The 144,179-nt window shown below is 43.0% G+C and overlaps 1 protein-coding gene and 1 pseudogene across 1 annotated transcript; both read left to right on the top strand.

The window, feature by feature from the left end:
• The first annotated feature begins 33,310 nt into the window (after positions 1-33,310).
• IRS1 (insulin receptor substrate 1) lies at positions 33,311-114,103 on the top strand. The gene is made up of 2 exons (XM_073625974.1): positions 33,311-38,133; positions 113,020-114,103. Exons 1-2 carry the CDS (start codon positions 34,887-34,889, stop codon positions 113,022-113,024), a joined length of 3,252 nt encoding a protein of 1,083 aa, XP_073482075.1. The 5' UTR covers positions 33,311-34,886; the 3' UTR covers positions 113,025-114,103.
• A 14,307-nt stretch (positions 114,104-128,410) lies between these two features.
• LOC141141937 (U2 spliceosomal RNA) lies at positions 128,411-128,542 on the top strand (annotated as a pseudogene).
• The last annotated feature ends 15,637 nt before the right edge of the window (positions 128,543-144,179 follow it).

Raw genomic sequence — 144,179 nt, 5'->3', positions numbered from 1 at the left:
TGACTTACCTGTTTAACGACCACTCGGACTTACGACCAGCTCTCCCCACCCGAACGACGCGCTGTACATCATTGTATTGTACAGTACAGAATTTTCGTTTGTTTTAATTTACTTAAGTACAGAACACAATGTTATTGCGCTGGAGTTTTGTGTTTAGACCTTTTTTTCACAATACAGTACAGTACTTAAGAATGCTTAAAATATTGATTAGTTGTGACTCCTCGTTTAACAACCAATTTGTTTAACGACCTGGTCATTGGAATGGAACCTGATCGTTAAGTGAGGAGTACCTGTATAAAGATTCTTACTTTATCTACATTACCTGAAAATCACATTGGAGTCATCCAGAGGCAATCCTCCAGGCCACATTTTCATTTTCCTAGAGAATGCCTAATTGGGACGAGTTAACTGTGAGTAGCTTATCTAGTACAATTATTGTGTGGTGTCTCCAGCACTTAAGCCTTCCTACATGCCTTTTGGACACAGGGTGAACTTGGTGAACTTTGCACCTGCCAGAACATTCAAGGCTTTGTTTCTGCTCTAATTGCTACTATCTTCAACATTCCTTTCAAATTTTCCAAATTCCTTCTAAAGTGGGGACATATACATCATGCTTCATGGAATGCACGCGTTACAAAACTCCTGCTCACCTTTTTATTTTTAGACAGAAATTCTGGGCAGACTTATAAAAAAAATTGTTTACATGTCCCACAGCAACCAATCAGATTACAAATGTGAATTTTCTATTGCCGAGGGCCATATTTAAAGTGTATCTAAAGCCATTTTCCCCAGTTTTAAATAGAGTGGGGAAGTGTTGGTACCCCTGCTAGTCTGTGTCCTAGTAAGGGAGATTCACTCTCTTCTGGTAACCACCGTCACTTGGGCTGAAAGTGCAGAAAAATCCAACACTGTGAGTTGTAACCAGAACAGCAATAAAGGGGAAATCATTACTGTCTCCATTGGATTTCTCTCACTTTGGTAAGATCTCAACTCACTTCCTGTTGTGATTCTGCCAAATGGGACACAGGTGGCAAAAAAATTTCCTTAGTCTAGCCAAAATGGGCTTTAAATAAACTTTGACTTTAATTGCCTCCTTTATGGTACTTAAAATTGTGTGTAAATGGAGGAGCAAAAACTTGGTGGCATGCATGGGAAAAATAGAAAGGAATTCAAAAATGTTTTACAGTTCAGGTAAGCTACAACTACAATCTTCTTTTTTTGTAGACTTAGGGCTAGTTTACACTTGCTTCAAAACAAGGCTTCGGACACACTTTGTTAAAGCTCTCTGAATGCCAGTCAAAGCTCCTGTCACTAAATAAAATGCTTAGCTTACAGTCCGGTTTACACCTGCTTTTGCTTGGTGCTTCGATGAGGCTTTGAAGAGGCTTCGGGTGGGGTTTCGATGAGGCCTCGGTGGAACTTCGATAGGGCTTCGGTGAGACTTTGTGGGGCTTCGATGAGGCTACGGTGGGGCTTCAGTGGGGCTTCAAGCAAGCTTTGCCATAGACTTCTATGGGGGCTTTGAAGACACTTTGAAGCACCACTGAAGCTACATGGGGTATAATTTTTGAAACCAAGCAAAAGCAGGTGTAAACAGGACTGTAAGCTAACCATTTTATTTAGTGACAGGAGCTTTGACTAGCGTTCACAGAGCTTTAACAAAGCCTGTCCAAAGCCTTGTTGAAGCCTTGTTGAAGCCGAAGCAAGTGTAAATGAGCCCTTAAATCTGCACATAGAACCCGTGCAGTGGCGGAATTACCACCATAGCGACCCACGTGGGCGCTATGGGGCCTGCAGCCGAGTAGGGCCCGGTGAGTTGGCGTGCAAGTGAGCGGGCGGCGGGTGAGCCGCCGAGCTGCCCATCCACTCGGCGCTTGTACAGTCACACTGACTGTGCGAGCGGATGCAGCTGGGTGGCTCAGTGGGAGGAACGAACTGGAAGCTGCCAGCTGGGAGCCTCTGTGGGTGGACTGGCCAATCAGCGGGTGGCGGAGCAGAGAGATGACATCATCTCTCACCGCCCGGCGCCCGCCCTGCATCCTGGCAGTTTCACCCTCACTCACTGTGCAGGCAGCAGAGAGATTACATCATATCTCTGCTGCCTGACTCAGACTGGGACACAGGAAGTGACAATCCCCATTCCCCACCTTAGCAGGAAAGTGACAATCTGCAACTTGTGGCAGGTGATGTGGCAAGTGGACAATCCGCAATGTGTGGCAGGTGACGTGGCAAGTGGACAATCCGCAACTTGTGACAATCCGCAACTTGTGGCAAGTGACATTGCGCAACTTGTGGCAGGTGACGTGGCAAGTGGACAATCCGCAATGTGTGGCAGGGGACGTGGCAAGTGGACAATCTGCAATGTGTAGCAGGTGACGTGGCAAGTGACAATCCGCAACTTGTGGCAAGTGACAATCCGCAACTTGTGGCAGGTGGCGCGGCAAGTGGACAATCCGTAACATGTGGCAGGGGACATGGCAAGTGGACAATTTGCAACGTGTGGCAGGTGACGTGGTGAGTGACAATCCGCAACTTGTGGCAGGTGACATAGCAAGTGGAAATCCGCAATGGGTGGCAGGTGACGTGGCAAGTGGACAATTTGCAACGTGTGGCAAGTGACAATCTGCAACTTTTGTCAGGTGACGTGGCAAGTGGACAATCCGCAATGTGTGGCAGGTGACAGTGGACAATTTGCAATGTGTGGCAGGTGACGTGGCAAGTGGACAATCCGCAAAGTGTGGCAGGTGACATGGCAAGTGACAATCCGCAACTTGTGGCTGGTGACGTGGCAAGTGACAATCTGCAACGTGTGACAAGTGAGAATCTGCATCTGGTGGCAGGTGATGATGGCAAGTGACACACTCGGGGCTCCCACTGATTCTGCATTATGGTAAGTTGAACTATTTCATTTTCTATAACAATGTAATAATAGAAATAATGTGTTTCAATCATCCTGACACTATAACAACCATGGTGCCGTCATGATTGAAGCGCCAACATCAGCCATTGCCCCGATAAATTGCCCCCAAAAAAAGTATTTTCTGGCAGTGCCCCTCCTGAGACTAGACTCTGGATCCGCCCCTGGGTGAGGATGAGGAATGTAAGTTTACTGTTAAGCCTCCCGGGCCCCGCGAGTCTGGCCGTTTCCTGACACACGCAGCCGCATACAGCAAGAGCAGAGAGCAGAATGGGCGGGGCAGACCGCTTGAACGCGCCTGTGAAGGGACATTGTTTTTGGCACATGAGGAGGCTCTGGAGTCTGGACAGAAGGTAGGAAGGGAGTGGGAGACTGTCATCTGTTTTGCACTGTTTTGCTATTTTTGTGAAGAAAATGTTTGCTGTATTTTTTCATTAGGATCATTTCGGCACAAAGAGAGGGGGAGCAATGCCAGGTTCAAGGGTGCAGATGTTCCTAAGACCTTAAGAATAAATTTGATCAAACTACCATTAGGGCCACTGTTCATCATTGCTGTCTTATTTCTCCCCTATTTGTCTTGTATTTACACAAAAGTTTAATCAGAACAGAAATTGGTTAGAAAGCATGGAGGTCAGCAATGTATGTCCTTCAGGGGCTGCATTCAGTATACTGCATACTTTGTTGTTCGAAATTAATGTAAGCTGTTGCCTGTGTACTGTGCCACGTGGGTGTGGTAATCTGTTGTTCAATGGCATTAGTTCATTTTTTTGTGGGTGGGGGGCTGTTTGCAGGGGGGGGGCCCATACAACATTTTGCTATGGGGCCCTGTGATTTCTAGTTACACCCCTGAACCCGTGCCATGTTCTATCTCAATAGTACATCCTGGTCTTATTCTTCATTGTAATATTCATGTGCTATTAGTACTGACAGAATGAACTCTGAATGCAGTCAGCTTAGTTTAGCTATATTATATATACAGTAATAGCTAACAATATTAGTAAATTAAAGCTGATACCTGATTGGAGAGCCACACAGACTTTTGTTCTCCTCCAGTTTATATTAAGCCTCACATTCAGGTTTTATGAAATTTGCAATAAAGTTTCTTGAGATATTTTGATAAAACCAACAGACAGGATAAAGGATGTGCAAAAAATCCGCATCACTGGGGATTTGTACACCAGCCCTCTCTATACCTATTCTTTACATTACATATCATCGACAAAACTGCAATGAATGAAAATATATATCAGATGTGCTCAGTGTTTTTCTTAGCCAAGGGAACAGATGTATGCAGTGCAATTGAGGTCACGAGTTTTACAGCAAATCTTGTGCACACCCAAAACTATTCTCACTGATGGTTGCTGAATTCTACCCACAAAGTTCTTAAGTATTTTTTTTACTGAGGACCAGCTAAAAAAAAGGAGGAAAAGACATGTTTGAACATTCAAACTTGCCTAAATTAAACAGGATAGATACTAGTATAAGACATATACTGTATATGAGTGTATGTAAACTCAAAAACAAAAACTTAATATATTGCAGTTCATCAGTCCTTAGTAGGGATGAGCCGAACATCCCCCCCATTCGGTTCGCACCAGAACCTGCAAACGGACCGAAAGTTCGCACGAACTTTAGAACCCCATTAAAGTCTATGGGACTCGAACGTTCAAAATCAAAAGTGCTAATTTTAAAGGCTAATATGCAAGTTATTGTCCTAAAAAGGGTTTGGGGACCTGGGTCCTGCCCCAGGGGACATGTATCAATGCAAAAAAAAGTTTTGAAAACGGCAGTTTTTTCAGGAGCAGTGATTTTAATGATGCTTAAAGTGAAAAAAAAAGTGAAATATTCCTTTAAATATCGTACCTGGGGGGTGTCTATAGTATGCCTGTAAAGTGGCGTGTGTTTCCCGTGCTTAGAACAGTTCCTGCACAAAATGACATTTTTAAAGGAATAAAAGTCTTGTAAAACTGCTTGCGGCATTAATGTAATGTCAGGTCCAAGCAATATGGATAAAAATCAGTGAGACAAATGGCATGGGTACCCCCCCCCCCCCCAGTCCATTACCAGGCCCTTTGGGTCTTGTATGGATATTAAGGGGAACCCCGCACCCAAATTAAAAAAAGGAAAGGCGTGGGGACCCCACTCTGAACAGCAGTATACAGGCGGTGCAAACAAGACAGGGGCTGTAGGTTTGTTGTTAAGTAGAATCTGTTTGTAATTTTTGAACTGGTACATTTTTAAAGTGTAGCTCCAGCCAAAAAATCTATTTTTAAGCTTTTTGGAAAACATAGGGAAGGGTTATCACCCCTGTAACATTTGTTTTGCTGTCTGTGCACCTCTTCAGAAGATTTCACCTCACTTTCTGTCCCAATAACAAATGTTGTTTGAAAATTTTGGGTTTTTAGTGAAACAAAGATTGGTGATAAAGCATCGGTGAAGAGGAGACACGTTTTTCCCATATTAACTCTTACAGGAGAGAATTTCCCTTCCTAGGGGTAGATTTCATCTCACTTCCTGTTGTCTCCTTCTGTTTGCAAGTAGGAGTCGTTTGTAAGTTGGATGTTTGAAAGTAGGGGCCTGCCCTATATACTCTGCAGAAATTGGGGCCTTAGGTGTTGGTGTTGCCACAACACTGTAAGCCCTCACAGTTACTCTTGGTGGGTGCTGGAACGGGCCCTGCTGTGAAATATTAGATCAAGAATTGTAATTACATGCACCCGTTGAACAGGGGGAGAAAAATTGGGCCTTTGGTGGTGGTGGTGTTGCCACAACACTGTAAGCCCTCACAGTTACTCTTGGTGGGCACAGGAATGGGCCCTGCTGTGAAATATTAGATCAAGAATTGTATTTACATGCACCTGTTGAACAGCGGCAGAAAAATTGGGCCTTTGGTGGTGGTGGTGTTGCCACAACACTGTAAGCCCTCAGTTACTCTTGGTGGGCGCAGGAATGGGCCCTGCTGTGAAATATTAGATCAAGAATTGTAATTACCGTATTTATCGGCGTATAACACGCATTTTTTCCCCCTTAAAATCAGGGGAAAATCGTTGGTGCGTGTTATACGCCGATCCCCGCCGATCTCCGCTGATTGTGAGGAGAGGAGCGAGCGGAGCCGACATACACAAAGCCGAGTGTACTTCGGCTGGACTTGGCTCCTCTCGCGGTCCTGCCCATCTCTACTGATTGCGAGAGGAGAGAAGCGAGTGCCGCCAACATACACAAAGCCGAGAGTACTTCGGCTGGACTCGGCTCCTTTTGCAGTCCCACCCCTGACTGTGAGCAGAGCCGAGTCTAGCTGAAGTACACTCGGCTTTGTGTATGTCGACGGCGCTCGCTTCTCTCCTCTCGCAGTCCCGCCCCTGACTGTGAGCAGAGCTGAGTCTAGCTGAAGTACACTCAGCTTTGTGTATCTCGATCGGCGCCAATTTTAAAAGACACAAGGCTGCAAAGACACTGGGAAGGCTGCAATGACACAGGCTGCAATGACACAGGGAAGGCTACAATAATGACACAGGCTGCAAAGACACTGGGAAGGCTGCAATGACACAGGCTGCAGTGACATAGGGAAGGCTGCAATAATGACACAGGCTGCAAAGACACTGGGAAGGCTGCAATGACACAGGCTGCAATGACACAGGGCTGCAAAGACACTGGGGAAGGCTGTAGATGGACACTGATAAGGCTGCATTGATGGGCATTTAAATGTAAGTTTTTTTCCTTAAACTTACCTCCTAAAAGTTTTTTTCCTTAAAATTCCCTCCTAAACTTGGGGTGCGTGTTATACGCCAGCGCGTGTTATACGCCGATAAATACGGTACGTGTCCCTGTTGAACAGGGGCAGAAAAATTGGGCCTTAGGCACTGGTGCCACAACACTGCAACCCCTCACAGATGCTATAGTTGGAGCGCAGGAATGAACCCTGCTGCAAAGTATTGCATCAAAAATTGTAATTACACGCCGCTGTTAAACAGGGGCAGAAAAATTTTGCCCTAGCCACTGCTGCCACAACACTGCAACCCCTCACAGATGCTATAGTTGGAGCGCAGGAATAAGCCCTGCTGCAAAGTATTGCAGCAAAAATTTAATTATACGCCCCTGTTAAACAGGGGCAGAAAAATTGGGCCTTGGCCACTGGTGGCGGTGCCCAGAACCAAAAATGTTCTTACAAGCTATCAGCATGAAAATTGAGGAGGAAGAGGATTGTGATTCAGCATAACAGGATAGTCACCCAGCATCAGCATAGGCAGTCTTGAAGGGATCTCACATTAAAAAAAAATCAATTGGTTACATCAGCATCAGGTGCTTAGTAGCTGGTGATCCAAGACTGATTCATTTTTATGAAGATCAGCCGATCGACCGATTTGGTGGACAGGTGCACCCTGTGATCGGTTACAAAGCCTCCAGCAGCACTGGATGTGAGTTCCGAAAGAACGCTGGATGCAGGACAGGCCAGTAGCTCAATTGCATACTGTGCAAGCTCTGGCCAGTGATCTATCCTCAAGACCCAGTAACCCAGAGGATTTTCGGTGGGAAAGGTGCCCAAGCCTGATCTTGCCCCTAGGTAATCCTGCACCATGTGAATCAGACGCTGGCGATGGTTGCTGGAACCGATCAGACCTTGGGGCTGCGGACTAAAAAATTGTCTGAACGCATCGGTCAGACGGCCACCTTCTCCACTGCTCCTTCTGTGACTAACCAAAGCCTCAGTAACACGTTGTCCAGGAGGACCAGGAAATTGTAACCTCGTTGCACTGACCTTTCTGCAAGGCCTCCCGAAGATGTTTCATCCACTGCTTCCTCTGCGACGGCAAGATAAGGTCCGCAACCTTACCCTTGTACCATGGATCAAGGAGGGTTGCCAGCCAGTATTGTTCTTTCTCCTTGATACCACGAATACAAGGATCCTTCCGCAGGCTTTCCTCGTCTTCTTCCTGTGTGATCGGCGGGCACGCAGGAACACTGTCTGGATAAAGGGGGCCTTGAGAGGCAAGGAAGTCCTCCTCTTCCTCCCTCTGTTCTGCCTCAAGTGCCCTGTCCATTATTCCAAGCATCGTGTGCTCCAACAGGTGGACAAGAGGGACAGCGTCACTGATGCATGCACTGTCACTGCTCACCATCCTCGTGGCCTCCTCAAATGGTGACAGGACAGTGCATGCATCCCTGATCATAGCCCACTGGCTTGGGGAAAAAAAACAAGCTCCCCTGACCCTGTCCTGGATGGCCCTCTGCTGCATAGTCACATAGGTACTCATTGATGGCCCTCTGCTGCATGTGCAGCCACTGCAGCATGGCCAACGTTGAGTTCCACCTGGTGGGCATGTCACAGATTAGGCGGTTCTTGGGCAGGTTAAATTCCTTTTGGAGGTCAGCCAGCCGAGCACTGGCATTATATGACCTGCGGAAATGCACACAGACTTTCCTGGCCTGCCTCAGGACATCCTGTAAGCCCGGTTACCTGCCCAAGAACCGCTGCACCACCAAGTTAAGGACGTGAGCCAAACAGGCACATGGGTCAGTTGTCCCTGTCGGAGGGCAAGGAGGAGGTTGGTGCCATTGTCGCAAACCACCATACCTGGCTTAAGCTGGCGTGGCGTCAACCACCTCTGAACCTGCCCCTGCAGAGCTGACAGAATCTCTGCCCCAGTGTGGCTCCTGTCCCCCAAGCACACCAGCTCAAGCACCGCATGGCATCTTTTTGCCTGCGTGCTTGCGTAGCCCCTTGAACGCCTACGGAGCGCAGCTGGTTCCGAGCACAGGAAGAGGCCATGGAGGAAGAAGAAGAGTATGGGGTGGAGGAGAGAGGTGTGGCAGAATCACCACTAGTAGAATTTTGGAGGCGTGGTGGCTGAACAACCTCCAACACTACTGCACCTTGTCCTGCATCCTTCCCAGCTGCCAGAAGAGTCACCCAGTGCACGGTAAAAGATAGGTAACATCCCTGTCCGTGCCTGCTGGACCATGAGTCAGTGTTAATATGCACCTTACCGCTGACCGCCCTGTCCAGCGAGGCCAAGACATTGCCTTCCACATGCCGGTAGAGAGCCAGAATCGCCTTCCGTGAGAAAAAGTGGCGTTTGGGAACCTGCCACTGAGGAACCGCACATTCCACAAACTCACGGAAGGGGGCAGAGTCTACCAACTGAAAAGGCAGCAGTTGAAGTGCTAGCAATTTAACCAAGCTAGCATTAAACCGCTGGGCATGTGGATGGCTGGGAGCAAACTTCTTTCGGCGGTGCAGCAGCTGGGGCAGGGAAATTTGCTTGGTACAATCTGACGTCGGTGTACCGATACAGGATTGCCTGCAAGTACTTGGCTGTGACACACCTAATTCTACACCTTCATTCCTCTCAGTGCAGGTTTCAGAGAGGACTGACGGTATAGTGGGGTTGGAGATCCCAGCTGAAGAGGAGCAAGGAGAGGTCCGCTTTGTTCTTTGTTGTGGGTCTTTTAGGTACGCTTGCCAACGAACTGCATGGCAGGTCGACATGTCTGGTCAAGCATGTGGTGCCCAAGCGAGTGATGTTTTGGCCACGTGAGATACGCTTGAGACATATGTTGCAAATGACAGCAGTGGGATCTGATGCACTCGTCTCAAAAAAGGCCCACACCAAATAACTTTTGGAATAACGCGCAGAGACAGCAGCGCCCTGCACATGCGGAGCTCTGCAGTGTGATGCAGTCGGTGTGCTGCACTTAAGCTGGCCCCTGGAGGGCATCCTGCCTTGTTGGAAATGTGCCTCCTCCTCCTCTCTCCTATAAGGCACCCACGTAGAGTCAGTGACCTCATCATCCCCTCCCTCCTCATCACTGGAGCAAACCTGGCAGCATGCTGCAGCTGGGGGAACATGACTGCCAGATGGCTGTCATTCTTGGGCACCCCCTCTCTCTGGGCTCACGTTACTGCCTTCCTCTAGCTGGGTACCATCATCGGAGCCTTCAAAACGCTGGGCATCCTCCTGGAGCATGTACCCAACACTGTGGTCAAACTCCTCAGGAGGACATGTAGGGCTAGAGAAGGAGTGACTGATGTCACTGAGCCAAGGGAAGAGGCCGCGTTGGCAGCTGCTTTGCCAGACAAAGTACCCTGAGCCTGGGTGAGAGAGGATGAGGACGGCTTGGTCATCCACTCTACCAAGTCTTCAGCATGTTGTGGCTCAACACGGCCAGCTGCCGAAAAAAAGGACAAGCGTGTCCCACGGCCACATGCTGATGAGGATGCACCGTGTCCACGACCAGCACTGTTGCCTCTAGACACAGAGCCTGCTTGCCCTCTTTTATTGGCTTGTGACTGTCTGCCTCTCCTTGTTGGCCTTCCAGACATACTAATGGCCTGCACTGAGATGTAGCTGCACAAAGCTGGGATGTATATATATACTGATACTGCAGCTAGCAGAATCAACTGCCTGCCTGTAGCATTATTAGTATGAGAACACCAGCAATTGTCTTCAGGTAGCTTTAGGTGCACGATGTGCAGAGGACACAGTACACTAACTATAAATACTGCAGCTGCCTGCCTGTGGTATTAATAGGATCAGAACAACAGCGATTGTCTTCAGGTAGCTTTAGGTGCACACTGTGCAGAGGACGCAGTACACTAACTGTAAATACTGCAGCTGCCTGCCTGTGGTATTAATAGGATCAGAACAACAGCAATTGACTTCAGGTAGCTTTAGGTGCACACTGTGCAGAGGACACAGTACACTAACTGTAAATACTGTAGCTGCCTGCCTGTGGTACTGGTAGGATCAGAAGAACACCACCAATTTTCTTCAGGTAGCTTTAGGTGCACACTGTGCAGAGGACACAGTACACTAACCGTAAATACTGTAGCTGCCTGCCTGTGGTACTAATAGGATCAGAAGAACACTGTAAAAACACCTGCCTGCCTGTCAGTAGGAAGAGAATAACAGGAACGGATCTAGCTAAACTGAATACAGTGTGTGTATATATATATATATATATATATATATATATATATATATATATATCACCTAAGATGCATATATATATAAACAGTACACTAGAAGTGCAGCTACCTGACTCGCCTGCCTACTCTATCTAGCTTAAATCAAATGACACTGTCTCTCTGTCTATCTCTCTCCGCCGCAACACACTACACAAGGCCGCCACGCAGGCGGCCTTATATAGTGTGGGGCGTGTACTAAACCTCCTGAGCCATAATTGGCCAAAACCACCCTGGCTTTGGCCAATTACAGCTCTCTGTATAGACGCCGCTGTGATTGGCCAAGCATGCGGGTCATAGTGCATGTTTGGCCAATCATCAGCCAGCAATGCACTGCGATGCCACAGTGAATTATGGGCCGTGATGCACCACTCGAATTTGGCGCGAACGGCCTATAACGTTCGCAATTCGTCGAACAGGTGATGTTCGAGTTGAACATGGGTTCGACTCGAACTCGAAGCTCATCCCTAGTCCTTAGAAATGGTCGCTGCATCAGTTTTCTTTTTAGTCTTTTTTCCTTTATTTTCACCTGCTGATCTGTTGATCTGTCCAGCATAATACCTGTTTTAAGCTGCTCATAGATGATTAGTCTTTTTTTTGTTCGGCTTGCTGGCTGAACTAAAAAAAGAAAGGAATTCCTCCATCCACACAGTTGAGGTGGTTGGAGGAGTTCCCCTGCTGGGACATTGCATTCTGATAGTGAGAAACTCTGCTGTCAGAATACACTGATCAGTGGCTGCAGTCACTGATCAAGAAAAGTTTTTTGAATGTCCTGTACAGGGGCAGCTCTACATGGATTAAAATTCGCTCAGTTCCTGCTGACCCTGCTCCCTACGCCACTCTGGATGGAGGAGAAATGGATAGATAGCATTGTCAGTCTGTGGAGAGGGTAGTGTTATATGCACTAGCAGATTTAGATGGACTTGACTAACAAATTAAAGCTGGGATAACAGTTTTCACATAAATAAATAAAAGCTGATCATTGTAATCACTCCTGTAAGCATTAAATGGTTGGTATCAAGCCTCTAATTGCCACTTTTGCCTGACAGCTTGTTCTCTTAAAAGAAGTTAAAAAATAACTGACGTATGATTGTACAAATGCTATATTTTAACATCAATAAAAGCTTATTGTTTAAAAAAAAATAAATAAATAACTGACTTACTGACCAGATAAACAGGTAAAAAAAGGGAAAGGAAAGAAAGAGAAAATAAATTCAGCCATAAGTTGCAATATATTACATTTTGTTTCTTGGGCTTAAGACCCCTTTCACACTGAAGCGCCGCTAAAACAGCGCTAAAGCTAATGCAGTACTCTAGCGGCGTTTTATCCAAGAAACACCCGTTTTGAGGCACTTTTAAATCGCTTTTAAGCCGCTTCGGAAGTGCATTTCAATGGGCAGGGGCGTTTTTGGAGCCCTTTTTACAGCGTTCCAAACCCGCCCCAAAGATGCTGCTTGCAGCACTTTTTCTAACGTCCCGCAAGCGCACCGCCCGAGTCTGAAAGCACTCATGCAAATGAATGGGGTCTAAATTAAGGGGTCTAATACCGCTTTAGGTGTTATTTTTTTCACCAATTCAAACTGCTCCATTACCTAATCTCCTCAACATGCACATATTGAATCTCAGTTAACACTGACCTGAAGCAATCGGTGTTTTAGACACTGATAACTTGTTTTTTGTGAATTTATTTTTTTTTGTTGATTTTATAATAAAGCCTGTTCAAATTCTATTACTACTAATATTTACTATTTTTATTCCATCAGTACAGTTTTCGTCTGAAAATACAATACAAATACATTTTTATTCTGTCATATGAGAATTTTTGAACTTTAGTAACTCATTCGTTTTCGATATGGAGACTAGCATGCCAAAAAAATACAATATATATGTAAAAAGTGCTGCATAAATTGACGGCGCTAAATAAGTACCTGTAATAAATAAATGTGCATTTTTTTATCTGTTGTGCTGTATTAGCAGTCCATTCAGAATGAAAAGGTTGCCTAAATGCAACACACTAATTGATAATGAGCCCTCAGTGCATGCCCAATTCATGTATCATAAGTGGATATTGGTTGGTATAAGACGTTGGTGATTTGACATCAGGAACTACGGTATGCTCAAAACATACTGATGTTGAGTAGACTAGCTTAAAGGGGTTGTAAAGGTTTGTGTTTTTTCACCTTAATGCATCCTATGCATTAAGGTGAAAAAACACCTCGCTGTCATGGGCCCCCCAGCCCCCCCGTTTTACTTACCTGAGCTCGTTCACCTGCTGTGTGCGTCCCCCAGCGTCCTCTTCTCCACTGAGTCTGGCCGTTGATTGGATAGATTGATAGCAGCGCAGCCATTGGCTCGCGCTGCTGTTAATCACATCCAATGATGCGGCAGTACTGAGTCATACACTTGGCGTCTATGGAGGCCAAGTGTATGACACGGGAGCGTGCCCGCAAGCTAACCCCCTCAGGAAAGAGATTCCCAGAGGGGGTTAGCTATTGCGGGGAGGAGCCGAGACAGCCACCGTGGGACCCCAGAACAGCAGGATCAGGGCCACTCTGTGCAAAACGAACTGCACAGTGGAGGTAAGTTTAACATGTTTGTTTAAAAAAAAAAAAAAAAAAAAAAACTAACCCATACAACCCCTTTAACAATAACAAATCACAGTACAAACCAGTACCAAAGCCCAGCAAGACTGTATATTGTATACACAAAACTGTCAAATATAAACTGCTTAATTATGATACCACTAGACCAATCATCAATTATTTTTCTAAACTTTACAGCCACCAAAATAGCATTAGTCCATATTCTGCAATAATACACAAAACATTAACCAATGAAATAAAGAATTCAAAACAAAAATGTACACTTAATGGATTTCTATTTCCTTTATAAAAAAGAAATTGGATTAAAAATATGGTTAAACATACACTATATTGTCAAAAGTATTGGGACGCCTGCCTTTATACACACTTGAACTTTAATGGCATCCCAGTCTTAGTCCATAGGGTTCAATATGGAGTTGGTCCACCCTTTGCTGCTTTAACAGCTTCAGCTCTTCTGGGAAGGCTGTCCACAAGTGTAGAGCTTTGGAGAGAGATAAGTTAACACTACGGATCTATGTGCTTTGCTCAGATTTCATGACTGTGGTTTAAACCACTTTAAGCAAGTGCCCTGGTTCTCTTTTCAAATTCACTGGGTCTTTAAACTGCGAATTCCAATGATAATCATTTTTGCTGTTACAGAAACCCTTAATCTCTCCTCTTTTTGCCTCAGCTTCTTGCCAAGCCTGCCCTTTGTTCCCCCCGATTAGCAGTCAGTAGGTAATAGGAATGAGCGAAACTAAAAAAAATCATAATTTTCTGGATAGGAGTGTCAGCAGTGTGGGTCTCTTACACACCTGTATTTTGGGGGTGACGGCAGCCTGTTTTTGTAAGTGTGCCAATAACAGTGTGTGTCAGACAAAAAGGCAAAACTGGGCGTGTCTACATACATGGGAGGTGTTGTTGTTAGCAGTTACTATATAAGGTGAGCCTGCTGGGTAGGAGGGGTACAGTTTTTACTTAAAGCGAAGTTCCACCCAAAAGGTGAAGCTACCCTTGTCTGCCAAACCCGCCCCCCCCCACACACACACACCGATCCGATGCCACATTTGGCACCTTTTGGGGAGAGGGGGAGCGGGTACCTGGTTCGCCCCCCCCCTCCTTCCCCCTGGCCCAATGAGAGAGCACAGCTTGCTTCACACGCATGCACATTAGGGACTTCACTGACAGTTTCCCTTAGTGGAGATGGATTTTTGGACAGGTAAGTGTCCCAATATTAAAAGTCAGCAGCTACGGTATTTCTTCTGCAGGAGCTCCTCTTTAACCTACACTCCCTGCTGGAGAGATTCAACCTCTCCATTTGTTCTGGTGACTATCACTGGGATAAAAAATGATGGGAAACCCAAATGTTTAGGGTTGTCACTGGGACTGGTGAGGGGAAATGTTCCAATGGAGAAGATTGTTTTGGTGATAGAGGGTTTTTTTTTCTCATTTCAGAGCATCTCCTTTCACTTCCTGTTACATCTCCATAGCAAAAAGTGAAGGGAAATCCCCCCAGTGGGACACGGACACAGACACACAAAAAAAAACCTGATGGGTTTTAACCTTGTTTACTTTATATTTAGGTCTAAGGATTCATTGACACGTGCGGGCGAGGTGGCAGTAAAACCCAGCGGTTGTGCCACGGTTTTGCCTCTCCTCAACTACCCGACTAAACATTGATCATACAGTTGCTCACGGCTATGCACATTCTACAGGCTTGATGCTGCACAAAAATTAATCAGCATTTCCCTTTGGGCAGGCTGTCCACCTCAGAACATGACTAATGCAGTTCTATGGGGCCACCCTGTAAGCGCCCCAGTTGCGGTAGTACGACTATGACAATTATCAGGTTAAATCAGACAGTGATGAGGTGAAATATCGCCTCTTCACCACCTGTCAAACACGCTCAGATTACTTTTCAGAAGAGAAACAGTTCCTGCCACACTTGTGAACTAGCCCTTAAAAAAAGGTTTTTACTAGGGAAACTTTATAAGGACATCAGCAAAGCTGCCAAAAATTCTTGCTGTAAATGATGCTCTTGGGACTACCATTCACATTGCTTCTGTAAACTAGACCTAAAACCTTGACTAGAGGTGGATATTGAGGTAAGCATGATAAGATCTTTCTATTTTTCCTACAATCTTGCATGTTCACATCACCTTAAGGCTCGATTCACACCTATGCATGTTGCTTTTGAGCGTTTCTGCAGTGTTTTTTGTGATGCTTGCCACGTTTTTGAGCAGCGTTTTTGCAGCGTTTTTGTGGTGTTTTTGCAGTGTTTTGCGTTTTTTTTTTTTTTTTTTTTTTACAGTTTTTTTTTAGACTGTATACAGTCTAAAAAAAAAAAACCCCAAAAACGCTGTAAAAATGCTGCAAAAATGCTGCACTTGCGTTTTTTATGCTGGCCCATTGAATTCTATTACATCCAAAACGCTGCATTTTGCATGAAAAAAAATCCCTGACCCTTTCCAAAAACAAGGTACAAAAAGGCATTGATGTGAACTTGTTCCTTAGGAACCCATGTTAAAAAATTCCCATGCATTTCTGCAAAATGCAAAATGCATCAAAAAACGCGCTAGTGTGAATGGAGCCTCACACAGCTATCCATGAAGTTAACAATAATAATAAAAAGAGTAATTAGAGAGAAAAGAGTTGCCCGAATCTTCTCAAGCCAGTTCACCACTAGAAAAGCATCAGTGACTACTAGACAATGCTTTCAAACACACTGCTTCCTGTATGTTGGTGTCTACAGACATGAGATCATCCCTGATCCTACTAAATTTTGGCTTGATTAGGTGTTAATCATCTCATGTTTGAATCATCTCGGGTCTATGGCCAGTTTAACACTGCAGCATTACTTTTAATAATACTTTAAGTCAGATGGTATCTGTTGATTCATTCTATCTTTGAAATTTGACAACAACTACTGATCCTGGATAAATCGTTATGCAGTCAGCCAGAGGGGGAATTTGAGGCATGTGAGACTGACATGCAAGTTGTGAGATTTTCTCTGCTACTGCTAAGAAAAATGCCACGGACGTGTATTTGCTATTTAAAGTTACCGACTATTCATGGGAAAATTTTGGCACAGTTGCCAGCTGTCCCTATTGTCCAGATAGAGTCTCACAGAAATGTCTCAGGACCTAAAGTATAACTAGAGGCAAAACTTGTTTTTTTTTTTTTTTTTTTTTTTTTTTTTTAGTTTTGGATGGAGTGCAGAGAGATTAGAACGCTTTTCAGTTTTTATTGCTGTCTATGCCCACATTAAGGAGATTCACCCTCTCTAGTAGTCCTGTTTACCATTATCATTGAAAGTGAAAGTAAAAGAAAATCCCAAATTTTGGGTTGTCCCAAAAAAAAAAAATGTTTTGCCTATAGTTCTACTTTAAACATTTTTCAATTGTACTATAAAATAGCTTTGGCTTTTCAATATTACCTTTGACATCAGGTTTTATTGATGGTCATTCCTTAAGGCAGTGATGGCGAATCTTGGCACCCCAGATGTTTTGGAACTACATTTCCCATGATGCTCAACTACACTGCAGAGTGCATGAGCATCATGGGAAATGTAGTTCCAAAACATCTGGGGTGCCAAGGTTCGCCATCACTTAAAGGATCACTAAAGATAATTTTTTTTTTTTTTTAAATAACAAACATGTTATACTTACCTCCACTGTGCAGCTCGTTTTGCACAGAGTGGCCCTGATCCTGGTCTTCTGGGGTCCCTCGGCGGCTGTCTCGGCTCCCCCCCGCAAGGACTCAACACTTTCATGCGAGCTCCCTCGCATGGTGTTGAGTGCTTGCAGGCACGCTCCCGTGATACAGCCGGCGGCCAGAGGAGCTCACTGTATCACTCGGCCCCGCCCCCCGGCGCGCCGCGTCATTGGATGTGATTGACAGCAGCGCGAGCTAATGGCTGCGCTGCTTTCAATCCATCCACTGTAACCAATCAACGGCCATGCTGAGCGACGAAGAGGATGTCGGGGGTGAGTGCGTGACTTTCGAGGGGTCAGGTAAGTAAACCGGGGGGGCTGGGGGGGGGGCGGTATTGTCAGATGTTTTTTCACCTTAATGCATAGAATGCATTAAGGTGAAAAAAACTCTTACCTTTACAACCCCTTTAAGGCTTCTTATTTTAATGCAAAAAATAAAATATCTTGTGTTTTTATTGTCACAAGACTTAACTTTCTGAAAAAAATTATTTATGTCATATCATCTCCTTTTTCAGACTGACTGCTAAATGGGAAGACCTGGCACCATTATCAATACCTAAGCAAACTCAGTCCTGTAATAAGAAAAGGATAAGAATCTTCACTCCTCAAAGAGGTATTGAACTCAGCAAAAATATTTTCTTTTAAATGGCCCCCCTGCGGGTTGCTGTTTTTTCCCAGAGTCCTCCAGTGCTGCGCTGTCACCGCTGCTTGTGCTTCCATCTTCGCTCAGAATCTTTTCCAGGTTTTCACTCTCCGGCTGTTTGAATGGCCTGGCCGCAATGACGTCACTCTTGCACATGGGCACAGGAGTCCCCATCGTAGCACAGTGCTCTACAAACATGGCATACTCAGTGTGCCCTGAATACAGAGCGTTTTGCACATGTGCCAGTGTCGTCAGCCTGAGGCCATGTTAACATCTACTAAATGGCGCAAGTTTAGCCCATTTATAACACACCTACTAAGATTTACTATAAGCTTACCGGTAGGGAAAAGTAAAAAAAGTTTAATACCGCTTTAACCACTTCAATACCAGGAACTTTCACCCCCTTGGCCTAAAGTGCTGTCACACTTTGAATGACAATTGCGCAGCATGCAACACTGTACCCATATGACATTTTTTTCCATTTTTTTTTTGAGACAGATAGAGCTTTATTTTGATGATATTCATTCACCACTGGGGTTTTTATTTTTTGCTAAACAAATGAAAAAAGCTCAAACATTTAAGGTTTCTGTTATAAAATGTAACAAATAAGTAATTTTTCTTCTTCACTGATGTGTGCTGAGGAGGCTGCACTGATGATCACTGATAGGCTGCACTTATGGGCACTGTAAAGCTGCACTAATGGGCACTGATGAGGAGGCACTTATGAGGCAGCACTGATGGGCCCCCGATAGGCAGCACTGATGGGTACTGATAGGTGGCACTTATTAGCTGCACTTATTGGCACTGATAGGGCTGCACTGATAATCAGGAAACTGATGATCAGTGCCAACAAGGTGCTGACAGCCTTGCTGGTTATCCGCTCTCCTTTCCTCACATAGACACAGTGCATGAGAAAAGGACTGCTGATAACGGGCAAGTCTGTTTACATGTGATGAACTGTGATTGAGCACAGCCGATCACATGGTAAAGGATTGCTGTGATTGGCCCTTTACCCCGATCTTTGATCACCTCTGTCCAGGGGGCACGCAGAGGATGGGATTCTGGGAGGACATATACGTCTTTTGGCTATAGCGTAGTGTTTTGGATACAATGCAAAGGGATTAGAACAACTGTTGGGTTTTTATTGCTGTCTGTGTCCTCGTTAGGGAGAATTAATTTATTTTTTGTCCTGTTTACATTTATTACTAAAATGAAAGTAAAATAAAATCCCAAATTTTGGGTTGTCAGGAGGACAGGAATATAGAGGAAATATTCCAATGGGGACAATAGTTTGCATGACCCTGGTGACAACCAGGGATTCCCTCACTTTGGGGTGATTGCCTGTAACTTCCTGTTGTGGCTATGTGACAGGAAGTAACCGTACTCTATACAAAATGAAAATTTATTTTTTCCTTTTGTTCTACTTTAAGCCATGAAAATTCTTGCAATGTAAAAATTTCCTGTTGTAGGTAATGTCTGTAATTTCACTTCCAACTCTATACAGATTTACAATACATTCTATTTTCGGGGAGTTTCTGTTCAAAAACATGCAGAATGCCCATAGTTAACCATATTGCTAGGAAGCGACATTTTAAATTTTTTTTGTCAGTTTCAGAAAATAATAGCTGGCTGCCAAATGAAATGTCATTGCTAATACTGTTAAATCACAACATGGGTCTTGTAGCAATTAGACATGATTTATATGTTTAGTGAAAGCAGCATTTTCCTTTCTGTTAACGATTTGGGAGGTTTATTTCAAATGGAAGTAAAAATAATGTTAAAATACCGCTCCTGTTGTAAATATGCAATCACGGGTTAGTAGTCTCCCACAGTCCTCTGAGATCATATAGTTAGGAAATTTAGTTGAAAAGCATCTTTATAAAATTATATTTAAAAATCAGCAACCATGCTGCTCAAGTTGTATAGTACAGGCAACATGTAAAATCAGAGAGTATAGTGTAAAACACATTGACCCAGTAAGGGAACTAGGGAAGGATATATTACATTATATTTCCGGGGGCAGTTTGTAGACCAACAGTGTGCCGAACATCTCCAGGTTGCCATATTGCATTGCATTTTAAAGAAAATTGCAGATGCTGCAAATTGAAAAGGAGAGAACATTTTTAAAAACAATTAAGTACAACATGACTCGTGTAGCAATTTAATATGCTATTTTATTTTTTTATTTGCTATATTATGTTCCATGAGAATGAAGTTACTCTTTAATGTGTTCATCAAACCTGTAGCCTTAGCTGGTCTGTACAGGGCCAGTGCAATGTTTATTTGCTTCAGCCCTCCACTTGGCCATTAGAGGGAGGTGCTTACTTGAAGACAGGGGATTTGTTTTTTTTAACAGGATGATTCAAACTGAACATTGGCCAGTCTTATGCAAGGTGTACCCATATTCAGCAATGAGTAGGTGTATGCCTGTACTAACAGTGCTGTGCCTCACTGCTGACCAGCATCTGTTGGACCTAACTGAACTCCAGGTAAACAGTTAAATGCACAGATGAAATGCATTTTTCCTGGAATGGGTTTGTCTTTCTGTCCACTCAGTTTTATGGCCGGCCATAGACATAGCGAATTTCCTTCCTGCAATCACAGGTTGCAGGAAAGAAATTTGCTTGATTCCCCCATCAACATAGTCAGTGTTGACAGGGGAATTCATCCTGTGGAGCCATTATGTTTATGTATTTATTATAGGTACTTATATAGCACAGTCAATTTATGCAGCACTTTACATATTTATTATACATTCATATTAGTCCCTGCCCTCAAGGAGCTTATAATCTAAGGTCCCTAACTCACATACTAGACAGGAGCCAGTTAACCTACCAGAATGTATTTGGAGTGTGGGAGGAAACTGAAGTACCCAGAGAAAACCCACACAGGCACAGGGAGAACTTGCAAACTCCAGGCAGGTAGTGCCATGGTTGGGATTTCAACTGACAGCCCTAGTGGTGCCAGGTGGAAGTGCTAACCACTGCGCTGCCCTGTCCCTGCTGTCCCTGCCAGTAGAACCCAGGGATTATTGCTAGCAGCTATAACAACCACTAGCAATAATCACATGTGAAATCTGGCAGGCTGGTTGTACCCAAGTTGATCAATCAATACATGGTTCAAATCTCAGCTGGTACCTGCTAAACTGGCCGAGATGCGAACCCATCTATGGTCGGCTTAAGACAAAGCAGAGCCCTATCTGGCACAACAGAAGATCTTTTATTTCTCTGTTGCAGTTTGGTAACTCTTGCAGGTCTTGTCTTTTTTTCCAGACTGTGACTAATCAGTGAAAGGAGATGCAGCAGAATGATGAGATCATCTGTCTGTCCCTGCTCTCTCCTCCTGTCAGCATGTTTCTTGTCAGCACATGATATCTACAGCAGCTGGCACAGGCAGAAATTCTTGTTATAAGAATTGTTTACATAAAGTCATAATATGCAGTGTCTTGAAAAAGTATTCATACCCCTTGAAATTGTCCACATTTTGTCATGTTACAACCAAAAACGTAAAAGTATTTTATTGGGATTTTATGAGATAGACCAACACAAAGTGGCACATAATTGTAAAGTGGAAGGAAAATGATAAATGGTTTTCAACACTTTTTACAAATTAATATGTGAAAAGTGTGGTGTGCATTTGTATTCAGCCCCCCTGAGTCAATACTTTGTAGAACCACTTTTCCCTACAATTACATCTGCAAGTCCTTTTGGGTGTGTCTCTATCAGCTTTGCACATCTAGAGAGTGACACTTTTGCTCACCCTTCTCTGCAAAATAGCTCAAGTTCTGTCAGATTGGACGGAGAGCGTCTGTGAACAGCAATTTTCAAGTCTTCCCACAGATTCTCAATTGGATGTATGTCTGGACTTTTACTAGGTCATTCTAACACATGAATATGCTTTGATCTAAACCATTTCATTGTAGCTCTGGCTGTATGTTTAGGGTTGTTGTCCTGCTGGAAGGCCAACCTCCACCCCAGTCCCAAGTCTTTTGCAGACTCTAACAGGCTTTCTTCAAAGATTGCCCTGTATTTGGCTCCATCCATCTTCCCATCAACTCTGACCATCTTTCCTGCCCCTACTGAAGAAAAGCATCCCCACAACATGATGCTGCTACCACCATGTTTCACGGTGGGGATAATGTGTTTAGGGTGATGTGCAGTGTTAGTTTTCTGCCACACACACAGCGTTTTGCTTTTAGGCCTAAAAGTTCAATTTTGGTCTCATCTGACTAGAGCACCTTCTTCCACCTGTTTGCTGTGTCACCCACATGGCTTCTCGCAAACTGCAAACAGGACTTCTTATGGCTTTCTTTCAGCAATGGCTTTCTTTTTGCCACTCTTCCATAAAGGCTAGATTTGTGAAGTGCACCACTGACAGTTGTCCAGTGGACATATTCTCCCAGCTGTGGATCTCTGCAGCTCCTCCTGAGTTACCATGGGCCTCTTGGCTGCTTCTCTAAATAAATGCTCTCCTTGCTCGGCCTGTCAGTTTACGTGGACGGCCATGTCTTGGTAGGTTGCATATATGTATATGAGGTTGTTGGATCAATTCTAGGGACAGACTGTCATATCCAAATCCCTAAGAAGTAAATTGGAAAGAAAATTGGGAGAACACCACTCTCCCATAGGTGATATGTCACTGAGGTAAGCACATACACAATTGATAATGATAAAATATAAATTTATTACAAATATATAGTAGCATAACATTTTAACAATAGCATTATGGAACATTGGCCAAAAATGATACTCAGTCCATATAAAAACTTGAAAGATGCTTGTGCATGGAGTAAGCCAACGCTGTGTCATTAACTGCTTCTTCTAGGCAGCTCTACATGCATCTAAATTGTCAGTCAACATACAAAAACATCATGAAAATAACATTAGTCTCATTTACAATTAATGTATTCAACAGTTCATCATATATATACAGTATGATACCATTAATATAAGTGCTCACCAAATTACATGATATTGATTATATGCAACCTGCAGCATCACAGAGAAAGGATAGACCATCATCCAGCAAATGCTCTATGATGTCAGAGTCATTGATCTGGTCTGGTGGGCATCAGATCACATCCAAAGCAATGTGGTCATCAACCAATAGTTATCTGCAATACCAAAGACGTGTACTCAGATGCAAAATTCTTTACATCATCATATATGCAGAAGTTAAAAATGTCTAAATATACACTGATTATTGGGTGATAAGTACAGAGGGGGGGGGGGGGGGGGGGTTGGTGGGCCCTTACAAGCCAGAAAGTGCATATGTACACATGTACACCAAGCATGCCCCAAATGTACCATGCATACCTACCTAGATCACCCTAATACATGCATGAAAACAACCATCCAAACACATGTACATACAACTATCCTCAGGCATGACACAGTGGGCACCCTGAAATTCTACCAAAAAGCAATACCCATATCTAGCCTGGGACATCACCCAAACAAGCCCAACATATCGTACATCTCAACTAGACAAACCAGATCAATACAACTACAGTATATAAGTACTATACCACCCTCTAAAGGGCACCGGGAATTCATGTCCTAAGTATATAAGCATAATTATATAGGGTCAGCCCAGCCTATGACTAATTAGCTGGATGTAGGCTTACTGATGTCATATCCGGAGCGGCCGCCCCTGTAGGGGAGCATGTGCACAACTTCCAACCGCGTCCAGGGCCTGCAATGAAGGGGTGGTGTCACGTACCTGGTAGGTGGAGCCCGGAATGCAGAGAACGGCCTCTCGTATGCCTCCGACTTAAGAACCCCTGAAGGTGTGAACAGGGACTCGAAAGTACAGAGGGGCACAAGTGCCTGACTGGAACACTGAAGTAGAAGGCAGGATCCTGTAGTCAGCAGGGAGGTGCACCGTAGTCCTGTAGCAGGTTGCAGACAGCAGGGAGGTGCACTGTAGTACTATAGCAGGGTGCAGGTTGCAGGGAGGTGCACTGTAGTCCTGTAGCAGGTTGCAGACAGCAGGGAGGTGCACTGTAGTACTGTAGCAGGATGCAGATAGCAGGGAGGTGCACTGTAGTCCTGTAGCAGGTTGCAGACAGCAGGGAGGTGCACTGTAGTACTGTAGCAGGATGCAGATAGCAGGGAGGTGCACTGTAGTCCTGTAGCAGGTTGCAGACAGCGGGGAGGTGCACTGTAGTACTGTAACAGGATGCAGATAGCAGGGAGGTGCACTGCACTGTAGTCCTGTAGCAGGTTGCAGAAAGCAGGGAGGTGCAGACAAGCCGGGTCAAGGTACTGGCGGGCAGATCAGGTACAGAATGGCAAACCAAGAGAATAGTCAGAGTCCAAGCCAAGATCGGGGTGGGCAGCAAGCAGGTAAGTCAGGAACAAGCCAAGTAAGTACTGGATACAGGAAAACTGGTAACAAGGTAGCAGGGGTCTCAGGAAACGCTGTAGACCAGACAGCAAGGCAGCATTGGAACAGTCTTCTTTAAATAGCCTATCTTTGGCGCCAAGTTTTGTTCCTATTGGCGCTATTTGGCATGCCTGTACGCCCGTTAGCGCTATTGGCGCTATTGCGCATGCGCGTACGTTTGTTAGCGCTATCGGCGATATTGCGCGCGCGCGAGCGCCAGATGGCGCTTCTATGCACAGGCATTCGTTTAACCCTCAATCTGCTGGGATAACTGCAAGAGGGCTTTTCCTGACAGGTGGCGCACACAGCACCTCCTGTTTGCCAAAGGAGCTAAGGCAGAGAGATACCGAGGAGAAGAGAACCTCCTCGTCCACCGGAGCACCCGAATGCCTCACCACACAACCACGCCAGACAAAGGCCAGACCCCTCCCAATAATGCCAGAAGATTGCAAAAAACAATAACAATACATACAATAAAATAAAGTGTATATCTCTCTAAAGAAAAGAAAACATTACAATAGGTATATTACTATTATTACTTGTTCCCAATTAATGGGGACTCCCATATCGTTTAATACAGAGTGCAGCAAAAACAGATCTTAAAGATCCCTCTAGGGAATATTCCACAACTACAGAAATGGTTTAAAAGTGAGTGCTGTGTTCAATCCTGGGGGCATAGTTGCCTTTTGATTATAGATCCCTTTGGCCTCCTGTTGTAGGATCTTTTTATCGAAATCACCTCCCCGTAGTTGCTGGGGAATTACTTCTAAAGAAAAAAATTAAATAACTGAAGGGTCATAGCTATGATTAAGACCTACATGTTTGCATATTTGCGTGTACAGAAGACCAACATCAAGATAGTACAGGTGGTCCTGTATTCGTCTAGCGAATGTGCATTTAGTTTTCCTGATGTAGAATGCTCCACATGTGCAAGTTGCCAAGTAGACCACTCCCATGGTGCGACAGTCTGCATATGTCTTGGATTTGAGATAACCACCCCTGGGTAATGGACAGATGTCACCTTCCCTAATCCAGGGACATTGGCCACAACTGCCACATCTGTAGGTGCGTACACCCCCCACTGCTCCCTCCAGTGGTTCTGAGGGTGAGTAGTGGCTATGTACCAAATTGTCCCTGATAGAACGGGATCTCATATATACTACCCATGGATGACTTAATACGTATTTAGAGATTACAGGTTCCTCTGCAAAGAAATGCCAATTGTGGGCTACCAGTGCACGAAATTGTTCCTATTGGGCACTAAAGGTAGTTATCAATTTAGTGGTGGTGTTGTTACTACAAGCCCTAGGTTTAAAAATAAGTTGTTCTCGTTGATTTGAATTTGCCCTTTGGTATGCCTTTTTCAGGACTTTTTTGCTGTAGCCCCTTGTTAGGAGTCGCTAAAAAAGGACTTTGGCTTCAGATTCGAAATCCTCCTCTCTGGCGCAGCTTTGACGCAGCCCGATGTATTGGCTGAATGGAATGCTGTGTACCAGAAAGCGAGGGTGGGCACTGTTATAGTGTAGAATGGTATTTCCAGCAGTTTCTTTACGATAGCGAGTGCTGCGTATAGAGTCACCAGGATTGAGAACCAATCTCAAGTCCAAGAAGGGAATACTATGAGTATCCGACTGCATGGTGAATTTTAAATTAAACTCATTAACAGAGATCAATGTCATAAATTCCGAGAGTTCACTCATGGTGCCCGTCCAGATGACCAGCACGTCGTCAACATACCTCCATCATAAGAAGATATGATGGAGGTAAATCGATGCACCGTCATCTGCAAACAAGGATCTCTCCCACCCCCCAGGTAGAGGTTGGCATACAATGGGGCACAGGAAGTCCCCATCACAACCCCCTGCACCTGGAAGTATGTGGATCCATTAAAAAGAAAAATGTTAGATGTAAGGATATGGTCCAGTAACTTTGTGACAAAGTCACAGAGCCGCTAACTATTTCTATCCTGTTTCCTCAGGAAACCTGAGACTACCTCGACCCCCTTTCCATGGGGAATACTGGAGTATAGGGCTTCGATGTCAATAGCCACTAAAATTGCTCCAGGTGGGGCAGTTATGCCCTCAATTACTTTTAGCAGCTCCAGAGTATCCTTTAAATAGGATGGTAACCCCATAACATGGGGTCTAAGTTGATTGTCTATATATTTACTCACTGTTTCCGTATGGCAGCCAATTCCCAAGACCATTGGGTGTCCCAGGGGTTTTTTTTAGGTTTTTATGGACCTTCGGGAGGGCATAGAATGTAGGTGTGATGGGCCATTTAACATCAAGATATTCAAAAAGATCCTTGTCAATAAGATATTGATGATAGGCCTGGGCAATGATTTCTTTATACTGAGATCGAAGATCAGTGAGAAAATCCTCAGGGCCTGGTTGGTACCATTCTGTATTGCTCAAAATCGCCTCACACATCTATATATTGGTTCCTGTCCATCACAACCACATTCCTGCCCCTATCGCCAGGTTAATGATAATTTGGTCATTCTGGACCAGGCTTGTTAAGGCCTGTTGATGCGATTGTGTGAGGTTACTGATGGGTTGACGTGTTAAGGGTAGGCTATCAATTTCCTTTGTAGTTTGCTGCAAAAATGCCGAGACAGCTGGAGTTGAGGGAATTTTTTGGACTTGGCTTTAAATTTTATGGGTTCAAGTTCTTGGTCTTAATCCTCCTAATCTGAAGAGGAAGTGGCTGTATGCTGGGCTCTGCCAGCCTTTTCATTCTCATCCAATAACTGGATGAGGCTTTTTAGTGTCCGGAAGTCCTGAGCTTTGAAGTCTTTATACATATCCTCATCCCGTGTTCCTTATTAAATATATATTTATAAATTAGATTTCTTGCAAATAAATGCAGGTCTTTTACTAGTTCAAACTTATAAATTTTTTGAAGGGGGCATAAACTTAGGCCCAACTTAAGTACCTCAGTTTTAGTTTGGGACAACGGGTAGGAGGATAGGTTGACTACATCTAGTCCTGATCATTCTGCATCTGTTTGATCATGAATGGGTCTATCTTCCCCATTCGTGTCGGTGTCATAGGAGTCTGTGGCATATGAGCTAGGCCTAAAGGAGAACCACCTGAGTTGGCATTTGGCTTGGTTTGGTTGGCTTTAGGGGTTGCTCCTTGTTCTTTATATGTGCTTGGGTTAGCAGTGCTTTCATCCCCAAACATAGACATTAATGTTGTGCCCATCACTGATTCAACACGTACAATTAACGGTGTCCCCATATTTCCCACATGTTGTGATCCTGGAGGGGGTGCATGAGGTGAGACAATGCGTTTTTCGTTTGTTCCACCCCGTGTGTCATACCCACCACCATTACCACGTTTACGTGCATGTCCCCTTCTGGTTGCTTCTTTGTGTGCCATACTGTTCGATACCATACTGTGCCATACTGTTCAATCTCTGGGAAGAAACAGAGGAAGATATAGAAAGATCAGAATCAGATCTGTACATTGGCGTATCTTGATTAGGGTTCTGGCTAAATGGTTTCCCTCTTCTACTATTAAACCCTTTCTGCCATCTATATGTGTAGCCACCCAAAAATGCGAGTTTATTCTTATAGAACTTCTGATGCTTTTTTACCACTTTTTTTTTTTTTTATAATTTTCCAAATGTTGTACCAAATCCTGTTCTTTTTTCTTATAATCAGGATTTTGGAGTTTGCAGTTGTGCTATACTCTTTACATTTTCGGATGATGGCTTAAACAGTACTCCGTGAGATGTTCAAAATTGGGATTTTTTTTAACCTAACCCTGCTTTAAACTTCTCCACAACTTTATCACTGACCTGTCTGGTGAGTTCCTTGGCCTTCATGATGCTGTTTGTTCACTAAAGTTCTCTAACAAACATCTGAGGGCTTCATAGAACAGCTGTATTTATACTGAGATTAAATTACACACAGATGAACTCTCTTTACTAATCAGGTGACTTCTGAAGGCAATTGATTCCACTAGATTTTAGTTAGGGGTATCAGAGTAAAGGAGGCTGAATTCAAATTCACAGCACACTTTTCAGATATTTATTTGTAAAAAAAATGTAAAACCATTTATTATTTTCCTTCCACTTCACAATTATGTGCTGACAGCGTGAGGAGAAAAGTAGAAAGTTGTTAACTGGTTCTGTTACAGGGACAAAGTTCCCCACATTGCTGTCCAGTGCTGCTAATCAGTGCCCACCAGTGCTGCTAATCTGTGCCCATCAGTACTGCTAATCAGTGCCCACCAGTGCCACCTGTCAGTGCCCATCAGTACTGCCAACCAGTGCCCATCAGTGCCTTATCATCAGTGTCACTTATCAGTGCCTCCTATCAGTGCCACCTCTCAGTGCCTTTTAGTGCCGCCTATCAGTGCCCATCAGTGCTGCCTATCAGTGCCACCTCTCAGTGCCCTTTAGTGCCGCCTATCAGTGCCACCTATCAGTTCAGCCTCATCAGTGCCTCCTAATCAGTGCGCATCAGTGCCGCCTCATCAGTGCCTATCAGTGTGGCCTATCTGTACCCATCAGTGCAACCTCATCAGTGAAGGAGAATAATTACCTGTTTGCAAAATTTTATAACAAACTATGAAAAAATGTATTTTTTCAATATTTTCGCCCTTTTTGCGTTTGTTTATCAAAAAATAAAAAACCCAGTGGTGATTAAATACCACCAAAGGAAAGCTCTATTTGTGTGAAAAAAAATGATAAAAAGTTCATATGGGTACAGTGTTGCATGACTGTTCCAGTGCCTCCAATTTTTCCAAAGTGGAGGCACTTTAAAGAGGAGTTTTGCTGGAAAAAAAATATTAAAAGCCAGCAGCTACAAATACTGAAGCTGCTGACTTTTAATATATGGACACTTACCTGTCCAGGAAGCCCGTGGTGTCGGCAGCCGAAGCCGATCCGTCCTTCGGCTCTCGGCTGCTGTCGCCGCCATCCTCGGTAAGGGAATAAGGAAGTGAAGCCGTGCGGTTTCACTTCCTGGTTCCCTACTGCGCATGCGTGAGCCGCGCTGCGCGTCCTCCCAGGTCCCTGCTGTATTCCGTGTCTCACAGAATACAGCGGGGGAGGACGGGGTAGGCAGCGGAAGTGGCGTAGGTCACCACAATCACCGCAGTGATCTATGCCAGGAAGTGGGAGCAAATACCTGTATTAGACAGGTATCTGCTCTCTCCTCTCCCCTGAAAGGTGCCAAATGTGACACCGGAGGGGGGGAGGAATCCAAAAAGTGGAAGTTCCATTTTTGGGTGGAACTCCACTTTAATACAGGAGGTGTATTACTGGCCAGATCACTAGGCAAAAACAGAGAGGAAAAGGCCTAAATAAAAAAAAACAAAACAAAAAACAATGCAGCCACCACATCTAATGATTGGTAAGCTGCAATATATTACATTTTCGGTTTTGAGTTTAGTACCACTTACACTAAAAGTAACGATCAAAGTATAATGAGACTTCAGCAAACTCTGGCAAAGTGAAATCAATTTTTTCCTCTAAGCTTGAGAAATAAGGCCATTGGTGCCAAGTATATACAGTAGAGAACATTACACATTCTTTATGCTATCTACTGAGAAAGCAGTGTGTAATATCAAAGTGGCCAAGAGATGGCAGCATTGCGTTTGTTGTTATATCACAGACCTTGTTTTTCACAGTGATTTTTCAATGGACGCTTATTCCATGGAGGTATCCTATAGAAAAGGATTTGTAAACACTAAAGCTGCCATTACACAAAGACATTATTAATTTTACAAGATGTGTTTGAGTAGTGAAAAATCAACAAAGCATTTTCAGCTTAAGTAAAATGTGGGCCCTACAAAAAGCACTACAGATCATCTGAAAGCTCGGGTGTATCTAAAGCTTGTCTTGTTTAAAAAAAATAAATAAATTTTTATGAGGGCTCAGTTTACATTGGTGCTAAAAGTTGTGTTCCTAATTCCCTGAATGCTACCAGATGCTACGAGCCCATCAACTCTCATTACTTCTCCTATCATCTTAAGGGCTTTTTTTTTTTTTTTACTGCCCCCGACCACCCAACTGAACAAGACAAGCAGACTTTTAGGGCTGTACACATGCTAATGGGCATGCCAAAAATGAAACATCATGTTGCATTTGGCTGGCAGTACTGCCACAGAACGTGACCTATTTAAGTTAATGGGGCAATGCACATGGTTGTGGTGCGTCAGCATTTTCACTGTTAAAACACATATCACCTTTTCACTGCCTGTTAAAGGCCTCTGAAAACCAATCCACCACAAATCGCTTTTCAGAGGGGAAGCAAGAGCTCTGAAACAAAATTTCTAGCATCTGTGTGAACACGGCCTTATATAATCAATCCATTTCCATACATTCTAATGTTACAGGAATCTCATTCTAATTTTCATTTTCAAACTGTGGCAGATGTAAGTAAAAGATGAGTCTGTTTCTGCCCACACTTTATGAAACGTAATAATGATTTCATTGAAAATGCTGCAAACCCTTGGAAAATGTCTGTTGATCTACCCATTCATAGCTTCGGTGAAATAGTGAATGGACCTTTTTTTCATTTGTCATTTACAATGTATTGTGCAATAAGTGTTCAGACTGGTTTTCCATGTACTTGGAGGGGGACGTGTCACTGTGAAAGCATGTTCCTTTGCATTCAATTTGTTTCTTAAGCTTACACAATGTAGAAATATTTTTTTTAGTACAAAAGTCATGCTTACATTCCTAAACAGACGTTGACACACATAGATTAAAGTACACTTTCTTTGCTTCTTGAAAGGCATGTTCTCCAGTGAAAGTGCAGAAACAAGGTCAACTTTTCTAGATTTATATTGAGAATGTATAGAATATGTCAGGGCCCATTCACACCATATGTGTTGGGATGTGTTGGGCAGCATTGGCCACACAGTCCCAACACATAGACAAGGCAATCTTTCCTATGTCCTAATATTTTGGTTCACACCAATTTGCTGTATGAGTTGGTGTGCGCTCAATAAAAGTAGGACAAGATGCATTTTTATGCAGCACAGTGCTTTGCAATGCACTACACCTTATCACATGGTGCTGTGGTGTATAAAGTTGTAATTTTGTGACATTTCGGTAAAGTTAAAAAAAGTAAACATGGGTTAATTACGAAAGGCAAATCCACTTTGCACTACAAGTGCACTTGGAAGTGCAGTTGCTGTAAATCTGAGGGGTAGATTTGAAATGAGGGGGGAAGCTCTGCTGATTTTATCATCCAATCATGTGCAAGGTAAAAAGGTAAAATGCTGTTTTTATCTTCCTTGTATGTCCCCCTCAGATCTACAGCGACTGCACTTCCCACTGCACTTGTAGTGCAAAGTGGATTTGCCTTTTGTAAATAACCCCCATAGTGATGCTTTGTAAATGTACACTGCCCTGCCTCCACTTGTGTGAATGGGAACTGAAATTCCCTTCATCATATCATACGCATAACTGCCATTTTCTTTGCTTTTTGAAAGGCGTGTTCTCGGGTGAAAGTGTGGAAAAACAAGGTAAACTTTTCCAGATTTATATTGAAGATGAATAAAAATTTTCAATTTGGCAGAATTGACCACACAGTCCCAACGCATAGACATGGCAAGTTGTCTTATATCTCAATATTTTGGTTCACACCAACGTGCTCCGTGTGTTGGTGTGCGCTCAAAAAAAGTAGGACAGGATGCATTTTTATGTAGCACAGTGCTTTGTGACACACTACACCTTATCACATGGCGCTGCAGTGTATAAAGTCTTCATTTTGTGATATTTCAATAAAGTTAAGGTAAACATAGTGATGCATTGTAAGAGCGCACTGCACTGCCTCTTCTGGTGTGAATGGGGACTAAATTTTCCTTTATCATGTCATACACATAACCACCTCTTGTTCTATGCAAAGATCAATACAAATAGACTATGCCTAATATGTTTCACCTAGGCAGAATCGTTCTTATAATTTTGACTGTGTTGGATGATTGTGCATGTGTTTGCAAAGATGAGATCAGGGTATGATGACTGGATGAAAATGGACATTTTTTTTTTTTTTTTATAGAGTGGAGAGAGACTACCCCTGTCAGATTTGTAGAGATCCACTCTCTCTATTTGTCCTGGTGACCATTATCCCTGAAAGTGAAAGAAAATCCCAAATTTGAGTGGTCATCAAAGCAGCAACAGAGGGGGAATCTTCCTAATGGGGCACTAGTTCTGGTGACTACAAATATTGCCTTCATTTTGGAAAGATTTCATGCATGTATGTGCAGACACGCCACAGACCTTTGTGGTGTGCCAGACCTGTGGTATGTGAGCGCATGTGTGGGATCTTGTGCATTCACATACATCATACGTTTCTGAATACATTGCAGATACCTGTGGTGCCTCTGTGAATGTGCAAATAGGAGTTTCAAGATGGCGGCATAGAAGACAAAGAGCTCAGGGCTGCAAGGAAGACCTTTGTGGCCTGTAAGAGCCAGGGTAGATCTGCGCATGCATAGGATCTTGTGCATTCACAGACACCACAAGGTCCCCAATACATGGCAGATACCTATGGCACCTCTGTGAATGTGCAAACAGGAGTTTCAAGATGGCAGCATAGAAGACGATGCTGGACTCCATAGACTAGTATATATTTCTGAATTATTGCACAGTTAATCCTGCGATTTTGAGACACGCCGCAGACCTTTGTGGCCTGGAAGAGCTGCGGTACGTCTGCGCAGGCATGGAATCCCTGTGGCGCCTCTCTGAATGTGCAAACACGAGTTTCAAGATGACGGCATAGAAGATGAGGAGCTCAGGGCTGCAAGGAAGACCCTTGCGGCCCGGAAGAGCTGCGGTATGTCTGCGCATGCATGGGATCTCCTGCATTCACAGACACTATCAAGTCCCCAATACATGGCAGAGACCTGTGGCGCCTCTGTGAATGTGCAAACACGAGTTTCAAGATGGCGGCATAGAAGATGAGGAGCTCAGGGCTACAAGGAAGACCTTTGTGGCCCGGAAGAGCTGCGCATGCATGGGATCTTGTTCATTCACAGACACTGTAAGGTTACGAATACATGGAAGAGACCTGTGGTGCCTCTGTGAATGTGCAAACAGGGGGTTTTAAGATAGCAGCATAGAAGAAGAGGAGCTCGAGCTTCAAGGAAGACCTGTGGCCCCGGAGAACTGCAGTATGAAGCTCAGGGCTGCATGGAACACGACGCTGGACTCCATGGACTATTAAATATTTCTGAATTATCCTACAGGGACAGTTATTAGCTGGGTGGAGTGCAGTTTTTAATCAGGTGGGGTGAAGCCACCCTCTGATGTATACTAAGAAGGGAATATGACATCTGCTGTTCACTACAGGAGTATATAGGACATTTTATGAGGCACCACGTCCTGCATTCACTGCATACCAACCAAGGGAGCAGACAGGCTGCCAGGAACTAAAATGCCCAGCAAACCCCTCTATTACCTAAGAATGATATAGATCCAGAAACACCTCGGTGTGAACACATAGTAAGCCTTTATTATACTGTATGAGAACGGGAGTTTATTAGGGAAAGCAGCACATTGCACTGAGGAAAACCAGCACCGAGACGCCTCACGTTTCATAAATAACACCGCACTCCAATGCGTCTACGCCTTTTTACTACGCTATCCTTCAACCAAGCTTGAGCGGGGAGAGGGATACTTAATTAAAAAAAAAAAAAAAAAAAAAAGGACAATCGCTCATCGCCAATCAGAGAGCGCCATTCGCCTCCAATGCATTCTCATTGCTCCATAGCGGTAACAGGGCGGTGGGCGTTGATTTGCAGCATTATGGAGACTAGCAGGCTAGGTTGAAGGGCTGGCAGCTCCATGCAGTGTACTGTATAGTGTGTGTGGCGGTGGTCACGTGTCGCTGTGAGGGAGACTGAGGAGGAGGCGGTGGCGGGAGCAGTGGAGGGGGGCGGGGGCTGTGCGGGCTCCCGGGAACCCAGACACAGACACAGCTTGTTTTGGTTTATTTCGCAAGGAAAGGTGGGGGGAGAGAGAGAGAGGAAGCCTGGCACATAACTCCGGCAAGTCCGGGAGCAGCGGCGAGCACCTTCTCCTCACCGGGCGGGCATTTCTCATTGCTGCTGCAGGCTGACCGGCCAGGGTCCGTGAATCCCGGAGTGAGTGCAGGAGGAAGAGGAGGGGTGAGGAGAAGTCAGTTGGCAGCCGGGGGTGGGAGAGTGCAGCAAGCTACCTGCCCTCCTCTTCCCATCAGATGCCACTTTCTGCAACGCGATGGGACTGAATGGGGACACAGTACACAGGCGGCAGTGATTGTGGACAGGACTGAGCCCACACAGACACCGCAGTGCTTGCAAACTTGGAGCACCGGGGGGCTCTGCAGACACATGCCAAGCAACATGCCCGGGTGTGTACACCACGTCTGCCCCCTGCACACCATGACAGTACCGGGCTCCCTGCAGACAAGCTCAGCTCCTCTCTGATGGAACTCTGCACAGTGGATCTATCTCCCTACAAGCACGATTTCTCTCTATATCTATTTTTTTTTTTTTAGGACTGCAATTTTTAAATTTTGTTTTGGTGCTGAATAATCTGAATTTGCATAGCGTACCTGATTTTTTTTTTTTTTTTTTTTTTACAAGGACTACCTTTTTTTTTTTTTTTGACTATTTATAGGATTGATATAGTATTTATACTTCTTAATTTTTTTTTTTTTTTTTCTGGTACCATGGCCAGCCCTACAGACCCTCCGCCTCAGGACAACTTCTCTGACATCAAGAAGGTGGGCTACCTTAGAAAACCTAAGAGCATGCATAAAAGATTCTTCGTGCTCAGGGTTGCCAGCGAGTCGGGCTTAGCCCGGCTGGAGTATTACGAGAACGAGAAGAAGTGGAGGCATAAGTCGGGGGCCCCAAAGAGGTCCATTCCACTCGAGAGCTGCTTTAATATCAACAAGAGGGCGGATTCAAAGAACAAACATCTGGTGGCTCTGTACACTAAAGACGAGTGCTTTGCCATTGCTGCTGACTGTGAACAAGAACAGGAAGGATGGTACCAGGCATTGGTGGAATTGCACAACCGAGGGAAAACGCACCACCACCATTACATCGAAGGGGCTTCCAACGGGACGCACGATGGGATAAACGGGGAAGACGTTTATGGCGAGGTCAACCCTCCTGGCCTGGCCTTTAAGGAAGTGTGGCAGGTGATCATGAAACCGAAGGGTTTGGGACAGCTTAAAAATCTTGTTGGAATCTACCGACTGTGCCTGACCCACCGAACCATTAGTTTGGTAAAGCTCAACTCTGATGCAGCGGCTGTGGTACTACAGCTCATGAACATCCGGAGATGTGGCCATTCAGAGAACTTCTTCTTCATTGAGGTTGGTCGCTCTGCTGTCACGGGGGCTGGTGAGTTCTGGATGCAAGTGGATGACTCTGTGGTGGCGCAGAATATGCATGAGACCATCCTAGAAGCTATGAAAGCACTGAGTGATGAGTTTCGACCCAGGAGTAAAAGCCAGTCTTCATCTAATTGCTCCAATCCAATTTCTGTTCCTCTTAGAAGACATCACCTCAACCATCCGCCACCCAGCCAGGTGGGGCTAAATCGGAGAGCCCGCACCGAGAGTGTCACAGCCACATCTCCTGCTGGAGGAAATGCGAAACATGGCTCTTCCTCATTCAGAGTTCGGGCCTCAAGTGATGGAGAGGGCACAATGTCCAGACCTGCCTCAATGGATGGCAGCCCCGTAAGCCCCAGTGCAAGCAGGGCTCAGTCGCATCGGCGCACTGGCAGTTCTCGACTTCATCCACCTCTTAACCATAGTCGCTCCATTCCCATGCCCACAACACGCTGCTCACCCTCGGCCACAAGTCCAGTCAGTTTATCCTCTAGTAGCACCAGTGGGCATGGTTCTACTTCTGACTGCTTGTGTCCTCGAAGATCGAGTGCCTCTGTATCTGGTTCCCCTAGTGATGGTGGCTTTATCTCTTCTGACGAATATGGATCAAGTCCTTGTGATTTCAGAAGCTCTTTTCGTAGTGTAACGCCAGATTCTTTGGGGCACACGCCACCAGCTCGGGAAGAAGACCTCAATAATTACATCAGCATGGGCAAATCTAGCAGTCTCCTTCAAAGAGGAACACAGCAGAGATGCCAGTCAAGTAGGGGTGAGGAGACTTCTGACCTTGACAAAGTTTTCAGGAAGAGGACGCATTCATCTGGCACTTCCCCTCCTACTATTTCCCACCAGAAGACCCCATCCCAGTCATCAATTGAGGAATACACCGAGATGATGCCTTCTTATCCTGTGCGCCTCGCTTCATTTAGGCACTCTGCTTTTGTGCCCACTTATTCATATCCTGAAGAGTGCCTGGACCTCCACCTGGAAAATAGACCAAACCACAGTGATGATGGTTACATGCCTATGTCACCTGGCGTTGCCCCTGTGCCTACTAAAAACAGTGACTATATGCCCATGAGTCCTAAGAGTGTGTCTGCTCCACAGCAGATAATTAATCCAAGACGCCATTCACAGATGGATTCCAATGGTTATATGATGATGTCTCCCAGTGGTAGCTGTTCCCCAGACAGCTGTGCCTACAGTAAAATTTGGACAAATGGAACCAACCCAAAGTTGTCCATAGAGAGCAATGATGGCAAATTGCCTTGTAGTGACTATATAAACATGTCTCCAGCCAGTGGCTCCACTACAAGCACACCACCTGACTGCTTTCTCAATTCTGTTGAAGAGCCATCCAAACCTGTTTATTCATACTTCTCTTTGCCAAGGTCTTTTAAGCATGTTCACAGGAAAAGCGAAGATAGTAATTCACGGGTATCTGGTAATTCTGATCATACTTTATACAATGAAGAATCTTCTTCTTCCTCCACAAGTAGTGATAGTCTAGGAGGACAAGAAACCCTGCACTGCAGGAAAGGAGAATCTTGTGCTCAGGTGAAGAACAGATTGATGAGGCCCACAAGGCTATCATTGGAAAGCAGTAGTAAGGCAAGCACTTTGCCAAGGGCACGAGAGCCTGCTTTACCTCCAGAGCCTAAGAGTCCTGGTGAATATGTCAACATTGAATTTCGTGAGAAGGCCTTCCCTGGGGGTTTTATATCTTCCATGCATTCACCACCTTATGTGCAGAGTCGAGTTGTACCACAGAGAGAAAATATATCTGAATATATGAACATGGATCTTAAGCACTGGAAGGCCAAAAATTCCTATGCCTCCTGTACGCCATCATATAAACAGTCATGTAAACCTGCAAATACAGTGTGCTCTTCTGACGTATGCAGCAGTCGCCCACCTGTACGAGGAAAGCCAATTACAAGGGACTATATGAGCATGCAGCAAGGTACCATATGTTCAGATTACAGCCAGTTACCAACTGCCAGGATCACTGCCAAGCCAATTTCTCCTTGTAAAAGTAATTATGCTGAAATGTCAATCGGTGGGAATCCTGGTAACCTACCTGCTTCACCTCCTCCTGGAAATACAACCTTAACTGAAACGTCTTGCTCCTCTCTTCTGGGCCAGGGCTCTGGCCCCAGTGCATTTACCCGAGTCAGCCTAAGCCCCAACCGCAACCAGAGTGCCAAAGTTGTCAGGGCCGGTGACCCACAGGGCAGGAGGCGACATAGCTCAGAAACCTTTTCTTCTACCCCTACTACAGCCCGGGTAAATGCTGGCCCTGTTTCTGGAGATGATGTAAAAAGACACAGTTCTGCTTCCTTTGAGAATGTTTGGCTGAGGCCAGGTGATCGGAGAGAATCTTTGCAGCCGTCAGACCACCATCATAATGGCCTCAATTACATTGACCTGGATCTTGTCAAGGATTTGAGTGGACTGGAACATTGTAACTCTCATCAGCCTGGTATCACTCACCCCTCAGAGGAACTGAGTGCTTATGCTAGCATCACTTTCCATAAGTTGGAAGAACATAGGAGCCAGGCAGAAACAGAAGGTAGGTTTCTCTTTTTCTCAAATCTAATCAGAGCTTTTTGCCAGCTCCAGATGCACTGTAGTTATCTTATGTTTGCATTGTCTAGGTCAGGGTTTCTCAACCAGGGTTCCTCCCGATGTTGCTAGGGGTTCCTTGAGCACATTCTATCTATTTAAGTTCTCACTGACACTGTAGATCTTTTAACTATCTGTAGGGGGGTACGGTAATTCTTCCAAATTGTCAAGTGTAAGGAGCATTCTTCTCACTGACCGTCGCACGAATGTATCAGCATTTTTAGCAGGGGTTCCCTGACACCAGAAAGTTATTTCCATGCTGAAAAGGTTGAGAAATGCTGTTCTAGGTTTTAAGGTGCCGTATAAATGTGCCCCACAGTAAACCCTAAGGAGGCTGATTTAACATTTAGTTTATGTAGACAACCTGAGCTGTATGTGTAGTTTCTGAAAACCCCTTTTTTATGGTATACTAATTAATTAAATCTATACTTATCCCTTTTTATTTCTATTTTATTAAATGTGAAAGAAGGTTTGCAGTTTGTATTATATTTGATTAGCAGTGTGCTTGATTGGTACAGTATCTTGGTATGGGGAAAAAATAAATCTGATCTTGGTAAATAAAATGTAACTTCCATGTAGTTATATTGATAAAGCCACCAAACTTTCAAACTTTGTAGATGCAGTGCCAAGTGCTGCTAACCCATCTTTTGGAATCTCCCCATCTTTTTTAGTCACTATTTAAAATGAACAGTTCCTTTTTTTTTTTTTTTTTTTTTCTCTCTTTAAAGTGGCACTTAGAAAAGTTGTTTTTTTTTTTTTTAAATGTAATTATGGAACTATGCAACGTTTAAAAATAATGAGAAAATGTAGATGTAATCCTATGACATACTTTGCTGTAGCTTTGAAACTATAGTCTGGAACTTTATTATATCATACTTGGAATGTTACGTTGTAGGAACTTGGAATTAGAAGCCACACGGTTGTTTTCCCCTGATTGAATTCTATATGGTCTGTGCTGGATTTGAGAGAACAGGAGTAGAAGTCATTGAAGAGTCGCTAAATGTTCTCCTTTTTTTTTTTTTTTTTTTTTTTTTTAGAACGTACAACTTAATTGTTCTCAGCCTTTATTTTTTATTTTTATAGATGTTTAGGGTGTCCTGTTTAGCGTCTGTTAGGTGTCTCTTCATGTTTCACATTTTGTCTACAAGTAATTTGAGAAGCTAACCGCATATGAATGAACTGAATGCCTATTAGATAAGTAAAAATAATTTCAGATACTTGCATGTAGGTTTTTTTTTTTGTTTTGTTTTTTGTTTTTTTTCTTTTTCTTCCTTTCAAGCAATTGAAGATGCTTGGCTTCACAAATCCCTGAATGCTCATTTTCACGCCTTCAGAACAACTCCCTTAAGATCCAGTGTTTATTGATGCTTCCGAAACTTAATAACAAAATGAAATCCTAACGGGTTTTGCTTGAAATCATATCAGTGCTCTTTACAAGTTTAATTGCATGTTGAAAATGCAATTAGATGCAGTCCGCTCAAAACTTGTCATGTTGGGGTTTTTTTTTCCACGATATCCAATTATTATTTTTCATTAGTGCCTTTTACAGTTTTATGCTTTCCTAAAGTAACGTATTCTGTTTTAGAACTTTGAATATATTTGATTCTGAATTTGACCTTGCAGCATTTTTTTTTCTTGTGTGTTAGCAGTCAGAAATGCTTGGCTGCAGTGAGTATTAAATGTTTTTGTGTATCTTCCTATATCTCAGAATAATATCAGTCTTGTGCAGGGTGTGATGGCCACATTGAAATGCTTTTGCTTCTGTTCACCATTTCCATGTGGACTAACATGACTAGCTCAGTGCTTCATGAATGAACAAATTAGAGCGTGGGAATCTACCATTTCATGGGCTCATTGCTTCTATCCCGCCCTCTCTTCGTTCTTATTAGCACATATCCGCTTAACCCCCAAGCCTCTACATAACCATTTGGCAGGACACCCTTCTGTGCATCTGGTTGTTTACTTTTCCTTCTGAATCAACACAGTTTGCTATTTGCTTGTATGTTTTCATAGACCCCACATTGTCCTTTAAGCAGTCATCAGCTGATTACTATTCCACGTTGCTCTTGAATCCAAAGCATGAACAAAGTGACTGAAAACAAAACCTGTTTGATCTTTAGATGCACTATTTCTCTTTAAAGTTTTAAACCAATGCAATCAGAATTACAGGTCATTTTCTACTTGCCTCAATTATTGGCCCTTTTACACACTGAAAGCCTTCCTGACTCACCCAGTTTGCAGAGAGTCAAGCACATCACTTTCTGAAGACATTGGAAATCCTGGCTGCTACATGCTTCACTTGTGGGCAGGTGTGTGCTTTTACTGCTTGGATTCAAGAGACACCCTGTCTGCTTTTTGTGTCTAATGTAGAAGCAGCTGATGTTTACTCTTGTGAAGCCCTGATTTTCTTTTTTCATTTAAATTTGTGTCTATTTCAAGCTGATCTGCAGCCACTCGAGCAACAACATAGCAATCTGAGACCATGGGGTTATTTACAAAAGGCAAATCCACTTTTGCACTACAAGTACACCTGAAAGTGCACTTGCTGTAGATCTGAGGGGGACATGGAAAATAAACAGCATTGTAGCTTGCACGTGATTGGATGATAAAATCAGCAGAGAGTCCCCTCGTTTAAGATCTTCCCCTCAGATCTACAGCGACTGCACTTCCAAGTGGACTTTTAGTGCAAAGTGGATTTGCCTTTCATAAATAACCTCCCATGTAATGGTTGTAGTTTGACCAGTTTGTTTTCCTGAATCCCTCCCTCCAGTGCACACCTGTAAATTGCTCTGCAGACAGTTTTCTGAGAGGTAGTTGCAAGACAGTAAGGTAAATAACTAACATGGGAGTGGCTTTTCTTTGGAAAAAGATGCTAATCCAGCTATGTTTCATGGCAATTTCTAGACGGCTACAGCTCAGTTTTCAGTTTGAGAACTGAAGATTTCCAATTTTATTTAAAATATTTTATAGTGGGTTTTTCCTTCATTCCCCCCCCCCCCCCCTTCTTTTTTTTTTTTTTTTTTTTTTTTTTTGCTTGTATGAATTTCATTTTAGTTTTTTTAATTTTAAAGTGCATTTTGACATTTGCAGCCAAACTGGGATAACAGCTACTTTAAATTTGTTACATGTTCACATTAACATGTCATAAAAAAAAATTGGTGCTTGCTTACTTTTTAACTTCGACTTGGCTTTCCCTTCTTTCCCTAATTTAAAGGAACATTTAAACGCCAAAGCAAAAATGTCATATATTGCAGCTTACTAATCCTTTAAAGTGACACTAAAGGCTGTTTTATTTTTTTAATTAAAATACCTGTTATACTTGCCTGCTCTGTGTATTCCCCCCCCCCCCCACCAAATCCCCTGAGTGCCCCCCAGGCTTTGCGGGCACTCATGGTCGCTCCGAAGCCGCTCCAGTGCGTAGTTTGGCCCTGCTCCCTCCTTACTGACTCTGATCGACAGCAGTGGGAGTCAATGGCTCCCGCTGCTTTGTCTCAGCCAAAGAGCTGCTACTCTTGTGCACATATTTGGATCAGACTCAAGTAAACTTGGGGAGGGCTGCATTATTATTATGGTGGTTGTTATTATCATTATTATGCTCATTTTTGCCTTTTTTAGTTTTACGTGGTGATCTGCCCAGTAACTTCCTGCATTGGTGTGTATCCACACTGGATGGGCAACAGAGCCACTCTTAGACAGCAATATTGTTAGTTTGGGAAGCTGGTAGTGTTAAATGCATTAGAAGGTTTAGAAACACTAGACTAACAAATTAAAACTGAACCCCCCCCCCCCCCTGTAGTGTTAAATGTTTTTTTTCAACCCGTAAGGCCCCTTTCACATGTGTAATGCTGCTGAACCGCGATCTGCAGTGGATCTCTTTGTCAGCAACAGCTCATCCATGGTTAGCAGGCAACCAGAAGGTGATATTCTGCCAAGAGAAGTATGCTGCTGACTGAAAATGCATGTTTCCTGGCTGTCTCTGGCTTAAATGAAAAGATTAGAATACATGCAACGAGGTAGTGATGCACGATATTGAATCTATTGGATTAGCATGGAAGCCGAGCAGCTAGCATTATCCGATGAAGAGATCAGCAATGGCAGACCATATGGTTCTGTTAGTCTGGCCTTCCTTTAAGGTAATAAGCTTATGTGTACTGTTCATTCCTTCTTCCTTTTTTTTTATTTTTTATTTTCACTGTCTAGTACGGATAATAAACCATGTCTTGCTGTACATCTGCTGGTTTTAGGACATACTGGACTTGGCTCAGTATTACATAGCTGTCTTTTTATAATGTTTTAGTTTTTTAGTGTAGGGTGGTGGTGGTGGTGTGTTTGTTTTTTTTTTTTTTTTGTTTTTGTTTTTTTCCTGCCGAGGTGGATAACGTTAGGCTCTCCAGCTCTTCTGGAAACCTCAAATACCAGTATGCCATGTTGCAACTAGACATAGTTGCAGATTTCCTAATCCACAGTTCATTTTTTTTTTTTTTTTTTTTTTAATTAGCATTTGGCAACTCATTTTATATAAGGGTTATTTGCGAATCACTGTCATTTTTAAACGTTTTATAGCTTGAACTTCTTGTGAAATGTGTCAATATTTATTGCAATGTGAGTGTACTTTTATAATACCTGGTAATGTATCCTGTCACATTACACCATGGAGGCTATTGCATTTTATCATAAGTAATGTGATCTGGATAAACAAATATACAAGTTTAGAAGGAGTTTGGTCCAGTTGTTTGGCATGACTATATGCTTGCTATCAGAGATGTGTGCTCGGTGAACTGAAGTCACACAAGGTAATGTGATCTCGTACTCCTGTACGGAATACTTGTGTGTGGGAGTTAGGTCTGTACAAAGTTCTTTGCAGCAACTGAATGCATTTTTTTATTTTATTTTCCTAACACTCCCAATTTCTTCTTTAATTATGATTATTAAATCAAAGTTTTACTGCTGTTTTCTGTGATTTCAGGAGTGTCTTTTAAAGCCTGCTAAGACATCTGTCGGTGGAGGGCAGCTTTATGTATCCATGTCCCTGTTGAAAGTGAAAACTGTAGCTAAAAATTAACCAGTGAAAGTTCTTTTTTACTTTAAGTTATAGCCCAGCGACAACTGGAAAAAAAATGAAATATTATTATAAACATATATCAAAGTATACTGCACAGACTTGTAGACCCCAAAGTAAGGCTACTTTCACACTGGGGCTGCCCGAGCGCCAGATTTTAGCAGCGCTTTAGCACTGTTAAAGCGGCGCTTTTCGGCCCCAGTTAGCAGCCAAAGAAGGGTTTAAAAGTGTCAGTATTGCGGCGCTTCGGAAGGGCTGCCCATTTATTTCGATGGGCAGGGCATTTTTGGAGCGCTGTATACAGCGCTCCCAAACTGCCCCAAAAATGCTGCTAATTCGCATAGGTATGAACGGGGGCTTAATAAGCGGACAATCACCTGTCCCACAGTCCAGCGGTGCGGGCATACGAAGCCCCGCTCCTCTCCACAGCGCCAGCATTCTTACTGTGGGCAAGCCGCGCTGCACACTGTGAATGGCCGGGCAATCTTCTGGGACCTGTGATGTGTCCCAAAAGATTGCAGGAAGGGAGGGGGGAGAGGTAAACTTCCTTCTGGTGCTGCGAAGCCCCGGGAGGAAGTGGGAGCTGGATGCCTCTAATAAGAACGGCTAAAGTTGGCAAACAAAAAAGTCTTTGTTTTTGGGGGGGGGGGGACTTATGCTCCTCCTTTAAACACTTCTTCAATACAGGGCATTTTAACCCCCTTCCTGCCCAGGCCAATTTTTAGCTTTCAACGCTGTCACACTTTGAATGACAATTGTGCGGTCATGCGACGTTGTATCCAAATTAAATTTTGATCCTTTTTTTTCCCCACAAATAGAGCTTTCTTTTGGTGGTATTTGATCACCTCTGCGTTTTTTATTTTTTGCACTATAAACAAAAAAACAATTTTGAAAAAAACACAATATTTTTTACTTTTTGCTATAATAAATATCCCAATTTTTTTTAGGCCGATATGTATTCTTCTACATATTTTTGGTAAAAAAAAAAATCGCAATACACGTATATTGATTGGTTTGCGCAAAAGTTATAGCGTCTACAAAATAGGGGATAGATTTATAATTTATTTGTTTTACTACTAATGGTGGCGATCTGCGATTTTTTTTTTTTTTTTTTTTTTTTTTTTTTTTTTTTTTTTTTTTAATTTTTATCATGACTGTGACATTGCGGCGGACATATTGGATACTTTTGACATGATTTTGGGACCATTGACATTTATAAAGCGATCAGTGCTATAAAAATGCACTGATTACTGTATAAATGTCACTGGCAGAGAAGGCGTTAACGCTAGGGGGCGATCAAGGGGTTAAATGTGTGTCCTAGGGAATGATTCTAACTGTGTGGGGAGGCGACTGATGAGAGGAGGAGACCAATCGGTGTTCCTATATACAAGGATCACACACACAGATCCATGTCCCTGTTCTGTGATGAGCAATTGCGGGTGCCTGGTGGATATCGCGGCTGGCGGGCACACACATCGGGTCCCGTGATACGGCGAGCGCGTGCTCTCCACAATACCTTGAAGCCGAGGCCGTCATATGACGGTTGCCCGGAGGGACGAAGGGTTCCTGCGACCGTCATATTAAAATATGGTGGTAGGCAAGTGGTTAATTTAAAAGAGTTTACACTTTAATTGTGGAAGTATAAATATGGTATGCAAACGGAGGTGCTTGAAAAATGACAGAGGGTGGCATTGATTGTGAACTATAGTGTTGCTGTAGCCATATACTCTTCAATTGGATTGCTTGTGGGGTTTCATTTTTAGCCCCTGTTCACACCGATGCGATTTGACATTTCAAAATCGCATGACAAGTCGCAACCCTATTTCGTGCCTATGGAACCATTCAAATCGATGAGACTCCGACTTGCACCAATTTTGAAAGGTTCCTTTGCTTTTTTTTTTGCGATTTCATGTGCAACTTGCATAGATATCTGTGCATGAAATCGCACAGCAAATTATTGAGTATGCAAACCGAGGTGCTTGAAAAATGATAGAGGGTAACATTGATTGTGAAAGATCATTTTGCTGTAGGTGTATACTCTTCCATTGGATTGCTTGTGGGCTTTCATAAGTGGCTGCAAAGATGCTGATTGCTGATGTATCTCCTTTTCTCCTTTTAGCTGGCAAGAATTCGATTGATCTAAACCTGTCACATGCTGTTTTCCTTCTTGTTTTGTGTTTGTGTGTGTTCTGAAATCCTCTTTTATTATAGTTTTTGTTCTCAGGCCAGGCCTTTTCCTCTTTCCAAATCAGCAAAAGACTGAAGAAGTGATTGACTGCTGAGAATGGTATATCAGTTTCCCATGTTCTGGCCAATCTACTGGAGTATTTCTTACTTAATTAAACCAGAGGAATGCAATTCCATTCCCGGATTTCTATTTTTTTTTATTGTTAAAGCCACACATCTATGGATTTGTTCATATCCTGTGCAGACAAGGCTTCTTTTTTTTAACTTTCTGCCGAATAATAATTGTTCAAGTGATTATTTTGTTACATGTTCTATTTTTTTATAACATTTTAGCACTTTGTTCTTCGGGTATAAAGGTATATAATGGGACTACACATCTGATAAAAGAGTAAGCAGGGGGAAGGGGGTGTCCATATTTTCCAGCTATTATATTTTCTAACATGTAATATCTGCCAATGGCCAGCGCAGCAGCATCCTATGTTACTTGCACACCTCTTCTTTATACTTGTCTACAGATAACAAACTAATGGTATTACTTAAAAGAGAAGTAAAGGGTTGTGTGTTTTTTTTTTTTTTTTTTTTTTTTTTTTTTTTTTTTTTGGTTTTTTAGATTCATACTTCCCTAGGTGGATGCAGCATGGGTCCAATGCTGCATCTGTCCCCCGGAACCTCTGCACTGAGGACCGAGTGACCAAACGCCACAAATCACTCGGTTTTCAGAGCTCCCCAAGCAGAAAACTGTAGACTGTCAGTCACAGCTCTCTGCTCTTCCCCCTCGCTCATTGGTGCGCTGGGCTGTGGAGGGGGTGGGGGCGGCCAGCTCAGGCTCTCAGCCACTCGCTGAGCGACTGAGCCAGTTGTTAGTCTAGTCACCTGGCGGTTTCAGACTTTGTCAGGATGACGCGGTGCCTGGACTGACATCCGTGATGTCAGCAGAGAGTGGACTTCAGCCTGTTCTCTTCTGAAAATGGGTCACACGAGTGCAAAACAAACTGCACTCCTGTAATCCATAAGAGAATTAAAGCCAAACGAGCTTTGGCTGGACTTCTCCTTTAACTGGTTCCCCACCAGCCACCGCAGTTATACTGTGGCAGGATAGCTCCCCTGGGCGAGCTGTTGTAGCTGTATGGCGGCTCTTTAAGACGCTGTAGCGTGCGCCTGCAGCGTGTCCCCAGAGCTGATGCGAGTGCCTGGCGGGTGCGATGACCGCTGGGCGCGATGACCGCTGGGCAGCCGCGATCGTTCGTGACAGAGCGAGAACCGGGATCTGTGTGTGTGTAAACACACAAATCCCAGTTTTGTCAGGGGAGAGGAGACCGATCGTGTGTTCCTACTAAGTAGGAACACTGATCGGTCTCCACCTAGTTCAGTCCCACCCCCCACCTTTAAAACACATCAAGGGAACAAAGTTAACCCCTTGATCGCCCCCTAGTGTTAACCCCTTCCCTGCCAGTGACATTTATACAGTAATCAGTGTATTTTTATAGCACCGATTGCTGTATAAATGTCACTTGTCCCCAAAATGTGACAAGTGTCCGGTTTGTCAGCTGCAATATCGCAGCCCCAATAAAAATCACTGATCGCCGCCGTTACTAGTGTAAAAAAAATAAAATAATATAAATGCCATAAATTTATCCCCTATTTTGTAGACGCTATAACTTTTACGCAAACCAATCAATATACGCTAATTGCGATTTTTTTTTTTTTTTTTATTTATTTATTTTTACCAAAAATATGTAGAAAAATATATATTGGTGTAAACTGAGGGAAAAAATTAGTTAAAAAAAAAAAAAAATGGGGATGTTTTATTATAGCAAAAAGTAAAAGATATTGTGTGTGTGTGTGTGTGTGTGTGTGTTTGTTTTTTTTTTTTTTTTTTCAAAATTTGTTGCTTTTTTGTTTATAGCACAAAAAATAAAAACTGCAGAGGTGATCAAATACCACCAAAAGAAATCTCTATTTGTGGGAAAAGGACATACATTTTGTTTGGGTACAGCGTCGCACGACCTCGCAATTGTCAGTTAAAGCGGCGTAGTGCTATAACACAAAAAAATGGCCTGGTCAGGAAGAGGGGTAAATTCTTCCGGGGCTGAAGTGGTTAAATTGTAACTCCACTTTTGTTGACTAAAAAAAAATTACCATCTGGGTGATCTATCTACATTACAAAGATTTTAACAAACTTTGTTGCAGATTACATGTTGTTCTGAAGAAATCCCTGTGTTTGTATCCATAGGGAAAAGTCAGTCTAATGGGAGTGGTTTCATAATTATTAACCACTTCCCGACCGCCGCACGACTATGTACGTCCTAAGTTTGAACGGGGATATCATTGTTATGGCAGCAGCTAGCTGCCATAACCCCGGTATCCCCGTTTTCGTGCGGCGGCCGGCTTTCAGATAAAAGTGGTCCCTGCGGCGGATTCGCCGCGAGATCACTTTTATCGGTGGCGGGAGAGGGGCCCCCCCCTCCCGCCGCGATCCGGTGCCCTCCGCCGCTTACCGGAGCCGTCAGTAGCGGCGGAGGCGATCGCGTCCTCTGTCGTGGTGTGTATAGAGACGAGTGAGGCCAAGATGGCGCTCACTCGTCTCCATGACACTGCTGGGCGGAAGCAATGTCAAAACGTCACTTCCGTCCACGCCTCTTAAAGGCATATTTTTTCAAATGTCATTTTTCTAAATGACTTTTTTTTTTTTTTTATTGCATTTTAGTGTAAATATGAGATCTGAGGTCTTTTTGACCCCACATCTCATATTTAAGAGGTCCTGCCATGATTTTTTCTATTACAAGGGATGTTTACATTCCTTGTAATAGAAATAAAAGTGACACAATTTTTATTTATTTTTTTTTAAAAAGTGTAAAAATAAATAAAATATTGTAAAATAAATAATAAAAATAAAAAAAAAAATTTTTAAAACCCCCCTGTCCCGACGAGCTCGCGCGCAGAAGCGAACGCATACGCGAGTAGTGCCCGCATATGAAAACGGTGGTCAAACCACACATGTGAGGTATCGCCGCGACCGGTAGAGCGAGAGCAATAATTCTAGCCCTAGACCTCCTCTGTAGCGCAAAATATGCAACCTGTAGAATTTTTTAAACGTCGCCTATGGAGATTTTTGAGGGTAAAAGTTTGACGCCATTCCACGAGCGGGCGCAATTTTCAAGCATGACATGTTGGGTATCAATTTACTGGGCGTAACATTATATTTCACAATATAAAAAAAAATTGGGATAACTTTACTGTTTTTTATTTTTTTATTCAAAAAAGTGAATTTTTTCCAAAAAAAGTGCGCTTATAAGACCGCTGCGCAAATACGGTGCAAAAAAAAGTATTGCAATGACCGCCATTGTATTCTCTAGGGTGTTAGAAGAAAAACCATTTATAATGTTTGGGGGTTCTAAGTAATTTTCTAGCAGAAAAACCTGTTTTAAAACATGTAAACACCTAAAATCCAAAACGAGGCTGGTCTTAAAGTGGTTAACCACTTCAGCCCCGGAAGGATTTACCCACTGCCTGACCAGGCCATTTTTGCTATACGCCACTGCGTCACTTTTATTGCGTGGTCATGCGATACTGTGCCCAAATAAAATTTATGTCCTTTTTTTTCCCAAATAGAGCTTTCTTTTGGAGGTATTTGATCACCGTGTGTGTGTGTGTGTGGTTTTTTTTTTTTTTTGTTTTTTTTTTTTATTGTTTTGTGTTTTTTTTTTTTTTTTTTTTTTTTTTTTTGCGTTTTATTAACAAAAAAAAAAGAGCAGCAATTTAAAAAAAAAATACGAAGCTACATACATACAAGCATACATTTAAAAAAAAAAGTAAAAACTAATTTCTTCATCGATTTAAGCCAATATGTATTCTGCTACATATTTTTGATTTAAAAAAAAAAAAAAATTAAGCTTACAGTTTATTGATTGGTTTGCACAAAAGTTATAGCGTCTACAAAATGGGGGATGTATTTAGGGACTTTTACAATTTTTTTTTTTTTGTTTTTACTGGTAATGGTGGAGATTTATTTATTTATTTATTTATTTATTTTTTTGTGGGGCTGTGACATTGCATTGGACAAATCTGACACACTTTTCTAGACCATTGACAGCAATACAATGATCAGTGCTATATAAATGCACTGATCCCTGTATTAATGACATTGGCAGGGAAGGGCTTAACTACAGGGGCGATCAAGGGGTAAAATGTGTTTCCTGGGAGGTGTTTTCTAACTGTGGGGAGTGGATTCACTGGAGGGAAAAAAGATTGTGATTCAGCTTAGCTGAAACACGATCTCTCTCGTTTCCTCCCTGACAGAGCAGCAGTGTGCTTTGCTTACAATGGCACTCGGCTGCTCCGTCTCTCCTGTGAAGATCAGCGTGTTGTCCAATCATAGCAGGAGCGACACGCGTGCACCCTAAACCGCGTGCATGAAATTGCGTACAGGTACACGATTTTGTGCACCCAGGCAGCCTGCCCCAGTAAATGTACATGGGGCGGTCCGAAAGCGGTTAATCAGCTGCTGCACCTGCAGGGCTTTAATGAGGAAATCTGCTGGGCCTGCATCCCTTTAGACGTGATTTCCTATTGGAAGTATCTAGAGCTGTACGATTCTGGCTAAAATGAGAATCACAATTTTTTTGCTTAGAATAAAGATCACAATTCTTGTGACTTAACATCCCTTCACATTATACAAAAAAAATTGGTCTAACTTTACTGTTTTATTTTTTATTTTTTTTATTCATTACATAGTTACATAGTAAGGTTGAATAAAGACACCAGTCCATCCAGTTCAACCTGAGTGAGTGTGGGTGCGTGTCTACAATTGTCCCTATCCCTGAACATTGTGTCTCATTAGGATGCTCATCTATTATATTATTATTTTTATTTAAGGTACCCATATATCGGCGTCAATTTACGCAGTGCTCCACACATACATCGCACAAACACATCGGTCCCTACCCTCAATGAGCCCACAATCCAAGGTCCCCAACTCACATTCGTATACTAGGGTACAGGGAGAACATGCATACTCCAGGCAGGTAGTGTCATAATTGGGGTTTGAACCAGCTACCCTTTTTACTGCTAGGTGAGAGTGCTACCCACTACACCACTGTGCCGTCCATTAAAGTGTGTTTTTTTTTTTTTTTTTTAAATTGCCTTTGAAAGACCTCTGCGCCAATATAGTGTGACATAAAATATTTCAACAGCTGCCATTTTATTCTCTAGGGTCTCTGCTAAAAATATATATATAATGTTTGGGGGTTCCAAGTAATTTTATAGCCAAAAATACTGATTTTAGCTTGTAAGCAACAAGTGTCAGAAAAAGGTTTCGTGGTTAAATTGACCTAATTTACACAAACTACATTTTACAATGTTTCTCTTTATCTCAGATGTGATAAATTTGGCAAGCTGCCTGTGTTTTTTTTTTTTTTTGTCAGACATGAGCAGAGAACTTTCTGCACTTGTTACATAGAATAAGAAAATGCTGTTTTAAGATAGTGAGGAGAGTTGAATCGCGATCTCGATTCTTTAACGATTAATCGTGCAGCTCTAGAAGTATCTCACCAAAAATGACATTTTTGTTGAAGGGGATGCCTGAAATCTGACTTGTATCTTGGTGCAGACTTCTGGGAAAATCACTGAGCCAATCACACAAGCAGGAAATGTTTCTGGGGGACGTTCTGTACACATTATGTATACAGAACACCTCCAGGTAGCCATATTGCATTGTATTTTCAGCAAATTACAGAGCTGCAGATTGAAAACGAAAGACAATTTTTAATAACATTCAATTAAAATATGACTTGTGTCGCAATTATATACGCTTTATTTTTTCCCCAAGAAAGTGGCGTTAACCTTTTAAAGTAGAACTTCACTCTCCCAATCAAAATTGACTATTTTATTATTTACTTGTTTTACACTTCTTCTCTCCCCCCCCCCCCTTTTTTAACACTTCCTCAGTTACTTCCTGGTTTCTAGGCCTAAGTAAATTTCATACACTCCAGAGTCTTTGGGAGGGAAGGAAGGTGTTTTTTTTTTTTTTTTTTCAGCTAAGCACACCCTTCTGTCTGCCCATACTCAAGATGGCCACAGCCGGAAGGGACAGGGGTTGTTTCAAAGTGATTTCTCAGCAAAATAAAGCATGGACAACTTGGATGGATTGAGGGGGGGGGTTGCTTTGAATATTAATAATTAATTAAATAGAGTTTTTTTTTTTTTTGGTGCTCAGATGCAGTGTAGTTCTGCTTTAAAGTAGACCCATGCTTAAAATGTGCAGTAAGACTACTTAATAGAGCTGACAAAGCAATGAGTACAAACGTGTACTGATTAGAAGCAGCAGAGTACTTCCACCCTCTTTTCTTCTAGTCTCAGCAGATAGGGCTGCCTGCAATCAAATTTTTTTTTTTTTTCTTTTTTAAACAGAGTGTGTAAAGGAGTTTGAGGATAGAAATATGGAAATATCCATTGTTGACTGTATTTTTAAACAGGCTCCAGGGCTGTCATCCTTATCCTTGCTTCACTGTATAGTGACGCCAGTGGCATCGGAAAAGTTCCAGCTCCTATCCTGCATGCCAGGTCAGTGAAGTCTCAGGATTACAGCCTTCCAAGTCTACACCATTAAAAAGAACTAGTCTCTCCATAATGCTATCCTGAGAGGATCATCTTAAAGGTAATCTGTCATGAAGAAAAATGCCTAAATGAGAAGCGACAAACGGAGGCTTCTGGAATCCTGGCCTGCATGCTAGTTCTGGGACAGGACATCACTCTGTTTAACCTTTACCTGAATTTCCTAGGTCATAATGAAGAGAAACTGTTTTTAAATAGTTTTTAAAGTGTGTGATCTGTCAGAGGATACCAGTGTCCAGCTTCCCGTCTGATCCTGATCCTGCCAGACAATTGATGTCTTTAATACATGAATAATTCAGTTACAAATTACAATTTTCATTTTTTTTTTTTCGGTGGACTTTAGAAGCTGATTTTGTGCGGTATGCCTCACTGGAACATCTTGCTAAGAGAAAGTGAAACCGTACTAACATTAATAAACCATTTATAAAATTGCTTCCCCTTACTGAGGGCTCCTGACAGCTGCTTGTACGTCTTCAGCTTTCCTCTTTGTACACTATTCATTATTGTCTACCAGTTTTTTTTTTTTTTCTTTTATAGGAACTGTATGGGCCTACATGCCTAGCATTCCAGTGAAACGTGTTAAAGACCAATAGGATAATATTTAGCCATTTAACAAATGTCACTTTTATCGCTAATATAGCCACCCTGTTTGGTAATACTTCTGTAACTCTACCCTTCACCATTATACTCTGGTTGCTGCTGATTTTATTCTCTGTAATTCTGGCTTTCTATTCACAATTAAAGTACATTTAGGAATAGGGTGTTTAACATAAACTGAATGATTTAATGCCACGTCTCTAGAAACTGCCCTTTTGCTATGTAAATATCTCGTTTTTTGTAAGATGGGAATGAGTGTTCCACTTGTTTATCTTATTTGCTGGAAAGCTTAGAGATGTAATGATGCACAATTTTCTGATATAGCTTGACATATCTGGGTCAACTCCTCAGAAGATGTCTATAGAGATTTATCCTTAAAGTAGCTAGGAGATGTTCTCTTTGCATGTAATATTTCACAACAATGTTTTGATGCGCTGGAAATTTTCAGTGGTGTAGAAAATTTTAGCTTTTTTTTTAATGACTTCAAGTGAAGGTGGTTTTTACTTTATTTGTTTATTTTGAAGAGTAATTTCTTTTGACAGAATTGGTTTGGCTATATGCACAGATCCACTTTTGAAAACAATAGTAGTAAGGATTTACTAATAGAAACAAAGAAGAGAGCAGCGCCATCTAAGTGCAGCATGATAAAAACATTTTAATATAGGACAGACTATTTTAAACTCACAAGATTGTAGAGATTACAGCGCATGGCACTGATGTAGGCGCACGCATGTTCCGAATGCGCGCTCCTCCCCACTCTCTCGCCATCCAGAAGTGACGTGTCCAGCCGCCCCTGAGCATCAGCTGCCTCTCCACCTGCGAGGTGACCGCCTTCCCCCAGGAGTGGATGAACTTCCTATACCATTTCACATGCGCTGTAATCTCTACAATCTTGTGAGTTTAAAATCGTTCTATATTAAAATGTTTTTATCACGCTGCACTTAGATGACGTTGCTCTTTTCTTTGTTTCTACTGTCTAGAGAGCCCCTTCTAGCTTGTTATGAGCCGGCAGCCATCCAGAGTCAGCCCATCTGTGACCATCTACACACCTTTTGCTACATTTGAACTTTCATGCATGGACTCCCCACTATAGAGAGTATATTAATCGCCCATTTCTCTCTATTTGAGCTGACAGAGCGCACATGAACATATTTATACAATATTTCCAGGATTTACTAATGATGTAGCCTGCTGACAGATATTCTGTGTTTTCATGTCAGAATTAACATGTTTCATTATTCGTGCCTAAATTGTAAGAGCTCAGGCTATCCAAAGGCTAAATAATTTTCCTCCTAGATGATGAAATGAAGATTTGTTAAGGTTAAAATATTGCTGTATGATTTCCACACAGGAATTGTTAGAATTTGTAGGATAATTTTGCTGCCCATGAGGTAAGTATCCAATTATGCCCCCTTACACACAAGCTCACCAACCGAGTCCGCCTTTCAAATTTTTTTTTTTTTTTCGGCGAACCCAATTAGACTCTCCGTTTTTTCCTCCTATGGAGTGATGAGCCTAAACATCCAATCCTGTCCAATCTGCTAAAAACAGTTTTACCCCTTCCATCAATCGGATGGCAGTTGGTCCCTTTTACACCCAACCACCCATAGAGGAGAGCGGGCTGTGTCCGCTCTGCATAAGCAGAGTGGGCACAGACCAGCCATCCACCTTCTCAGCGGGGATCAGCAAAGCCTGCCCCATTTGGAAGGGGCCTTAGGTAGTTTTACAATTCCCTATTTTACTGTTATGGTGAAATGCTAATTATTTTTTCTTCCCCCAAGCCTCCTTCACCCCCAAACCCATTTGCCTGCTCCGCCACATTAGCTTTTAACAGTAGAGGCTAATCTCAGCCACAATAAAATGGCACTAGCTGTTATGGCACACAGGAGCACAGGTACTGCCACTGGCTGTTCTTGTACACAAAAACAGGAGTACAGGCAACAGTTGTGGCATCTGGAAACAGGGGTACTGGAATTAGCTGGTGTGCCATCTGGAAACAGGGGTATTGACACTGGCTGGTGTGGTATCTGGAAACAGGTGCTGGCATTGGCTCGTGGGGCATCTGGAAATGGGTACTGGCATTGGCTGGCTGGTGTGGCATCTGAGAAATGGGGTACTGACTTTGGCTGGTGGGGCATCTTGGAACAAGGGTACTGACTTTGGTTGGTGTGGCATCTTGGACCAGGGGTTCTTGAACCAGTGGCTTTAATTGACAGACAGTGACAGTTCCTGGACCTGTGCTGTTGCAGAGCGCTGTGTAAGGACACTTTCTTTTGCATAATGTATTGATATATTGTAGTTATGTGAGAAATTCCACTGGTTCTTCTGTCATTACTATTGGCTGCAGGAGCAACAAAACTTAAAAAAAAAAAAAAAAAAAGTGAATTTGCTTGTTAGAGCTTCAAATGCTCATATGGGTGCAGTGTGTCATTCATACCGTTTCTTCTCTATGGAAATCTTTTTGATCTCAAGAGTATACACCCAGATTCTTTTCACCTGTGTGTGGTGTTATGTAACATCAAAAGGAAAAGTGAATCTCTTAAACTGAAATGGGGCCTCAAGCTGTACTGGTCTGCCTCATAATTTAAAAATCTCACAAACCTGACTAAATTGTGGTACTGTAAATTGCTTCAAGCCCGTCTTAGAGGAAAGGAAGAGTTCTCCCCTGCACTGCAAAGGTTAAATGCTCATTTAGGTCTAAGGGGCTGCAAAAAAGAGTTTTTCTTTACAGATACTCTGAACATGCTCCTCTTCTCCCCTTTTTCGGTGAGGGACTGTTCCTTGGTTTCCCCATGTCCAGTGCAGGGCTATGGGCTCTGCATTGGACTTGAATGCCAGAGGACCTGTGACCATCAAAGGGGGCAAGTCTGTGGTAGTAAAGGATCAATGCTTTTTTGCATCCCTCCAGACCTAAACTATTACACTTTTTTTTTTTTTTTTTTTTTTCTAGCATGTGCTCACTTCTTTCAGTTGTTTAGGTTTGTTGCCAGTTAAGATTAGGGAGTATGTTTATAAAATGTTTGCATAGCTATTTGTTCAGCAAAACTGCATTCATTCTGTGTGAATTAAACAGCATTCGCTTAATGGATTTAGGGATTTCTCGCACAGTGTATAAAGCTGTGGCTGCAAGTGAAGCAAAATAGAATTGTCTTCTGGTGTTTTTCTCTCTGGATCAAATGCTCTTGAGGTATTTTTCTGAGGATCTAATGTAATTTGCATATTAGAATGTTATACTTACCAGAGAATGCCATACAGTAACGACATGTATAATTTGCATTTGATAACATTGAAATAAAACCGGATTTACCAAATGATTGTTACATTTGTCCTGTGAAAGACAACCTACATTTCAGAAAATATCATATGGCACATATTAGAAATGTCTGCAAGGATATCATTCACAACTTTTGTGCGAATGCTGATACATTCACACAGCAAATTTTATCTCAAATAGACCCCCAGGTATAGTTTTTGATCTAGACACCAACATGTTGAACTTGCTCAGTCGTTGTGCCAGACTGTGTTTGTTGTGTTTGCCAAGCATCTCTGGTTTTATCACCACTTTACAACATCGACAGCCAGCTGCAGATTTGCATCCCACCTGCAGTGTCCTAATTAGCACGATGTCTGAGACAACTGAGAAAATCCCTTATTGCTGCAAAGGGTTCGTCAGGCAGACAGCGCCACTACCTACTGCCACAGATATGATGAAAAGATTTAATCTCTTAATAATTAATCTGCTGGGAGGAGGATCACTTAAGGTCGACAATGGGTGTCTGCACCTTGAAATGGAACGTTACTGGTTTTCCGTTTTTTTTTTTTTTTTTTTTCACTCTTCCTAGAGCAAGCAAATTTTAAACTGGTCTCCAGGCAGTAATAACGAAGACATTTCTGTTCTGAAATCTCTTAGAGCATCAACTCCCCAGAAGCTAGTTAGAAGGACCTATGACCTGCCACCCCTTTTGCTGGAAAAGCTCTTCCTTACAAAACACAATAGTCGTAAGCCAGATTGGAAAATTTGATTGTGAACAGATTTACCGCAGATAGCACTTTTATGTAATTATTATTGATAGGAGTGTAAAATTAATTATACAGAATAGTGGCTAAGCCATGAAAACTCATGCAGGGTGTGCAAGGCAACCACTTGTGGGGGAAATATGTTAAAGTGATTGTAAAGGCTATTTAAAAAAAAAAAAACAAACAGGTTTCTATTTACCTGCTCTTTTCCTCTTCTTGGTGTGCTACCATAGGAAGCTGCTTCTAATTTTGGCACACCTGGGGGCTGAAAGTGGTTGTAAACCTAGTTACACCACTATAATAAGGCTTACCTGTAGGTACTGTAAATATCTCCTAAACCTGCATTGTTTAGGAGATATTTACCATATACGATTGCGCCTACGCTATCAGCGCATGTGCTGTGAAGAAACTGCCTTCACTAGCAAGTGCCGTGACTGACGGCTCCTGCGACTCTGGCCAGTCAGAGAGCCGGAGTCCGTGGCCCTTGAATGAAGAGGGGCCAAGATGGATGCGGCCACCAGCAGGTTTGCAGGTAGGTGCTACATAATGGGCTAGTATGCGATGCATACTAGCCCATTATGCTTTTACTTTGCAGGGGGAAAAAAGAGGAAGTAAAACCCATCAGGCAGCTCTCCTCCACCCCAGTCCTCCTCCATGTGGTCCAGTAAGGATCGGAGCCCACTCACGCGTGAAAATGATCTATTTTGAAATAGATGGGGGGGGGGGGGTAGTGGCGTTAGCGTGCTTCAGCGTCCACAACGCAGGCTGTATAGCTGTAAAATGCACCTATTTTCAGGTGCATACAGCTGAAGGAGGGACACGTGAGTGTGGGTGACACAGGCATTCCCAGGCACATTTACTTAAGCATCAGGCTGAATTTAATAGCAGCAGCAGTTGCTGAACTATTGCTCAGCAGTGGGTGCGTTTTTTGGTAGTACCTCTGCGTTTGTGCTCAGCACTATAACTAGAGGAGGTGGTACAAATGCCACAAATACCAAGGACACAAAGGGGTCGCCCTCAGGCCCTAAAGACCCTCCCTCTGCAACACCATCCCGATCTAGGGAGGTGGTCAGAGTGAGCCATTGGGGTCTGCAATTGCTTCTGACACTTCAGCCCCTGTCTGTATAACTGAGCAGGTTATCTCAGCTATGAGAGGTATAGAGGAAAGATTAGTGGCTTTAATCGCATCTTCACAGAGTAGAAGAACATGCATTAGGTCCCCTTCTACCACCCAGGATCCTCAAACGGAGGAACAGTGGGAGGGGGAAGATGAATCCCCCTTAGGGGACCGTGAAGAGGCTGATGATTCCTCTTCCGAGGGATCAAGTGGGGAAGGACCTTCTTCAGCTTCACATGCTGAGAAGTTGCTGGTGCATTCTCTTACTGAAATGGTCCGCTCCACAGTTAAGCTACCCTTAATGGAGTCGGTTGAAGAGCCCACTTCCTGTTTGGGTTCATTAAAGTCTCCTCAAGCCTTGCATGCCTTTCCTGTCCATTCATTACTAGAAAAGCTTATGTATTCTGAGTGGGTTCACCCAGATAAGCAGTTTTTCCCTCATAAAAAGTTTTCAACACTTTATCCTATGGAGGAAAAATGTATGGAGGAAAAGATGTGGAGTATACCGGAAATTGACGCTGCTATTGTCCGGTTGACAATGCCATCCAACTGATAAAAATTTGGAATTCCTGTTAAACATTTTCTCCTTGGCAGGTTCAGTGGCTCAACCTGCAGTGGCGGCAAATGGGGTATGTCAGTCCTTGAGAGACCATTTGAAACAGGTGCTCAAGGTGTTCCCTGAACAGCAGGCCCAAGAGTTATCTGAGCTGCCAGCGGGTTTGTGTTTTACAATTGATGCAATCAGAGACTCTATTCTTTAAACCTCTCGCCTTACGCTTGGGTTGGTACATATGCGTAGAATCTTATGGTTGAAAAGTTGGTCAGCCGAAGCGCTATGCATAAAGCTCCTGGCTGCTTTTCCTTTCCGCGGTGAAAAGCTGTTTGGGGAGGATTTGGACAAATATATCCAAGAATATCAAGTGCCATTTAAGAAAAAGAGTAAACGTCCCTCATTCAAACGGGCTCTTTCTCCAGTGCCAGGGGCATCAGCGTCCAGGCAGTCACGACATCTTCCACCGTCAGGTTCAAGAGGTAAACCTCAGGGTCAACCCCAGGGACAAAAGAAGTCCTGGGGGAGGAAACCTACAAGTCAGAACGCTAAAGCCTCTTTATGAAGGGGCGCCCCCACTTGCTCGAGAGAGGGGAAGACGTCTGCAGTTCTCAAAGGTTTGGCAGGAAGAATTTCGGGACAGATGGGTGGTCTCCACAATAGCTCTGGTTAAAAACTAGAGTTCAGAGAATTCCCGTCTCCTTGTTTCCTCAGGTCAGTCTCTCTTTCTAACGTTAGACCGACTTTTGTCGCAAAAAGAGATTATGGTGGTCCCCATGGAAGAGCAGGGGTTGGGGTTTTAGTCAAACCTTTTCATGGTACCAAAACCAAATGGGGATGTTAGACCCATTCTAGATCTCAAAAATCTAAACCGGTTCCTGAGGATTCGCTCTTTTCGCATTGAATCAATCCGATCAGTAGTCTCCATTCTACAAGGGGGAGAACTTCTGACATCAAGAATGCATACCTGCATGTCCCTATTTTCCCTGCTCACTAGAAGTATCTGCGTTTCGAAGTAGAAAAACTTCTTCATTTTCAGTTTGTAACCTTGCCTTTCGGTCTAGCTACTGCACTTCGGGTGTTTACAAAACTTATGGCCAGATTAAGAACTCAAGGAATAACAATAATAGCATACCTGGATGACCTGCTCTTAATAGACCAGTCGGTAGTCCGTGTGGACCAAAGCATGGTCACCACAGTCAACTACCTGGAATACCTAGGTTGGGTCCTCAACCTAGAGAAATCTTCTTTAAAGCCAGTAAGAGGATTGGAGTACTTGGGTCTGGTCATAGATACAGCCCAGAAGAAGGTGTTTTTACCCCAGGCAAAGATCAGCGCCATAAAGGAGCTGGTTCAGGGGGTCAGAGCAAAGAAGGCTCCTTCCATTCCCTTTTGTATAAGGTTGTAAGATGGTGGCTTCATTCGAAGCAGTTCCCTATGCTCTGTTTCATTGAAGACTGCTGCAAAACAGTATCCTATTGGCCTGGAACAAGAAGATTCAGGCACTAGATTTTTCCAGTGCGTTTGTCGCCAAAAGTGCGCCAGAGCCTCAGTTGGTGGAGGATATCCGAGAATCTGCAGAAGAGGAAATCCTCCTTACCGGTTACCTGGAAGGTGGTAACAGATGCCAGCCTTTTCAGGTTGGGGAGCAGTCTTGGAAGAAGCGTCTGTCCAGGGGAATTGGTCCAGAACCGAAAGGACCTTGCCCATCAACATTCTAAAGGTTTGGGCAGCGCATCTAGCCCTAAGGCCCTGGACATTCAGGTTGCAGAATTCTCCTGTCAGGATTCAATCCGACAATGCCACAGCAGTTGTTTATATCAATCACCAAGGGGGCACCAGAAGTCAGGCAGCCCAGGGAGAAGTAAACCTTATCCTAACCTGGGCAGAAAAACATGTGCTGTGCATATCAGCAATCTTCATTCCAGGGGTAGAGAACTGGCAGGCAGACTACTTAAGTCGCCAGCAGTTGTTCCCGGGGGAATGGTCCTTTCACCCCGACATCTTCCTGGCTATATGCCAAAGATGGGGGATCCCGGATGTAGATCTGTTTGCGTCCAGGTTCAACAACAAAGTCGACAACTTTGTGTCAAGAACAAGGGATCCACTCGCATGCAGAACAGATGCGTTGGTGATCAGTTCTCACTGATTATTGCATTCCCTCCTATTCTGCTGCTACCTCGACTTCTTCGCAGGATCAAGTGGGAAAGGAAGTCGGTAGTTCTTGTGGCCCAAAAGATCTTGGTATGCAGAAATAGTAAAGATGGCGGTAGGGGCCCCATGGCCCCTACCATCACGTCCAGACCTGCTATCGCAGGGACCAGTGTTCCATCCTACTTTACAAGCGCTAAATTTGAAAGGTTTGGCTTTTGAAACCCACATTCTGAAGAATCGTGGGCTTTCAGGCTCAGTGATACCTACCTTGATTAATGCAAGGAAGCCAGCTTCCAGAGTCATTTATTAGAGTCTGGAAGGCATATGTTTCCTGGTGTGAATCCAGGGGTTGGCATCCTAGGAAGTATCTGCAAATGAGGCTAGAGATGAAACTGGCCTTGAGTACTATCAAGGGCCAGGCCTCGGCCTTATCAGTATTGTTTCAACTTCTGCTTGCTTTGCAGTCTTTGGTCCGAATCTTTATACAGGCAGTAACGTGGCTTAATCCACCGGTTAGAGCACCCCTGAACCCTTGGGACTTGAATTTAGTTCTGTCGGCATTACAGAAACAGCCTTTTGAGCCGATACGACATATTCCTTTGGTCCTTTTGACAAGGAAGCTAGTTTTTCTGGTAGCCATTTCTTCTGCAATAAGGGTATCAGAGTTGGCGGCTCTTTCTTGTAAAGAGCCATATTTAATCGTTCACAAGGATAGAGTAGTATTGCATCCTCATCCTAGCTTTCTGCCAAAGGTGGTTTCAGGTTTTCACCTAAACCAGGATATTGTTTTACCTTCATTTTTTCCAGAACTAAGGAAGAAAAGTCACTACGTTCTTTGGATGTAGTGAGAGCAGTCAAAATATATTTGAAGGCGACTGCTCAGATTTGGAAAACAGATGTTTTGTTCGTGTTGCCCAAAGGGTCCTAGGAAAGTACAGGCAGCATTGAAATCCACTATTGCCAAATGGATTCGACAAGCAATTATTCAAGCTTATGGCTTGAAGAGGAAGGTTCCACCTTTTCAAGTCAAAGCGCACTCCACCAGGGCTGTTAGTGTTTCGTGGGCAGTACATCACTAAGCCTCCATGGCTCAAATCTGCAAGGCCGCAACCTGGCCTTCAGTCCATACATTCACCAGATTTTCAGGTGGATGTAAGAAGGCATGAGGATATTGTCTTTGGGCACAGTGTGCTGCAGACAGCCGTATAGGTCCTCAGGTCTAATTGCACCCTACTTTTGTTTGTGTCCCCTCCCCTCAGATGACATTGCTCTGGGGCATCCCATACAGCTATTACTGTGGCTCTGTGTCCCATGATGTACGATAAAGAAAATAGGATTTTTATAAGAGCTTACCTGTAAAATCCTTTTCTTGGAGTACATCAAGGGACATAGAGGTCCCTCCCCTCTTTCTATTACACGTGTATTGCTTTGCTATAAAACTGAGGTACTCCCAGTAAGGGGGGGGGTTATATGGGGAATTCCTTCCTGTTTAGGGTGTGCCAGTGTCCATCACCTGAAGGTGCCATATAACCCATACAGTTTTTTACTGTGGCTCTGTGTCCCATTATGTACTCCAAGAAAAGGATTTTACAGGTAAGCTGTTATAAAAATCCTATTTTTAAGGGTAAATGTTTGCCATTCCATGAGCGGGCGCAATTTTAAAGCATGACATGTTGGGTATCGATTTACTCCGTGTAACCTTCTTTCACTATATAAAAAAAATTGGGCTAACTTTATGGTTTTATTTTTTAATTCAAAAAAGTGTATTTTTTCCAAAAAAAGTGCGCTTGTAAGACCGCTGCGCAAATATGGTGTGACAAAAAGTATTGCAACTTGTAATTTTCTAGTTAAAAAAGCTGTTTTTATCTCGTAAACACCAAAACTCAGAAAGAGGCTCGGGCTGAAGTGGTTAAAAAAAGTGTTTTGTCTTCAAAAGTCCCATGTATACTTTGTTAGATTTAAAGGCCAAGTTCACCTTTAGTAAAATATTACATGTTATAACCATTATTGGGGCGTAACATATTGCTAAAGTAGCAGCCCTGCATTCCCCTGATCCCCCATAGTGACAGAGGGCAAGGGATCCTCTCCTCACACTTGCTGTCACAATTTAAAAACAGCGTGGCGGGGCCCTGTCCACTCTGCCATGTCATTCATTCAGAGTCCTGTGAATAAACCACAAGTCCCGTCTGCCACGAGGGAAGACAGCTTTTAATTATCAATGAACTGCAAGGGAGCTGGTGAGTCTGTTCTTCATTAAACATCTGCCTGTTCGGAAGATGTGAGCAGACAGCTGTACAGAGAATCTGTGGGAGCCTGACATTGTACCCCTAATCGGTTGATTGCAAGTGCAATTCTTTGCAGAGTCCTAAGAAAAAAATAATAAATGCACTTTTTTTTTTTTTTAACCTGCAAAAAAGTGAATTTTTATTTTTTTTGCAAAAGTAAACTTATCCCTTTTCAAGTTGTTTACCATTCAGGTTTTTGCAGACCGTTTTCAGTGTGAAAAACGCCACTTTTTAGCTTACCATAGTAAAAGAATTCATGGGAGTTGAATGTGTTTTTTTTTTTTTTTTTTTTTCTGTGTGATGTTTGTCTTGATGTTGTATCTCCATTTGTCTATAGTCAGCATTGCCTAATCTCTCATGCAGCCAAAGGGCAAGTAATATACAGCCTGTGAAGATTCCCTGCATGTTAAATAACTGCAACCAAGCAAGATGTTTGTCTCTTGAAAACAGGATGACTAGAGCTGACACTGCAGTGAGGTAATTAAAGTACGACCAGATATAATTAAAAAATGTCATTCTGTCCTGTAAATATGAATTGCCTATCTAAGAAAAAAATTAGGACTGGCAGTGTTTGTGTGAAAGGTAGATGATCGCTTTCCATACCTATTTTTGTTAATCAATAAAACTTTTACTGAGGATGCGCTAGGCCACGCGCTGTCTATTTTCTTTATGATCACTTTTCCATGTCTTGGGTAGGTTACAGTATCGTTACTTTGCGTCATCTGCGGGAAAGGATCCTGGTGTTGGTGTTACTTAGTGCATTAAAGTAATGTAGTGCTGCACTGAACAGGTTATTCATTCTAAGTAGAAAGGTGCAGCTCTGGCATGTTATCTCACAGGCCTTTGAACTTCTGGTTAGGAATGTGCTTCATATGGAAGAGAGAGTAGCTGTTTTTGGTGCTGCTGAGCCTGTGAGGCTTGAAATTCAACAGAGGAATGTTATTGTGTCTTCAAAGCTTGTTTCACACAGGCCTTTATGGGGCCGGATCTGTGGAACAGAGGCTTGCTATTATTAGGCTCTCACAAAGCCCCGCCAGCCTTCCCATTCTGATCTAATTGGGTGGCGATGTCTATTCATCTTTGGGGCTTCAGTGTTTTATTGAGTAGAACATTGCATTGGAATCTGATTTTAGTGAGAAATCTTTGAAAAGTAACAGTCGTTCTCATGTTTTTGTTTTTTTTAAATGAATAGTTCTCAATTATTTTGCTTGCATAAAAAATACATAGTTGGGTAAAACCTCTAAATGAAGAATAATTTATCATCCTGTCTATGTGAAATGCCTTTGTTGGTTAAAATGCAGTAAACATCTGATGTGGGTTTTTTTTTTTTTTAAATCATAGCCAAGTCTGTTTGTCTAGCAGCCACGTCTTTTGGAGCTGGAGGTTTGGCGTAATGCTGTGATTATTCATTACATAAAGGAAAATATTGTGCACATTCAGTCTGCTGTGTCAGTTAAAGCACAATGTGCACAGTTGTATATCATTTTGCCATCTTATCTTTTTAAAGGGACTGTATATAACAAAGCAAAGACACCTTTCTGATTCATTTTTTTCAATTGAAGTGGCTGACGTCTGTGCCTTGTACTAGCTTTGTGGCCAGTAATTCATTGTATAGACCTAGCCCAGTGATGGCGAACCTTGGCACCCCAGATGTTTTGGAACTACATTTCCCATGATGCTCATGCACTCTGCAGTGTAGTTGAGCATCATGGGAAATGTAGTTCCAAAACATCTGGGGTGCCAAGGTTCGCCATCACTAGCCTAGCCATTTGGCTTTTTCACATAGGGTATCTTGCTGTAAATAATGGACATCAGCGCAGATGTCGGCTTAATCTATCAGATCACTGTTGAGTCCCTGACTAACTACAGAACTGGCATGCAGCCAGTATACTTCAGAATTGTTTGATACTGTGCTGTTCTAGTATTCTGGTTAGGTAGAATAAATTGTTTGCTGTTTTACCTCACCGCTTCTCTACTTCATGTACACTGCTGCTGGTAAACGGACGTTTAGGAGCAGTTGGGTGTTTTTTTTCAGCTGCCCCTGAACTCCTCTCCTCTGTTATCTTATCAGTAAATGTACACAGGGTCCTTTCGTTTTACAGGCAGTTTTCATTTTTGGCTTTTGGGAAAAAAACGCTTCTAAACGCAAACACTGCTAAACAGACGTTTTAAACGTCGGTTACTATCTGTCAAGTTAAATCGTTCAGGAGAGGTTGTAAAAATGTCCCGTGTACATGAAGCCTAAATTTCATCTGCAGATCATAATATTTCCTGAGAGGTACCTTTTTGCTGTCCAACACCTTGTGAACAGAAAAGTTAGAGGGTTTTTTTTTTTATTTATTATTATTATTGTTGTTGTTATTATTATTATACAGGCTTAATACAGCACCAACAGTTTGCGCAGCACTTTACAACATTAGGGCAGAAAGTACAGTTACAATACAGTTCAATAAGAGGAAACAGGGCCCTGCTCGTTAGCGCTTACAATCTAAGAATTGACCAGAACCTTGTGGGCTACTGAGGCCCAAGTAGTGGCCCTCTATACTGCCCACAGATAGGGTTTTCAAAATTTCCCATTTGTAGGCAGACTGGCCTGGAAAAAGTCTGACCACCAAAAGCACAAGCTACATCTAATTCAGTTAGTACCAGGCTCTGAGGCCAGTTAGCACCAGGCTCTGAGGCCGGGTTCACACTGGTACGACCCGACAGTCGTACCACTTTGGATCCGACTTTACCCTGCGACTTGAAGTCCGAATTCAATGAACAGGGATCCGACTTTGATCCCTGACAATACCAGACACTGTGTCTGGTATGAATCTTTAGGGGGAACTCCACGGCAAATAAAAAAAAAAAAAAAAAACGCAATGGGTTCCCCCTCCAAGAGCATACCAGGCCCTTCGGTCTGGTATGGATTTTTAGAGGAACCCCCATGCTGAAAAAAAACAGCGTGGGGTCCCCCCCAAAATATACACCAGCACACAGCCCGGCAGGTCAGAAAAGGGGGTGGGGACGAGCGAGTGGCCCCCCTCCTGAACTGTACCAGGCCACATGCCCTTAACATGGGGGTGTGTGCTTTGGGGCCAGGGGCCCTACATCCCCCAAACCACCTTGTCCCCATGTTGATGAGGACAAGGGCCTCTTCCCAACAACCCTGGCCGTTTGGTTGTTGGGGGTCTGCGGGCGGGGGGCTTATTGTAATCTGGAAGCCCCCTGTCTGGGCTGGGCTCAGCCCTTCTTTCACTGAGCTGGCTGCTCAGCTGTCGGCTAATTGACAGCTCCTATCTCTCCACACTTACTCAGCTGTTGATGATATGCCGCTCGTCAGTCCTGCCTACTTAAGCTGTCCAGTCCAGAGGAGCTCTGCCTTCGCCTCGGTCAACATCACAGAAACGATCTCCTGCGATCCTGTTCAAGACTTGCTTTTGCTGACATCCTTTCTGGCTCCAGATCCTGCTTGCTGCACCACTACATTGGTCCCTGACTTCTGGCTTGGCTGACTATCCATTCCGGTTACTGAACTTTGGCTTTGTTTTGACTATGTTTGTTCTTTTTACTTTTATTATTAAACAAGTGTGATTTAACTGTACTTCTGTCTTGGCCTGATTTCATGGTTTCTGACACCCCTTTAAGAAGGGATTCCACAGATTCCGCCCCCCCCATGTGAATGAGTATGGGATACATTGTACCCCTACCCATTCACCTAAAAAAAAAAATGTGAAAAATTAAAACACATTACACATGTTTTTAAAGTATAATTTATTAAGGCAGCTCTGTCGTCTCTTCCGATTTTCTTCTCCCCTCTCCGGCTCTTCTTCCTCCTCCACTAACATCTTCTGCCTCTGCCTGTTCTTCTCCCCTCTCCGCGTCTTCTCCGCTGATGTCTTCTAGCCCTCTCTGGTTCTTCTCCCCTCTGTCCACTGTCTCCTCCGCTGTCCGGGACGTCTCCGATATCTTCTCGCTATATTGCTGGGTCTTCTCTGCTGCCTTCTCCCCCTGTTTGTTTTTCTTCCGATGTTGACTCGACGCTCTCTCCCACTCTAATGCTGGGTGCGCGGTGTGCCACTACTTATATTGACATGGGGCGAGGTCACGGGTGATGTCACCCAGGGACCCCGCCCCTTATGATGTCACCACCTGGGGCATGATGGGGCAGTGACGTCATAAGGGGTGGGCCTCCGGTTACCCCGCCCCATGCACATATAAGTAGTGGCACAATAAGCACCCATCATTAGAGCGGGACAGAGCGTCGAGTCAGCATCGGAAGAAAAACAGAGGGAGAAGGCAGCGGAGAAGACCCAGCAAAAGAGCGAGAAGATAATGGAGAAGACAGCAATGTACCGAATACTCATTCTCATAGGGTAGGGGGCAGGGATCTGAGGGCCCCCTTGTTAAAGGATGTGGACAAAAGTAGTGCAGGGAGCATTTTCAAAGTTGGACTGACTTGTGTCGGACCAGTTAAGATGGCTCCCATATGGAAACATTGATTTTCACACATCATGCGACATGAGCTCCCAATGTCAGGACGTTTGTCGTACCAGTGTGAACCTGGCCTGATATAAGGGGCAGTGAAAGCAATAGTTTTATGTTCACATCCATTCATCAATGCAGGCTTCATCTGACTGAATGCAGCCTCTGTTTGGCTTACCATTTTTCATTTGGCTCCTTCAACAATACTGGCAGTGCCCTCAAGGCCACCTGCAGCTTGAATGTCAGGTGATTAGCAAGATTGTACAGAAACAATTGAGTACTGTCCATGATGCTTCTTCTTTTTTTTTTTTTTTTTTTATTTGCACTAGGGTTGTCCCGATACCGATACTAGTATCGGTATCGGCACCGATACCGAGTATTTGCCCAAGTACTTGTAATGCTCCCGATGCTTCCCCCGATACCTGGAAGTCAGCAGTGATCGGCGCGTGGGGGAGTTACAAGATTCTCCCCCAGCGGCTTTCACCAGCTTTAGTGACATACAGCGGTAATCGCTCACAGCTGACTGTCACTGCATCCTCCCCCATGCCTCCTCCGTTCCTCTGTGCCTCTCCGCTGTCCCCCTCCGTTCCTCTCTCCTTATCTGTCCCCCTCCGTTCCTCTCTCCTTATCTGTCCCCCTCCGTTCCTCTCTCCTTATCTGTCCCCCTCAGTTCCTCTCTCCTTTATCTGTCCTCCTCCGTTCCTCTCTCCTTATCTGTCCCCCTCCGTTCCTCTCTCCTTATCTGTCCCCCTCCGTTCCTCTCTCCTTATCTGTCCCCCTCCGTTCCTCTCTCCTTATCTGTCCCCCTCCGTTCCTCTCTCCTTATCTGTTCCTCTCTCCTTATCTGTCCCCCTCCGTTCCTCTCTCCTTATCTGTCCTCCTCCGTTCCTCTCTCCTTATCTGTCCTCCTCCGTTCCTCTCTCCTTATCTGTCCCCCTCCGTTCCTCTCTCCTTATCTGTCCCCCTCCGTTCCTCTCTCCTTATCTGTCCCCCTCCGTTCCTCTCTCCTTATCTGTCCCCCTCCGTTCCTCTCTCCTTATCTGTCCCCCTCCGTTCCTCTCTCCTTATCTGTCCCCCTCCGTTCCTCTCTCCTTATCTGTCCCCCTCCGTTCCTCTCTCCTTATCTGTCCCCCTCCATTCCTCTCTCCTTATCTGTCCCCCTCCGTTCTCCCCCTCCGTTCCTCCGTCCCCCTCCTCCTTCCTTTGTGTATGGATAGAGTCAGCTGACTCTGTCCATTCACATAACTGAAACATTGTAATCTTCTGTGATTACGATGTGTCAGTTTATGAATGGAGAGGAGCCGCTGTCTTCTCTCCATTAATTTTCAGTGCAGCTGAGGCTGCAGAGAAAGGGACTGGGGAATCTCTATCCTCTGTCTCTTTCTCTGTCTCAAGGGGGAGATATCAGAGGTCTGTTAAGACCCCTGATATCTCACCAAAGCCCCCCAAAAGGGCTTATTAAAAAAAGAATAAAAAAATATTATTGTAAAAAATAAAAATTGTAAAAAAAAACAAAAAAAACCACACACGTACAACGTTCACCCCCCCCCCCCAAAAAAATAGCAAAAAAAAAAACTGTCACGTGACATTAAAAAAGAAGTATCGGTATCGGCGAGTACTTGAAAAAAGTATCGGTACTTGTACTCGGTCCTAAAAAAGTGGTATCGGGACAACCCTAATTTGCACTAACATACAAGTTTTCAGGACAAGCCTTCGGGGTATGTTGTCTTCAAGGTCCCAGCAGTACTCAGTTGATTACTGCTGGGACCTTGAAGAAGGGGACATACCCTGAAAGCTTGTCCTGAAAAATTGTATGTTAGTGCAAAGAAAAAAGCATCAATTGTTTGTCGCAAGTGCATAAGTATGGTGACAGTCCCCACAAGGGGATTTGACAGAAATTCAAGCCTTGTATGACAAGGTTTTATAAACAGTTGCGCTCATAACTTTACATACCGTGGCAGAATTTTATTTGTTTTTTTTGCCATTTTTCAGAGAATATGAATGATAATACAAACTTTTCTTTCACTCATGGTTAGTGTGTGGCTGAAGCCATTTATTACCAATCAACTGTGTTTACTCTTCTTAAATCATAATAACAGAAACTATTCAAATGACCCCCGATCAAAAGTTTTACATACCCCAGGTCTTAATACCGTGTGTTGCCCCCTTTAACAGCAATGACAGCTTGAAGTCTTTTGTGGTATTTGTGGATGAGGCTCTTTATCTTCTCAGATGGTAAAGCTGCCCATTCCTCTTGGCAAAAAGCCTCCAGTTCCTGTAAATTCTTGGGCTGTCTTGCATGAACTGCACGTTTTGAGATCTCCCCAGAGTGGGTCAATGATATTGAGGTCAGGAGACTGAGATGGCCACTCCAGAACCTTCACGTCTGCTGTAGCCAATGACAGGTCGACTTGGCCTTGTGTTTTGGATGATTGTCATGTTGGAATGTCCAAGTACGTCCCATGGGCAGCTTCCTGGCTGATGAATGCAAATGTTCCTCCAGTATTTTTTGATAACATACTGCATTCATCTTGCCAACAATTTTGACCAAATTTCCTGTGCCTATTTGTAGCTCACACATCCCCTAAACATCAGTGATCCACCTCCGTGTTTCACAGTAGGAATGGTGTACCTTTCATCATAGGCCTTGGTGACTGCTCTCCAAATGTAGCATTTATGGTTGTGGCCAAAAAGCTAAATTTTGGTCTTATCACTCCAAATGACTTTGTGGAAGAAGGTTTGAGGCTTGTCTCTGTTTGTGCTGTTTGGCATATTATAAGCAGGATACTTTGTGGCATTTGCGTTGTGATGGCTTTCTTCTGGCAACTCGACCATGCAGCCCATCTTTCTTCAAGTTCCTCTTTTATTGTGCATCTTGAAACAGCCACACCACATATTTTCAGAGAGTCCTGTATTTCACCTGAAGTTATTTGTGGGTTTTTCTTTGCATCCCAAACAATTTTCCTGGCAGTTGTGGCTGAAATCTTAGTTGGTCTACCTGACCGTGGTTTGATTTCAACAGAACCCCCTCATTTTCTACTTTTTGATTAGAGTTTGAACACTGCTGATTGGCATTCTCAATTTCTTGGATATCTTTTTATATCTACCTTTTCCTGCAGATCCTTTGACAATTCTTTTGCTTTTTCCATGACTCAGAATCCAGAAACATCAGTGCAGCACTGGATGAAAGATTCAAGGGTCTGTCAGGAGTCCAGAAACTCATTGACCTTTTATACACACACTAATTACAAGCACACTAAGGATGGTTACCTTTTAATAGCCATTCGAGCCCCTTTTTTGTCAACTTGTGTGCATGGTATCAGGCCAAAATCACCAGGGTATGTAAACTTTTGATCAGGGTCATTTTGATTCGTTTCTGTTGTCATTATGATTTAAAAAGAGTAAACACAGTTGATTGATAATAAATGGCTTCAGTTAAACACTAACCATGAGTGAAAAAAGTTTTTGTGTTCTCATTCCTACTCTATGAAAAATGGTCAAGAAATCCATCTATTCTGCCACTTATATGAGCACAACTGTGCATGTAGACTTAATATACATTGCATGTAAAGTCAGTGGGAGCGGTGTGCTGGCAGGATGCTAAAAAAAGTCCTGCCAGCAGCATCTTTGAGGCGCTTTAGGAGTGGTGTATACACCACTTCTAAAGCGCCCCTGCCCATTAAAATCAATGGGCAGCGGCGCTTTCAACCCTTTTTCAGCTGCTAGCGGGGGTTAAAAGCGCCCCGCTAGCGGCCGAAAAAAGCACCGCTAAAACGTCAGTAAAACACCGCTAAAAATAGCACGCTTTGCTGCCAATGCCCAAGTGCCTCAGTGCTCTAAGACTGGGTTCACACCAGTGTGAATTCGATAAGGGTTTCCCCGCATCCAATTCGCATAGCAGGAGATTGTGACTGGCTCTATGGAGCCGGTTCACACATCTCCGCAGCGGTTCCGGTGCGAATTGGACAGGAGTCCTTTCCGTCTTTTGGTCCGTTTTTCAGGTCCGAATTCAGCCCAAAATTCAGGCTGAAATTGGACCTGAATTGGTGAATGGACATGCACCAGACTTCTGCTGTGAACTGTGCTATGAAAGGCAAAACATTTGTGTATAGGTATAAAAACCTAAATCCTTTTTTTTTTTTTTTTTTTTTTAATCACAGCTCTCAGCTGCATAAAGTGCTCAGAGATTTAGGGGAGGGGAAACGGCAGCCCACTGACTAGCTGTGAAGGAGGAGGGGGATTCAGGACATGTTTGATCGTTTGAAGAGTGAAGGCTGTGTTCTCAGCTCGGATAGAAAGCTGACCACGCTGTGCTCTCATGCCTAGTGTGGTCAGTTTTTAATAGGAAAGCAGAGTGACTGGCGGAATCACCAGGAATACAAAGGAAGCAATACATCGAGAACAGGATACTTTTTCATACATGTTCATGGTACAGCAGCACATATCAGGAATATGAAATATTGGGTTTACATACTCTTTAAAAATGTGGCTAGAGTAGGGCTTTAAAGAAGCCTGGGATTTAATCATACAGGAGTATGTTACGCCTTGCACATGCTACTATTATAATGGTAACATGGAAAGAGATGAGGGGCCACGTGGGAGCCCCCTAAACACTACAGACTCACCAGTTTAGTAAAGCCAATAAACATTTCTGTTTGTGATGCTTATCAAGTTGGTTATTTTTGGATCATATAGACAGGCATGTAATGGGAAAGGCTTCTATTTGGATTATTTTTTGCATTCCTAACTTTCAAGCATGACTTCTATATTTTGTTTTTAAATAATGTCGCTTTCCTTTTTTAAATTTCATTCACAATGAAAAAGTATTTTACTGCCCTCCACCATTTCTAAACATTCTAAACTTAAATTCCTAGACGGTATTAAATGTTTTCTGTGATTCGTGTCCTCGATTCCACTTGACTCCACACTTTTGGCAGAAGGCAGTCTAGTCCAGGCAAGCTCAGACACACACGGGTATGATTAGGTCCAGGATATTGCAAAGAAATTAATGAAGTATCAACCTGACTCCTTGCGTTTGGTGGGCCCCAGGAACAGGTTGTGGACTGACAGATTCCTAATCCTTTGCCACTAAATAATTCTATAATTAATGTAAATGTGTAAACAGGTTTGAAGGCTCGTTGGCTTTTAATTTTTCGTTATTGCAGAAATTGCAAAGCATTGAGAATAGATGCTGTTCCTATCTAATTATTTTATAGTAGTTTGTCTAATTTTAGGAAATTAAAAAGCCAAGCCTTTGTATATCTTCCTGAAGAGCTGAAATGCAGCTTAAATCTGATGTATGCAGTTTTTGCTTCCCATAGCCATCTTGTATACAGCGCTCCTCCCTTTTCACAGAACCCTTATAATGCAGCTCTAATTTTTGGCTTTTGCACATCATTGGAGGTACAATATTTAACAAATACCATTTTGTTTCACGCAGGGATTTACGCAAGGTCGGGTGACTGCTTAGAAGTAACCATTAAGTTACCACCAATAATGGCCAGTGCCCTGGTCTAGTAATGTCAGTGGGCAGGATTGTCAGGTGTGTTTTTGTGTGGTTGTTGTTTTTTTTTTTTTTTTGTTTTGTTTTTTTCAGTTGCCATGGTGAACTTTAGTGATCAGGATTTGTCAAGCCTTATTAAAAGCTATTTATCATCTGCAGATGTAAGGGAAAGCAAGATTAAAATGTGGTTGCTCATGTGGCAGTGCGGTTTCCCCTTCAGAAATCGCCAACACCATGGTACACAGAAGAGGTGAAAGCTGTTTCCGGTCCGATCTCCCTGTAGAGGCAAAGCAAAAAAAAAAAAAAATCTTAATTGCAGGCATCGACATGTTATACAGTGTTACTATGTAAATGACATACCTTCCCAATGCTCCTGGAAGCTGAAGTAGACACTACCAATGTAGTGATCTACACTTGCGTCCTAGTCCCATGCCGAGTGGCTGCTCTCTTACACTGTGAACGCAGGAGGTCGGCTGCTCGGTGCGGGCACCGTTCAGGGAATTCTTTGTATTTTCTTAATGAATGCAAAGTTTCTCTGATTGGATAAGGTGGTGGCATCACACACTCCAGCTCTTCCAATTAAAGAATACTATGTATTCGGAAAATGCAAAGCATTCTCTGAATGGCGCTCGTACTGAGCAACCAACTCCTGTATTCACAAAGCATCAAGCCAGCTGCTCAGTGCAGGACCTGAAAGCAAGTGGAAATCACTGAAGTAGTGGTGTCTACTTTAGTGATTTTCAGCTTCCAGTATTGGGAAGGTATTTCATTATACGTACTGTAGTTACATTGGTTCAAGCTGGACCAATGTCTGCTTAGAATTCTTCCTTAGAAAATACATAGATATAAATTATTTTATTTTTCCCCTTCACAAACACTAATTATAAATTGTATTAATAACGTTCACTGATTGGACCTTAGTAAACTGTAGTATGGTCTCTATTTTGTTATAGCCATTTCTGCGTCACCATTAAAGGAGAAGTGTGGGAAACAAAATGAAACGCTCACCCATATGGCTGCGGTATCAGAGTGATGCTTGATGCTACAGCTGTCTCCTCGCCTGCTCTAAGCTGGGGAACTGAGCGATCACGTGACTGTCAGTCACTGCTCTGTGTTCTGCTCCCTGAGCAGGAGAGGGGGCGGGATCGGCTGGCTCAGGCTGTCAGCAGTGCGCGGATAGGCTTAGCCAGCTGCCAGTCAGGAATCTGGGTGGATCCCGACATTATTGTTGATACAACCAGAGACTGGAGCAGTTTGGTGAGGTGAGCTGAAAGCAGGCTACAAGTAACTCCACTCTTGTGATCCACAAGAGAAGTATGGACAAAAGTGCTTTGGCCATTCTTCTCTTTTAAGCAAGGGCCAAGTCAGGATAAGTACTTATAGCAACTAACCAACAAGTGGTAGTAAACTCTGCTTTATACATTATAAGGCTTACCTGTAGGTACAGTGAATATCTCATTTGTAGCGGCCGGTGACATCACAAGCACATACGCTCTGCATGGACGGCATACTGAGAGCGCTGTGCCGCAACATGACTCCCGTGGGCATGCGTGGGAGTGACGTCATCGTGGCTTGCCCATTCAAATGGACACGGGCACGAACCTGGAAGGAAAACTGAATGGAGATGAAGCTGTGACGGCATGCCACTGGAGGGCTTTGTTTTGAGGCAAGTCTGTTGTATTGTGCTAGCATACAGTGCATACTAGGACATTATGATGTAAACTGCGTGTTGGGGCCAAATTGTGTGTTTGGTTTTTTTTTTTTTGTTTTGTTTTTTTTAATTGAAGCCACTGCTAAAAGCTTTCATTCTTTCCTTGACATGGCATATCTTTAAACAACTCTAAATACTGTATAGAAAGGGATGGTGAAATGCATCTTCTCTAACTAGGCCTAGTTTTATACCAAGACATTGTTTTTATGAACTCATAACAGTTTATTGCCCTGTAACTCATTAACTGAAAAACCCACAAAAAAGAGAATGCATCAATGGTGTGTTGCCAAAAGCACCATTCCCCTACATATGGTATGAACTGTGGCTGGGAGCTTCAAGGACATTGTCAGGAACATGAGTAGATTGCAGGTTTGTAATAAATCATGTGGTTGTGGAAACCTGTATAGGTAAAACATTCCAAAACTTGTGTGTTGTAGTTTTTTAGCAGATTTTTATTAAAAAGAAAAAAAAAGACACTTGCTTTGAAAAGATTTTTGAAGCTCTTAAAGTGGTTGTAAACCTAGTTACACCACCTTTACCTACAGGTAAGCCTGTAATCAGGCTTACCTGTAGGTACCGTGAATCTCTCCTAAACTTGCAGTTTACAAGATATTCACTGTATATGCTTGCGCCGATGTCATAGGCGCATGCGCTCTGAAGAAACGGCCCGCTCGAGCCGTTCCTTCAGGGCCCGTGCCGTGACCAGCGGCTCCCGAGCGCATGACGACGTCATCGCCAATCACAGCGCCAGAGCCCACGAACCCGGAAATGGCTCCCAGAGACATGTCGCCGGTCAGAGCGGTGTGCAGGGACCGTTGCAACAGCGTCGATCTAAGGTAAGTATTTCATAATGAGATAGTATGCGGTGCATATTCATTAGGCCTTTGTCTTGCAGGTTTTGTTTTGTTTTTTGGGGTTTTTTTTGAGTTTACAACCACTAGTGCCTGCAATGCCTATCATTTTCTCACCTAGAAAGTATTTAAACAACTGTTAGCATTTAAATGATGCAGCCAAGGTCTTCTCTCCCTTACTTCTCACTAAAGACATGATGACTGCACAGGGTTGCTGTGTAGAGCAAGTGCCAGCATTTATGTTATGTTTTTACACGTTTCCTTTTGACTTAACAAGGATTATAATGATCACTTTGCATTCCACTGGCTATGCAATGCTTTCACAAGTGGGCCATCAAACTAGTGGGGTAATAAAGAATAATCGCTCAGTTAATTCGCAAAAAAAAAGATCTAGGCATGGTTTGAAGCCAAACTGGCTGCATAACTTTACCCTAGTGCAATTTCAGGAAAATACAACTTTTTGGGGAAAAACAATCCCTGTTTATGGAATCCTTGTGCCTCTAACAGTTACACAGGTGAAAGAATGGAAAAATTGTGTGTGGCAACTCCTTCTCATTATGTCAAAGAGTTTGTATCTACAAAAAAAAACCTTGAACTATTATTTTATTCTGCCATATAGGTAAATGTCACTCCTTACCAAGAACTGGCAATCTCTGCCACTGAGCCATTTACTCAGTGATTACTGCTCACGGCTATAATCACTGCTAGCAATAATCACATGTAAAATATGACAGGCTGGTTGTATCCAAGTTGATTCAGTTTGGATACATTCACCCTACCCATACACGGTTCGAATCTCGGTCAGTCCCTGTTGAACCGGCTGAGATTCGAACTGGCTTTGCAGGAAGTCAGACCACAGCAGCAAAAAAAAAAAAAAAAAAAAAAAAAAAAGAATTTAGATGAGGCTGAGATCAATAGAAGGTACTTTTTGAGTTAAAAAAATATACTTGAATATATTTTCTTTTAAGCCAGAGTTTGCTGTCACTTTAAGCTAATAATTAATAGCTATATACGCATAGACTGGGCGTGTCTAGGCTTTGTGCACCAAAAGATGCCAAAGCCAACTATTATTTTTTTTTTTTTCTCAAATCAAATTGACAAGGCTATAATCCTCTAAAACAAACTTTCTCTCTTTTACATACATTTTTTTTTTTTTTTTTTTTTCTTATTGCTACAAAACTTGTGATCAGATGGTGCATAATGTAATACAATTGAACTGTACTGGAATTTTGACTGTAAACATCTTTCTGGAGAGCACGTTTGGCTCTGTGCGTAGCCACGATGGCTGTGAGCTGGAAACCCCAAGAGGGCTTTACTTTCAAAATGTGTCCTCAAATGTGAGGTCACGCAGCTGATGGAAACTCTGTGCGATTGGAAAACGATACGCAGAGAAAGCAGGGAGCAGCAAAGAATTTAATGGCCTTGGGCCACAGCTCACAGCTATCTGATAGCGCTCTCCGCCCCCACAAAGCTGGAGGTTTTAGCATAAACCGGATCTTCTGGAGAAAGATCTTGCAAATGCCTGCAGAGGCAAAATATCTTGATGTAGAGTAGCTCCATTTGAGTCTGCTTTACAGCGTGCTTCTTATCGACTTTGCTCGCTGCTGTGTTCATACTCTTCAGGATTTTTTTTTCACAACTACCAGAACATTGCTATTTGTGTGCAAGCAAAGATCTGTCATCTAATTTGTAAGGCCTCATGCCCACTGGCGTTTTAAAAAAATGAGCTGTAAAGCTTGTACTGAAGCCAGGAAAAAAGCAGCGTTAAAAACGCAAATTTATCCGCGTTTTGCATTGGCGTCAATGCACATTTAGCAGCGCTAGCTTTCAGGCGTGTTTCTCTGTGTCTATTCAAAATCAATGGTTCCCTATGAATAGAAGTCGCACCAGAAGTTCGATCAAGATGATCCGACTTGCAGTGCGACTTGTGTGCTGAGAATCTTGAAGGGTAACTCCGCCAAAATGTAAAACAAAAAAATTTGTGTTAGGTGTGCCCCCCCCCCCCCAAAGATCCATACCAGACCCTTATCCGAGCACGCAGCCCGGAAATGCAAGTAGGGGAGGGGGGTGAGCAAGCGCCCCCCCCTTCCGATTCTTCTCCTCTCTGCGCTGTCCCCTCTCTCTGCTATATTCTTGCTCTTTTGCAGGGTCTTCTCACTCTTTTGCTGGGTCTTCTCCCTCTGCTGTTCTTCCGATGTTGACTCGACGAGATCTCCCGGTGTAATGCTGGGTACCCCGTGTGCAATGACTTATATTGGCATGAGGCAGGATCACCGATTACGTAAGTTGGAGGGGAGTGGCCTCCAGCTTACATCATTGGGTGGCCCAACCCCATGCCTATATAAGTGGGTCAGTTCTTTGTAGATGTTTTATGTTGGCCTCATGTTGTTGGAAGTACATTGAGCATGCACTGTACCAATAAGTGGGCTGCTCCCTCTTTCCTAAATGATGGCCGTTTTTCATATGCATGTAAAATGGTGAATGTACACTAAACGTTTTACACCTGTAAATCAAAGCCACAATAACAAACATTAAATTGGGCGGCACAGTGGTGTAGTGGGTTAGCACTTTTGCCTAGCAGTAAGAAGGGTTGCTGGTTCGAATCCCAACCACGACACTACCTGCCTGGAGTTTGCATGTTCTCCCTGTGCCTGCGTGGGTTTCCTCCCACACTCTAAAGACATGCTGGTAGGTTAATTGGATGCTGTCTAAATTGTTCCTAGTATGTATGAATGTGAGTTAGGGACCTTAGAATGTAAGCTCCTTGAGGGTAGGGACTGAATGTACAATGTATATATAAAAGCGCTGTGTAAATTGACGGCACTATATAAGTAATTAAATAATTTAAGGCGTTTGTTACCCCCTCGCTTCATATTCCTGATATGTGCCTGTTACTTGTATGAGAAAGTATACTGTTCTTTTTGTATTGCTTCCTTTTATGTGAAATCCCTGGTGTCCCTGCCAGTTCCTCTGCTTTCCTATTAAAACTGACCACACTAAGCAGGAGAGCACATCATGATTAGTTCTCTAGGTATGCTGGTAACGCTGTATACGCTCCTCCAATGATCAGACTTGTACTGGCAAGCCCTCGCTGCACAGCCATTCACTGAGAAGCTCAGTGTACTGCTGCTTCTCCTTCCCCAGCTCATTTTTTTTTTTTTTTTTACATATATCTATACAAAAATGTTTTTAATTTCTATTTTAAACCGAATGGGTTGTTTTACAAGGCGATTGTTTACAATAACTTTAAAAGAGAAGTATGGGGGGGGGGTTTTCCCCACTTTTATACTTATATAGGTGGATGCAGCATGGTACCGGTGCTGCCTCTGCCCCTTGGCATCTCTACACTGAGAACCGAGGGATCGAACACCGCCAATGGTTCTGTACTCACACACACAGACCCCCGAGAGGATCTGTGAGTCAGCAGCTCTCCTCTCTGCTCCTCCACACTCATTGGAGCGCTGAGCTGTGGAGGGGCAGGAAGCGGCCATCTCTGTCTCTCAGCGGCTTGCTGAGAGGCTGAGACAGGCATCAGTCCAAGCACCTGGTGGATCTAGACTTCATTGTTGTGATGACTCCTGTACTGATTCCAGTGACGTCAGCAGAGAGCGGACTGCAGACCGCTCTCTGCTGAAAACGGGTCACAGGAGTGCAAACCAAATTGTACTTCTGTGACCCATAGGAGAAGCCCAGTCAACGAGCCCAGGCTGGACTTCTTTTTAATCAATGTTTTGCCAATAGAATAAAAGGTGCCGATAATGGGCGAAAATAAATTCATATTCATTTACATTATAGTTGATATTATTCAAGAAGGTGTGTGTGTATGTATATGTGTGTATGTGTATATATATATATATATATGTGTGTGTGTGTGCGCATCCTGAATTTTTGGTTTCAGTCCAGAATTTTTATTTCGGTGCACTGCTACTTTTCATATTACTCTGTTACTCTGCCTTTAAATCGGAAACGAAAATGCCTGCTTACACAAATCAGTAGCTCAAGACTCCATATTCAGACACAAGTGTCAGAAGGGGATCTATCAGGGAGTCATTCCTTATAACAGCTTTCTGTCTCATTTGTAATGTTTAGTTGTAAGATTGTGCACATATAGTAGAAAAAACTGATAGAGTATCCAAGATTAAAAAAAAAAAATAAGTTGGTGCAAAACCATTATATTGCTGTTGGAGACAGTAATCAGATTATAATATATATATTTTTTGGGGTACCTGCGTGTTTTTCCCATTTAAATAGATTTTTTTTTTTTTTTTTGTATTCTTATTTTTATTACCCTGTGTATCTGTTCAGTAGTTCCTGTTATTAAAAGTTTACATTGTAATTGTCACCACAGATATTGTGGGGAAAATCCTAAAGATTGTCTAGCACTCTTTTGAAATCTGACGTGCCCCTACATGACAAATGATGGTGTAGGTGACTGATTCCTGTACTTGTAAATAGGTACATGAATTTGGGGCAGGCACGGAGTGTGAAGAAGCACTGAGACCAGAGCTGGGTGGCCTGTATTTGTGAATCCAGTGCATGCCAAATCTTTTTTTTTTTTTTTTTTTTTTCTTCTTGCAGTGTTTTACAGAGAAAGTAGACAAGTCCACAATTCAAACATACCCTGACATTTCTATTGAGATAGTATGTTTATCCTTAGTACCTAATAACAGTGGCATCGCTAGGGGGTGGCTTTTGGGGCTATAGCCCCGAATCTGGGGCCTATAGCCTCGAGTCTCTGCAGGGGTCCCCAAGGGGAGGGGGGGCTCTCTGGGGACCCTGATGTAAGTTGGGGGCTCTCTGGGGACCCTGATTTAAGGGGGAGGCTCTCTGGGGACCCTGATGTAAGGGGGGCTCTCTGGGGATAAATATATACACACACACACATATATATTATATACATGTGTATGCCCGCCCAAGCGTATGACTTTCTTTACTACGCTGCTATGGGCTCTAGCCCCAGATCGTTTGTATACCTAGCAACGCCCCTGCCTAATAACCATCTATTCTTCTCTCATGTACATTGTTATACTTTTTAATTGTAATTAAATTGTTTTTTCTTTTTCCTTGTTCTTTAGGGAACAATACAATCCTGTACAGGTGGACTCCCACATCTTACCAGTTAAGATGATATCGGCAAAACTCCTCTCAAAAGAATTTCTCTTATTCTTTATTATTTATACTATCTTTCATAATAGTTTTGAACTGATTGGATTCCTTGAGTGCCCATGGGAATGGCTCGGCGGTGCTCCCCGACACGGAAAGGCCTCCGTTTTCGTTCCACGATGACAGAGACATTCTTTTAGCAGCTTCCATGCGCATGCGCTTGATCTATGGTCTCGCGCATGCGCACTAGGCTCTCCATCCCAGCCCTGGTAAGCTGCCCTCCTTCCGTGTCGGCGGCCTCTGTCGACGCCGGACGTCATTGCGTCATCTCGCACGATGGCGTCGGACGCTGCTCAGGCCGGGGAGCTTCCTCACCTGGACTTATATTGTCTTAAATCAAGTGGGACTGGTTATTTGATTACACCACTCCCACACCACCAGGTATTTAACCTCACTCTCAGTGAACATAAAACTCTGCTACACAGCTGAGAGGAGCACAGCTCCCCATATTGGGTCTGCTTACTTTGAGTGGCTAAGGTTAGTTACCTGTCTATGTACTTTGCTTCATGTTTTACCTTGACATAATTATTGGGAGAGATTTACTCCTTATCTCCCCCTCCTTTTTTAATGCACCTGATGCTCATGGTACAGAGATACATACAATGTCCCCCCCTTTTTTCGTTTTTAATGTTTTTAGATGTGCGCCAATTTTGCCTCTCAGTGACTGTTCTCGTGAGCCCTGCCCTGCCGTCTCCCCCCTTTCTGGCATAAGGCTATCTCTATACAGAAACGAGACTCTTCTGCTTTGTGCATTACCCCCACCTTTGAATCTAACTGGGAGGACTGCCTTTATCCACTGGGACTATGGGCGTGGGAGTTCCATCTTGCAACATCACTGTGTATATCCTTGTTATAATAGAGAGACAGATGTCTTGTGAGTACTTTTTTGGATTAATATCTAGCTTGATGCCTTTTCTGTCTTTTTCTGTGAATTGAAGTCTACTGATCAATGCCTACTATTTCTTTCTTTTATTGTCTATGCAGATGTAAAACATATTTACTCATACTCACTCATATATTGTCATGCAACTTTGGACATCAACGTTGTTTGACAAGTCATTCCCCATGTTTTCAAGTGATAACCATTCATATATGCGTGACTTAAAGTTGCAGCAACTTCAAAGTAGTTTATGCACTACTTTGGTCTGACTTTCAAGCAACTTGAGGGCCATAGACTTCAATGTTAACCCTCAGAACTTCCGTGAAAGTTGTACCAGAATGTTATACAATCCAACTTGTGTGCAACAGTTGTCCATGATCACTGGTCAAAGCAAAAGTCGTATTCAAGTTGCACCCATCCAAAGTTGCACTCCAAAGTCGGCACAACTTTGGAGTTGTACAAGTGTGAATAAAGCCTTAGAATCTAAAGTTAACAGTCCCTCGCACAAGCTGATACCGTAGGGCAGTTTTTGAGTAAGCTAGTTGTATTTCCATAAATGTTTTGGATTGTAGAAAAAAAATTGGAACACCTGAAAAAAAACCCCATACAAATGTGATAATAATCTCTATGCAGCGTGTTTTCATTGGTGGCAGGTAGGCGCAAGAATAATGCACTGGGTTTACTTACCAAGGACCAAGTTCATCACAAATATTTTCTTTAGTTCTACTAATATAACCTAAGTCCTATAACTCTAGCTATGTTTGAAGTATTTCCTAAAGCTAAAACATTTTTTTAAATTTAGCTTTCAATCCAAAACTATTTTAAAGATTAATTCCAGGTTTTAGTCAAATTTTAAATGGTTCATATGAACCAAACTATTTCTTTAACACATGTAGTGGCTGTGTGTCCTGTATAAACTGTATGTAGCCTCAGCTACACACAATATACAGCGCTGTGTTTCAGCAGTGGGATGCAAAATTCCCATCCCGCTTCCGGAGATAAATCGAATCAGGGGTGAGCGCTGTTCAGCCATTCTTAGGAGGCTTTGTATTTTATGAGTGAATACAAGGCTTCCTCTGGCTGAGATGTAGATTGTAATGCCAGAGGAAGCCTTATATTCAGTCATAAAATTCAAGGCTTCTTGTGAATGACTGAGCAGCACTCATCTTGACTCGATTTTGTTATGGGAGGGGAAGTTCCTGTCCCTCTGCTGGAACGTAGAACTCTATACCTGATGCTACATACAGCTTATACAAGGCACACTGCCACCCAGCTGCTCGGTGACACGTGTGTAGGTGTTCAAGCTCACCCTTTTGTTGCTGCATATAAGTTACAGGAGGCAATAGGTTAAATGGTTATTGCTTTGTGGAAGAGTTACAATATGTTCTGTTCATTTTTAGTTTAACAAACTATGGTTTCAATGGGTGAGCCATACTGACTGATCTCTGAGAGTAACATATGGTAAGAGCTCTGCAAGTCTTTGCATGATTTATTTGGACACCGCACAATACTACCCCGCAGACTTATTTTTGAGATGACTGTTTATGGTGATCTTTTTAAAATTAGTCCTGAACTCAAAAGTGAAAATTTGCTATCATATGCAGAACACCTAGAAATGTTAATTGTGGCAGGGCAGTACACCTCAAAAATGTACTCTTTTTATCTTGAATTTTCTTGACAAAACAGAGCACTGTGTCTTTAGTGTCTTAGATGTATATCTGCAGTGTGAGATCTAAGGCACCTGTGACTGCTAGTCTTATGAGATTGTGGTATTGGTCTTGTTGTACTGCTCATTGCTCTTGCTGGAGAGAAAGCTGCAGTGTAAGAATCTCCCTGCTTCTGTTGCGTTCATTCTGTGCTTTCTTCCTTCTGCTGCTGTTTCTCCCTCTCCTCTATCAAGATTAGGGAAATATCAGTTCCAGTGAGCCTGCGGGTAATACAGGTCAGTTCTTTGCCTTCTGCTTACCTTTTTTTTGCTCAAAACCTCCACAGTACAGGTGTTGAGCCTTTGTATAGAAATACATGGTTTTGGAACAAGAGAAGTTAAAAGGAAGTAACAAATGGACAAAAAAAAGGAGAAATCACAAAGATGCATATTTGTCCTTGACATTGGTGTGTGTTGTGATATATTTGTTAGTAAAATGCATCTATGGTTTACAACGGATCTTCCTCTAGGGACACAGGGTGTGTGTATGTGTGTAATTGTTTTTTATGTGTTAGGATAATATATATTGTTATCTCCTAAATGGTAAAACAAATTCTAAGTTTTAACATTTTCATTGCAAGGGAAAACTTGATTAAATTAAAAAAAAAAAAATAACATGCCATACTTACCTGCTCTGCGCAGTGGTTTTGCACAGAGCACCCTTGATCCTTCTCTTCTCGGGTCCCCCACCGGTGCTCTGGGCCCCTCCTCCCCTGCCGATTACCCCATAGCAAGGCGCCTGATGTGGGGACACTCGTGCGTACTCACTCCCAAGCCGACTCTCTGCATCAATAAGACATAGAAAGCGTGGCTTAGCACCCAGCCCAAGCCCATCGCCCCACCCCCACCACCTCACTGGCTGTGATTGACAGCGGCAGAAGCCAATCTGAAGGGAGTGACCTGGGAGAGCCTCAGGTCTCTTGCACATCGCTGGATTGAGATCGGGCTTTGGTAAGTATTAGAGGGGGGATGGGTGAAGCTGCACACTGAGGTGTTTTTTTTTTATTGTTTTTTTTTTTTTGTGCATGAACGTAAAAGACCTTCATCCTTTACAACCAATTTTAATGATATGGATGCTTCTAGAATTATTTCATAATTTATTGTGTGGGAAATTTGTGCTGATTATATAAATGGCTTGCCAAAGGGTTAGACTTTTTTGTGGCTATGTAACCCGAATCACGTTCTTAAAAGTGCAGGTAAATGTAGTGTTTGTGCAGGAAAGCAGCAAGGGTTCCAATACTTGTGACTTGCACATTCAGACTGAACAAATTTGAATTTCAATGTATTTATTTTTAAATCTTTTTGTGGTGACTTGAAGTTCTGTAACCATCTGACGCGTGGCACAAATGGTTCTGTTATGCGGTTTTGCTTGTAATGTTTTTGGCATGGCTTTATGCTCTATTCTTCCCAGGGAAAGAAACTCTTAGAGCTCTGCATACTTGTGAAGACTGTAAAACCACAAGGAGATATAAAAGGAAGGCGCTGAGAAAATGCAGCAATTGCAATGAAAAAGACTAAAAATAGTCCCAACTAGAGCAAAACAAAATGCTTGGGAATGCTATGTGACTGACCCTGTATTTTAAACAAAACTCATATCCATTTTTTTTTTTTTTTTAATTTTAGAGTTATGGTGAGGTGCCATTTTTTCTATTTAACTGCTAAGAGGTTTAGATAAACAGAAGCATATTTAACCTTTCATGGAAATGTAAAGTATTAGCCGCCTAAATGCCATTTAAGAGCTAACATTGTCAAGTGCTTAAGCCCGGTACACACTGCAAGTTTATTTTCGTTCAACCCAGACAGAATACACAGTCGCCAGAATACACTAAGCGCTCACAGCCATTGGCACTGCCGCTGCAAGCACTGATCAAATGATGGCATGTCTCTTGGACAAAAGCCGGTCAGGCAGCTGTACACACTGACCAAAAGTTGGCTAGTTCCTGCAGAATCAGCTGATTTAAGACAGTGTGTACCCAGCTTAAGGTGAACCCTTTTTGTAATAAAGTAACAACTGCTATAAAGTCGCTCAAATATGAGAGCTAAACATGAATTCTTTGTAGTCAAAAAGAACAGAGTTGTTACAAGTTAGGCAATTTTTTTTTTTTTTTTGTGTTTTTTTTACTTTGTGCTGAAGTAAATGGGACTGGCTGATCTGGTTATGTCAGGAGCATTTCAAATGAAGAGCCAATTTTGGAGAGAACATTGTGTTCTCTCTAGGCAATTATTACTGGGTACTCCACCTGGCTGATTCCGATAGCCGCCTGGCTGCTGTGGAAGATTTTTTTTTTATTTTTTTTTGGCTTCTGTTTGTTGCCTCAGGTGATTGCATGGGGGAGGAATAGCGTGTCTATTTAATCATCCTCAATTTGTTCCTCCAAGGAAGTCTACCATACCTGGTGCTTCTAGTATGTTTTGGCAGCCACGTGTTTTTTTTTTTTTGTTTTTTTTTGACCATTTGGCTATGCCATCATCCCACCTCACCGAACACTTGGCCCTTTTTTAGGGTGAAAGTGTATGTATAACTGTACAATGAACTTTCTGTCTTGCTCTCTTGGTCTGTTAAATATAATAACAAATGTTTTTTTCTTTTTTCACTTATTTTTTTTCTTTTTTTGATCTGTTTGAGAAATTAAAAAAAAAATCTTGTCGATCCTGCAAGAATTTTGAGCTGAAAACTCTGTGATGTGTGCATTTACTGACCGTTATCAGTTACCATTGTTTCAGTGTTCCTGGAGAAGGGGGTGAATTTTGCAAATGCATGAATATAATACACTGAATTGAGGGCTGTCACCCTGGGACATGGTAAGCTATGATATTTTACACTTGTGTTTAGATACACTTGGGGTGTGCATAACATGTATGCTGGTGGGCTTTGTTACAACCCATTGCAGTGTTTTTTTTTTTTTAATCTTAAACCTTGTTTAAAATTGACCAAAAAACACTACATCTAACTGTATACGTAACAATGTGTTGCATAAAAATAGATGTGCTGCACACCAACACACTTTATATGGTGTGAACAGGGCATGTTGGAAACAACAGATTTTTACTGTCCTTGCATTGAGCCTTCGTTGTGCAGCTCAAGGCACCTCATGTGAACAAACCTTTAGGGGCCGGTTCACACTAGTGAGATTTCCCCTGTGATCTACCATTTTACTGCATTGCATTTCAGTGGAAATCACATTATTCTCTGTGGTGTCTATTCCCATCAATACAACATATGGTACAGTGTGATTTTTGAAAAGATGCAGGTGCTTTTTTTTGATGCAGCATAGTGTTTTTGTTTTGTTTTTTTTCTATACAATTTTCAATAAATGTATTTATGGTTCTAAAACCAAAAGGTTTTTTTTCCTTGATGCATTCGTTACATTGAAGTGGATGTAAACCCGATTCATGAAATTTGAGCTCGGCACATATATCTGTAGTGTTTTCTTATCTCTCTTCAAAGCACTCCCATGGCTTTCTCCTGCCCCCTTCTTCTGTTATCAGTCTGATAACTTCTGATAAGTTCTCTGACACATATGATAAAACCAGCCTGAAATTTGTGTCGGGGAGGGGGCTATAAATAGATTAGCAGAAAGCTGCTTTACTTGCAGGACAGCTCTGAACGTCTCTGCCTATCTGGAGGGGGTGTGTGCCTCTCCTCCAATCAGCTGTCTCCCAGTGCAATCCAAGACTTCTCTCACAGTGCAGAATGAGAAAGTGAAAATTCTAACACAACCTGCACTTTCTAAACCGTATATAAAGATGAAGACTGCAGATATACATGTAAAACTTATGTAGAAAGATTTTTTTCATCTCTGTGTATCATCTGAGGCTGTTCACTTCACTGGATATATGTGAGGGTTTACATCCACTTTAAGGTAAAAAAACTTTCCACTAGTTGTTCTCCCCAATCCCCCTCCCTAAATACTTACCTGAGTCCTGTAGTGACCCAGCTCTGTGCCTGTCTGCAGCAGCACTGGTTCTTTCTCTCCTCTCACAGGCTCAGAGATCGCAGTGGGACTTTTTGGCTTCTGCTGCTGTCAATCAAATCCTGTGAGGAGGGAGCGGAGGTGGGGCTAAGCCAAGCAAGCGGCTTGCTATGGGGCAGGCACAGAAGGGGAGGAGTGGACAGTGCCAGCGGAGGGACCCCAGAGGAGGAGATTTGGGGCTGCTCTGTGCCATTGCACAGAACAGGTAAGTATAATATCTTTGTTTTTTGTTTTTTTAACTTTAATGCATTCTGTGCTTTAAAGCAAAGCTTTCAATAGCGATCCCCCCATACCGAAATACTCTTACCTGTGTCCTGTATAGATTTAGTGCTGTGCCCATCTGCAAGTCTTTTTTTCCCCTCTTTCACTTGGCTGAGAGCAGCAGGGGTCATTAACTGCTGCTACTGTCAGTTAAATTCAGTGAGCAGAGAATAGGAGCTGGGGCCGAGATGCTCTGTGTGTGTGTGTCAATGGGTGCACACAGCCCAGCTCGGGAGCGAGCCCGCACGTGTACTACCATACGAACTGACCGGAGGCAAGAGTGCCAGTGGGGGAATCAAGAAAAGAAGGATCTGGTCACTCTGTGCAATACCCATACATAGAACTGGTAAGTATAGCATATTTTTTATTTTAGTAAAAAAATGTTTAACCTTATCCCTCTCATTAAAGTGATTGTATTTTCTCTTATGGGTTTATAACAATTTTTGGTCTTTATTTCCTGATTTTGGAGACATACAGTGGGGACGGAAAGTATTCAGATCCCCTTACATTTTTCACTCTGTTATATTGCAGCCATTTGCTAAAATGTTCATTTTTTCCTCATTAATGTACACACAGCACCCCATATTGACAGAAAAACACAGAATTGTTGACATTTTTGCAGATTTATTAAAATAGAAAAACTGAAATATCATGGTCCTAAGTATTCAGACCCTTTGCTGTGACACTCATATATATAACTCAGGTGCTGTCCATTTCTTCTGATCATCCTTGAGATGGTTCTAAACCTTCATTTGAGTCCAGCTGTGTTTGATTATACTGATTGGACTTGATTATCAAAGCCACACACCTGTCTATATAAGACCTTACAGCTCACAGTGCATGTCAGAGCAAATGAGAATCAGAGGTCAGAGGAACTGCCTGAAGAGTTCAGACAGAATTGTGGCAAAGCACAGATCTGGACAAGGTTACAAAAAAATTTCTGCTGCACTTAAGGATCCTAAGAGCACAGTGGCCTCCATAATCCTTAAATGGAAGACGTTTGGGACGACCAGAACCCTTCCTAGAGCTGGCCGCCAGGCCAAACTGAGCTATCGGGGGAGAAGAGCCTTGGTGAGAGAGGTAAAGAAGAATCCAAAGATCACTGTGGCTGAGCTCCAGAGATGCAGTCGGGAGATGGGAGAAGGTTGTAGAAAGTCAACCATCACTGCAGCCCTCCACCAGTCGGGGCTTTATGCCAGAGTGGCCTGACGGAAGCCTCTCCAGACACATGAAAGCCCGCATGGAGTTTGCTAAAAAAAAAACCTGAAGGACCTCCAAGGTGGTGAGAAATAAGATTCTCTGGTCTGATGAGACCAAGATAGAACTTTTTGGCCTTAATTCTAAGCGGTATGTGTGGAGAAAACCAGGCACTGCTCATCACCTGTCCAATACAGTCCCAACATTGAAGCATGGTGGTGGCAGCATCATGCCGTGGGGGTGTTTTTCAGCTGCAAGGATACGACGACTGGTTGCAATCGAGGGAAAGATGAATGCGGCCAAGTACAGGGATATCCTGGATGAAAACCTTCTCCAGAGTGCTCAGGACCTCAGACTGGGCCGAAGGTTTACCTTCCAACAAGACAATGACCCTAAGCACACAGCTACAATAACGAAGGAGTGGCTTCACAACAATGCCGTGACTGTTCTTGAATGGCCCAGCCAGAGCCCTGACTTAAACCCAATTGAGCATCTCTGGAGAGACCTAAAAATGGCTGCCCACCAACGTTTACCATCCAACCTGACAGAACTGGAGAGGATCTGCAAGGAGGAATGGCAGAGGATCCCCAAATCCAGGTGTGAAAAACTTGTTGCATCTTTCCCAAAAAGACTCATGGCTGTATTAGATCAAAAGGGAGCTTCTACTAAATACTGAGCAAAGGGTCTGAATACTTAGGACCATGTGATATTTCAGTTTTTCTTTTTTAATAAATCTGCAAAAATGTCAACAATTCTGTGTTTTTCTGTCAATATGGAGTGTTGTGTATACATTAACCGCTTCAGCCCCGGAAGAATTTACCCCCTTCCTGACCAGAGCACTTTTTGCGATTCGGCACTGCGTAGCTTTAACTGACAATTGCCCGGTCGTGCGATGTGGCAAAATTGAGGTCCTTTTTTTCCCACAAATAGAGCTTTCTTTTGGTGGTATTTGATCACCTCTGCAGTTTTTATTTTTTGCGCTATAAACAAAAGATAGCGACAATTTTGAAAAAAACACATTATTTTTTACTTTTTGCTATAATAATGTAATATATCCCCAAAAAATAATTAAAAAAACATTTTTTTTTTCCTCAGTTTAGGCCGATAGGTATTCTTCATATTTTTGGTAAAAAAAAATCGCAATAAGCGATTGATTGGTTTGCGCAAAAGTTATAGCGTTTACAAAATAGGTAATAGTTTTATGGCATTTTTATTAATAATTTTTTTTTTTTTTACTAGTAATGGCGGGGATCAGTGATTTTTATTGTGACTATAACATTATGGCGGACACATCGGACATTTTGGACACATTTTTGGGACCATTGTCATTTATACAGCGATCAGTGCTATAAAAATGCACTGATTCCTGTGTAAATGACACTGGTAGTGAAGGGGTTAACCATTAGGGGTGGGGAGGGGTTAAGTCAGTACTAGGGAGTGATTTCTAACTGTAGGGGGGATGGGCTAGCTGTGACACGTCACTGATCTCTGCTCCCGATGACAGGGAGCAGAGATCAGTGAGACTTTCACTAGGCAGAACGGGGAGATGCTTGTTTACATCAGCATCTCCCCGTTCGTCCTCTCCGTGAGGCGATCGAGTCCGCGGGACCCGCGACCCGACTCACGGAGCTGCCGGCGGTGCGCACGCAGTGGCACGGCGGGGAATTCAAATGGGACTTACAGGTACACCCATTTACCCAGCCGTGCCATTCTGCCGACGTACATCGGCGTGGTTAGTGAGGAAAACAAATTAACTTAAATGATTTTAGCAAATGGCTGCAATATAACAAAGAGTGAAAAATTTAAGGGGGTCTGAATACTTTCCCTCCCCACTATAGCATTGCCTGTGAAGATTCTTCAAAGAATGCCTTATTTTTAGAGTGTGGGATCATTTTGTTCTACAGCTTGCACCTTGCGGCATACTTGTGCCCTGTACACACGATGGGCATTCCGTCAACAAAATCCATTGGATTTTTTCCGACGAATGTTGGCTCAAACTTGTCTTGCATGCACATGGTCGCGCAAAGTTGTCGGAAAATCCGATCGTTCTGAACACGGTGACGTAAAACACGTATGTCGGGACTATAAACGGGGCAGTAGCCAATAGCTTTCGTCTCTTTATTTATTCTGAGCATGCGTGGCACTTTGTGTGTCGGATTTGTGTACACACGATCGGAAATTCCGACAACGGATTTTGCTGTCAGAAAATTTTATAGCCTGCTCTCAAACTTTGTGTCGGAAATTCCTATGAAAAATGTGTGATGGAGCCCACACACGGTTGAAATTTCCGACAAGAAGGTCCTATCACACATTTTCCATCGGAAAATCCTATCGTGTGTACAGGGCATAAATTTCAATCATGCAAAGTTGTTTCATCTTGTGAATTTAGCGCACCTGGATGTAGATGAAGAGCATTTATAGGCTCATCAGCTATTTTCTGTACTGCTAATCTACCTCTGGTCTGATAACATTTATTACATAGTGCAAGGTACCTTGAATATACCAGCAATATTCTGTATGCACATTGCAAGGAACGTGTTTTTTTGTAGCATTTTTTTTTCTTCTCCTTTTCCAGTTCTGCAGAGCATATGTAGATCAAGCCAACATACAGTTTTGATTTATCTTCTTTGGTGCCTGTTTCAGCTGCTAACTTTAGCTGCACATAAACAACACACAGTGCAGCTTGGAGGTGTTGGTTTTCATGGAGGCAGCAGTGAATGTTGTACTGTAATTGAAGATGAAAACAGCACTCCCTTTCCTGCTTTGCAGTTCCGTGTTGCTTAATGAGATTGCAGCTTTTGTGCTCATATATGACCTATGATTTTGGTGTGATTGGGCCACTCAGCTACACGTTTTTCCTTTTTTGTTACCTTTTGGATTGTTTTTTTTTTTTTTTTTTTTTTTAAACAAGAGAAAATTTTCCCTTTCATAACTGTTTCTAAACAAATGTCTTGCTGCTTTCTCTTGTCTGATAGTCATCTGGCATGCCCAGTAAAAAAAAAAAGGGCATTCTATGAATCATACCTTGGTTTCATTGTCAAGGAAAAAGGTGCATGTATGTTGCAAGAGATCGCTTGGCTGGATGCGGTTGGAGACAAAGAAGCAGTGTAAATAGTGAAGAAGGAAGTAGTTTGTGTGTGTATACAATTTGTAAATCGTACAAAAACTTATAAAAGAATAATCTTATGCACTGAAACTGTAGTATTGCCATTTAAGCATTTTCTGTTTTTAAAGCTGACAATTTCATTACTGCATAGTAAAAGGGTTGACTAGCTTTGGGGTCAATTGAGGGTTGATTCTCTAGGAAATTGCTTTCTGCTGTGAAATGTGCCATCTTTTAACTTCTCTTTACCTCCATAAGCTGCCTTTGTAATCCCAGTGCTAGTCTTCATAACATAATTGTATTCATGTATATTTGTCTTAAAGGAGAAGTACAGCCAAAGCTTCTGTGGATCACAGGATTGCAGTTCGTTCTGCATTCCTATGACCCATTTTCAGCAGACAGCGAACTAAAGCTCGTTGTGGGCTTACATCACAGAGCCGGTCTAGGCTCGGGAAGGATCACTACCATATGGTCGGGATCCGCCCACATGCCTGGACTGGCACCCAGCTCGGCCTCACAGTGAGTCACTGAGAGCCTGAGATGACTGCTCCTGCCCCCTCCACAGCCTAACACTTCAGTTAGCATAGGGGAGCAGCGCAGAGAGCCACTGAATGTCACCAGCTCTCTGCTCATGGAACCCAGAGAACCGAGCGATCGGCAGTGTTCGCTCGGTTCTCAGTCTTAGAGGCGCCAGGGGACAGATGCAGCATCGGACCGATGCTGCATCCACCTAGGTAAGTATTATTCTGAAAAAACAAAAAAACCCATACTTCTCTTTTAAGATATTTCATTTATAATTAAGGCCTCATGCATGTGGGCTGTGCGAACACGCCGGAGCTCATCCTTAGTGTCCATGCACACGTAGGCATTTAGAGGCAGAGCCAGCACCGTGGCCAGGAGCAGAAGTGTTTTTGCAGGAAAAAAAAAAACACTTGATGTGTGTAAATGCGTGTTAACACTATCGCTAGGTGCGTTAATTAATTTCACTTAATACACACTCAGATCTCACAACGAACCGCTACCTAAGATCTTAACACTACGCCACAGAGAAAACAAATGGAACAAACTAGAATGGAGCAGCCACGTCAAAGAGAAAAGTATGATAAACCAGATCTGCCACATGTAAGTAAAAGGAAAATAGTATAGTGGCGCTAAGTGATACAACAACACATAAATACGTATTACACACCCAATGAGTAGTGCTGTGCAAACATGATAAGAAATAAATATAAAAATAGTCCATATATTAAGAAAAAGGCAAAATGATTTCCTCGTGATGAAGTTCCGTTGATAGACTGATCCAACACTGCATCCCGTGATCACTACCGTGTCTCCACTCCCCAATTAGATGTACACTCCCCAGTATTAATTGCCTCACTCTCTCGTGTTTGGCATATAAAGCAGTAAACCCCTCAGGGTCAAGTATGCTCCATCACAAACGTTCCAAGTATCCAGAGAACCAAAGGAATCCGTAATATGTGGAAGAAAATGAGACTCCAAATAGTGTAATGACGTCAAACATTGGATTTATTAAAATCACACCGCCTAATGGTAATGCATTTACGAGAAGGCAAAATAAAAACGCATTGGTATGGTGTGCAGATGCCAGAGATATCTAGTCACGGCGGACATAGGTTAAACACTGAATTTCACCCGACCAGTGCGTCAAAACACATGCAACGTCATTTCTGGTGATGCGTAAACGCCACAGTTGCCATATAGTCACGTTCCATCATAGCGACTTTGTCCATGTGATAGATCTGGTTTATTAATTCATTTCAATGGCCAGAATAAATTAATAAACTGGCCAGTGAAATTAATTAATGCTCAAGCACTTGACGCACCTAGCATCAAGTGTTTTTACTGGCAAAACGCGGCTGCCAGGAGGAAGGGCATTTAGGAGAGCTGGGCAAATGCCCCGATTGCATGGGGCCTTAGTCTTCTATAATCTTGATAGCTTGTCATAGAGCAGGAATTATACTTTAAATTTTAGGTTTACACCTATGATTTTCAGATGTATTCCAATGAAGGTATAATGTACATATTTTAAATTTCTGTAATTTTTACTCAAACCGCGTATGTTTGATTTCCAATACGCACAGATATAGGTACACATTGATGATTCTTTGATATCAGCCAGTCAGCAGTCTTCTAGAAATGAAAAGGCTTTTTTGTTTGTTGATTTCCATCTCCTGTTGTACGGAGTCTGTAATGAGTCACAAAGTTGTGATTCTGTGTCTCTTTTACATAGCTATATATCCCTAACAGATTGTTTTTAAAATGTACGATAAAAATAAAAGTCTCTTGCTTGACATGTAAAAGCCATTAGTGGGTTGTAGCCCAGGCAGATCTGACATCCCTTGCTGTGCAATGGCAGCTCTGAATGCTTTTGAAGCATAGAGCATGTTGTGTAGAGAGAACTGTGCATGTGCCTGCTTAGCTTGCACTTCTCTATTGTGTAAATGGTTCTGCATGCTCCAGCTACATGAGACTTGGGGGAGTGGTGGTTCTGCAGGATCTGGGCACAATTGGAAGCATTTTCTAATTAGTGTTTAATGTTTCAAAACGTGCATCTGCTGTGCTTTTGGTAGAAAAACTGTTGTGCACGTATGTTACTTATTACATTACTATTTGCCTTTTTGGTCTAGTTTATCTAATCACTATTAGAGTTCATTGTTTGATATACACTTGAGCTAATTTAATAGGGAATGAAAAGACCAATCATGCAAAATGCTGCAAGCCTAAAGCCGGTCAGAATGTTACTTGTAACATCAAAAGATTTTTCTGGTCACTTGACTGCTTGATCATTGCTTTTTACTGCTTTATGTCCTAAGCCCAGACCGGACAAGGTGTTTCCTGAAGAGTGTCAAAAGTCACCTCAGAAGACCTAGTCCTAGAGGAACCATGTGGTGGGTTTTTTTTTTTTTTTTTTTTTTTTTTCTGCTACCATTGCAGTATGCAAGATTTTAGTCTCTTCTGCTAGCGTTACAGTTGAGTGTGCCTGATTCCGGCCAATTCTGCTTTTCAACTAGCACTGACTTTTTTTTTTTTTTTTTTTTTTTTTGTTTTTTTTTTTTGTTTTTTTTTGTTTCTTTACAATTTTATGGTAAGAATGAATGACCATAAGACAGGGAAGCTATTTTTTGCTTTCTTCAAATTACACTTCCTCTCAGTTAAGGCTGAACTTCAGAAAAGCAAATCTTGTCCAGATGCAAAAGGCATGTGTATGCTTCCTTGAATCTTGGTGTATTTTATGCATTTCTTTTAGTTCTATGCAATAATCTTTGCCCTTTGCCTCTGCGCAGGAGCTTCTTCTAATAAAGACCAGTCAATGCTGCTCTCTCTCCTTGTACAGGGTGACTGGTCTTGTACCCGCCCCCTACTGTACTTTTCTGTATGTAGCTTGTATGTAGAGGGTGGAGCCTGCTGAGTCCCTCTCTCTGCACTCATTATGTACAGCACAGTGATAATGCTACAAGACACTAACTGGGTTTGCAAAGGCATTTAGTACATACAGTGGATTTAATATCTGTAGCTGTAAGACTGACCATGTTCAGATAACGTTTTTTAATACACATTTCTTTGGATCATTTGTTAAAGCATCTGTAAGACATTTTGACTATTGCCATAGCACCATTGAATGCTACCTACTGAACTCTGCACGATAGATGCAAATCACTTGCACAAGTGTTATGTAATAAATAATTGATTGTACCATGGCCGCTCTATGTATGTTGCAGATGGTTCTCTTTTGTCCTTAGCCCTTAAGTATAATTAATGAGCAGTTATAGGCCATTTCCTTTCCCCCTCCTTATGAGTGGTTTAAAAATAATGCATCTGTCACACATGCTGGCCCACATGCGTTTTGATGCTAGTAAGTGCGTCATGTTCCCCAGCTGGCAGCATTCCAGGAGCAGAGTGCTTTGAATCAGTCCTGTGAGAATCCAGGGGAAGTATTGGCTGGTACACTCCCTCTTTGCTTCTTGCCTTACTTTATGCGTAACCTTATACCAAGAGCACTTCAGCACCATTCAAAGTCAAACCTAGGAAAGGACTCTTGTGATGTGCAAGTGCTAAACAGAGTTCGAGATGTGAAGTGTTCAAATAACTTCCTTAGTGGTTATTCATAAATATGTATTCTCTGTGGTGTTATTGATCCTTCGCAGAACATCGTGTGTTTGACTTCGCTCTTAAGCCACGAGAAACAAAGTATTTTCTTTTATTGGGCTTAAGAAGTTGAAGTGTTTAACAATAAAGGTGTTTTACTTTTTCCATTGTTTTTCTGCAGCCTGCAACATTTGTATAATACTTATTACTTTGGGTGGCATTGCCGGGCCAAGGTCACCGGTGCCCAGGGTGAAGATGGCAAACTGCCCCCCCCCCGAAACCCTAAGCCTAGGCTCACACTGTAGCAATGCGAGAACCAGTGCGATTCCAGCGCTTGTTCCCACATCGCATCTCTCCCGCAGGCAGTTCACACTGCCCTCTGCTGTGGGTGTCAATACAATGTTAATGACACCCCCAGATTGGATCGCAGTGCGAACTGTGGATTCGGATAGGAATCGGATTGCATGGGTGAGAACACCCATGCAATCTGATTCTAGTTTTATTTATTTTGTGCAAATCCAATGTGGGTTCAGCCATACAACTGTATGGCTGATCTCGCATTGCACAGACATCACATGTGATCGGCACTGCAGTGTGGGTGCGAATCACATGCAATGTCTGTGTTTGCTACAGTGTGACCCTAGGCTGCAACAGACAGTGACGTATGGGTATGTCGTGGTGCTTGTAGCTGCCACCCCATCGCAGTACTGCCATGGGTTGACAAGTGGTTAATTACCAATGGTGTTTGTAATATGCAGCATGAGGGGGTTAATGTGTATTGTCACTGCTTCATTAGTGACAAGTGGCAGTTAATTAACCCCTTTGGGCTGCATTAGTGGCGTCAGTGTTAGCAGCATGAAGGGGTTAATACTGACACTAGTGTCACTAATGCAACCCAAAGGGATTAATTAACTGCCACTCGTCACTAATGCAGCAGACATTAACCCCTTCATGCATATTACAAAAATAACTTGGGTAATTTTATTAACCACCCCTCAGCCAAAAAAGGAGTTAATGAATTAATCTGCAGATGGATTAATCTCGCAGCTTTGGCAGCACTCTATGCTTCTCTCCACTCCCGCCTCCGGGCCAGCCTCTCAGTGATGTCACGCCGGGACAGGACTAGGAGACGCCTGTGGGGCAGAGATTGCTCCGCCTGACAGGGAAGTGAAGAGCTCGTCCTCGCTTGTACCGGGTGCAGGAGCGCACTTGGCACATTGTTGCAGCTCTGACTGGCTGTGCAGTATTCTAGCGCAGCCTGTGTGTACAGTCCAGCCACCGCCGACACTTCACCTGCGCCCCTTTCCTCTAGTAAATTGTCCTGCCCAGGGCATCTGCCCCTGCCTTGTACCGGCCCTGATGGGTGGTATATGTGTCACTACCAACAAAAATGGCACTGATTCTGCCAAGTTTCAGTCCACCTCTATGAACTGAAGGTGGAAGCCTCCAGTGGCATCATTCTGGCATTAAAAGTACAGTTTTTATTATTGAAATTACATGTATGATTAGTAGTTAAGGACCAATGCCAGTATTTGCAGCTTATGTTAAGGGTGTAAAAAGTACACAAGTTTTCATGGAGTACCCGTGAAATACATTTTTGTTTGTTCAAACCTATCTTAATGCATAGCCAGCATCTGTTACTAGATTCAGTATGTGGCGTTGCTTGGGAAACCAAGACCTATTATTTATACCGGCTGAGCAAAACTGTCATGAATCATGCAATGATGACGCTTCAGGTACTTGTCATTGCCCAGTGAACTCCAGATACTGGGGTGCACAGATGTGCCCCCAGCTACCAAAATGCCAACACTGCCCAGTCGCTCCTGCCTCCTGAAACTCACTGTTGGTTAGTAATTGGCTAATAGCAAAGCTCAAGACGCAGACTGGGAGATTGGTGAGATTTGTATATCCAAGTTCCCAAGTATTCGGGGCTCATGGTTGCTCTGTTAAAGAAAATCTTAAAAGATGTTAAGTCGACTGACCATACCTTCACTTCACTATTAAGCTGGCCATAGATGGGTAGAATTTCAAATGAAAATTCTTAGGAAAAGAATGTTCTAAAAAAAATTAATTTGTTTTTTTCCTAGTCATTAGTGGGGTCAAATTGATGTTTGTTTTTGACTGTAGTGATGTGAAAATTCAAAGGAGCAGGATGGGAAATGTTTCTTAGACTAACAAATTTCTATCAATATATGTGGTTTTCGTTTGGTAAACTCCTCCACTTATTCCAAAATCAAATCTTAAAAGCAAATTTTAGTTCAAAATTCTGTTCATCTGTGACCAGGTTTAATTGCACAACAGCTTCACTTTTTCATTTTAAGGATGGGTGGGAAAGCAACAGTTTGTTAATACTCCACCTAAACATTTCAGCAATGGAATATTCAATGTGAAGGACAAACTTAAAAGAGAAGTATGGACTTTGAAAAAACATTTAGACTCACCTAGGTGGATGCAGCATCAATCTTAATCTGAATCTGTCCCCCACCGCCTCTACGCAGAGAATTGAACGATCAAACACCACTGATCTCTCCGTTCTCAGTCTTCAGTGAGCAGAGAGCGGTGACTGTCGGTCACCGACTCTCTGCTCTGCCCCTCAGCCCGCTGTCGGCTGGAAACGGGTCACAGAAGTGCAGAACAAACTGCACTGCTGTGATCAATACAAGTATTGCCAAAATCGCTTTGACCATACTTCTCCTTTTTAAGGTGGTCTAGAAAGGTAGATATTGGTTTTATAATGGCAGCAAAAAGTGCCTTATGGCCACTTTCTCAAGTAATTTTCTTTGGAGCCATGGGGCTACACACTACCTAACCTAGCTTTTCTTTGCATGACTGAAGAGACTGGTAAATTCTGAAACCATTTTTGCTACGTGTTGCTGCCTCTAGTGTAGTCTGTTGTCTTGCAGCTCATTCTTACACTGTAACATGCATATTTTTGCGTGTTAAAGTGCGTTGCTTTAAAGCAGACCATTCATTTTGAATGTAATGCCAAATCGCCAAAATGCACGAAAAATCTGTTTTCAGTGCAGATGTTTGACCTCTGTGTGGTGTGATGCATTGAAGTATGTTTGCAAAGTGCGTAGGAGTGCTATTCTGAATGAATTTCATTGCATCGCTGATGGTGCATTTTCTATGCTTTGCAGCACATCGTAGTAAAATGCTTGTTTAACCACAACACAAGTTTAAAGCCAGGCTAATTGTTAGAATCTTGTTCTGTACATTGTATGAATGTGCCAGAATTGTAGAGGATAATTTTGCCTTCCCCTGTGTGATCAAATGAAGTGTAGTCAGTTTAGGAAATGAAGGTGAAAAAAGCTACAAACTGAAGGATGTATGTTAGTTCTCAAAGCAACATTTGTAAATTCTGAAGGGGCAGAGCTCCAGGCAAATAGTTCTTTCAGTTACATGATTATAACATCACAAAATCTGGACTGATGGACTAAACTTCATTATGCCTAGTAAGCATTATCGTTTTGTTTGCTAAACGCTCTCCCAAAGGTTAATGTTTGCACCCAGGAATAATGGCTTTTACTGGTGTTAAACTGCTTACATCTGAAGTATTATAGATTTACTGTATGTCTCAACCAAGAAAAACTAGTTCTACCCAGGTTTAAATGTGTCGTATACCTTTCCTTTTTTTCTTTTTTTTTTCTTTATAAATACCTGCCCTGGGGAGTTTAATGTGCTTGTGAACATGTGATTGGATACACATACTTGTGGCTTGCCAAAGCTGCTCTTGAATATAGATTTTAGTCTTTGCCATCAGAGGAGCATGCAGTACCTTGTGTTGAGGCCTTGTTTTAGAGCCGTTGGCATTCTGGTGTTGTTGTGGGGCAAGGCTACATGAAATACTTGGATCATGAGAAAGTTTCAGCGTTGATGATGAATGCAGTGTTTTACTATAGTCTTGAGACCGCTGAATAATTTGAATTGCTCACAATGTACTTCTCCATGCAAATATCTTACAGATGTGAAATCGCCAAATACCAAGTGGCATTCAGGGATACTCGGAGCTGGTTTATACAGTATCTGTAAACGATGAGTGACAAATAACAGGAGATAGTACGCTGGGCAAGTTTATATTTATTGGGATCTCACTATTTATCTCACAACACAGGATTATAATTGATTTCTTTTGTGTTCCATTATTTCATTCATTTAAGACCGATTGACTCAATTTTTTTACTGCTGTGTTCATAATTAAAGTGATTGGAAGTGCTCACATTTTTTTTATTAACCACTTTACCCCCTTCATGACCAGGACATTTTTTGCTATTCAGCACTGCGCTACCTTCAACTGGCACTTGTGCAGTCATGCAACACTGTACGCAAATTCACTTTATATCCCTTTTTTCACAAATAGAGCTTTCTTTTGGTGATACTTTGATAACCACTGGGTTTTTTATTTTTTATTATAAAGACGGAAAAAGACCGATTTTTAATTTTGAGGAAAAAAAAAAAAAATTCTACTTTGTTGTTATAATTTAGTCTAAAATGTATTCTGTTACGTGTCTTTGGTAAAAAACAAAAAAATCCCAACAAGTGTTTATTAATTGGTTTGTGTGAAAGTTACAGCATCTACAAACGGTGGTGTATATACTGGAATTTACGCAGCTATGACACTATACTGATGACAATAATCAATGACTTTTATATTGGGACTGTAATAGTGTGGTGGGCAATCTGGTGCTAATCGACCCTCACTAGGAGGTACACTAATTGACTAACTGGCACTGCCATCAATAGTGACACTAATCCATTGATCATCATTATTATATACTGTACTAATGACACTGGCTGGGACGGGAATAATGTCAAGGGGAAATCAAAGGGTTAACTGTGTGCCTAATTTTAACGTGTACGTGTGCTGCTTTTACTTACAGATCTGGCTGTTTTTTTCTTCTTGTTTTGCAGAGCTTTGTGCTCTGATTGGCTACAGCCAATCAGCAGGTCTCAGCTGTAAATCGTTGGCCAGGACCAGCTGACAAAATTCCGCTGTAGCCAGTGACAGCATGGGTTAGCAGCAGGTGCACACATGTGGTGGATTTCCAATCACCAGAACAGGCAGGGAAAATCTTTTAAAGGGTGCTGTGCTATGCTGTAACCTAGGTGCTGTGGGTCTCCGCAGGTTTTGTCCTCTGGTTTAGTGAGTTGTGGGATTCCAGCATTAAAACGTGCTTTACTGTGTCCTACCAAAACGCATAGGTTGTAACCATTCTCTACTCCAACCAAAGCTGAACCCCCCACCCCAAACAGCAGCAGGTACCACATGGTGCCAGTTCATTCTGGCTGCCTTATATAGCGAGCGCACTGGTTCTTGAACTTCAGACCTGAAGATCTTTCATCCTCGCCTTCATTTAGCTATATTTAAAACCAAAGCCATAGTAATTCTTATGGATTGTCCCTTATTTTCTTCCCCCCTGACTCTCATTAGCACATGCATGCAATGCTTATATGCGGATAAATCTGATTTAAAAACTGTTGCGTGTGCTATACCTGTCAGTGTTGATGGGGGAATCCCCTCTGCAGCACTGTTGTGTTCTGCCAGTGGGGACCCTTCCCAGCCGGCAGAACGCAGTGATTACTGATAGTGGCTATAGCCGGCAGTAATCATAAGTAAAATCCATGGATCAGCTTGGGTAGAAACAGCCTGCTCATAGATTAATTAAATCTCAACCGGTCCCTGCTGAACCAGCTGAGATTCGATCCATCTATGGCCAGCTTTGGTTAATTTGTCTGATCAGTGTGACCTTCATATGTCTTGTAGTGCAACTCTAAGCAGAAGTAAAATGTATTCCCCTGCTGGTGGGACAATGGGCGATGCGAAATGCGTCAGTGAGTGTGATGCTGCGCTTGCTGACGCCACCACATACTCTCGGGGATTGGGTCAGGCGAGCAAGCTTACAAATGTTTGTCTAATCAGTATTATTATGATATTGTTTGTGATATTATTAGACCTGTTATTTACCATGAAACAGCTGCTATGATGTTGGTGCATGTTCTGCTTGGCTCTTCTGATGCCACTGTGTTAATTAATAAGGCACTTTGATATTGCATACATTTGTGATTGATATAGTAGTCTGACCCTGTACCTTTTTTGTTTTTACAAACCTGTTATAGCTGATCAAATGGTTATGTTGAGAAATTGAGGGCTTCTTTAAATTCTGTGCCATTTTTGTTTTGTGTTGTTAATGCCGCATCTATTTATCTGAACATTCTTCTGAGGGTTTATCCTGGCATTTCCTGGCTCTGAAGATGCTGCATGCTACAAAGCGTTGGTGCTGAGGCATTACTTCTATATATAGATGGTGTATGCCTCTAGTTTAAACTAGTAAGATGGCTTCATTTGAGCAGCCTGTGGATTTTCTAGCTTCAAGCTTTGTAGCAATCTTTTTAGCTTTTGTTTAATATATTGTGATAGCAGCTGCACAAATCTTTGAATTAACTGTGCTATTGAGATATTTTGAGATGGATGTAGTACTTTGCTCTCTGGAACTCTTCAGTAAAAACCTACATCACCAGATTTTGACCATAATAAAGGTAAACTTGATAGACATACATGCAATCCACCTTTCACAAATGATATTTATATATTTTTTCCACTACTGTGTTTGTTTGGCCCTGGCATACACTTTCTAACACCCCCCCCCATAGCAAAGGGAACAAGCTTTTCATTGTTTCTGTAATAATTCACTACATGGTACATTGGGATGTTTAAGACTTGTTCTTATAGTAAACCTGTCTTACTTGTGTCTTTTTTCAACCTCACCTACTATGTAACTATTCCACAGGCGGTGGTCTCAGTGGGGAGCATCGATAGTTTGAAACTAATAGGCCCCTTTCACGCGGGGTCGGCGGTAAAGCGCCGCTATTATCATCTTTAACGTCGGTATTTGGCCGCTAGCGGCGCGGTTTTACCCCCGCTGGCGGCCGAGAAAGGGTTAAAAACCACCGCAAAGTGCCTCTGCAGACTTTTTTTACCGTCCTGCTAGCGCACCGCTCCAGTGTGAAAACCCTCGGGGCTTTCACACTGGAGACAAAGCAGGGGCACTTTCGGGTCGGTTTGCAGGCGCTATTATTAGCGCAATAGCACCTGCAAACCGGCCCAGTGTGAAAGGGCCCTCAGATAAGCACATGAACGACCGCAACATACCGGGATATACAATGTAATACTGACATAAAATCACACACATGGGTTGGACTTGTGTCTTTTTTTCAACCTCACCTACTATGTAACTATGTCATGGGACAGGTAAGGTGATTATCATTGCTGACCGCCTTCTGAAAATGGTAGTTTCTTGGCTGTTATAGTGGTTTTCTGGCCTGGCTTCAGGACTTCTGACTTATGCCTGGTACACACGGTAAGGCCCTTTTTACACGGGTGCCTCCACTAAGCGCAATCGGCTTGCTCAGCAGTTGATCCCCCAGCTGAGCAAGCGGGTGACAGGTCTGTGTCTGATCCGCTATGCAGAGCAGACACGGACACAGTCCCGCTCTCCTCCTATGGGGCAATCAAATGTAAACGGACCACCTTTCCGTTTTGCATCTGATCCGTTAAAAACAGACAGATAGCGGCCCTATTCCCCATCTGTCCAGATGATCAGATGGAAACGAACGGGTGGAGAGGAGTGCGGGACTGTGTCCATGTCCACTCTGCATGGTGGATGTTGGCAGACATGTGTCAGCTGACATCTGCCGCTCCATAAAATAGACTGGAGGGTCCGATTAGGTCCGTCTGAAAAAACTTGATTGGACAGCCCATGTGAAAGGGGCCTCTGGGCCTCTAGTTTTTTTCCGATCAATCTAGCAGCCAGGACGAAAAAAAAAACTGAGGAGATTTCTGTACTAACTATGTGATGTTAGTGCAGTGATCTCCCCCCATTGTGCTATTGTGTTCTGACAGGGCATTGCACATACAGGCCAAATGTCGGCTGTTTTCAACTGTACTGGCTGATATCAGTCAATAGTCGTCCCGCATGTAGAGGGCTTTAAATAGAAAAAAAAACAGAAGACTGCGCGCGTTTTCTTATGATAAACACGGGGATGTTCAGGGGATTCTCCAGGGTGTATGCTCATGTGAAAAAGGGGCAAGTGTTCCCCTGTGTGCAAGAATAATGCCCTTTTTCATTTTGGATACCTCAAGGGAGGGTTTTCTGCCATTGGTCTCCCATTGGGGATATTTTCCTTCATTTCCTGACCCATAGTCAAAATGGGAAACGAGCAGAAATCCCTCCTAAGACCCCTTTCACACTGGAGGTGTTTCTCAGGTGTTACAGCGTTAAAAATAGCGCCTGGAAAAAGCTTCAGCTGCAAACCCAGTGTGAAAGCCGAGTGCTTTCACACTGGGGCGCTGCACTGGCAGGGCGCCACAAAAAGTCCTGCCAGCGGCTTCTTTGCAGCGGTGAATACACCGCTCCTCCACTGCTCCTGCCCATTAAAAACAGTGGGGCAGCGCCGCCATACCGCCATTGCAGTGGTGTTTTGCGGGTGGATTTAACCCTTTTCCGGCCGCTAGTGGGGGTTAAAAATGCCGCGCCAGCGGCCTAATAGCGCCGCTAAAACTACGGTGAAGCGGTGCTAAAATTAGCGCCGTTTTACTGCCGACGCCCGGGCACTTTCAGTGTGAAAGCACTCTAAGTGCGAGAATCCCTGGTTGTCACCAGCATCACCATAAATAGTGTCATTGTTGAAAGATTTTTTCACTCTTCCTGTTCCAGTTACAGTCCAAAATGTAGGATTTTCTTTTACTTTTAACCTTGGTGATATGGGTAAACGGGACAAATAAACTCCCTAATGGGAGCACAAATGACAATAAAAAGAAAAAAATGACAGGTGTTTTTTATCCCTCTCCATTTAATTCAAAACTAAAAAAATGCTTTGCCTTTTTAGTTATACCTTTTTTAAGTAAAAAAAAAAAAAAAAAAGAAAAGCGTTTTTTTTTACCAAAGGTGCATTCATATCGATGGTAAAGTTGTGTTTATAGTGTTTCTTTTGTAATAATCACCATGATATCTGTACAAAGAAGCAGCTGTGGGGCTTTGCACAGTAGCGGTGTCTATACCAGTAAAGTAAGAGCCCTTTCACACCGAGCCGCCCATAGCGTCGGCGGTAAAATTGCCGCTATTTTTAGCGCCGTTTTACCGTCGGATTTGCGGCGCATTTTGGTCGCTAGCGGGACACTTTTACCCCCCGCTAGCGGCCGAGAAAGGGTTAAAATCGGCTATCACACTGGAGACAATGCTGCAGCTGTTTGAGGGCGGATTGCAGGCACTATTTTTAACGCTATATCGCCTGCAAAACGCCCTCAGTGTGAAAGGTGTGAAAGGTGTCTAAATACCTTGCGAACTGGTAAAAAGGGCAGTCCGCATTCTTTATTCCCCTCCAGCTACATCCTGTCCCCTACTGGCCACATTTTGTTCCCTCTAGTCCAAATTAATTGTTCCATGCAAGCCACGTGTTCCACAACAACTGTATGTTGTCACCTATTCTTTACCTTTCCTTAGCTCGTGTAGTCACATTCTCCTTATACCATTGTCTGCCCTGGTTATTGGCCTGTTCACATTGGTGGACACTACTTCTTGGGTGGCATGCATAGGGACAGCCATTGTACAGTGCATTATTTCAAAACCATCAGTCAAATTCACCAATATACGTTCACCAAAAAGACTGCAACCATTTTTTTTTTTCAGAAAATAAGTTTAATTGAGTAATTCAGTCTGCTTTTCTGGAAAGTCTTTACTAGGCTTGCTCTGTCTGGGAGGCTCTGACCAAAATCTTAATCGTACCCTTTTGACAGTGTACTGTTTTGAAAGGCTTTGAATGCTGTAATGGCTAAATTATTAGGCAATGCCCAGAACAAGGCTTCCACATATGGAAACGTAACTTTAATGATCACTTTTGCAAGACTTCTAAAGATGGTTAGATGAAACCAGACATGACGTCTTTTCTCGGCCTCATTAGTTCTTTCTCAGAATTATAGGCAGAGCTGAAACCCAGATTTTACGTGCAAGTATGCTGATTGTGTTTCTTGTAGAAACCGCTAACTGCACATCAAAAAATTGCTTTGTGTTGGGATCACTTTGTTTTCTTTTGTTTGTCATATACTGCACATAAACCCAATACACTTAGAGGAACAGCAAGTGTCAAACATTTTTTTAGTTCAGCACTACCTAAGGTGAGTTACAGTGAGATTGCTTTGGGCAACCTGTTTTTTAAGACTGTGTTAAAGTGGAAGTAAATCCCTCTGTCCTTTACAGCCAAGGAAGCTGCCATCTTGGCCTCTGTTTGATCTGCAGTTGCCATGGTGCTGCACACGTGATTGTATATGACACCAGCCATTTGATGGCTTTACAGCTTGGCTAAGAGCACAGGCAACTGTGACGGCATGCCTCCATTGTAATGGTTTTAGGAAACCGTTAAATTGATGGGTTTAGTTTCGCTTTAACAAGTTCCATTCTGATTCCTCTAAAACTTTAAATTACGATTTATTTATTTTTTGGCGGTGCATTTTTTTTTTTTCTTTTTTATCTTATTCTTAGCTAATACCAAACTCTATCATTGGTGTGAAGATCTAGGTCAGAGTTCAGAGCCCAGTATTCTATTATCTTTTCAGCTACTAATTTAAACTAAGCTCTTTGGTGACACTACCAGCCTAGGCTCGGATAACATGTTTTCTTTCTTGCTAGACTCTTATCTAGGTTTCACTGAACAGGTGCCTCTCCCCTCTAATATGAAATGTAAATACATCCATTTTGCTGTGTGGCCCAGGAGCTGACATGTGATCTTTGTAAAGGTACCCTTCCATGAGCTGAACATGTTATGCAAACATCTGCCCCCCCTGGGATGTAACTCTGGTTGCATGACTGCTTCTACCTGCAGATGTAATCATGGGAATTGTACTGATACAGATGTTTTACATAAGTACCTCTGACACTGTATTGTGGCCTATAGGAACCCCTATTTCCTCATAGTCAAACACTTTTTTTCTCTAGTGCAGGATAAATGAGAAAAATAGTCTCTTATACTGTTTTATACATAGTTGGTGCTGAAAATGGTAATTATATTATGGACAAAATAAAGAACTGGCCATTTCATTCCAAAGGGAATCTTCTCATGAGAGAAAGATGTAGGCTGCAGTTGCTGACCTCCTGGTATTGCCAATTCCTTGCCCATCTTTGAGCTCCTCTTTCTTTGGTGTGGTGTGTCTTTGACCCAGAACATGTTTGCAGAGTACTAGTATTTCATTTTTCCTTTTTGTTTTTTCATTCTGGAACAGTATATTTTCTTTAATGTAAAGAAACCTGGGGCTGCAATATGTAGATTTCTGAAAATGTGTGTTGCTTGGCTGCTGCACACCCTTCTAGTTTAAAAGAACTGAACTCTGGAAGCTGTGTTCAAAAAAGACAGACAAAGGGCAAATGACTAGTTACCAGCATTGTCTGTAGTGTCCCTGCGGCTGATCTTTTCCTCATTACCTACCTGCTGTGCCTTCTGCACTGTATCTCTGTTAGACCCCTTTCACACTGGGGTGGTTTGCAGGCGGTATTGCGCTAAAAATACCGCCTGCAAACCGCCCCTAAACAGCCTCCGCTGGTTGTTCAGTGTGAAAGCCCGAGGGCTTTCACACTGAAGCGGTGCGCAGGCAGGACAGTGAAAAAAGTCCTGCAAACCGCTTTTTTGGAGCGGGGAAGGAGCGGTGTATTCACCGCTGCTCCTGCCAATTGAAATCAATGGAACAGCGCGGCTATACCGCGGCAATACCGCGGCTATAGCCGCGCTGTACGAGGGATTTTAACCCTTTCGGCTTCCAGCGGGGGTTAAAACCGCACCGATAGCGGCCGAATACCGCTGCAAGAACGACAGTTCAGCAGCGCTAAAAATAGCGCTGTTGTACCGCCGACGCCCCCACTGCCCCAGTGTGAAAGGGGCCTTAGAAACAGGGCATTTACATACCTAGTACTTCATTTAACTTCAAGTGGTTGTACCGGGGTGATGCCTGCAGCTGTTTTTTTTTTTTTTTTTTGTTTGTTTTTTTTTAGAGCTGATGGTGAGCTTTCTTGTACTCGCAATCGGAGCCTCTAACTAGCCATTTGATTTTTATTACAATTTTCGGGAGGGGATGTTCCCCTCCCGCCACCTTCTGTGGCTTGCTTGGGCTCTGCCATCCCACAGGCTAGTCTGACACCCAAACAAATCCAGGATCAGGTCTCCACTATGGTAACCTGGAAGTTATGACGTGACTTCACTTCCGGTTTACCCGGATGTCAACGGCGCCATTTTGAAAAAATCAAAAGTATTCAAAAATACTGATCTTGGTGTTTTGAATGCTTTCAAGGGCAGAGACAAGGATTTAGTGTCTTAAAGAACCCATATCCCTCTTTCTTAAGGAGTACCTGTCACAGCCCTATTGCTGTGAGAAAGGATGTTTCTTGTGACAGTAATAAAAGTGATTTAAAATAAAAAAATGTAAAGCAACTGAGCGTCGGTCTCGCATTTGAAAAAACTGCTGCACAAAAACCATGACATAAAATTGCAAAACCCTCCAATTTGTCCGTTAGAGCCTTTGCTTTAAAAAATATATAATGTTAGGGGTTTCCAAGTAATATTTTAGCAAAAAAAAAAAAAGAACCTTATTGTTCCATGTAAACAAACAATGCAATAAAAAAGCCTCAAGTGGATAACATAGTAAATCTTCACTTTTTGATTTCAGTTCCACTTTAATACTTTGAGTCACTTTTCTTTTAAGGAAATCCTATTTATGACATTTGCCAGCAAAATACTGTTTTTATGAAAAGGGTTAATAGGGGTGGGCATCTTCACTGGTCCCACGATTAGATTAGATTGCAATTATACTGTCCACGATTCGATTTGATTTTGCGATGCATCGCGATTAGTGCGCAAGGTTAAAAACTTTTTTATCCAAAAATTCAAGCAGTCAGAAAAACTCAATTTCTCTTCTGTGGCAGAGGGATGGCTGGGATTGGAGGCAGAGGGATGGATGGGATCAGTGACACTGGCACTCACCTGCTCGCAGTGTCAGTCGATTCTTCCTCCTCCATGCTGCTCAGTGTGTTTTCTCCTTCCAGTGCCTTAAAGTGATGTTCCGCCCGAAATTCTACTTTTTGAATAAAAATACCCCTATAATACACAAGCTTAATGTATTCTAGTAAAGTTAGTCTGTAAACTCAGGTCTGTTTTGTTAGTTTATAGCAGTAGTTTGTTATTTTATAAACTTACAGCAGGCCGTGGCCATCTTAAGTGTGGGCATCTGAAGCCAGACTGTATTTCTTACTGGATCTCATCCTTGCAGATCTCGCACATGCTCAGTGCAGCACAAGCAGTGTAATAGGTTTCAGGTCAGGTTTCCATAGCAACGACAGTTTTAGAGGAAGTTGCCGCCCCACATGCTCAGTGCAGCACAAGCAGTGTAATAGGTTTCAGGTCAGGTTTCCATAGCAACGGCAGTTTCAGAGGAAGTTGCCGCCCCTTCCCAGAAGGCATTGCAAACAGGAAATGATGCGATGGGCCGCAGCCAGGGAGGAGGAAGTGAAAAATGAATACAGCAGATATACAGTAGGTGCCGAGAAAAAAAATATCCAATTTGTTTACAGTGCACAGTTTAGTGAGGGATGCTGAAGAGTTGTAAAAGTGGGTGGAACTCCACTTTAAGTGAAGCCTCTCCTGATGTCGTGTCTCCTCGAGCTCAACCCCCTTCACTCTACTGGCTGTCAGCTCATCAGCTGATTTTCTGCTTTAATGAAGGGGAGGAGGCTTTATCCACAAGGCAGGCTCTGCCTCTGTGTTTCTCCCAGAGAGGCAGAGCACCGCACGGAACGACGAATGACGTCACCAGACATCGATTTGGCCAACTCAGCGCAGCATCGTGAACATCTGAATCGCGATTTCCGATGCTGCGATTATACAACACCCTTAGTTAATGTAGACATTAACATTTAGAATAAAAATTGTCATTGTGTGTGTATATACTGGAAGTTTTTAAGTATTTATTTTTATACTTTCACAATGTCCCAGGCTATGGTATATTATTTAAAGTTTGGCATGTTTTCCTTGTACCTTTCCAAAAATTCATACCAGTAACATTACCATGGGGTTTAAAAACCGCCTACAATTTAAAACCAGTTCATTGATGCTTTAATTGACTGGAGCATATTATGCTACTAATAAAACACACGCAGGTTATAGATCTTAAAGCTTGGGTAGGTACAGTCACCTACCAAGCTAGCTGTAGCAATTGAACTTCAAACTGAGCATTGATAACTCCACTCATTATGTGAGAAGCTTAAAAGATTTAGCAGATTTTATCTTTAATACAATTGGTTTGTCTGCAGCGTTATATTAAGACCACCTACCATGCCTCTAGTAGTGCTAGAACCTTGTTCTGCTTGTAGTGCCTATGGCCTCAGCCTGGTTCTATATTTCTGTAAGACTGGGTGTTTTTTAAGGTGAAAGGCTTGCTTTTATGAAACTGGTAAAGATGAAATATAATATACTGTTAAAAATAACTTACAGTAGACTCGCTGTGTACATATTGTCTGTCTCTTCTGTACAAAACTGGGATTTTTCTGATGTTTGCTTTTGTAATAGAATTGAAACGTAGGTTCAATCTTCTTTAAAACACACCTCAGAGCAGATGTGAAACATACACCATTGCATAAAATGTACCCCATGTAGCCTTCAGTTACATGTTTTGCTTGCCAGGAAGGATTGAGTAATCTAGCAAAAATGTTCAGCCCCAACCACAAAGCTGTATTATCGGGGACTCCAGCTAATGCTGGTAGTAGGTAGGAAATAGATTAAACACAGGTTTTCCCTGTTCCGAAGCTGCCAGCGGTGATGTCAGTGACATTAAATGATCCTACGCTGAGCTCAGTGTAGCCCGAGATCCCCTGCTCTAAGCCAGTTGTGTAGAGAGCTGTTTTATAGGTTGTTAAGGAAATACTGACTGTTGTTGATGAGAAACAATGGCGAGTCCAGACTGTGATCTAAGCACAGATTTTTTAGCTCTCCCCGTCTCTTCAGCTATTGTTTCTGAAGCCTTTGACATGGCTGTAATGAACCGTTTAGGTATAACCAGGGGGATTTACAGCAGTAGATTATGTGAAAATTGTAATGCTGTGCAAGACTGAGAGGCACTTTATGAAGTCATACAGAGATTTTAAGCAAAAGATTGGAATTTGCAGACATCATTGTTGTTGACAAAATTTTTGGGGGTTTTTTTGCGCTTATGCCCTTATCTTGTCTACGTTCAGCAATGTTGAGGGCTTTTTTATAGTTCTGTGCTGAAAACTACAGGTCCAGAAAACTTTACTGTGCAGTTTAAGCACAGTAAGGTGTCATGAGGACATTTATCATGGCCCCTATGTAAAAAAAAACACCCAAATGACTACATGCAGGTGTGTGGGTGAGGCACTACAGCATCAAACTGACCTGTGAACAGCCCTATTCTTAAACTAACGCAGAAGATTCAGTATGTTCCCCAAGTTTTAATACATGTCAGAATATACTGATGGATCTAAGCTTTCTGCATTGTAGATGCACTATTTTGCCAAAAGTATTGGGACGCCTGCTTTTACACGCACATGAACTTTAATGGCATCCCAGTTTTAGTCCGTAGGTTTCAATATTAAGTTGGTCCATCCTTTGCAGCTATAACAGCTTCAACTCTTTTGGGAAGGCTCGGGTTGAGGTCAGGACTCTGTGCAGGCCAGTCAAGTTCCTCTACCCCAAACTTGTTCATTCATGTCTTTATGGACCTTGCTTTGTGCACTGGTCCTAATCATTTGGTGGAGGGGGGATTATGGTGTGAGGATGTTTTTCAGGGGTTGGGCTTGGCCCCTTAGTTCCAGTGAAGGAACTCTTAAGGCATCAGCATTCCAAGACATTTTGGACAATTTCATGCTCTCAACTTTGTGGGAACAGTTTGGGTATGGCTCCTTCCTGTTCCAACATGACTGCGCACCAGTGCACAAAGCAAGGTCGATAAAAAAAAAATTAGCTAGTTTGGAGTGGAGGAACTTGACTGGCCTGCGCAGAGTCCTGACCTCTACCCAATAGAATACCTTTGGGATGAAATATAGAGGAGACTGCAAGCCAGACCTTCTCATCCAACATCAGTGCCTGACCTCACAAATGCGCTTCTGGAAGAATGGTCAAACATTCCCATAGACACACTCCTAAACCTTGTGGACAGTCTTCCCGGAACAATTGAAGCTGTTCTAGCTGCAAAGGGTGGGCCAACTCCATATTGAACCCTACGGACTAAGACTGGGCTGCCATTAAAGTTCATGTGCGTGTGTAAACGCAGGCATCCCAATACTTTTGACAATATAGTGTACATTCCACTGAATCTGTCTATGCCATCGGCCATATATTTTCTGTTGTGAAAGTACCACAAAATTAATTGCATATTGGCTGGTCATCCTACAGAATGCTACTAAACCATTTGCATTCTTATTAAAACTTGTATTAAAAGCCCAATGGAGCCTTAGAAAAAAATCTTCTAGTAGCTTTGTTGTGCATTAGATTATTAGGTGAGCAGAGGCTTATCATTTGCTTAGGTGGTAAAGCAGCCCACAGCCATAGTTAACTGTTTGTTCCACTAGGCATTAAATTGAGACCGTAAAGTGGGGATTTTTTTTTTTTACCTCTTCCCGCTGACGCAAAAATGCAGCCTCTCGGAGGGTGGGCTTTAATGCAGAGAGGCTACATATATGTGCCCCTATGTAAACACTTTTCTGTGCTGAAAGTGTGTGCCCTGTGAACTCCCAGCACAGTTGCCAGCAGGGAATGGAAAGCTCCTGATGCAGATTTGCTTTCTGATTGTGTGACCGCTGTGACAGCCAATCACAAAGGTCACATGACCCGAATGCTTGCCTCCGGCATTTAGAAGCTCTTAAAGGGCCAGGTGGCGGAAGGTGTCTTGTCTTTCATTTCCAAGTTTAACTGGACAAGCTGAAGATAGAAGCTGATTGGTGCTCCAGTTTTGATCAATTCCCCCTATAATGGATTCTCATGTTTCATAATCCCACTGTAATCCAACACTTCTTGTTCTCGGGTATTGACCACCAAGTCTGCAGTCAATTTTACCATCCACTGTAATGGTCTTAGAGTTGGAAGTTCCCCAGACACATGGCAAAGCTTTATAATGGTCAATTTTTACCAGTATAAATGTAAATCTCGTGTGTGAAGATATTTTTTATTTAAGTTTGCTGGCACTATAACAGTTTACATTTTTATTTTTCATGCAATGTTTGACTATTCTGTGCATTTTACAAGTTTTGTATGCTTAATGGAATTTGTTTGTGATTTCTTTCCAGAATAAACAACCTCCACGACCTCAGCAAATCACCCCTTCAATCTCAAGGGATTATGGACTCTCAGTAGCCTTCACACATCACAACTAGGACCTCACATCCTCTTCTTCAATAGATGGTACGCTGCATCCACTTCACATTGTTTACTATACACGCAAACCTCAGGAGTCAGCTGACTGTACTGCACCTTCCCTGTTGTGCCAAGCAAAAAAGCACTGTGACGACAGACAGTCTGCTCTACTTCATGTTTGGAGTCAACCTCAGTGACCTGGTACTCCCAGCACCAAGCCATGGTGCCCATGGACTCGCTTAACCCGCACATTGTTCACAACTCTATTTAAGTTGCTGCTGAAATTTACAAGAAAAAGAACTGTATTACAAATCAATGGTGTAAATTATTAAGTACGACAAACTGTTAATAATGATTGGTGAGAATTAAATATTTAACATAGGTTTTTGATTTATACATGTACTTTTATTATTTTCTTCCCTCCTGCTGGGGCCCATCTTTTTACATGGGACTATGAGGTATTCTATTGTAAACAGACTTTGGGTAATTGCTAAATAAGATTAAGAAAATTTAAAGGGTAGGGTACTATTCTCCTTTCTAAGGTAAGACCTAAAAAGGGTCCTAGATTACTAGGACTCTTATTTTCAGTGCTATTTAGTGGTGGCTGTAATATGAGCATTTAATAATAAAAATAATAATAATAATACATCAGCTCTGCACTCCTGGCAGTGTTGTGCTTTAAATTGTTCTGTGCCAGATAGGGCTACAGTTTTCACTAAAAGCATTATCAGAACTGAAAGTCCCATAATACATGATACTCACAGGTTTTAGAATAAACACAGATCTTTTCATTGCACAGGTTAAAAGTAAAAAAATATATATATTGATTCAAGTCTTCCAATGTAAATAGTGTATAAGAATAAGGCAAAAAAAGTGTGAGAAAAATTCAGAAAAAGAGAAGAAAGTGGAACTTGGCTGAACTCTAAAAATGAAAACACCCTGGAATGAACAATGTGGTTGTTTGTAAATTCTGGAAAATCTTTCTATATGTAATAAACTAGATACCGTTTAATTTTTTTTTCTGGCAAGCGTGTTGTATGTTATAATCATCCCACACAAGGGTGTTCACATGATAATTATCAGCATATTTATATGAAATTGACTCTGCTACTATTCACTGCATGGCAGCTTTGAAGTCCCAGTGAGTGGGATCTTTAAAAAGATGCTTTCACCCTGTCATTTCAGGGCACAGTGACAGTGTCTGCATATTGCCCACCACCCTGAAACCCCGCTCTATTAGCCAGAGCTCCAACAATGTGGGAAGGCGGCAAGAAAGTTTGATTGGGTATATGTTGTGAAAACTCTGTATAGGCAAAGTGACAGTGTCTTTTGAGGTGAAACCAATGATATAATCATTTTTTCTTTTTTTTTAAATTTTTGATCAGCTACTTTTGACTTTTGTCCGACGGACTTGTGTACACACGCTAGGAAAATCCGACAACAGACATTTGTCCACAGAAAATTTTAAAACTTGCTATCCAACATTTGTCCGCGCAAAATCCGACAACAATTGTCCAATGGAGCCTACAAGCGGTTGGATTTTCCACCAACAGCCTGTCATCACGCATTTCCCGTCGGAAAATCCGATCGTGTGTACAAGGCTTTAGTAATATCTTGGGGATTGATTATTTTATGGTTGATGGGGACATGGGCCTCATCCCCACAGGTCGTTGTTGGGGTCTGCGGGCAGGGGGCTTAACAAAGGGGGCCCCCAGATCCTAGCCCCACCATGTGAATGGGTATGGGGTACATTGTAACCTTACCCAAACACCAAAAAAGTGTAAAAAAAAAAAAAAAGTAAAAATAACAGAAGACAGTCATTTCTTTTTTATAAAAAAAACTGTCCCGCGATGTCCATCCATCTTCAATCATGGCACTGACCGTCCCGAAAAAAAAAAAAGAAAAACGGGAGAACTCCGCCTCCATGGGAGGTGTCTCACCGACTGCTGTCTTTTTGCTTTGATAGCTCTTATATTGCTAAGGACGGGGCCACCCGCTGATGTAACCAAGTGACCCCGCCCCTTCTGACGTCATGTGATGTAACATGACGTCAGAGGGAGGTAATCCGTTTACATCACCCGGTGGTCCCGCCCTTGACTATATAACAGCTGTCAAAGCAGTTTTTTCTTTTTTTCAGGACCGTCGGCACCATGATTGGATGGATGGACATTGTGGGACACTTTTTTTAAAATAATGGAATTGTCCAAAACTGTCTCCTGTAATTTTTTACTTTTTTGTCACTTTTTTGGTGAATGGGTAGGGGTACAATGTACCTCTACCCATTCACATGAGGGGCAGGATCTGGGGGCCCCCTTGTTAAAGGGGGCTTCCAGATTCTGATAAGCCCTTGTCCCCATCAACATGGGGACCCCAAAGCACCCTCCCCATGTTGAGGGCATGTGGCCTGGTACGGTTCAGGAGGGGGGGGCTCTCTCGTCCCCCCCTTTTCCTGTGGCCTGCCAGGTTACATGCTTGGGTAAGGGTCTGGTATGGATTTTGGGGGGACCCCCACGCCATTGTTTAAAAAAATTTGGCACGGGGTTCCACTTAAAATCCATACCAGACCTGAAGGGCCTGGTATGGATTTTGTGGGGGACCCCACGCCATTTCTTTTTTTTTTTTTTTTTACATTTTGGCGTGGGGTTCCCCTTAAAACCTATACCAGACCTGAAGGGCCTGGTATGGATTTTAGGGGGACCCCCACGCCATTTTTTAAAAAATTTTGGTGCAGGGTTCCCCTTACTATACACTATATTATATATACTACACTGTCTGAATATAGATTCTACACTGAATATCTAATCTACACTAAATGCAGAGTATATACTAGGCTATATGTATATATCGGATACACTGCCTGTACTGACAGAATATAGATTCTATGCTGAATGCAGAGTATGTATATGTATGTATGTATGTGTGTGTGTGTGTGTGTGTGTGTGTGTGTGTGTGTATATGTATATATATTATATTATACTAGACTGTGTGTGTATATACATATACAGTGGGGACAGATAGTATTCAGACCCCCTTAAATTTTTCACTCTGTTATATTGTAGCCATTCGCTGAAATCATTTAAGTTCATTTAAGTTTTTTCCTCATTAATATACACACAGCACCCCATATTGACAGAAAAACACAGAATTGTTGACATTTTTGCAGATTTATTTAAAAAAAAAAAACCTGAAATATCACATGGTCCTAAGTATTCAGAACCTTTGCTCAGTATTTAGTAGAAGCACCCTTTTGATCTAATACAACCATGAGTTTTTTTGGGAAAGATGCAACAAGTTTTTCACACCTGGATTTGGGGATCCTCTGCCATTCCTCCTTGCAGATCCTCTCCAATTCTGTCAGGTTGGATGGTAAACGTTGGCGGACAGCCATTTTTAGGTTTCCAGAGATGCTCAATTAGGTTTAAGTCAGGGCTCTGGCTGGGCCATTCAAGAACAGTCACGGAGTTGTTGTGAAGCCACTCCTTCGTTATTTTAGCTGTGTGCTTGGGGTCATTGTCTTGTTGGAAGGTAAACCTTCGGCCGAGTCTGAGGTCCTGAGCACTCTGGAGATTGTTTTCGTCCAGGATATCCCTGTACTTGGCCGCATTCATCTTTCCCTCGATTGCAACCAGTCGTTCTGTCCCTGCCGGTGAAAAACACCCCCCGCAGCATGATGCTGCCACCACCATGCTTCCCTGTTGGGATTGTATTGGACAGGTGAGGAGCAGTGCCTGGTTTTCTCCACCCATACCGCTTAGAATTAAGGCCAGAAAGTTCTATCTTGGTCTCATCAGACCAAAGAATCTTATTTCTCACCATCTTGGAGTCCTTCAGGTGTTTTTTTTTTTTTTTTAAGCAAACTCCATGTAGGCTTTCATGTGTCTTGCACTGAGGAGAGGCTTCCGTTGGGCCACTCTGCCATAAAGCCCCGACTGGTGGAGGGCTGCAGTGATGGTTGACTTTCTCCCATCTCCCGACTGCATCTCTGGAGCTCAGCCAAAGTCATCTTTGGGTTCTTCTTTACCTCTCTCTCCCTACCTGCTCTTCTCCCCCGATAGCTCAGTTTGGCCGGACGGCCAGCTTCTAGGAAGGGTTCTGGTCATCCCAAATGTCTTCCATTTAAGGATTATGGAGGCCACTGTGCTCTTAGGAACCTTAAGTGCAGCAGAAATGTTTTGTAACATTGGCCAGATCTGTGCCTTGCCACAATTCTGTCTGAGCTCTTCAGGCAGTTCCTTTGACCTCATGATTCTCATTTGCTCTGACATGCACTGTGAGCTGTAAGGTCTTATATAGACAGGTGTGTGGCTTTCCTAATCAAGTCCAATCAGTATAATCAAACACAGCTGGACTCAAATGAAGGCGGAGAACCATCTCGAGGATGATCAGAAGAAATGGACAGCACCTGAGTTAAATATATGAGTGTCACAGCAAAGGGTCTGAATACTTAGGACCATGTGATATTTCAGTTTTTCTTTTTTAATAAATCTGCAAAAATGTCAACAATTCTGTGTTTTTCTGTCAATATGGGGTGCTGTGTGTACATTAATGAGGAAAAAACTTAAATGAACTTAAATGATTTTAGCAAATGACTGCAATATGTCAGAGTGAAAAATGTAAGGGGATCTGAATACTTTCCGTCTCCACTGTGTGTGTATAGATATATATATAGAGAGAGAGAGAGATATATAATCTCTATCAAATTCACTGCCTGTACGCCACTAACTAAGCTGCCTAATCTCTCTTCATTCATTACACTATATACGGCCGCCGTGTAAGCAGCAGCCCTATATAGCGTGGACTTGGCCCCCTGAGCCATGATTGGCCAAAGGCTCCCTGACTTTGGCCAATTATGCCTCTCACAGCAGAGCGTGCTGTGATTGGCCAAAGCATGTAGATCTCGCAGTGCATTATGTGGCATTCCACGGTGATCGAATTTTGCCGCAAACACCCCATAATGTTCTAAATTTGGTGAACAGGCTAACTTACGTTCGAATCTAACACCGGGCTCATCCCTAGTGGCTGGATACAATAATAACGTAAACTTCAGCTTAGTCATTCAGGTCCCACCAGTGTTGTGGTGCTTGGACGATCTTTTGTGAGAGATTACTTGCCAACTTGTGAGGAGGAATTAGTGTCAGTAGGGCTAGGAAAGGGTGACAGAGCTTCCAGGATGATGTCCCATCTCCTAAAGTAGCAGGAGCTCTTCTAGTGTTGTTACTGTTAAAATTTCCCCCTCATGGGTAACCACAAGGGTACAAGGGTAGCACCAGTGGTGGATAATCTTGTGATTCCTTAGGGCTTTGGTGATCATTGCAAGATTCTTACGCCTCTGAAGGGAGTACTGGGACAAGCCAGGAAGCAGCTGCAGCCTGGAGTACTGTTCAGGCAATGGATCTATATGTATGAAGGCTAAAAGGATTTTCTCCTTGGCATGAAAGAAGCGGATCTGTAACAGTACATCACATGGAACTGACTGGGGTAGATGAGCTGGTTTGGGGATCCTATCAATGGTGAGGTCCTCCTGTGTTAAGGTGGTGCAACAAATTTTAATCAGATACTATGCATAGTGGGCCAACTGGGCCTGGGAGACCGACTTAGGGATGCCTTTTGATTTTTCTATTGTTGCGGCGGGATCTGTCTTCCAGATCCGCCACTTTTGTTTTAAGCCAGTGCAGTTCATTCCTATGTGATTCATGCACATCAACTAGGGAGTATGCATATTACGCCATTCTTTTTTCAATCTGCTCGACCCTCTCCCCCACCACTCGGAGATCCTGTTTGAACCCATGTATGCAGGATAACATGTTGGGTCTGCGCGGACGCCCTTAGTGGCCGGAGCATGTCTTAGAAATTCTAATCTGAGACAGGCTGGCCAGTAGTAGGGAAAGAAGCAATGGGATCAGGGCACTCCAAAGGAGAGTGTAGGGCTGCCTGTTCATTGCATATCTCATTGCATATCTCCATGTTATTCAGGAGAGAAGGGTCGTCAACATTCTCTATGACTAGACTTAGCAGGGCTCCATGTAAATCAGGGGTCTCAAGCTGGCAACCCTCCAGCTGTTGTGAAACTGCAAGTTCCATGAGGCCTTGCAAGGCTGTCAGTTACAAGCATGACTCCCTTAGTCAAAGGCATGATGAGACGTGTAGTTTCAGCAGCAGCTGGAGGGCCACCAGTTTGAGACCCCTGTTGTAGATGGTGTGGAGGATCCTGAATCGGAGGATGATAATATAGCACCGGGTGCAAGGACCTCCGTGGTATGACTGGCTGGCTGTAAATGGTGGCAGTGGCTGCTGCCATCTTGTTGTAGCCTTGGTAGCAGCGGTGGACAGAAACCATCCAGGTTGCACAGAGGGGGATCGTATATTTGCTGCCAAGTCAAGTTGTAGGGAAGCCATCTGGTGTGCTCAGAAGCTGCGGTGGGACCTGAGTGGGGTGAACTATCAAACCGAGCAGCAGAGCTCACTTAGAGAGCAGCCATCACCGAGCAAGGTTGCCAAACCCCCCGTACTTGCAACACACACAGCTGCTTGTGTGGGTGTGCACAGAACTTAAAATGGTGTGACCTGAGGGCAGGTTTGGGAAAAACTGTACTAAATTAGAATTACATAATTTAACATAGACATTGGGGCTGTGTGTAGTTCTGTAAGTTGGGGTGGACATTTCAAAGAGCGCTAAAGCTGTTATTTGGAGTCCACCACTAAAATGGTTTCTGGATATATTCAGCAATGAAGAGGACTTACTGCATAGCAACAGGGCAGAAGGAAAGAGCCTGATCAAGAGGAATTGTGAAAGTATCAAAAGATTAACTACAGAATTGTTTCTTGGGTTACATCAAGCTCTGAGGCCATTCTGATAGTTAGAACAGTGGCAGTACTGCCTACTATCCTAAAATTTAAATTTAATGAAATTAAATTTGAGAAAAAAAAAAGTTCAAGTATGCGTAAACAAAATCATCCAAATTGCATATTACTTTACCATGTTAATGTCATTTCAAAAGTAATTTTGATTATTTTTACATAGGCGGTATTCATTAAAATAATACTTGCTAATCCTTCCATAAAGGTCCACGTGCAGGCCCTTTTTGTTATAGGCTGACAATGCTCTGTCCTTGTCTCCCGATTGTTCACCTGTATTGTTTCCAAGTTACAATTATCAGTTTGGATATGTAAAAGAGGTTGAAATACTATTTTATGTAAAAGAAAAGAATTGTTTATGATGTACAGTGCTTTAGGAAACTAAATGTCACTCAGGGCTTATGTCATCCTGCCACAGCCCCTTCCTCTGACCCCCTACATCACTGTTCTTTAGTCTGTTCTTGTTAATTTCAAGTGTCAAATTCCAAAGAAGGCTGCAGTGCTGGAACAGAGTTGGAGATAGGAGACACTGGCCATTGGAGAGGTGAGTGTAATGACAGTTTGATTTCTTTAGGAACCTGACAAGGACATCAATGCCTAGATGCCCAGGCCAAATTTAGCAGCATCAATATGTTTGTTTTTAATATAGGCTGAGAAATTCACTAAAGTAAAAAAAAAAATGAACATTTTCTATTTTTTACATTTATTGTTTTTCATAATACAACTGTATCCGATGGTTACAGTTATAAAATAGATGGCACCACATATGAACACTGAACTCTGCAACCTGAAGATTGCTGAATTTATCTGCAGGCTTCCACTTTTTTCAATGAAGCCTCCAACTTGCATGTAACCACTATGTGTGATTATCAGGGAGTTGACACCCGGCTGTTAGTGACAGCTGGGATTGAGAGCCAACAGCCACACAAAGTGTTTATAACATAACTCAGGCAGGGCTAGCTACCTCTTGGATGTATTTTTCTTAATTGGAGTCTAAATAACCCAGGCGGGGGGCATCATGCTGGGGAGTATTAATAAACAGATTGCAATAATGAAGAGGTTAATGATTTGTGGTACACGATCAACCTGACTGATCCTCTGTCTGTACAACCAATTTTTTTCTCCATTGCAATCTACACCAGGAGTCTCCAAACTTTCTAAACTAAGGGCCAGTTTACTTTCCTTTGGACTTTAGGGGGGCCAGACTAGGGCAAGTGGGAGTAGAAAATGTCCTGGCGTCCAGTGGGAGTAAACGATGCCCTATCTTTGGTGTCAGTGAGAGGACAAGTGCCTCATCGTTGATGTCAGTGGAAGGAATAATGCCCCATTGTTGGTGTCAATGGAAATAATTCTGCCCCATTGTTGGTGCCAGTGGGAGGAATAGTGGCACATCGTTGGTATCAATGGCAGGAATTATGCCCCATCGTTGGTGTCAGTGGGAGGAATCATGACCTAATTGTTAGTGTCAGCAGCAGAAATTATGCCCCATTTTTGGTGTCAGTGGTGCCCCAAGGGCCAGATAAAGTGAAGCACATGGCCACATTCAGCCCCAGGGTCGCAGTTTGAAGACCGCTGATCTACACCATACTTTTGTATTGATTACATGTTATGTGTGTTAGAAGATTGTATCTGCAGGTTGTTCATCACTTGTGACCAACCTTCCCTGTGACAGCACTAGTGGTTTGGACCCTCGGTAGTGCTGGTAGATTGTTTCACGGAGGGTTTGAACCTGCTTTTACATGTTTACCATTCAGCACTAGGGATGGTCCCGATGTTTGAGTCGAACTTAAGTTCGTCTCGAACATAGGGTACACATTTGTTCGCAGAACAAACATATGGGGCGTTTGTGGCAAATTCGAGTGCTGTGGAGCGCCCCATAATGCACTGCGAGATCGCAGTGCATTGACTGCTGCTTATTGGCCAAAGCATGCACCCGTCCTGCATGCTTTGGCCAATCACAGCACAATCTGCTGTGAGAGCCATGATTGGCCAAAGGCAGGGTGTATATATGACAGTGATGAGCATATAATACTGTAGGGCAGAGTATATAACCGTGTACTGCAGAGTATATAGTGTATATATAATGCACTTCAGAGTATATAGTGCAGTCCGTACAGTATATATACTGCAGTTCAGAGTATAAGGTGCAGTTCATATAGTATATATTGCAGTTCAGAGTATATAGTGCAGTCTGTATAGTATATACAGAATCTCACAAAAGTGAGTACACCCCTCACATTTTTTAAAATATTTTATTATATCTTTTCATGTGACAACACTGAAGAAATTACACTTTGCTACAATGTAAAGTAGTGAGTGTACAGCTTGTATAACAGTGTAAATTTGCTGTCCCCTCAAAATAACTCAACACACAGCCATTAATGTCTAAACCGCTGGCAAGAAAAGTGAGCGCTGAGTTTGTTCTTTTTTTTTCCTATTTTTCGGGTCCGTCGGGAAGCATGATTGAAAATGGATGGACATTGTGCGACACTTCTTTTTTCTTTTTTAATAAAGGAATTGTCAAAAACTGTCTGTTGTGTTTTTTACTTTTTGACACTTTTTTGGTGAATGGGTAGTGGCACAATGTACCTGATACCCATTCACATGGGGAAGGGTGGGATCTGGGGGCCCCCTTGTCAAAGGGGGCTTCCAGATTCCAATAAGCCAGCAGACCCCGACAACCAATGGCCAGGGTTGTCGGGAAGAGGCTCTTCCCCCATCAACATGGGGACAAGGTGCTTTGGGGGGGACCCCAAAGCAACCTCTCCATGTTGAGGGCATGTGGCCTGGTACAGTTCAGAAGGGGGGAGGATCTGCAGCAGCTCCATTTATTTTATGCAGCAGTGATGTTTTCAGTTACTGGACTTCTCTGGTAACGTGAGAACCTAGAAGTATGTTTGGTGATTTAATAGTGGGTGCAAATATACTGTTTATCAGTGAAGCGCTCTACCCCCGAAGGAGCTGCTGAATTAGTTGTACAATCTGCCATTCACCCTGCCCCATCCCCCTTTCAATCCTTAGACACATAACAACAGTCAATTACTCCTTTTTCTTTGCTTTTATTGGTGGGATGAAACTTTGAGAGATATCAGGGATGTATGAGATGCCCATTAAAAGTCCAAAAGGATAGGTTATCACCCCTGGCCTCGATGATGAATTTCCTTACTGCAGACTATTACTTCCAGTTAACAAGGCGAATCACTCTGAATTATTCCCTTGTATTGATTCTCACTGCAGGACTATTGCTTCCAAGACGAATCACTCTGAATAATTCCCTTGTATTGATTCTCACTGCAGGACTATCTGGCTGAAGATTTACTACTCTGAATAGTTCCTCTGCCCGACTTGATATGCTTCCTTTGGGGTATTAATCCTGTAAGGTCAAAGGGCTGCACCACCTTCTTCATAACCTGCATACTAACACCCTTCGGTCTTTGGAAGTTATAGAAATGTGAACCGAACACATAATAAACGACTGACTATTGCTCCAGCCCGTCCATTATTGTCCATACTGTGTTCCACAATCACACAGTTTGTTATGCTACTCTCTCCAGCGTTTCTACTTCTTTGAACATTACACTGACCTTCTCTTTATATCAAAGTCCCGTGTTCCTCAGTTACAGGAATCCGATAAGCGGGTTCACTTCCGCCGCTTTACTTCTACTTCCTCCACTTGATCCTCGTTACAATCAATCACTGTGTTCCCCGACCACAGAAACCTGATGCACTCCACAGGGTTGAAGATCCTCCACTTTAGCTCCTCTTGCGGCTCCTCCATCCCACCTCCACACACATGGCACATCCCCCACATAGCACCTCAGCACACCATGCTGTCTTTCTTGTGCTTCCAGAGAGAGACGGAAGCATGTGACCCCAACTTATATAGGAGGCCTGCCCTCTGCCAATGCAAATTAATGATTGGTCAGAGCCCCCCACATGAGCTGCCTGCCACTCAGGTCTCAAGTCTAACCTCCCTTCCAGAACAATTCCACTGAAAGCAGGAGAGGATCTCTGAGCCAGAATGCAGGTGGGCACAACCCCACTATACTAACACTCCCACTCCCAGATCAAAACAAACAGGCCTGAAATAGGAACACATGCCTAGCTAAATTTGCCTGAAGCTGGATTCTGTCACTAAAACACTTCTAGATCACCTACCTACATTAGTTTAAATTATGAACTTGAACTGACCACCTACTTCAATGGTGGGAAAAAACTGATGGGAAGGGCCTAATTTGGGGCCAGTTCAATTTGAAGGAAATACAATTAAAGATCTGTTTTTTTTATTCAAGTACTCAATTTCTGTAATTGAAATAGCTGGGTTCATTTAACTTAAAATGTCTATTTTAATGCTGTTCGAGAAGGATTATTTTTCAGGGAAAATGTTCCTTTTTCAACTGGAAAATACACTTCTCATGTTGATAAATACTGTGAAGTGTATTTTAAGGCCCGTACACGCGATCGGACTTTTTGACAACAAACATGCAAATTAGCTGTTTTGGAGCAACATCCGACCGTGTGTACGCTCCATCGGACAAACTTGTTTCCATCGGACTTTTTTTGGCTGTGCGAACTCACAAACTTTCCGGCAACAAAAGTCCAATGGAGCAAAGTCCGATCGTGTGTACACAAAAGCATCGGACTTTTGTACAAACTACAGTACGCAGCCGCGAGAATGTTTCCAGAATGTGCAGCGAGCACGAGAGGGAATTCCCCTCTGGGGGCACACCAGGCCCTTAGGTCTGGTATGGATTTTAAGGGGAACCCCCTACGCCGAAAAAGCGGCATGAGGGCCCCCCGAAATCCATACCAGACCCTTATCTGAGCACACAGCCCGGCCGGTCAGGAAAAGGGGTGGGGATGAGCGAGCACCCCCCCTCCTGAACCGTACCAGGCCGCATGTCCTCAACATGGGGGGTGGGTGCTTCGGGGGAGGGGGGCCCCTTGCGCTCTCCGGCGTCTTCTCCCGATGTTCGGTTCTTCTCCTGGTGTTCGGCCTCTTCTCCCGCTCTCCGGTTCTTCTGCCGGGCTCTTCCGCTATCTTCTGCTCTTTTGACGCTCTTTTGCTAGCGGTGGCCCGGACTTCTGTGTCGTCTGCTCCCCTCTTCTCTTCTTCCAATGTTGACACGACGCTCTCTCCTGCTGTAATGCTGTGTGGAGCATTCCGCTATTATATAGGCGGTGACCCCGCCCCCTATGACATCACAGTCCCAGGGCATGCTGGGACTGTGAGCTCATAAAGGGGCGTGGTCATAGGATGACCTGACCACGCCCCCTTATGACCTCACAATCCCAGCTTGCCCCGGGACTGTGATGTCATATGGGGCGGGGTCACCGCCTATATAAGTAATAGCGGAATGCTCAGACAGCATTACAGCCAGAGAGAGCATCGTGTCAACATCAGAAGAAGAGAAGAGGGAAGAAGGCAACGCAGAAGTCCGGGCCACCGCTAGCAAAAGAGCAGCAGAATATATTGGAGGAGCCGGCAGAAGAACCAGACACTGGGAGAAGAGGCCGGAGAAAGCGGCAAAGTCGGAAGAAGACCCTGGAGCTGCCTAATAAATTACTTTAAAAACCTGTGTAGTGTGTTTTTTTTTATTGACACTTTTTTTCCCTAGGTGAATGGGTAGGGGTACAATGTACCCCATACTCATTCACATAGGGTGGGGGGCCGGGATCTGGGGGCCCCCTTTTTAAAGGGTGCTCCCGGATTCCGTTAAGCCCCCCACCTGCAGACCCCGACAACTAACGGCCAGGGTTGTCAGGAAGAGGCCCTTGTCCTCATCAACATGGGGACAAGGTGTTTTGGGGGGGGCGCAGGGCATCCCCCTCCCCCAAAGCTCCCACCCCCCCATGTTGAGGGCATGCGGTCTGGTACGGCTCAGGAGGGGGGGCGCTCGCTCGTCCCCACCCTCATTCCTGACCGGCCGGGCTGCGTGCTTGGATAAGGGTCTGGTATGGATTTGGGGGGACCCCCACGCCATTTTTTCGGCGTAGGGGGTTCCCCTTAAAATCCATACCAGACCTAAGGGCCTGGTATGCCCTTGGAGGGGAACCCATGCCATTTTTTTATTTAAAATTTGGCGTGGAGTTCCCCCTCAAGATTCATACCAAACACAGTGCCTGGCATTGGCGTGGATCCAAGTCGGATCCCCGCACCAGTGTGAATCCGGCTCGCAAGGTGTCAATCTCGCCGATAAAAGCGGCGAGATTGACACAATATCAGACAACAATACAGAAGTTGACCAAAGGGTGGTGGTAAAGAGCTGAAAAACCACGTGATTTGGTGAAAGTTGGCTGGAAAAGTCCTGCCGTCTGTATGCAATACAAACTTATGGCCAACGCCCTTTGTACAAAAATCCACAGGAAAGTTGTACAAAGTCCTATCGTGTATATGGGGCTTTACAGTGGGCATCAACGTTAAAAACATGGGATCAAATCCTGGTGAAATCGGCATTAATGAGATTGTATAATAGGTTAGGAAACTGACCTTGACTAGTAAATTTCAGACAGAGGGGCATATTTATCAGTTTATCATTGGATGCTGATTTGTAAAGCTAGGTTTACATCTGTATCATAGACATGATTGTTACTGCAAGGCACAAAATACAGTAGGGTTGATTTACTAAAACTGAAGAGTGCAAACTCTGGTGCAGCTGTGCATGATAGCCAATCAGCATCTAACTTCAGCTTGTTCAATTAAGCTTTGACCAAAAAAAAAAAAACAAAAACACTAAAAGCTGATTGGTTTCTATGCAGGGCTGCACCATATTTTGAACTCTCCAGTGTTAGTAAATCAACACCAGTGTGTTGGCCTTGATTTTGAATGCACGATTTCTAGAGCTAGATTCGCATCTATACATCTGCAAAAAAATGTGTGCTACTGTAGTACTACTGTCATTTTGAATGGCACCCCTAAGCAAATCAACATTGCATTACCATCTTTGTGTTTCAGTGGGCTAAATGTTAATTGTAGTGTGTTAGGCAGGCCATAAACAGTGCAAATGTATTTCCTGCAACCACGGGTTGCACGAAAGAAATTTTCACGATTCCCTCATCAACACAGACAGTGTTGACAGGGGAATCCCTCCTGCCGAGCAATTGTCACTTCCTGACAGGTAAAATTGTCCCCGCTGGGAGAAGACTGTGATTATCGCTAGCAGCTGTAGCAGCTGTTTGTGATAATCGCAAGCTAATTCGGCAGGCTGGTTGTACCCAAGTTGATCAATCGATCAACCTGGTACATTCAGCCTTCCTACTAATGGTTCAAATCTCAGCCAGTTCCTGCTGAACCAGCCAAAATTCAAAGTGTGTATGGCCAGCCATAGCAGGCTATTCAAATTTAATAGGCTACCATACTGCTATTCACTGCACTAGTGTGAATTTGGCATAGAGGTCTGTCTAGAAGAAGCTTGAAGATCATGCTCAATGCCTGGCATTACATGTTTTAAAACATTTATTGCAATGTTTGAACAGATCTTTAGGTCAAGAAGTCTGTCTTCAGTTGTGGCATGCCTTTTCTAGGCATAGTAAAGTCAAATGATTAGCTTGACAATCAATCAGCTATCATTTTTAGAAGGATGTCAGCAATAGCAGTACCTGTATTTCTCACAGCACACGTTTGCATTACAGATTTTCTTTAGAGAAATCCAGAAGGTCACATGGATCAGTCAAAACAAACCTTTCCTTTATTTTCTGAGATGTCCAGAAGTGATGGAGATTTCCAACTGGCTGAGATGAAACAACAGGCTCCTGAGAGAAGATAATTTATCAATTATGACTTGGACAGGGTTAACTATATCTTAGCTTTAGCCAAGACAAACATAAAAGGGTCCAAAAAACATCAATTCTTGTGGTGTGTAACCTAGAATAGCTTTTGAGAACAATTCAATTGTAAGGCAATTTCAGAAAGACTCATGGTCCCAGGTTGTTAAAACGCTATCCAACTGAGAAGGAAGAATGTGGACAAGAATTATAGATCTTATATTGTGTTTATGTTAAGCAGGGGACCAAACTATGGCCCTCCAGTGGTTCAGGAACTACAATTCCCATCAAGCCTAGTCATGTCTGTGAATGTCAGTTTTACAATGCCTCATGGGACATGTAGTTCCACAACAGCTGGAGGGCCATAATTTGGAGTTACCTGATGTTATTAAGAGGGATATAACAGAAATAAACTAATCCGCAAAACCACAATGACCAAACCCTTTGAGAAAGTCACGTGTGAGGAGCCAGGTGCCGCTGTTTCCGGGTACACCCGAACCCGGAAGCATTCGTTTTTACTGCTGCTTTTATCGTTCTTTGATGTAAGTTACTACTTGTTTTTTCGGAATTAAATTCTAATTACTACACTATGGAGCCACTTCTTTCCTTTTACCATCCATCCGCTTACATCTATTGAGTGTGGGAGAGTGCAATCGCTGGCTGGTTATCGAATGTCCCTAAGTGCTGTGACTACGACTGGAAGTTGACGCTTCTCGGCCTTTTGGCTAAGATCAAGTGTAGTATCTGTTCTTATCAGTTTCCAGGAGGTGGCGCTTGCTTCCGCCCCTGATCTATGGCGAAATAGAGACGGGATGGCGGTTGCTATGCAAAGCCTGCTGGAGTAAAGGTGACCTGGAGCGGTTCGTAGCCGAAAGGGAAGCCTTCTGATGGGGATGGAGAACCATGGGGTCCGATCCGAAGGTCGGGACCCTGGCCTTTTGGCCCGGATTGGGGCGGATCTAGCTCCGGACAGTTATTCGGGAGAGAACGCTTACTACCCTCTTACAGGTGGAGGGGAGTGGTTAGTACCTCCCGAATGTAATTAGGAAGGAGTGATGGGAGCGACGGCAGAGTCTACGGTGAGGGACTCTTTTCCGGCTTTCTGATCTCCATATCCTTCCTGTCTGTGGTGGGGTCTGCTGTGGTCTGGGCTGGGGGGCCAGGGATGCTTCGAAAAGCCAGTGGTGAATGTGCCCCTGAAGTGGCAGTTCAGGGGTGCCGTACAGTCACGGTGTGTAAGCACTTGATTTTATGGCACCATGGTCACTTCACCACAACACACGTTTTTCGCACCTGCCTCTTGGGCCGGGCCTTTTGGCCAGGACCAGGGGAAATTTTTATGCCTGGCCGGAGGGCCGGCCATTGTATTGCACAATGGCCACTTTCACTCTCCCCTCTCACTATCTTCCCCACTCTTTGCTTTACCCCTGTTTGTCACTTTTTTGTCTGTTTTGGTTGTCTTGTATACACGTTTTTGTCACTGTGTGGCGAGTAGGGTGTGGGTCCTCGGGCCTACTCTGAAAGTCTTGGGAGGGGGTGGACATAGGCCTTTTGGCTTGGTTCGCCCTCTCCTTGGAGGGGTCTCTCTTCGGGAGAGCCCCACTGTACTTGGGTTGGTCTGCTTCGGCAGTCCTTCCAGTTGTGGGGGTCCGCCTGGTTTCGGCCAGATGGACCCTTTGTCTGAGTACCTCAGTCCCTGTCTGGAGCCTAACGCCCCGGGGGATCAGGGTAAGGTCCTTCCTCGTGGAGGACTCTGTACACCCGTTGCACGTTTTTGTGTTTCACTCTTTATGTGTGGGCACTTTTTTTTGGCACCGGGTGGAAGTTTTTGCGGTGTGTTTTGCACGCCACTGGCTTTTAGAAAAAAAAAAAAAAAAACATTCCTTATACTGACCATTAATGATGCGGATGCTACAAGCCTCACACTGACAACCAGTGATGGAGATACATTTCGCCTACTGACCACCAGTGATGGGGCTACTGTCCTCCCATTGATCACCAATGACAGGGCACCATTACTCCTGCTGATGTCGAAGTACTTATTACTCTCACTGATGCATGGGCTTTTATTTAGCTAGCCATAAATTGTTGGAATTTCGGCTGATTCCTCTGAATCTAGCATTTTAACAAAAGTAGATTACTCAATTGATTTTTGTTGAAGGAGTGGGGCTAAAAATTGTCAGCCTTAACAATGCCTTTAGCCAATCAGCTGCAGGCACTGTTTGGGTATCCTTTGAGTCAAAATACAATACCCCCACCGAGGGGATTCATACATCAATTTTGTTTATGTGAAAAGAAAAATCTGTGAGAAAGCTATTAGCGTTACTCCCATTGATGAAAGGAGAGGGCATTCGTTATTTCTACTACCCAATGACAACGGGGCACTTATTACTCTTACTGAATAATAATGTAGGGGCATTTATTATACCCACCAACCTTTGATGCCAGGCATTTTTTTTTTTACTCTTACTGGCCACAGCCCGAAATCCACAAAAATAAGGCAGACCATTTATTGTTTATGCAGATGATATTGGCTGCTGTGTAATTGCTCAATCCATTCAGGTATTCCCTGGGACTGTTTCTGAGATATGAAGGTGATGGGTAAAGCATTTTGGCATCTTCCCAAAACTGGACAGAACATTTAGAGGAATGCCTCTGTTCTGCTAAAAATTGGTTTAACGTATACAGTACCTCACAAAAGTGAGTACACCCCATACATTGTGACAACACTGAAGAAATGACACTTTGCTACAATATAAAGTAGTGAGTGCTCAGGTTATATAACAGTGTAAATTTGCTGTCCCCTCAAAATAACTGAGCACACAGCCATTAATGTCTAAGCCGCTGGCAACAAAAGTGAGTACAGCCCTAACTGAAAATGTCCAAATTGGGCCCAATTAGCCATTTTTGCTCCCCGGTGTCATGTGACTCGTTAGTGTTACAAGGTTTCAGGAGTGAATGGGGAGCAGGTGTGTTATATTTAGTATTATCGCTCTAACTCTCTCATACTGGTCACTGAAAGTTCAACATGGCACCTGATTGCAAAGAACACTGAGGATCTTAAAAAAAGAATGGTTGCTCTATATAAAGATGGCCTAGGCTATAGGAAGATTGCCAAGACCCTGAAACTGAGCACAGTGGCCAAGAAGATACAGCGGTTTAACAGGACAGCTTCCACTCAGAACAGGCCTCGCCATGGTCGGCCAAAGAAATTGAGTGCACGTACTCAGTGTCATATCCAGAGGTTGTCTTTGGGAAATATACGTATGAGTGCTGCCAGCATTGCTGTAGAGGTTGAAGAGTTGGGGGGGTCAGCCTGTCAGTGCTCAGACCATATGCCGCACACTGCATCAAATTGGTCTGCACGGCTGTTGTCCCAGAAGGAAGCCTTTTCTAAAGATGGTAAACAAACAGTTTGCTGAAGACAAGCAGACTAAGGACATGGATTACTGGAACCATGTCCTGTGGTCTGATGAGACCAAGATAAACTTATTTGGTTCAGATGGTGTCAAGTGAGTGTAGCAAAAACCAGGCGAGGAGTACAAAGACAAGTGTGTCTTGCCTACAGTCAAGCATGGTGGTGGGAGTGTCATGGTCTGGGGCTGCCGGCACTGGGGAGCTACAGTTCATTGAAGGAACCATGAATGCCAACATGTACTGTGACATACTAAGCAGAGCATGATCCTCTCCCTTCAGAGCCTGGGCTGCAGGGCAGTATTCCAACATAACGACCCCAAACACACCTCCAAGACGACCTCTACCTTGCTAAAGAAGCTGAGGGTAAAGATGATGGACTGGCCAAGCATGTTTCCAGACCTAAACCCTATTGAGCATTTGTGGGGCATCCTCAAATGGAGGGTGGAGGAGCATAAGGACTCTAACATCCACCAGCTCCGTGATGTCATCATGGAGGAGTAGAAGAGGACTCCAGTAGACCTGTGAAGCTCTGGTGAACACTATGCCCAAGAGGATTAAGGCAATGCAGGAAAATGGCGGCCACACAAAATATTGACACTTTGGGCCCAATTTGGACACTTTCACTTAGGGGTGTACTCACTTTTGTTGCCAGTGGTTTAGACATCAATGGCTGTGTGTTGAGTTATTTTGAGGGGACAATAAATTTACACTGTTGTACAAGCTGTACACTCACTACTTTACATTGTAGCAAAGTGTCATTTATTCAGTGTTGTCACATGAAAAGATATGATAAAATATTTTCAAAAATGAGAGGGGTGTTCTCACTTTTATGAGATATTGTATAAATGCTACATGTTGTACAAGTCCGTTTACTACTTTAATGTTATTAAAAAGTACATAAAAGGTTATTAAATGTTGGCCTGTAGCCAGCTATGCTTTTCAAAAGGCTAATGTACAATGGTATTTACATTTTACTTCTGATCAGTGGTGGTGCGTCCATAAGGGTGCATGGGCGCCGCCCCCTCTCTCCAGCCACCCCTCTAGCACCAATTAATAGATTCATGCATTGCATGAATCTATGGCCACCGCTGCCACCCCCTATTCAGGCGTCCGGCCCCTCTCCGGGCCCGGGCGCCTGAATTGCAATGGCAGGGGTTTTTTTTAAGCACCTGATTAGAACCATAGGCTCTAATAGGCGTCATAAAAAGGTGACATGCGAGCGCCATGCTGGGCGCTTGCAGGTCACTCAGCTGTGTTAGGAAAGCGAATGAACTCTCCGCCAATCAGGTGCTCGGATCTGTTACCCGTCACCTGATTGGCTGAAACGTCAGGCGCTGTGATTGGACGCCTATCAGGCATCCAATCATAGCAGAGGACGGGAGAAGACATCGAGGAGCTGTCCCACCGCCACCGAGACAGGGTAAGTACAGACGGCGGGTGGGGGGCACACTGTCAGCATTTGATATGGCACAGTGGGAGCATTTGATGGGGCACAGTGAGGCTGCATTTGATTGGGCACAGTGAGGCTGCATTTGATTGGGCACAGTGAGGCTGCATTTGATTGGGCACAGTGAGGCTGCATTTGATGGGGCACAGTGAGGCTGCATTTGATGGGGCACAGTGAGGCTGCATTTGATGGGGCACAGTGAGGCTGCATTTCATGGGACACAGTGAGGCTGCATTTGATGGGAACAGTGGCTGAATTTGATGGGCACAGTAGCTGCATTCGATGCTGCACAGTGGTTGCATTTGATGGGGCACCGTGGCTGCATAAGATGGGCACAGTGGCTGCATAAGATGGGGGCAGTAACTGTATTTGATGGGGCACAGTGGGAGCATTTGATATGGCACAGTGGCTGCGTTTGATGGGCACAGTGGCAGCGCTTGATGGCATAGTGGCTGTGATTGATGGTACAGTGAGGCTGCAATTGATGGGGTTTTTTTCAGAATTTTTCAGTTTGTTTGAGCCCCCCCAAAAAAAATTTTGAGCTCCAGCCGCCACTGCTTCTGATATCAGTTTGAAGCCTTTTTGATGGACACGGAATGCAGTGTTTGAATTCTAAATTAGATTGTAGGAAGCAGTGTTCACTGTTGCTTTTGCAATGCATTCCTTGGCTTTTATTTCTGCATACAAGTCATTGTGAATGCTCATCGTGTGTGTCCAGAAATTATTTTCAAACTGAACTCAACTGCAAGCCATTTTTCTGTTTGACTTGTTTTTCGGTTTAAAACTCATGTACCCCAGCCTTTAGGCCCCTTGCACATGGGACCATTTAACTGCAGTGCTTCCCTCTTGGCACTTTCATGTACATAGAGGGTTTAGTGATTTTAGATCACTACTTGTACCAGTAGTTGGCATGGAGTGTGAGCTATGCAATGTGTAGAGTGCACCTAGATCACTTTATTTTGTAACTTGTTCGCAGAATGGGAGTTTTACTTTTACCATGTACAATCTTGAGTAGCACCCAACTGTTCTCATGCCATGCACACCCCGAATACTGTAAGGTTACGATCTGTCCTCATTTTGAGGGGCTTGTCCCCATGAAACGGGCGTCCCCAGATTTGTTCCTGGGAGCTGACACCATGATCTTCATTAAATTTGCAGTGCACAGGCTCCAACTCATCCCCCTGCACAAGCATTGGCTAAAAAATAGTGCCAGTAGAGCTCTCTGTGCATGTACAGCAATTTATGCTACCACAGACCACTACAGCTGTGCTTTTTTGAACTGACATTTGTCAAGTGTGATGAGTTGGAGCCTATTCACTGTGAACGTTACAGTCTATCAGGCTCTCCGAAACGATGCTGGGCAGTGGCGTTGACAGACACAGACCACAATCTGTGTCCGTAAAGACATGGATGAGCGAGTTTGGGGTGGAGGAACTTGACTTGCCTGCACAGAGTTCTAACCTCCCAAAGCACTTCGGAGTCTCCTAGCTCCAGCCCCTGATTTTGGAATTCCAAAAACAGATGAAAGATCAGAAAACTTTCTCTGCTCGGAACTGACATTCTGGAGCTCTGCTCTCTGCATATGTGCAAACCCTGTGTCACTTTCTCCCTAATTTTCACAGTGGCAGGGCCTCGCTCTGCCACATGAGCTTAAGAGGGACTGAAACAAAAGCCTGACTAACCTCATCAATTTCACATTTTTGTGTAAAAAAATGCGGCCCGGGGGCTTGCTTTTATCCGGCCCTTGGGGCACTATTTCATCCACTGATACCAACAATGGGGCATAATTTCTCCCCACTGAGACTGGTGAAGGGGCAAAATTCCTCCCCTATAACACCAATGATGGGGCTCCATTCCTCCCAATGATGGGGATACAATTCCTCCCAATGACACCAACAAATGGGCCCAATGACACCAATGATTGGGCACAATTCCTCCCAATGACACCAATAATGGGGCACATTATTCCTCCTACTGACACCGGGACCTTTTCCACTACCAATGGCAACAGTCTGGCCCCCCTAAAGTCTGAAGGATAGTAAACTGGCCCCAGGTTAGAAAGTTTGGAGACCCCTGTACTAGAGGATGTTTAAAAGTATAAACAGGCACCATGTTGTTGTGTCAATAGTATATAGGGTTAGTGCTTTGAATGTTCCACTGCTTTGAATTTTGTGCATGTGAATGAGGAAAAGGAAAGCTTCAAAGGTTTGCTCTTGTACGTTGTACATTTATCCATATTACAAAAGAGTCATGACTAACACCCTGACCCTGGCTTCCTCCTTGCACTACTATTATCCTAAGCCCAGCAGCAAGGTTCAGGAGCATCTGACTAACTACATTTATGAAGCAGCATTGCCAGCGTATCAAGTTTTGACACATAGATGAACCCAGTATTCCATAAAACAAGTATAACATAAAGTAGGTATGACTAATAACAAGGATGGATATGCTGCCATTTTAAAAATGTCAGGGAAATATCAGTTGACTCCTGAGTTGAATGTTGTTAAAAAAGTTATGTCCATCAAAGTAAATAATATAAAGTTAGGCTTTTAAGTTACACCCACTTCTTCTTTTGCCCACTTTCAAGATGTTTGTTTAGAAATTAGTGGGGTTTATATGGAGTAGACAGGGCTTACTATGACAGGGATTGTAGTTTACTATAGCGGAAGTGGGGCCAGGTTTGGATGTTTGACAGGTGTTCGACATCTGTCAGAGTATGCTGTTTGTACAGAGAACATTTACAATAAATTGTATAAGCACTTCAAAGAGGTAACGTTTAATAATTGCCATATGATACAGTATTTATAAATTATATTGTATCGTGTGTTATTTGGGTTTATTGTGTAATATCTTCCTATCTATATCACATAAATAAAAAATAAAATCACACACTCATGCAAACATGGGCAGAAGGTAATAAACTCTGTGAGCAAACACAGGGTGAGTCTAAAAGTTTAATGCAGTTTGGTGGATTTGAACTGGAAATCAACGTGTCACAGGGCTGCCCCTTCTGACATTGTGTCTAGTTTGGTGAATTGTTTACAATTTATGTGGCGAAGGGTCATTTACACCTTAGTCTTGGAGTATCCCTTCCATAAGGATAAACTGTAATGTCAGTAAAACACCTGTAAAACATGTCAAGAACATACCACACCTAAAATGCACAACAGCTCCCATGCAGAGGTGTGAAGGTAGCCCAAGAGAAGAATTTCTTAGAAAACTGTTCATTGACTTTATTACTTTTTTTTTAGAACCATGGAGTACATTCATATCTAGCCTTCAGTTGAAATAAGACCTCCTATTAGATATAATTTACAGCTTCAGGAAACAACGCTCAAAATTAGTGAATGTAGCCAGAGGCTCAGAAATGTTACTATATCTTTTGGAACAGCTGCCGCTGTCACTAGCTAGTTACTACTAAGTTAAGCTGTTATAGCATAGACGGTGTTTGAGAATTGCCAACTCTCTCTCTATCAGTGAGCTGCATGCCTTACCATTAAAAAAAAATTTAAAAATTGAATTTTACTTTGATCTGACGTTATTGATATAGCAAGTTAACCCCCTTTCCTCTAAAGCACTGTTAAGTACATGCATTTTTTAAAAGTTATCTTGTAAATTAAAACAAATACATACCTTCCGTGTTAAGAAGACTTACCATGCTCTGATCTACAATGGACAGCAGTGTAGATCCATCTATCCAGGCTGTTTAGCCTAGATGGGGAAATTATTGGTTTCTCTTGTTCAGCTCGTGGGACTGAATGAGAGAAATCTAAGTGTGTATAGTCATAGTGAAAGGCTATTAAAGGATGTGTTTGCGTCATTAGCAACTGCAATGGTAAAATGATGTGCAGGTTTTTATTTATTATAAAGCAGTCTATTGATGAGGTGGTGGCCAGCCATGCATATAGAATCTGGATGCTGAAAGGAAAGGCTTTCACTGAGTAGACATTAATGACTAAATGAGGAGGGGAAAGGAGCCCTCTACAGTTGTCCCTGGTACTGGCCTCTCTTTGGAAGAAAATAATGATTGGCCAGGAAGAAGCCAGCCTGCCAGTTAATTCTCCGTCCAAGAAAGTGGAAGCAGGAAGAGACTGCCATTTTGTGCATGTTTGGAAAATGTCAAAAACATTTGCGTATGTTATAACTAGTCATTGTTCGCATCAAGCTAATCTTGAAGGCACATGTAAACATATGATGATCTGTCTGATTTCAACTAAGGTCACAATTTTTATGCTATGGGTACCAGTAAATCTCCCTGGCTCAGTCGTTCCTGGAGTGGTAAAGTTGAAGGAAGACATCAACAGTCTCTGCTTTTTTATTTTTTTTCAGCTGATTTAACTACATGGAACAAATTTGGATCGAAAGTGGTAAAAATCTGATGGCTTTCCAAAATATTTCCGCAGCTTTTTCTTTCTTGTTGAGTTGCAGTACTTTTTTCTTTTACGAAAACAGAAAGGAAATGGATTCGGGACTTTAAGTGAGGCATGTCTTTGTTAATGGAAATAGATGAATGAAATGCTTAATTATAAAGCGATTAAATGTCCCAATCCCCAGTGGGTAGTCCATGAAAATATAATGTGTTGAATAATTTTAATCAATTAATAGATAAATATTATATATAATGCATGATATAAAAATATATAATGCACAAGGTATACGAAGAAAACCAGAATTAGTATAATAATAACATATTTATTAAATTGGGCGGCACAGTGGTGTAGTGGGTAGCACTCTCGCCTAGCAGTAAGAAGGGTCACGTGGTCGAATCCCAACCACGACACTACCTGCCTGGAGTTTTCATGTTCTCCCTGTGCCTGCGTGGGTTTCCTCTGGGTACTCCGGTTTCCTCCCACACTCCAAAGACATGCTGGTAGGTTAATTGGTTTCTGTCTAAATTGTCCCTAGTATGTATGAATGTGAGGTAGGGACCTTAGATTGTAAGCTCCTTGAGGGTAGGGACTGATGTGAATTTACAATGTATATGTAAAGCGCTGCGTAAATTGACGGCGCTATATAAGTACCTGAAATAAATAATAAATAATACATTTAATATTGATCGTAAATGGACATGATTGGTACAAACAGCAACACTGAATATGATGGGCATATAAATCAATTAAGCATGATTATCATAATAAATACAAGCAATACATGATATAATAAGAAAAACAAATTCATGGTTGTAGACAAGTTGTAGACAAGCTTGACTTGGCACCCTTGAGTGTAGTTTCATGGCGTTTAAAGCCAATCATCAGGAGTAGGATGCATGAATTTAGCTACAAAATAGATAAATGGGTAAATGAAATGGCACATGGTATATTATGCTCTCTAGGTGTAAAAAAGAGAAGCAAGATCTGGCGATTGATATTTTATGTATAGAGTAGCCCATAGGTATAACCCAGCAGCTCCTAGGGTGGAAGAAAGATGGCCCGGGATAAATTATCTCGTCTGAGGTTGAGGCGGGAGACCCCCTCCTTCTCTCTCCCCCCCAGTCCCCCCGGATAACCGGTAGATCGGACAGAGGGCCAAGGGACACAGCAGCCAGGAAGGGGACCAGACAGCCACAGCACAGCCTGAGGACTGGAGGTGTACATACACAGGACATGAATGTAGTGCTGTGAATGAGTAAATTTTTTTTCTTTTATTGCATTCTTTATTTATTCAAAGACTCACACATTGAGTACATTACATTGTATATATTGCAGTGCAATAAACCTCTTCACTTTGAACAGAGCATGTTATTACATATATCAAACCAACTGGTACATGAAAGGGGTATGTACATCAACCATAGGGTTAGGCGTACCAGAAAAGAGCTTTTGAGGGAAATGGTTATCAATGTGCAATTGGGTTTTCAGATTTTATGGAATTTGGTAGGAAACGAAATCTCAGATGTGTATATAGGGGAGGATAGGGTGGGTAGGATTCCTTCATCTCCTGAATTCTTATCCTAGCCAGGACCTGTCTCCTTTGTATTTGAACTTAGGGCAAAGGGTGTCATACTCTGCTGTAGTGGTGAACTTGGTCCAATGGGTGTTTCTGCCAGAGGCAATAAGGTCTTCTATTCTTTGGATTTCTTTTTCCTTAGCTATCCATACTATAATGGAGGGGGTGAGGGGTTGTTTCCATATTTTCTGAATGCAGCTTCTGGGAACAATTAATAGGTGTGGTAGGATGGATTTTTTTTATATGAATGTTGAAGGAATGTGTAATGGTGTAGTAAATAGAATCCCAGGAGTGTAGGGTTTGTGAAATGTTGTAAAATAAGGTGAAGTTCCCCCAGAAAGGCTGTAATGTGGGGCAAGACCATCCATTTTTCTTTCTATGTAATTTTTCAATCAGCTCTTTTCGCTTTGTTTATAATTGTGTGTGGCCAATTCCCTGGTTCATTTATTCACTTACAATAATTTTTTCAATTAAAGGTTTATCAAAACTAGTTAAAATTGAAAGAAGACTGCCACCTGTTAGGTCAGCATATATCCAATCACCACGTCATATCTGTCAGGACCTTCCATCTTCACATTTGGCCAAACAGCTATGTAATTCGAATACATCTGAATAAAGCTAAGTATACATAAATAATATTAAGGTCAAGTAGCTGGATCAAAGCAGTCTGTTTAGGGCCTTCTTAAAAAAAAATCCTTTGCAGCAAACATTTTTTTGGTGTCTGCAGGTCAAGTCTCCTATCCAATTCAGTGCTTCTGGTACCCCAAAACCCTAGGCACTCTGATATGCATAGATCAACCCCAATGCCTGGTTTTAGGTGCCCATCACAACTTCTACAGGGAGGATGAATGAGGTGGGTCAAGGCTACCAGGTTGCTTAGTGATAAGGGGAACCCAGGGTGCTAAAATAGATAATGGACCTGATGTGTGCCAACCTGTAGGTTCTTGCTCTGTAGTGACAGCACAACACTTTTTTTTCCACTTCATGTTCACTGCAAAAGATTCTCTACCAGTTTCTATCTACAAAATAAAATAATAGTGAGTGTTTACCCCTCCCCTAGCCTCCTTGTAAGCAACAGCAGGGATAAAGAATTAATATTTCATTAGGAGAGTGTACTTATTCCCTGTATCTAAGATGGTGTGGAGATTTGTGGTTCTGAAAGCTCAAAAGTAAAAATGGTAAAAATATGTACGGTAAATATGGAAAATAATTAAGTTATACATGTTTACTACGTGTTTTTTCTTGGCAGTTTTTATGTGCCACCTGCTCCCTCGAAATGACACAGGCATCCCTTCTTTACACCTTCTGTTCTTTCATTTAATAACAGTTCTATAACATACACATGGTTTACTCATAACTCAGCTGAGTGTCATGGGTCCCTCCTTCTTTCTTTTTCCATTATGTATGCATACATTACTTAGCTGTTTTTCTGTTACTTTAGGCAAAAGCAGCATGGTGCATACATGACACAATTATGCATCTTCGTATATCACCCTCCTGTTAAATAATTATCCAAGACATTACGCAGAAAATTGTGAGAGTCATTTTCTTAGAAAAGTTACATGGCTTGAATCCTGGACAGTTTTATGAAAGATGTGGGGCTAATTTGGAAGGCAGTATTTTTTTTTCAAAGCAAACATGAAACACTGCTTCCTGGAAGAATTCCAGTCTTGTCATTACTTGTATCAGTGATAAAAATGTTACTAACTTAAGAGCTGCCTAATGATTGTGGAGTCGAAGGGCAAAACCATTGACGCACCTAGACAGCAACTTAGCACATTTAATACAATACAGTAGGATAAAACTGAACTTCACCCAATGCTGATATAAGGGAGCTCTGGAAATCTATGTTTTTGAATGTTCAAAGATTAGCTGTATTCTTTAAAGAACACAAAAAAATCAATGTATCTAAAGCTGCCATGTAACAATAACCCACTATAATAAAAGAAAGTCTACAACCTGAAAGTCTTTCTTTAATTAAAAGCACACTTACTAGTGCCCCTTATGCTTCTAAAAGATAGGTACATAGACATGCACATTATTTTGTTCCAGTGTGTGGCCACTTCTCATCCAAAGCAGAGTAGGCTGAACCAAAGATGATTTCCCATAATCCAGTTGGATTTATTTTTGCCCTTCCTAATTCCTGTGCTGTTAATCAGTAATGGAGTATTATAGGGGACTGACATAGCAAAGTACTATGTGATGTGTTGGGTACTGTTTAAGGGTGTTGGTCAGTGGATATGCATGTTATATGCCCTCTACTGTTAAAGTGTTATTTATATTATAATAGCAGATTCTCGTCTTATAGTGGTACCTTGATATATGAAAAGACTGTAGTTATTCAGTATTTAAATGGATGCAATAGCAGATATTGATCATACTTGGACAGGTTTGTATTGTCTAATGCTTGTCTCAGCTCTTGCACCTAAAAACCTATATCGAGCAGAGTACATTACAAGCTGTCATACAAGAACTACTTGAAGGACTGATGCAGCCATTTGTGACAACATCTATCCCAGACATTCAAGTGAGACACCACTTGAATGTATTTTTTGTAATATTGTGTATCGGTGGGAAGGATTAGAAGTTCTGTCAGATGTTTTGGGGGATATTTAAGCGATGTTGTTGCCAAACAAAAGTTCCCAATAAAAAAAGCTCCCTGTAAAAAAGAAAGAGAATACTTACCTCTTCAGCTTGTACTGCCAAACACTTGATGTGAAATCCCTGCCTAAAATTCTGTCTAGAAACTGACGCTTCAAGTAGTGTTGATCTCCTGGTTTCCTGCCCAGTGGTTCCTTCTGCCAACCTATAAAGCACTACAAGGTACAAGAGGACCCGTGAGAACTTGCTTCAAGGGATAGAGCTTTAAGGACTCAGGCACCCGCTTTTTTACTTGTAAGGGCTTTTCTTGCCAAATTTTATTAAAAGAAAGCTCAGAAAAGCACCATAACATGAATTTCCCTTGCAGGGGTATTTAGCATTGCTCTTCCATCAACAAAACAAATGACATTCAGCCTCCTAGCTTACACCTTTAGGACTGCTTCTCTGACCGTTCTCTTTAGGGCCTTTGTTTGTTTCCTATAGACCATCTTCATTCACAATTCATTGCACATACCTAGCAGCCCCTTGCTGTTCTGGCTCCCATCTGCTAGGCCTAGGTGGAGCCCTCCTGACTCTTTCGCAAAAACCTCCTCTGTCTGCTGGGGTGGAACCCAGAACCCTAGTCAGGTCATTCCTAAAAGCCCAGCACACACCTGTCCAATTAGTGTGCTGGTGGTTCGCAAAACACAGACCTAGGATTGGGGATTTCTTTCCACCCAGATCGCTAAGAAATCTCCAAGTTCCAGGTCCCAAACCAACTTTTACCGACTGATGAGGAAACTGAAAAGCCCTTCAACCTGCCTGGATGAGAATCCTGGGTCATTACAGCGACATTCAAGCAGAGTTCCACCCACATATAAGACTTTGTGCCATCTAGTCAATGCACATATTGGCTAACTTTTTTTTTTCTGTGTTTTACCTTCTTTTCCATTGTTATTCTTCACTTCCTATGTATCCTACCGTGGCAAAGTACGTCTTTTCTCCAAGTGATTTGGGTACTCTCCGTTCCCCCCGCTGCATTCTCAGACCTGCGTGTGTCCCAGAAAATGACAGGTCCACTCAGCAAGCACAGCATGGCACGCGTATGAGCAGTAGGAAACCGGCTGTGAAGCCTGAAGGCTTCACAGCCAGTTTCCCTTAGTTACAATCACGGCGCCTGCATCCAAAGCTAATGGAGGTTGGGGTGTCAACATTGCAGAAACCCTGGACAGGTAAGTGTCCTTATATTAAAAGTTAGCAGCTACAGTATTTGTAGCTGCTGACTTTTAATTTTTTTTGTACAGGCTGGAACTATGCTTTAAAGCAGGGGTCTTCAAACTACAGCCCTCCAGTTGTTCAGGAACTACAATTCCCATCATGCCTAGTAATGTCTGTGAATGTCAGAGTTTTACAATGCCTCATGGGATGTGTAGTTCTGCAACAGCTGGAGGGCCATAGTTTGAGGATCCCTGCATTAAAGTGATTGTAAAGTTTTTTCCCCCCTATAAATATATAAAAAACCTGTTGTACTTACCTGCTCTGTTGCTGTGGATTTGCATAGAGCAGCCCGGATCCTCCTCTTCTCAGGTCCCTCTTCGGTGCTCCTGGCCCCTCCCTCCCATTCAATGCTCCAACAGCAAACAGCTTGCTATGGGGGCACCCAAACCGAGTCAGAATTCAGACACGGATTGGTTAGCTGACTTTGACAGCAGAGACAGCCAATGGTGCCGGTGCTGTGTCTCAGTCAATCAGGTTGGAGAATCTCGAACGGCTGAGACACTTGTGGACATCGCTGGACAGGGAGGGACCTCAGGTAAGCATTGGGGGGCTGAGGGGAGCTGCTGCACACAGAATGTTTATGGATTAAGATAAAAAACCTTCTGCTTTTACAACCCCTTTAAAGCTTTATTTAAAAAAAAAAATTGAATAACAAACATGGTATACTTACCTGCTCTGTGTAATGATTTTGCACAGAGCAGCCTCAATCCTCTTCCTCTGGGGTCCCCCGCCGGTACTCCAGGCTCCTCCTTTTAGGGAAGTTACTCCATGGAAAGCCACTTTCCATGGGGGGCACCAGTGCAGGCTCTCTCCCCGCTCACTCACTCGGCACATCATTTGATTGACAGTGGCTCCAATGGCTTCTGCTGCTATCAATCTGCCCAGGCAGTAAGGAGACAGTGTTTAGAGCCACTGGTCTTGTGCACATCGCTGGATCAGATTGGGCTCAGGTAAGAATAAGTGGGGGCTGGGGGTATTCTGCAGCACAGAAGGTTTTTCACCTTAATGCATAGAATGCAATAAGGTGAAAAAAAACCTTAAGGCTTGAAAACCACTTTAACTCTTTTTACACCATGATCGCTCCAGATCAAATGAATATACCATGTCATGGCCCTTAGTATTAATTTCTTATGATCATCAATATATCTAGGGGCCATAATGCAGTACTTTCCTGATTCACTTTATTCTTTTTGAATTAATAACATTTGCTCTGGAGAGAAAGCCTAGTAACAATCAATTTTGAATCCATTTGCACATAACAAATGTGCATGCAATTCCAGAGGATATATAATTCTGCATTTTTTATAATGACACTCCATCATGTGAATGGGCTCTTAGAGATTAGAAGATTCGAAGGTTACATAGTCACTGAGTGGACAGAGAAGCAAGGTGAGCTGGGCCAAGCTGGCTTGGGCAATGAGTTCAGTGGCAGTGCTTCTGCTGTGAAATTTGAAGATGAATTGTTCCAAAACGCATGCAGCCATAGAAGTCAGCAGAAATTATTTTAAAGCACATTTATTGCTTGTTAATATATATAAATATATATATATATATATATATATATATATACACAGTGATACCTCGGTTCACGAATGCTTCACGAACAACTCGGTTCGCGAACAGAAGAGTTCACAAAAATTTGCTTCGGTTCATGAAAATGAGCCTCCGCCATCTTCCCTGCTCTGACATGTTCACATTGAGAAGAGCAAAGCAAGATGAGTCTTAGGAGAACCTGTCCACTCAGATAGGGGTTTCTGCCCCATGACTACCATCATAAAATCATAAAAAAAACTGTTTATATGAATT

Source organism: Aquarana catesbeiana, linkage group LG04, assembly GCF_042186555.1.
Source record: "Aquarana catesbeiana isolate 2022-GZ linkage group LG04, ASM4218655v1, whole genome shotgun sequence".
Classification (NCBI taxonomy): Eukaryota; Metazoa; Chordata; class Amphibia; order Anura; family Ranidae; genus Aquarana; species Aquarana catesbeiana.
The sequence above is the reverse complement of the archived record's forward strand: the minus strand, read 5'-3'. Positions and strand labels throughout refer to the sequence as shown.

Excerpts from the sequence above, each read along its gene's own strand:
- IRS1 (XM_073625974.1), top strand. The coding sequence starts at position 34,887 with ATGGCCAGCCCTACAGACCCTCCGCCTCAGGACAACTTCTCTGACATC.